The sequence below is a fragment of the Stegostoma tigrinum genome, chromosome 3 (assembly GCF_030684315.1).
Source record: "Stegostoma tigrinum isolate sSteTig4 chromosome 3, sSteTig4.hap1, whole genome shotgun sequence".
Classification (NCBI taxonomy): Eukaryota; Metazoa; Chordata; class Chondrichthyes; order Orectolobiformes; family Stegostomatidae; genus Stegostoma; species Stegostoma tigrinum.
Window position 1 is genome coordinate 71,448,009 of NC_081356.1, and position 144,179 is coordinate 71,592,187.

At 40.5% G+C, this 144,179-nt stretch overlaps 1 protein-coding gene across 3 annotated transcripts; it reads left to right on the plus strand.

The window, feature by feature from the left end:
- The first annotated feature begins 2,306 nt into the window (after nt 1-2,306).
- cep120 (centrosomal protein 120) lies at nt 2,307-99,913 on the plus strand. 3 transcript variants are annotated; one of them, XM_048527780.2, is made up of 21 exons: nt 2,307-2,485; nt 8,456-8,612; nt 9,335-9,449; nt 11,735-11,876; nt 15,689-15,849; nt 16,421-16,618; nt 25,528-25,752; nt 26,701-26,920; nt 32,608-32,715; nt 39,120-39,297; nt 44,900-45,049; nt 53,170-53,352; nt 57,787-57,883; nt 61,150-61,311; nt 61,649-61,738; nt 67,581-67,673; nt 77,618-77,779; nt 80,103-80,225; nt 84,250-84,348; nt 89,362-89,507; nt 95,341-99,913. In XM_048527780.2, exons 1-21 carry the CDS (start codon nt 2,434-2,436, stop codon nt 95,573-95,575), a joined length of 3,096 nt encoding a protein of 1,031 aa, XP_048383737.1. In that variant the 5' UTR covers nt 2,307-2,433; the 3' UTR covers nt 95,576-99,913. The 3 variants fall into 3 exon arrangements, with proteins under 3 accessions (XP_048383737.1, XP_048383738.1, XP_048383740.1); XM_048527781.2 differs by having other exon boundaries at nt 39,123-39,297; XM_048527783.2 differs by lacking the exon at nt 84,250-84,348.
- Nucleotides 99,914-144,179: the final 44,266 nt, after the last annotated feature.

The following is a 144,179-nucleotide window of genomic DNA, read 5'->3' on the forward strand; positions in this document are numbered from 1 at the left end:
CCCAGGTCCCCAGAACATTACCTGGGTCTCTGGGCACATAATCTTGCGGTAATACCACTACGCCATTGCTTCCCTCTAAATCTGTGTCCTGGTATCTCTAGTGATCTATATTGTAGCTTACTGTGTTTACATTACATTAGATGGCTCAGCTCATGCCACATTGTTGTCCTTACTTAGGTTTCAACTATTCTTCTTATACCCATTCTTTGAACCTGGACATAAAAATCAATCATATTATGGTCACTTATCTAGGGGGCGCCATTACTCTGAGATCATGAAGTAATCCCATCGTACTAAAACAACACAAATACACAATGTTCAAAATAGACAGTTCTCTGGTTCATTCCAAAAATATGATGCTTTAAAAAAGAAACTACTTCAAAAACATTTTATAAACTCCTCATTCGGGTTACTACAGCCTATCTGATTTTTCAGTTCATCAGAGAGGTCTAGGCCTGAAACGTCAGCTTTTGTGCTCCTGAGATGCTGCTTGGCCTGCTGTGTCCTTCCAGCTCCACACTTTGTTATCTTGGATTCTCCAGCATCTGCAGTTCCCATTATCTCAGTTAAACTATGTCACTGTGATAACCGGCAAAGTGAAATAATCTCATTATTTTAACTGACAATGTGAAACTATCTCATTGGGATAACCAGCAAAGTGAACTATCTCACTTTGATAACCAACGTGGTGAATTACACTGTGGTATCCATTGCAGAGAAATTAACTCACTGTGACGGTTATCACTAACAATCTCACTGTGATATCCATTCCAGAGAAATTGTCTCACTATCATAAGCAACATAATGAAACTGTTTCACTATGACAGCCATGCAGATAAACTGTCTCAAGTCACAAATAAATTGGCCTTGTCTCAATGAACTGAGGAACAGACCTGAGGAGCTGAATGGCTTGCCTTGGTTCCTACTTCATCTGTACATATGCAAATACCTCACTGGTATAACTAACAGTGAAAATATGTACCTTGGATGACTAAGAGTGTGAAACAATCTCATTGTGATAACTAACAGTGTGATGCAATGAGTTTAATTTTCCCAGCCCCTAACTAAAGTGGGCAATAAAAGAGTCAGTTGGGAAAGTATGGTGAAATTGGAAAAATATAACCCCTGATATTGAGGAAAAAAGGCGAATTTTACACTCAACATTTTATACTCAACAGCAGGAGTGACTATCTATAGAGACGTTGCTTCAGAAGTGGAAGAATCATATTAGACTGCAAATGACTACTTAGTTTCTCTTTCCATCGAAACTGCCAGACCAGATTGTTTCACTCTGTTTGTTATTACAGTGAGACACTTTCACTCTGTTGGTTATCCTAGCAAGATTGTTTCACTGTTACCTGTCATTGATACAGTTTCATCGTGAGCTGTTAGTGAGTTATTTTTACTGTTATTTGTCAGTGATAGCATAGCGCAGTAACCCATCAGAGATAGTTTCACTGTCATCTATCAGTGACTTGATTTAACTGTGACCTGTTAGTGGTACAGTCTCACAGTGACCACTCAATGAGGCACTCCTGCAATAACCTGTCAATTATGTAGTCTCATGATGATCTCTCAGTGAAACATTCTCACCTTTGTCTATCAGGAGTACAATCTCAGCATGACCTTTCAGGGATACAGTCTCATAGTGAGTAGGTTATGATACAATGTCACAGACATCTTTCAGTGATATAATATCATTTGTCAGTTGTACTGCCTCATCTTGACCACTCAGTGATAGTTTTGCTGTGACCTTTCATTGGTTCAGTCTTACCATTAGTTGTCAATGATACAGTCTCAGCATGAACTGTCAGTGATTGTCTTGCCATGACTTGGCAGTGATACATTCTCACTGTGATCTCTCAGTGATACGGTATCACTGTTATCGCTGAGTTATACAGTCTTACTGTTACCCGTCAGTGATAATGACATGACCATAAACTCTCAGTGATACAGTCTCACCATGTTCGCTCGGGGATACAGTCTCACCGTGTCCTCTCAGTGATACAGTGTCACTGTTATTGCTGAGTGATACAGTCTTACTGTGCCCTGTCAGGGATACAGTGTTACTATGCCATGTCATTAATACAGTCTTACTGTGCCCTGTCAGGGATACAGCGTCACTGTGCCATGTTAGTGATACAGTCTCACGGTGCACTGTCAAGGACACAGTTTCACCATGCCCTGTCACCGTGTTGTGGCCAAACTGGTTGTTGTTCTTATTCCCTGGGATTCCTGCGGGCGGCGCTCTCGGACTCAGCAGCTTCCGGTGCTCTCGCGGTGGCCGTTGCGACCGGAAGTAGTTTTCTTTGAACGGGGAGGCGGTAAAAGATGCTGGAGGAGCGGGGAGAAACGGTTCAAGGAGCAGAGCGGGGCCTGGAAATAAGGAAAAGAAGGAGGAGACACTGCAGCAGGGTCTGAGACACCGGGAACATGGCCTGCAGGGCCGAGCAGCAGCTGCTAATTGTGATTTCCGTCCTGGAAGGTAAACCTATCACGAAAGAGACCCCAACACCCGGGATCGCCATATCACTGAGATCACCTTATCCCCCGGATCGCGTATCCCCGAGATCGCCGTATCCCCCGGGATCGCGTATCCTGGGGGACCACGTATCCCCGAGATCGCTGAATACCCGGGTTCCCTGTATCCCCACCATCTCTGTGTCCCTGAGATTATTATATCCCTGGGATTGCTGTATCCTTAGGATCTCTATATAGAACATAGAACATAGAACATTACAGTGCAGTACAGGCCCTTCGGCCCTCGATGTTGCGCTGACCTGTGACACCAAACTGATGCCCATCTAACCTACACTATTCCATTATCATCCATATGTTTATCCAATGACCATTTAAATGCCCTTAAACTTGGCGAGTCTACTACTGTTGCAGGCAGGGCCTTCCACGCCCTTACAACTCTGAGTAAAGAACCTACCTCTGACATCTGTCCGATATCTATCACCCCTCAATTTAAAGCTATGTCCCCTCGTGCTAGCCATCTCCATTCAAGGAAAGAGGCTCTCACTGTCCATCCTATCTAATCCTCTGATCATCTTGTATGTCTCTATTAGGTCACCTCTTAACCTTCTTCTCTCTAACAAAAACAGCCTCAAGTTCCTCAGCTTTTCCTCATAACAACTTCCCTCCATACCAGGCAACATCCTGGTAAATCTCCTCTGCACCCTTTCCAATACTTCCACATCCTTCCTATAATGCAGCAGCCAGAACTGTACACAACACTCCAAGATTAGCACGTTACAGCTCTTGTGGATATATCTCTGAGATAACTGTATCCTTGGGATCGTAGTGTCCCTGAGATTACTGTATCTCCGAGATCACTATCCCCAGGACTGTTCTATCCCTGCAATCACTGTATTCCCGGGATCACTGTATCCCTAAGATTACTGCACCCCTGGATCTCTGTACCCCCAAGATCACTATCTTCAGGACCACAGTAATCCAGGAACAGTGCCTGTCCAGGATTACTGCATCCTTGAGATTTCAGAACTTGGAATCACAGTATCTCCAGGATAATTTGTATCCCTCAGATACTGTATGCGTAGGATTACTATATCCCTGAGATTGCTGTTTCCCTGGAATCCCTACGTCCCTGGGAATGCTATGTCCCCCGGATCACTGTATTCCTGGGAGCACGATTCCTCAGGACCATGAATCACTGGGATCATTGTCCCTGAAATCACAGTCTCCCCAGCACCACTGCATCCCGACATCACGATAACCCTGGGATTGCTGTATCCTTGGGAACACTGTCTCCCCAGGATTGCTATGATCCTGGTAAAACTGTATCCCTGGGATCACTGCATTCTGAAACACCTGATTCCCAGGATTCTCTTGTTTGACCAGCTGGTTCACTTTCTTGCAGGCACCAACTTTTGCGAGTTCAGGCTTTTCTTTCCTTCACTGTTTTCTCTTTCTAGAAATTGCACTTTTTTTCTAAACATGTTGGTTTCTAAACAGTGATAACAAAGTGTGGAGCTGGATGAATACACCAGGCCAAGCAGCATCTCAGGGGCACAAAAGCTGATGTTTCGAGCCTAGACCCTTAATCAGAGAGGGTTTCTAAACAGTCTTGGTTGTAATCATGCTGTTGTGTTCTAAAAATGGGATGCTAAATTTGCTATAGGTTTAATGCTAAATTCAACTAGTAGTGATCCACTTGTGTTTTAAAAACCAGTCTTGTAATGCACTGATTCTGATGTTTCTGATGAAAGTTATAGAGTCATGGAGGTATACAGTGTGGAAACAGACCCTTGGTCCAACTCAACCACGCTGACCAGATGTGCTTAACTAATTGAGAGTCATTTGCTAGCATTTGGCCCGTGTCTGTGTAAACCTTTCCTGTTCAAATACCCATCCAGGTACCTTTCAAAAGTTGTAATTGTACCTGCCTCCACCACTTCCTTTGGCAGCTTGTTCAATATGTGCTGTGTACACTGCATGAAAAATTTGGCCCTCAGGTCTCTTTTAAATCTTTCACTTCTCACATAAACCCTCTAGTTCTGGACTCCCCTACCATGTTTTGTGCTTTTGACCATATTTGGCTTGCAAGTAAGCTTGGTACCCTTAAGTTCCGGACACTCATTAACATCTGAGTCAAAAAAAATTCTTTTGCATCTCAGTTCAAATGAGAGTCACCTTAGTTTATAATTATACCCTTATTTTGAGATTCCCCCATGAGTAGAGACATCTCATCATCTACCCTGTCAAGACCACATAGACTCTTCCATTTTTAAATAAGGTCGTCTCTCATTCTTGCACACTCTACTAAATAAAGGCCAAAACTGTTTACTATTCTTGATAAATCATCCCCTCCATCCTAGAAATCAGTATCATGAATCTCTTTGGAAGTGCCTTTAATGTATCCTTTCCTGAATACGGAACAAAATTGTACATAGCACTTCATCTGAGGCTTTGCCAACATCATTTACAGTTGAAACAGAACTCCACATATTTAAACTCCAATCTCTGAGCAATTAGTGCCAAAATTCCATTGTGCCCTCTTAATTCCTTGCTGCACCTGCAAGCTATTTTTTTGTGTTTCATGCTCAAGACCACGCGGGTCCTTCTGTATTGCAATTTTTTGGACTGTTTATCAATTTAAATAATCTGCCACTTGGGAAATGCATGTTTTTATTTTTATGTATTTTTGACTGTGGAATGAAATGGGAAAAGGACTGTTTTAAAATCCAAGGATAGTTGAAGGATTTTTAAAAGCAAGTAACCTGTCACTCATTGAAAGTGCTATTTACTCAGCTGTTTGTTCAAGCAGTGGGGGAAGTCTACTAAAGACAAGCTGGATTCAAGACATATATATGAATGAAGCTTTGACAGATAATAAGTAGCTGATTGGTCTGTGGTATTGATGACAAAGATCTTTCTGCCTGCCAACAACACTGTGACTGCCTCCCAGGTAACTGAATAGTTGTGGTTGTGAATGCTTGATGGAAAGCCCATCAGATCTCTGAAAGAGAAGTTGTCCCTTTCTCTGCAATGAAGAAATCACCTCAAGCCTGAAGAAAGCCAGCTTGCTTCCTGTCACCTGTTGCTGTGTTTTAAACAATGTCAGGACCTTTATTAGTATGAACCAACCTCTTGCAAGTGGATGTACCTGGTGAAGGAGGGTCAGGAAGGAGGGGCAAGTCCTGACACGCCAGAAGGATCATCTCAGCAAACCCTGTGGACAGGGAGCAGTAACTGCCCCCTTGTCTTTCCCTCTACCCATTACACTCATATTTTTATGTCTGAATGTGTGTGCTATAGTTTTCACCAGGAGGCTATATGTTAATGGTTCATAATTGTTTACCTGGAATAAACAGTAACTTTTGTTAGGCACTGAAACCTGTCAACCTGGATTTAAAAGGCAGAGGAATTGGAGAATTTGATATACTTCTTAAAATCTTTAACTGTTGTAATGTTTCTTGGAATAGTTGATTTCCAGTGCGCTACCCTAGTGAGACTTAACATAACACTTCCTGTATTGAATTTGATCAGTTACGTTTTTGTCCACTTTTGATCTCCCTTTGCAGATTTCTTCTGTCATCATCTCAACAGGCCTAAGGTCATAGTTGATCTGATTGGGACCTTGGCTCCACTTTTCTGTCTGCCTTGATATCCTTCGAGCCCCTTATTCATCAAGAATATTTTCTACAAAGAGAACCAAGAAGTAGTGGAATTAGCTAACAGAAATGATGACCTTAAATAAGTACCTTTAGGTCCTGTTCTGTGTCTGGAATTGTACTGAATTGTTGCAGGTAGAATGACTGCAACTCTCAAAATAACATGTATTCTTAGAATCTGTCAAGTACTTTAGTTTTTCTGTTCCTGATCAGTTGCAATTAGCAGTAAACATTTGACCTGAATAGCGCGCTTGGGCCGATAAGTAGCTCATAACATTCATGCCATATACGTGCTAGATGATGAGAATGGTCCCAAGAATGGAAAACCTAACATTTGAGGAATGTTTGAGGACTCTAAGACTATACTCATTGGAGTTTAGAAGGATGAGGGGTGATCTAATTGAAACTTTCAGAATACTGAATGGCCTGGACAAAGTGGATGTTGGGAAGATGCTTCCATTGGTAGGAGACTCTAGGTTCCGAGGGCACAGCCTTAGAGTAAAGGGATGACCTTTTAGAATGGCGATAAGCAGAAACTTTTTCAGCCAGAGAGTGGTGAATCTATGGAATTCATTTCCACAGAACGCTGTGGAGGCCAGGTCATTGAGTAGATTTAAGTCTGAGATAGATAGGTTCTTGATTATCAAGGGGATTCAGGTTTACTGGGAGAATGGGGTTGAAGAACTTATCAGCCATGGTTGAGTGGTGGAGTATACTTGATGGGCTGAATGGCCTAATTTCTGCTCCTGTGTCTTATGGTCTTACATTCGCCCACAAGAGAAAAAGAGTACATTCCAACAACAGTGAAGAAATTTAACAACATCCAGGGAGAAACAACTAACTTGAATGGCATCCTTTCGTAAACATTTATCCATCTCAACCACTGGCTCACAGTGCGGCAGTGTGCACAATGCACAAAATGCACTACAGCATCTCCCCAAACGTCTTCTTTAGCACTTTTCAAGCCTGTGACCTCTACCAGCTTGAAGTTCGAAGGCAGCATATCTATGGGAACACCGCTGTGTACTATTTCCCTTCCAAGGCATATACCGTTCTGACTTTGAACTTTTTTGTCATTCCTTGTCTTGCATTAGATGAAGATCCTGGAATTCTCTCCTAAAAAGTGTTGTGGATGTACCAACACAAGATAGTCTGCAGTACTTCATGTAGGTGGCTCACCACCACTTCAAGGCAAATTAGGGATAGGCAACAAATGCTTGCCTTACCTGAGATGCTCACATCCCGTGAAGGACTGATGAAAGCAATTTTAAAATTGCAGTCAAAGTTCTGCACTTTTGATGCAAGACATTAGCCCGAATAGAATACCAGCGTTACAGTATTTTGCAAAAAAAGCTGCTTCTCACTTGAATCTAAATAGTGAGCATCGATAAATCATTTCAGTCAAGTCTAAGCATTTAAGCAGGTACCCATACGAATACTTTACTGTGGTGCTCAGTGGATAATGATAAAAAGAGAACACTTTGATGCTCACTGCACCCATTTTAGGCTATGACATTTAGATTAATTTGCTCTACCACTGCATGAATTGATATCAGCCAAGCTAAAATAACCCAGGAAATTAACATATGCTATCACTGCTGGATAAAGGTCAGTGATGTACCAGGTGGTGCACTTGTCCATTTGGTTTGTTCCCTCCTTGGTTGAAAATTTGTTCTTGCTTAATCTGGTGAGTACTGAAACAAACTCATTGAGAACTGATCTGCACATGTTATTCCTGTGATGGAATGTAACCTATACCAATACAGAATTTGTGGTCTTACAGTGATGTTATTAGGTTCGTTGCAGTAACCTCAAACCAGTTCTCAGATTTTTTTTACAGACACTTTAAATATTTCAAAAATTTTGATGAAATGGATTTTAATGTTCAAGGTTATAATTTTTTTGAATTTGATGTGAGCACATAATTTGCATATAAAATTTTAACATCATTGAATGATTGGATATTGTAGGTATGTTAGAAATTAAATTATTTACTCATAGGCCCTAATCATTTATCAAATGTATTTCTTTACTTTGCTGTTACCTAAAACCTCTTGAGGAATGAGTTTAGTAGTCTAATCTAATTCCAACCAAGTGTGGGTGGCCAGTTTAAAGTAATCCTATAATGGCACCCAGAGCTTACAAGAAAATAGGCATGGTGCTTAATCAAGCATTGCTTGATGCCAAAGATATTCAATCATAAGCAGTCAAATTGCTCATTATACATTGAGCTCTCTTTTCTGAAAGGTTGAACAGTGCTGCATATGGTCTCTGAGTGAACTGTAAACCTAAATGCTTGCTCTTGTTGGTTGCATTAGGGCGACATTTTCCAAAACGTCATCGTCACAAAATTGTGGTAGAAGCACGGTTTGATGGAGAGTTGCTGGCAACAGACCCAGTTGAACACAAAAGTCAGCCCGAGTTTGTTACAGAACTTGCTTGGGAACTTGACAGAAGGTCATTATATCAGCACAGGTGAGGCATTAATAAAATCTAACAGAGAAAAGCTCTTCAAACAAAGCAGAAGCTTGGTTTCGCTATTGTTATGCCTGTTGGCTTTTATTTGAAATGAGCAAGATGAAAGATCGTGATGAGGCACACAACTCCAACCACAACTACTAACTGATTTGAGTTTTGCTGAGAAAAGACATGTTAATCTTTTTATTTTGCACCCATGAGGGTAATTTGTCAGAATGCTAAATTAAGGGGAAATCCAAAATTTATACTGTGTGAGAGGAATCTGAAGAATTAAGCTGATAACCAATTTAAAATTGTCAGTCAGGCCCATAGTGTGATATACTGGCATGTACCAGAAGCTACGTTTACTATACACAGGACCCTGTCCTTCACAAACAGAAAAAGCTTGTACCAACACTGTACCTGTTTCAATTCAACAAAATAATTGATAGTCATTTGGGTGGTGCATTTTTCGGGGCAATGCTTTGAGTGCAAGATGAAAACTTCAACAAAATATGAATTTTTCAGCGATATTCAAGTTCATCAATACCAAGCTGCTATCACTGATTATTGAACTTTTATGTATTTCTGTAACATTAAGTAATATAGATGAATTTTTGCACACTGATGAAAAAGAACATGCACTAAATGACGCTGTCTGTATTTTAGTATCATTATTATTATGAGCTTCAGCAATTTATGAAATTTTCCTGATATAAATATGTATGTTTCCTTTCAAGATTACAGCGCACACCCATCAAACTATATTGTTATGCAGTGGATTCGCTGTCATTAGCAAAAGAGTCTGTGGGTTATATAATTTTGGATTTGAGGTCTGTTCAAGAGACTAAACAGGTATGTTGGCTTGTTGTTTTCTCGATATTCAAGATGCAAAAGTGAATGTTCTAAAGTGTCCTGAATTTTTAAAATCACACGGGCTTTTTTTACCTGGTGTGTCTGCTTGTTAATATTAGTGGTTTACTGCAAATAGGTCAAACAGGCAAAACTGAAAATATATGCAATGCAAGAATATAGTCCGCATTTTTTGCTTGTGAACACAGATTTGAAATTCGAGTCTAGGTCATTTTGAAGCAGTGAAGCCTGGCTGGAATTAATATGGTCAATGCTTAGTCCGAGCAATAACTAACAGTTTTAGCTCAAACAATATTTGGCAATAGTTAGGAAGCAACGTATTGAACATTGAAAACTCCAGTGAATGCTAGAGAAACTCAGCAGTTCTGGCAGCTTTTGTGGACAGAGAAGCAGAATTTTTGTTTCGAGTCCAGTATACCTCTTCTTGTGGACTTGAAACGTTAACTCTGTTTCTGTCTCCTCAGGTGCTGCCAGACCCATTAAATTTCTCCAGCATTGTGTGTTTGTTTCAGTTTTCAAGTATCTGCAGTGTTTTGTTTTTATTATGTTGAACATTGATCGTGTGATATGATTGCACATAAGAGTTATCAAAAATGGATTAGTTTGAGAAATTTGGATTAATGCACAGATTATGTTGGATGGCCTAGAGCAGTGCTTCCCATGTATTCTCTTGTTGTAACCCCACTTCAAGGCTTGAAAATTGAGGTGGCCTCTCAGTAAGTTATGAGGATGGAGAAGACTCAGAGCAAGGGGAAGGAAGGATCAGTGCTGTCTTAAAGATTGTGACCCTAAAACTTTAGTTCACAGCCCCAACTAGGGTCCTGATCACCACTTTGGGAAGCCTTGCCTGGTGAAGCTTACAGCGTTAAATTGTTGGGGCAGAGAAGAATAAGAGACTTAGTAGAGGTGTTCAAAACTATGCAGGATGTCGATGAAGTAAATAGGAAGAAATTGTTTCCACACACAGAGTTTTCAGTCAACTTTGGACACAGGTTTAAGTAATCTGCGAAAGAATAAGGGGCAATGTGTGGTGAATTTATTTCACACTGTTGTTAGATCTGGTATGCACAATCTGAAGGACTGGTGGAAATACATTAAGTTGTAAAGGGGAATTGGATAAGTATTTGTTGGGGATAAATTGCAGAGCTATGCGTAAAGAACAGGGAAAATGGGACTAATTGGATAACAACTTGAAGGATCTGGCACCTTGAAATTGAAAGCATTATGTGCTGAATGGGTCTTTAATAAGCAGAGATGGAACAAAGGAAAAGTAGTTCTCTTTTCCAAGAAAAGGTTCAATCATTTACCACTCTCTAGAGATCAACAGAATTCACCAAAAGGGAGTAACATGAAACATCAAATGCTTGTAATTGGAGTTCACTGAGCAATGAGGAAAAATTTGGCTGCTGTTTAACAGCTTATGTCTAGTTATCACTTCCAGAAGTGTTGCCACAGGAATTGAAATGTTTTCTTAATATTTTATTCTGAACCACCTGAACACAACAAAGTTTTAATTGCTTATTTTTCTCACCAAATGATTATCATTTCATTTTAAATTTGTCTCTATCCATAATGCATCCATTTTAAAAGGTAACATTTCACCAATTAAATTCAGATTCCCGTTAGATTTTTGAAATTCAGCTTTTGAAACTATAATCATGAAGGTTGAAGATTGGACACGATAGTTTAGGACACAAACATCACCTTTCAGTGTCATTCAATAGAATTGTAGTTCAAAGTCTGTCCAGCATCAATATTGCAAGAACATGTAAAAACAAAGCTATCACTGGAGCTACCTTTTTTCAATTTACACGCTGCCTGTTGAAAATGTTCACCATCGAGTAGTTGCTGTTGTTAATGGCAGTGTGAGCTTTGTATTTCTTGAAGAGTGTTTATTTTTACCTGTATTGCGACTGTTTATTGTGTAATGAAGTCTTTTTTGTTGCCTAACTTTTGATATGTAGGATGACAGCAACTGTATTTAAGCTATTGTTTTGAGTTTGACTTTTTCCCTATGTAAGTCGGTTGCTAGAGATTTTCAGACAAACTTCATTTTGATTATATTTGAAGCACATGAAAGCCCATTGTTTATAATTAATAAATTTGGACATTTCTATTTTTAAAAGCGGTGTTAGTACAAATGATTAGATTTGAATTCATAGAAGTAAGTATTCAATAAAATGCAACACTTAGTACTTTTGTGCCATATTAAGCTAACAATGTTACTACTATTGCAAGTTGTGTTTACTTTGAAATCTTTATTGTAGACACCCAAATGGTATCCCTTACTTAGCAGCAAATACACAAAAAGTAAACCTGAAATCAAAATTGGCATTGTATTGGAGGCTGATGTTAAACCACAGATAGAAGGTTTTAAAGCCAAAGAGGCACCTCCCAAAGATGGGAAATGTAAGTATATTTCTTATTATGACATGATGTTACTTAATTGAATTTTATTGTTCATATTTCAGTAAGTAAAAATCATACTCGTACTGGAAAAAACAGTCAAGCAATACAGAATTCTAAAACTTGCAGCACTGGAATTTTAAGCCTGATCCCTGAACACAATACCGAATAAGATGTAATTTAATTTCCTGTTAATAATCTTGAGCATGTATTAAATCAGTAGCTGAATATCTGTATCAGATAATGATGGAGGACCCTGGTACCACCCCAATACTAACAGATATAGCAGAGATTATAGAAAGGGAGGAACTTGGAGCAATCATCACCACTAGGGAAAAAGTAGTGAGCAAACTACTGGATTTGAAGGCAGACAAGTTTCCAGGACCTGATGGCCTATATAGTAGGGTCATAAAGGAAGTAGCTGTAAAAAAGTGGATCCATTAGTTAAAATATTCCAAAATTTCCTGGATGCAGCAAAGTACCACTGGATTCAAAAACATATTACACCTTTATTCTAAAACAGAGGGAGACAGAAAGTAGAAAACTGCAGATCAGTTAGTTTAACATTTGTTGGGAAATTGTTAAAATCCATTATTAAGGAAGTAATAACACAACATTTGAAAAGTCAAAATACAACAAGTCAAGGTCAGCATGTTTTTATGAAGGGGCAGTCACACTTGATCAATTTGTTAGAGTTTATTGAAGATGTAATGAGCAATGTTGGTAATAGGAATACTGTAGGTGTAATATACAGGACTTCCAGAATGATGAAGGGTCTAGGTCCGAAACGGCAGCTTTTGTGCTCCTGAGATGCTGCTTGGCCTGCTGTGTTCATCCAGCTTCACACTTTATTATCTTGGATTCTCCAGCATCTGCAGTTCCCATTATCACTTCCAGAAATTGTTTGATAAGGTGCCACACAAAGGTTAATACATAAAGTAAGATCACATGGGGTTAAGGTAATCTATTAGGTTGAATAGAGAATTGGTTAATCAGCAGAAGGCACAGAGTTGTGATAAATGGATCTTTATCTGGATGGCAACATGCAACTAATGGAGTGCCATAGGGCTCAGTCTTTGGGCCCTAACTATTTACTATCTAAGTTAACAATTTGCATGTAGGGATAGAAAGTACGATAGCTAGATTGTGAGTAACTAAGTTGCAACGAAGTGGTAAGAAATTTACAAATGGATATGGATGGATTAGGCAAATGGATCAAAAATTGGCCAATGAAGTTGATCGCAGATAAGTGTGAAGTTATCCGTTTTGGTTGGAGGAATAGAAAGGCAATTTGTTATCTAAGTGGAGAGAAATTTCAGAGTGCTTCGGTGAAGAGGAATCTAGATATCCTTGTGTATGAATTGCAGAAAGCCAATGTGCAGGTACAGCCGGTAATAAGGAAGGCAAATGGGATTTTGGCGTTTTATTGCTGAAGAACAGAATATAAAGGTAGGGAAGTGTTTCTGCAGCTGTACAAGGATTTAATGAGACTGTACCTGGAGTATTGTGTACAACTTTGGTCCCTTTACTTGAGGAGGGATACTGATGTATTGGAAGCAGTTCAGAGGAAGTTCACGAGATTCCAGAGATGAGAGATTTATCTTATGAAGAGAGATTGAGCAGTTTAGCCAGATTTTTTTTAGAATTTAGGACAATGAGAGGAGATGTGATTGAGGTACATAAGATACTAAAGGGGATTGATGAAGTAGACATAAAACAGATGTTTCATCATATGGGGCAATCTAGGACAAGAAACCATAGGTTTAGGATTAGTGGGTAGCAGATTTGAACCATAGTTGAGGAGAAATTACTTTTCTCAGAGAGTGGTGAATCTTTGGAATTCACTACCCCTGAGTGAGATGGATGCTGAGACTTTGAGTAAATTTAAGAAGAAGATAGATTTTTAACTAATGCCTTGAAGGAATATGGAGAATAGGTGGGAAAGTCGAGTTGGGCCGAGTTGGCCAGATAGAAGAGCTCAAGGGGCTGAATTGCATACTCCTATTCCTAGTTCTTATGTTCTTAGGTTTGCATAGAGATTGCCTTTAATGTGGTGCATGCTTATCAGAAAAGCACACTTTCTGTTTTATACTGAAGGCCATTCAGGTCATTGTTTTGTTTTCTCATCTTTCTTCTACATATTTTGATAAACAAGAAAGATATGAAATGCTGGTTGCGTTTATGCTTTGCTCAGAATGGAAATGAAATTTTCTTTTGGAGCTCCTCTATGTGTGCCTGAATAATGTGAGTGTTAGCAGGGGATATTCCTTTTGAAATAAAGCATCAGTTGGTCAGGATGCAGAGCTTTCCTTCAACTGCTCAAAATAAATTAGCTTCTCTGTTTATCACAATTGAAAATGAATGCCATGTCTTAGGGGAGAGGTGAGATCCCTTTTTGTTGTAGTTTTCAAATCTATTCTTTTGTGGTCAAAGATAAAATCGTGCTTTATTTTAACAACAAAAGACTATTGTCCTCAAAAGTCTGAAGTGATTGTTTATCCACTGCAATAATCTACACCAATGTTTCCCAACGTGAGGGTGGAGACCCCAGAGTGGTGGTGAGCTCTTGGGGCAACAATGGTTGACTTCCGTGCCCCTGTTCCCTCAAGTTTTCTCCTCATTGTTCCTCATTTCACTGTTCACCAAGGTGTGCAGACAATTTTCAAGCTGCAAAATGGGGCCACGTCAGGAAAAAGCTTTAGAAGGGCTGGCCTGTATTAAGTAGGTGTGAGTGCTCATTTTAAAAAAACTCTAAAATTGTTGTTTTTCAGGGAATTTTATTATCTCTATGTTGGATATCGTTCAAACTATATAGGATAAATTCTTCAGTTGAAGTTTTAGAAACGTTTGAGGAAGGTGTTGGAAGCAACAGAAATTACGTTTGTTAAGCTATGTTTGTTACCTAGTTAATTAGTTGTTATTTAATATTTTGGAAGACTTATATTGAACTTCTTACAGGAAGACTTGAATTAAAATCTATCATTTTTCTGGTTTTATGCACAATATTGTTTTGACAGCATCACAGAGTTGGTACCCTGTATCAAGCAAATCTAAAGAAATATTTACTTACCACATTATACTTTCAGTAATTGCTATTCCAAGCACACAAAATTAACTTTACCATACTTGGAAGATCACAAAGATATGGCACATGGCTTATGGATATACTTGTACCTGATATTAAATGGCAATGATCAGCTTAAAAATGACTGCTAGCATCACCAGAAATAGAATTTTACCATTTTATGGCATCAATTGTATTTTCCCCATATGGATCCACATTTTGGGTTGATCCCTAACAAGTGTTTTAACGTAAAAGATAACATCTGTTTGTTGTGACAGATTAGCTCGAGTTTTGAACGTTTCACTGGGTTTCTTTTACTTTTTTCAGATTACCTTACTGCTTTACATGCTTGTTATTTGTTTTAATATCTGTTTTGTTTGCTATCTACAAATGCAGTTTATTTTACAGCATTTAAATGTCTAAAATAGATTAGTCAGTGTCTGTGAAGAGAGCGAAAGTTTGTAATGTTTTGTCTGTGCATCTTTCAGATTTTTTTAGCCTTGTATTTGCTTTTGAACTCAAAACTCAATTGTTTATTTAAAATATTTTCAGTGTGGTTTGAATAATGCAATTGTATGTGTAGAAAAAACACTTCTAACAATGTAAGGTCCAGTTCTTAAAATTAAATAAATCATTCCCATTTTATTTTCTTTTGAACCTAATATGAACAATTTCAGTACTTACAGTCATGATACTGTTGGCTTAAACTCAATAATTAAAATTGCTTTTAAACTATGTGTACATTTTATAGTTCTGGAGACTTTGCCGTATCCCATCCTGGATTTGAACCCCAAGACTCTGACTGCGGTTCTGAATGAGGAAGAAAGCTATTATCAGATTGGGCCTGCTGAATACTGCATCGACTTCTTTATACTTTCTGTGACCATTGCATTTGCAACACAGTTAGAGCAGGTTGGTGAAAGTACTAGTCTCAACTTAAGATTCATAATGTTAATCATGTAGCAATACTGGTGAAACATGTGCTTCATTATGCGTGTTGGCTAACGTAATTACTCCTCCATGGTGAAGTCTTCAGAATTAGTTTAATTAATCTTTTCATCACTTGGTCTGCAGCCTGTGGTTCTTTACTATTAGTCATTTGTTTTGAACAAAGAAAAATTTACAATTTCAGGACCAGACTGTTGAGCCATGTTCTTCAATAATGTGGAAACACTCACACCTTCTTCGTTTGATGAATGTAATGGGATAGTAGTTCAACAAAACGCATGAATTATATATTGTTGTTTACTGCCAAGCTAAACGGAAGTCCTTATGACTGGTCACAGTGCAACCATAATGGGTCTTAAAATGATACCACCCACTGATGACATATTTCAGGAGGTTGCTGATTATATCTGATTTTTACAGTTGAAGTTTTGGTCCTGAAGTTACTGCTCCAAAAGTTTGTTTGTAGTTTTATGTGTGCCAACAAAACTGGCTTTGTTGAAATTTAATCTTGAGCGTAACTTTGTACTATTCTCAGTTAATTCCAAGTACAATAAAGCTTCCAGAGGAGAGACCTGAATTTTTCTTTTACTACACTTTGCTGGGAAATGATGTCACTAATGATCCTTTCATTGATCTGATGAACCCGAACTTTGCACCTGAACGAGCTTCCGTGAGGATTCGGAGTAGACTAGACGTTCTCCAGCTGTTCTTATCTTCCCAACCAAATCTCCAGGTATTTTAATATTATGTACTTGAATATTGGACCAAATGAATTTAATTGCTTGTTAGAGTGGGAAGAGGGGAGGAAAGAGGTGATGATGAAGATTATTTGCCCAAAATGTGTAAGTTGAATTAGCAAAAGCAAACGTTGTTAGCCACAGAGCTTAATAAATCCTGTTCCTGAGCAGACTGGTCCATTTGATGAAGGGTCTAGGCCCGAAACGTCAGCTTTTGTGCTCCTGAGATGCTGCTTGGCCTGCTGTGTTCATCCAGCCTCACATTTTATTATCTTGGATTCTCCAGCATCTGCAGTTCCCATTATCTCATTTGTATTTATAGGGTTGTTTTAATGAATTGATTTATAATAGAAAAAGCGAAAAGAAAGTATATTTGCAACCAAATACATATTAAACACAGAATGTGAATAAACAAAGTGATATTCTTTTACCAGATACATTTGCAGCCTATCCCTAATTGCCCATGAGAGGGTGAGCTGACTTATTGGATTACTGCAGTGCATGTTGTGTTGTTATATCCACAGTGCTATAGAAAGTTCATTCCACGATCTTGACTCAGCGATAGTTAAACAACAGCAGTATTGTTCCAAGTAAGGATGTGTGGCTTAGAGAAAGTTTACACATGCAGGTATTCCATACATCTGCTGCTGTAGCCGTTTTGAATGGTAGCGATTGCACAAAGATACAGTGCAAGGAAGCTCGGTGATTATCGCTGCACATCATACAGATGGTGCACACTGATTCCAAAGATGCCAAGATGGCAGCGGAGTAGGACACTTCGCTAGAGCTCATCTGCTCCATCTGTTTCTTTTTCTTTTTCTCCCTCTTTGATGTCTTGAATCCTTTCTTTCTTCTTGGCAATGTCCTGACTACCCGGCCTCAGCAAGGACTTGGATTTCTGGCCTCAGCGTGGACTTGGAATTAGCACTCACCTGGTGTGGCGGTCTCTCGTTGGCTTAGCATGGCAATCATGGGGCAGGTTACCATTGACTATAAACTGAACTGGTCTAGCCATATAAATGCAGTAACAATAAGGGCAGGTCAAAGTCTAGGAATATTGCAGCATGTAACTCACCTCTTGGCTCCTGAAAGCCTGTCCATTGTCTACATGGCTTAAGTGAGGAGTGTGATGGAATACTCCCAACTTCCCTGGATGGGTGCAGCTCCAACAATGGTCAAGAAGCTTGACACCTTCCAGGGCAAAGCAGCTGAGTTGACTGGCACCATATCCACTCCTTCTACCATTGAGGTACAGTAGCAACATTGTACATCACCTAAAAGATGCATGAAGAAATTCACTGAAGATCCTTAGGCATTACCTTTCAAGTCTGTGACCTCAACCATCTATAAGGGCAAGGGCAGCACATACATGAGCATACCAACAACCGTAAATTCCCCTCTAAGCCACTCATCGTCCTTACTTGGAAATACGTCTCAGTGGAATTCCTTCCTAAAAGTATTGTGGAACTACCTACAGCACATGGATTTTGCAGTTTAAGAAAAAAATAAAAGAATCTAAGTGCAATGTTCAAAACTCTAACTAATCTGTTACAACAAACAGCTGATATCTTTTAAATTAAAACACCTGTTCGAGATCAATCCAAAATGTGGATCCATGTGGGGTAAATCCAACTGATGCCATAAAATGGAAAAATTTTATTCCTGGTGGTGCTAGCAGTCATTTTTAAGATAATGCCATTTAATATCAGGTGCAAGCATAATCCATAAGCCGTGTGCCATATCCTTGAGGTCTTCCAAGTATGGTGAAGTTAATTTTGTGTGCTTGGAATACCACATTATACTTGTAGTAATTGCAGTTTAAGAAGGCAGCTCACCACCATCTTCTCATGGGCAATGAGGGACAGGCAATAAAAGCTGGCCTAGCAACACACTTGCCCCACATTCCATCGGTAAATTAAGAAAAAAGATCATTATCATGTGTAGCCATTGCCAGTTTATTCTGGCCTGTCTGTCTTGTTTCACCACTGCCCTGACTACTTCAGTAACCTGATCAACAGCATTGCCTCCTTCAGCATCTTTATCACATTGTTTTACTCTCGTATGAGGACTTAGATAGGTGGGCCAATGCCACTACTTCTAGATTTTCACTCCTGTTATTGAGTTATGTTTTATTTTGGGGACATTGTCTGATGAGTACTTTGCATCAGTATTCACCAAGGAGAGGGACATGACAGATGTTGAGATTTGGGATAGATGTTTGCTTACTCTGGGTCAAGTTGACACAAGGAAGGAGGAAGTGTTAGGTGTCCTAAAAGACATTAAGGTGGACAGGCCCCCAGGTCCGGATGGGATCTATCCCAGGTTACTGAGGGCAGCAAGAGAGGAAATAGCCGGGGCCTTAACAGATATCTTTGCAGCATCCTTAGACACGGGTGAGATCCCGGAGGACTGGAGAATTGCTAATATTGTCCCCTTGTTTAAGAAGGGCAGCAAGGATAATCCAGGTAATTATCGACCGGTGAGCCTGACGTCAGTGGTAGGGAAGCTACTGGAGAAGATACTGAGGGATACGATCTGTTCCCATTTGGAAGAAAATGGGCTTATCAGTGATCGGCAACATGGTTTTGTGCAGGGAAGGTCATGTCTTACCAACTTAATAGAATTCTTTCAGGACGTGACAAAGTTGATTGATGAGGGAAAGGCGGTAGATGTCGTATACATGGACTTCAGTAAGGCTTTTGATAAGGTTGCCCATGGCAGGCTGATAGAGAAAGTGAAGTCACATGGGGTCCAGGGTGTGCTAGCTAGATGGATGAAAAACTGGCTAGGCAACAGGAGACAGAGGATAGTAGTAGAAGGGAGTTTCTCAAATTGGAGACTTATGACCAGTGGTGTTCCACAGGGATCTGTGCTGGGACCACTGTTGTTTGTGATATATGTAAATGATCTGGAGGAAGGTGTAGGTGGTCTGATCAGCAAATTTGCTGATGACACTAAGATTGGTGGAGTAGCAGATAGTGAAGGGGACTGTCAGAGATTACAGCAAAATAAAAATAGACTGGAGAGTTGGGCAGATAAATGGCAAATGGAGTTCAATCAGGGCAAATGCAAGGTGATGCATTTTGGAAGATCAAATTCAAGGGCGAACTATACAGTAAATGGAAAAGTCCTAGGGAAAATTGATGAACAGAGAGATCTGGGTGTTCAGGTCCATTGTTCCCTGAAGGTGACAACGCAGGTCAATAGGGTGGTCAAAAAGGCATATGGCATGCTTTCTTTCATTGGGCGGGGTATTGAGTACAAGAGTTGGCAGGTCATATTGCAGTTGTACAGGACTTTGGTTTGGGCATATTTGGAGTACTGTGTGCAGTTCTGGTTGCCACATTACCAAAAGGATGTGGATGCTTTGGAGAGGGTGCAGAGGAGGTTTACCAGGATGTTGCCTGGTATGGAGGGTGCTAGCTATGAAGAGAGGTTGAGTAGATTAGGATTATTTTCATTAGAAAGATGGAGATTGAGGGGGGACCTGATTGTCTATACCCCTCATGATTTTGTAGACCTCAGAGTGGATAGCAAAAAGCTTTTTCCCAGAGTGGAGGACTCAATTACTAGGGGTCATGAGTTCAAAGTGAGAGGAAGAAAGTTTAAGGGAGATATGCGTGGCAAGTTCTTTACACAGAGGGTGGTGGGTGCCTGGAACGCGTTGCCAGTGGAGGTGGTAGACGCTGACACGTTAGCGTCTCTTAAGATATATTTGGACAGATACATGGATGGGCAGGGAGCAAATGGACACAGACTGTTAGAAAATAGATGACAGGTTAGACAGAGGATCTTGATCGGCACAGGCTTGGAGGGCCGAAGGGCCTGTTCCTGTGCTGTAGGTTTCTTTCTTTATTCTTTGAGTACCGAGTGCTCCTCCTGAGCAGTCCAGACAATGAAAATGATCTTCAGAAGACCAGTTGCCTACTCACTAATAGCCCTATGGGCATCAATCTGATGGTTTTGCACTGGAATCATTAGTCATGGTCCAGCCCTGGAGACGATATAGGTGCAGACAGACATTCTGGGAATCTGGGAGTTTGGTATGCTGTGACAGCTCACTGAATAGCAGGTGCATGACTACAGGAATTGTTGTCTGTGGTAACAAATGCACGAACCATTGAGGGAGAATCATCTGTTGAGGAACCTGTTTGTTTGATGCCTGGGAGTTCCCAGTGCCACATGTGCAGTCTGGCTCCTGGCACCTGAGGGAACCCAACAAGACAGCAAATTTGACAGTTCTGGCACCTACCCTTTCTGGTTCCATGGTTAACAAGACCAACTGTATCGTTTTTCTGTAAGAGGCATTGTGAACTCCTGATTGTGCTTGTGGGTTGATTTGGAGATACCACGTGCCCTGGGCTGAGCCAGGAATGGATTTGGTGGCTAGGAAGTTCAATAAATAAAACAGAATTGTGGATACTGAAGATCTGAAACAAAAATAGAAATTGCTGGAGAAGTACAACCGGTCTGCTGCACCAATGGAGAGAAAGCCAAGTTAACTTTTCAAGCCCAGTGACCCTTCTTCAGAATTTCAAGACATCAGTGTAACTAATCTTCAGCACTGCTATCATAACATTTCCTCCCAAGCCAATCATTTACAGATGTGCCTGGAGGTGGTGGCATATGTAGATAGCATTCTGTAGTCATGCGAAGATGCCTGCAATACTGCCTCTCACTCATCTGCAGGTAGTTGGACACATTCTGTGCACTCTTTCAAAGTAATTTAATGTTCTGGTTCCACTCCATGCAATGCTTGTGGTTCCACAGATGCAGCACCCTGAGTGTCTTGTTTCTGATTCTGTGGTCCTTGCTTTCTGTTCTTCTTTTCCTTCTTCCTATCAATGCTGAGTCAACTGTTTGGTAAGGGAAATAAAACATGTGACTTGGATGTACTGATATGTGAAGAAAAATAAGTGATGAGATCAAAGTTTTCCATTTGAGATCTTGACATAATCGGCCTGACCTCTGGTTTCTATCAGGTTGCTAATGTATGAGGTAAAAACATGCCCTACTGCCACCTCAGTGCATCATCTGTGACCTGTGACTTGTGACTGGTGTTCTCATTCCTAATTCTGCCAGATGCAAGCTAAGTGTCTACTTTCTCTTGATATTGCCTTCTACACAGATGCCAATTAGCACAATGTTACTGTTTCTGCTCTGTGTTATCTCTGCAGCTTACAGCATGCAGCCTACATAAGTTTTATCACCATACCCTGGCACTCTGGTATGCAAGAGCCTCTCAATTGTCATGCACGGTTAATTGCACAGTAACCTCTCTCAGCACAATCAGCACTGAAGATGCTGTTATTGTCAAAGGTTCACATCTAATAGCGCATGGTTGGGCTTTAAGATCCTACTTGATTTGACTGTGCAGTGATGTTTTTCTTTCCCCTCCCTTACATTCGACTTAGCTTACTGCATGTACACTTAATCTAAAGTTCAGGTGAAAAAGTTGCCTCAGTTAGCTGTGGTTTATCTATGCAGCAAGACATACAAACAGTTCTGTGACCCGTCAGTTCTGCATTGCACAGTCTTTCAGAGTGATTATCCTGGAAAACACTGTTGGAAAGCATGATTGTAGTTAAATTTCCTTTGAAGTCTTTCATCCTGTACCTTCTACCTCCCCATAAAACTTACTGACGTTCTCTTCTCATCTGTAAGTGAAGGTTCATGAAGGCAGTTCACCACCATCTCCTCACGGGTGACTGGGATGAGCAATAAATATTGGCGCAGCCAGTGTTGCCCACGTCCCACAAGTGATTTTTTTTAAAAAATCCATCTTGTCCATCCTTCCTCAGTCTCCCCCATGACTATTGTCTCTTTTACTATCTCCCATGATTTGTGCAGTTCCTCTGATTCACCGTCCTGATGAGATCTCCATGTCTAGCCTTATCCTTGCAACTCCCCCTTTTGTAGTTCCTGTATTTTCTCTCCCTGCCCCAAGCGAGGCAGCCATGTACACCTGATTATCCCATTATGTTTTCCACCATTAATATTTTGCTCCAGGCCTTCATTATCCCTGTTGTTGCTATGATTAGAACTGACCCTTGGCATCCTTCATCCATTCCCCATGATTTTTCCAGAGCCCTCAACAACCTTGCCTAGCTTTCCCTTGCAACCAGCCCATCTTTCTGTCTACCCTTTCAGATAATTCCTTTTTATAGTTTGCACCCCACATCTCTTCTCCAGTCATATTTGCTGGAATCAGCCACTGTAATGTACCATACCATCCCTTCTTTTATACTTAATTCCCCTCATAATAATCAATAACAGTCAAATAGCTTTTCTAATTACTTGGTGCACTTGCGTCATGGCCTTTTGCAATTCATGTGTTTGGACACTCATCTTTCTGCGTCACTGAGCTTTATGATGTGTCATAATTTAGATGCTTTGCTTTTTTCCTGTTATTCTTGCTGAAGTGGTTGGTTTATCACATACTCCACTTGTTAGACCTTTGCCTATTCATTAACTTATCTATGTCCCTTCATAATTTGCACATGTCCTCTCTTTGCTTCGTATCTTGGGGTTGACAGCAAATTTCTAGCCTCCACAAATGTTGAAAGTTCAGGATTCAGAGCTGCCCTGTACAGTCTTGATTTTTCCTCCTGATTTTAGCAGAGAAGTAGAAATTAGCACATTGATTTGCAGGCAGGCAGAACCCCAAACCATTGACTCACCAAATCCACACCCTGGACTGGAATTGGAGGCTGCCCTTGACTTACTCTGCCAGGGCCCACTGACAAAAGGCTATCTTCCTTGACTTGACTGAGGATGGCAGACAAAGATGGCCACTTCCCTGGCTTTGAGCCTATGCTAAATAGCACACCAGTACAGCAATATTGTGAGCTTAGGGACAAGGCACGTATGTGGTGAGCTCAAAAGTGAGTTAACACTAAGATAACATGCTGCGATGCAGCCTGGTCCAGTGCATGCACTGGATACCCGACCCTGAGTACCAATTATCCTCGCTGCAGCACTCCGACTGTCATTGCCTTTGCACCTTGAGGTATAGCATTGTAGTACAGATGCATACTATAAGTGGATAGGAGACGTGCCTTGAGAATTCTTAAAGATTAACACATGTCTGGTGCCAATATCCAGGGACATGGGCTGTGTATGGTCACTGTCCATGGAGCATGTTCAGAGGTACTGATGACCAACATGGAGGCTTTTTGCAGCCAACAGTGGGTTGAGTACACTCGGTGTCCACTCTGAATTCCAAGTCCAGAATTCTCAGTGTCTCATTTGCTTGCAGCAGATGGTATGATATAAAGCTGCATATTAATGAGGTGAATTCTGCTGTTTGTGAGGCCATTAATAAGAAATGGCTTTAGTAGGCAACTCACTGTTGCCTAGCAAGAATTTTGTCTCCACATCTAGTACCTCGTTAAAATATGCAATGATTGTTTTTAATATCAATATAGGCCTCGCTGGACTTTTTGCGTAACTCTGCCACATTTTTCATCATCGACCATGTCGCACAGGTGCTTTGCAATTGCTGAGAAACAATTTCCCTTATTGGAGAGTCTACAATTAGGGAGTGTAGCCTCAGGATAAAGATGTTAGCTAATTGGAGCTGAGACGAAGAGAGATATCTTCATCGTGCAAGTTTGGCAGTCTCTCAGAATTCTGTACACTTTGAGCTTCAAATGTATATTTGAGGCTTAGATTGAATTAGTCTTAAAAATGAATGGATTTGAAGATTTAACCGTAAAATATACTTCAGACCGTGAAAGTTTGCCATGGTTTTATTCTGATAGAATAGAATAGGATATCTTTTATTAACTCTGCACTCAAAACTTCTGGTTAAAGATGTTTGCAAATGTTTCATCCTTTTGCATTTTCTTTCTGGATTGTACCATAATTGAAGATGCAGATGTTCAAGGACCCTCTTGTTGTTAGTTGCTGAATTGCCCATCAGCACAAGGACTGGACATGGGAGGTTACTGTTTATGGCAAATATGCTACTTCTATTCCCGATTGCTGAGAGACCCTCATGGGTGCCCAGTTTTGAGCTTCTAGATCCTTTCTATTCCATTCAATACATTGGTATTGTTACAAAACGTGTTACCTATTCAGGACGACTGTATGATTTGTTCTTCCTGACATTGCCATCATCGAAGGAAAGAATTCAAAGGGGACTTGCTGTCACTGTCTATTGCAGGCATTAACCAATTGATGATGGATACTGACGTCCCCTACCCACGGTGCGTTCTGTGCCTGTACTGACCTCAGTGCAACTTACATGCTGTGTTGATGTTGGGGTATAACTGAAGGCTGACTGTAGGTAATATTCAGCCGAAATTTCCATTTTCATTTTTGGCCTGATGCTATTCAGTATCATCAGGTCTAAAGTCAATATTGAGGACCCCTGGGACTTTTCTTCCAGACTGTCCTCCCCATGAGACAGGATGTAGGTGGAGATGGTAATGGAAAGGACTTGGGGCATTTGTTGTACACTTTAATTTGATGAGTCTGAATGTATCAAGCTGAAGTTTGACTAGTCAGTGGGGATCTTTTGCAGATTTTGGCATTAGTCATCCAGATGTTACTGAAGAAGATTGTCTGGACTGAATGTGTCTGTGTGTCTAAATCAGATGACTCAGTCACAGCCACATGACCGGACTAGTTTTATTATTTTGCACAGTAGGTTAGTAGAGCTGAGTGGCTTGTTGGGTGATTTCTGTGGGCATTTAAGCATCAGCTGTTTGTCTGTAATGACATAAGGGTAAGGTTGGCAGATTTCCTCCCCAGACGAACCATACTGAACAAGATGGATAAAACTTGAATAGTTAACATTTTAAAAATGGGATCTGAAATGCATAAGGTTTTGTCAAGCCTCTGGATGATGGACTGAAGTGCAAAATGAATACTCTACTTTGCCTTTTCCTTTAAACTTCAGATCCATTTGTGCTGTGGTGACAGATCATTGGGCAGCACAGAGGTGTCACTTGCAGGGTTATTAAAAAAGAACCAAGAAATAGATCAGCACCCTGCAGCAGTTGAAGGAGCATTTACATTGGTGCCACCTAACAAAGCAAAGCAAAAGGACCCTCCTCTGCCCCTTGAGTTGTCTCCGACTGTGGGAGTTTCAGTAACCCTTAGAAAAGAAGGAACAAAATCACAGGTAATTACTATTTACTTTATTTAATCTATGATGCATTTTTTTTCCTATTATGTTTGCATCCAGTCACAATTTACTGTAAACCTGTAAGGATAATAATTTCTTCTTTGCGAATATTAATCATATGGATAAAATCAGAGCTATTGTTTGTAGTTATGTTTAAAAGGTAATAATAGGGACGTATAAAATTGTCAAAAATGCACCCATCCGTCCATTTGTAGGTAAAATGTCTTATAGTTCCTCCACATCATTTGAGATTTTTGTTATAAATTCCTGCTTTTACATTTGCAATGAAACTTGTCACAATGTAATTGCATTTCCTACTGATGGAGGTGCTGCAGTATCACATTTAGCGTGAATGCATAATTACAGAATGGTAAACTCAACTACGATTTCTATTTCAAACGTGTACATGTTGTTGTAAGTGTTCAGAATTGTATTACAAGATTAAAAATACTAGTCTCAATAAAAAGGAGACACCAGTACAGCTTTGCACTCCAGGTTCATTATCGTTTTACAATTCTATTTCTTAGAGGAAATCAATGAGTACCATATGAAATTATTATTCTGAAATCATTTTCTAATCTATTTCTTGTTATGATATTTAGCTTTCCTCAAGTTATCCAAGATCTGTTTCATTGAAAGGAATTGCATGCAGGGTAGTTATTTAATGACCAAACAGTAACTAGGAATTGCTTGTAAGATTAAAAATGTTTGCCTTTTAATTCTATTGTGTTAATTAATGAATGATGAAATGAAATTCTGGAGGTGATGTAATTCCGTTTGGTATCTAATCAGCTAAATATCAGTGATTACTGGAGATTAAATACTGAACTTTGAATCTTTGCCTTACGTCTTAAGAGATTTTGTACATTCTAATTATGAACCTGTATAATTTGCATGTTGGGAATTTGCCTTTCCACTGTTGACCAAACAACATTTTTGTTAAAGCAATCTAGTCCAGGTAAAATGGAACCTGAACTTAAGCCTCCAGTGATGCAACGAATAGTTTCTCCTCAAACTATCAAAACTTCAATTCCTGAACGAAAGCCTGAGACTGTTGATATTGCAAGCATTTCTCCTGAACGTAGTGATTCTCCTCCCAGCAGAGATCAGGCAACAGCAAATGAGGTGAATAATCTGCAGGGAGAAGAAAATAAGGTTCTTAAAGGTGAGTACAACCTGGCAGTGCTAGGATACATCATTTCTGTGATTGAATGACAAATATCACAGGGCATAATTTGAAGTGATCTTTGGATATTTGCTGTGCTGTTTAGAGCTACGATTCTCAGTTTCACAAAACATATACAGCACAGCAACAGGCCTTTTCGCTCATCCAGACGGTATTTGTGTTTGTGCTCCACTTGAGTCTAACGTCATCTAAGTTAATTGTTGGAGTACTCTATTCACTTCTCTCCTGTATGTTCGTTTAAGATGTCAAAAAAAAGTCCAATAATGTTAGTAAATCAGGGGGTGGAGGGAGGCAGGTACTTAATGAAATTGTAATCACGAGGGAAGTCATACTAAATAAACAGATGGACCAGTCTTCAGGTCCGGTTGGACTAAATCCGAGATTTTTAAAGAAGGTTGCCTATGCGGTTGTGAATTTATTGGTGTTAACTTTCCAAAATTCTCTACAATTCAGGAAAAATTCAATTAGACTGAAAAGTAGCAAACAAACCCTTCCATTCAAGAAGGGAGAGGCAAAAATCATAACAATAAGTTGGTCATTTCCTTGACTGTCATGGGAAAGGTGTTAGAATTGATTATTTAAAAGATTATAGCTGTGTACTTCGAAAAACATTGGGTTATTGGGAGGATTCAGCATAATTTTGCCGAAGGGAATTTATGTTTAACCAATTTCTTGGAGTTCTGTGAAGGAGCAGTACACCCTGTGGATAAAGGTGAACTGAAACATACTATACTTTGATTTTCAGTAGGCATTTGACGAGGACCTATGTTCAATGTTATTTCAAAAAATAAAAGCATATGATGCAGTTTGTTCTATATTAGCAAGGGTAGAAGATTGGCTGGCTGGAAGGAAAAAGAGTCTGATTGATAATATATGAGATAACAATGTCTAGAGCTGGATGGACACAGCAGGCCAAGCAGCATCAGAGGAGCAGGAAAGCTGACGTTTTGGGTCTGGACCCTTCTTCAGAAATGTGGGAGGAGAAGGGAATTGTGAAATAAATAGATAGTTGGGGAGGCAGATGGAAGATGGATAAAGGAGCAGATAGGTGGAGAGGAGACGGACAGGTCAAGGAGGCGGGGATGGAGCCAGTAATGGTGAGTGTAGGTGGGGAGTTGGGATGGGGGTTGGCCAGTCAAGGGAAGATGGATAGGCCAAGGAGGCGGAGGTGGGGCTAGTAGGTAGGAGGTGAGGGTGGAGTTTGGTCAGTGAGGTGGAGGAATGAGTAGGTGGGAGGAAAGATGGACTGGCCAGGGAGGCGGGGATGAGCTGGTCTGGTTTTGGGATGAGGTCCCACCCACGGCCTCCAAACGCATTGTTCCCCAACCCCATTCCGCCTGTTTCTATCTCATTCCCAAAATTGACAAACTTGACTGCCCTGGTTGACCCATTGTCTCCCCCTGCACCTGCCCCACCGAACTTATCTCCACTTACCTCGACTCCATTTTCTCCCCCAGGTCCAGGAACTCCCCACCCACCCCTTCACCTCCTCCAAAACTTCTGATTCTCTGGTACCCAACACCCCATCTTCACCATGGATATCCAGTCTCTATATACATGCATTCCCCATGCAGATGTCTTAAAGGCTGTCAGATTCTCCTGTCCTGCAGGCCTGACCGGTCTCCCTCCACTGACACCCTTATCTGCTTAGCTAAACTTGTCCTCACCCTTAACAACTTCACCATCAATTCCTCCTACTTCCTACAGACAAAGGGATGACCATGGATGACCACATGGGCCAGAGCTATGCCTGCCTCTTTGTAGGATACGTGGAACAGTCCCTCTTGCGCAGCTACACTGGCCCATCCCCTGCCTCTTCCTCCATTATATCGATGACTGTATTGGCACCGCCTCGTGCTTCCACGAGGAGCTCGAACAGTTCATCCATTTTACTAACACCTTCCACCCCAATCTTAAGTTTACCTGGACCATCTCTGATACCTTGCTCTCCTTCCCGGACCTCTGTGTTTCCATCCCTGGCAACCACCTGGAAACCGATACCTCTTTCAAGCCTACGGACTCCCACAGCTACCTAGAGTACACCTCCTCTCACCCACCTTCCTGCAAAAATGCCATCCCCTATTCCCAATTCCTTCGCCTCTACCGCATCTGCTCCTAAGATGAGGCATTCCACTCCCAGATATCCCAGATGTCTTTTTTTTAGGACCACAACTTCCCCTCCACAGTGGTCGAAAACGCCCTCGACCCCATCCGTCATGTTTCCTGCAACTCATCCTTCACGCACCCTCCCCACAATTAGAATGAAAACAGAAACCCCTCGTCCTCACGTACCACCCCACCAACCTCAGGATTCAACACATCATCTTCCACCACCTGCAATCTGACCCCGCTACCAAGAAGACTTTTCCCTCCCCACTCTTACCTGCCTTCCGGAGGGACCGATCTCTCTGTGACTTCCTTGTCTGCTCCACACTCCCCACTAGCCCTACCACCCCTGGCACTTTTCCCTGCAACCGCAAGAAGTGCTACACCTCGCCCTACACCTTCCCCTTCATCCCATTTGAGCCCAAAAAAACCTTCCACATTAAACACATGTTCACCAGCACATCTGCCAATTGTTGGTATACTGTATCCGCTGTTCCCGAAGTGGCCTCCTCTACATCAGGGAAACCAAGTGGAGGCTTGAGACCGCTTTGTGGAACACCTACACTTGGCTCGCGACAAACGACTGCATCTCCCAGTTGCGAACCCCTTCAACTCCGCCCCCCTCTCCTTGGATGTCATGTCTATCCTGGATCTCCTCCATTGCCACAACGATGTCACCCAAAGGTTGCAGGAGCAGCACCTCGTATTTTGCTTGGGAGCCCCCGCAGCCCAATGGTATCAATGTGCACTTCACAAGCTTCAAAATCTCCCCACCGCCGACCTCATCCCAAAACCAGCCCAGCTGCTCCCCGTATCCTTGACCTGTCTGTCTTTTCTCCCACTTCTCTGCTCCACCCACCTCAACCCCCACCTCCACCTCCTACCTACTAGCCCCATCCCAGCCTCCTTGACCCATCCATCTTCCCTTGACTGACCAACCCCCATCCTAACTCCCCAGCTACACTCACCTTTACTGGCTCCAGCTCCATCTCCTTGATCTGCCTGTCTCCTCTCCACCTATCTGCTCCTTTATCCATCTGCCTCTCCCTCTCTCTAATTATTTCAGAATCCCCTTCCTCTCCCCCATTTCTGTAGAAGAGTCCAGACCCGAAATGTCAGCTTTTCTGCTCCTCTGATGCTGTTTGGCTTGCTGTGTTCATTCAGCTCGACACCTTGTTATCTCAGCTTCTCCAACATCGGCAGTTCCTACTATCTCTGATTGACAGTATATGACTGGTAGAGGTCTTTTGAGGCAGTGAGTTCCAAAGTGACACAAGCCTCTAAGAGAAAAAGTTCTCCTAATCTCTGAAACTGAAACGTCAGCATTTTACAGCAAATGTTAATGACTTAGAAGCAAGTACTTGCCCTAAGGCCCTACTAGCCTGAAAACAGCCAATGCCGTCTGATCTCAGAAGCCAAGCAGACTCGGGACTGGTTAGTATTTGCATAGGGGACTACCTGGGAACACGAGACACAGTAGACTTTTGCTATCTTGTAGCACAATGGTAACGTCCCTACCCCTGGATTGGGAGGCCTATATTCAAGTCCCACCTGCTCCAGAGGCATGTAATAAAATCTCTGAAAGGGTTGAACAGAAAAATAGATTAAATAAAAAGAAAGCAAGGACTTGGTAGTACATTCACAGAGGAGGTGAAGGTAAATAGGAAAATATCCTAAGAAGAGGGATATGAATAAGTTAGATGAGAGGACAGAATTCTGGCAGATGGGATATTGACTTAAAAAATGTGAAGTTCTTCGCTTTGACAGAAGAAAAAAGTGAATTATTTAAATAGCGAGCACCTGCAGAATTCTGAGCTGCAGGGGAATTTGGGCATTCTTTTGAATGTGTCAAAAGGCTAGTGTACAGGAATGGACTGTCATCAAGAAGACAAATGGGATGCTATCTATTATTATGAGAACATTGGGACATAAAAGTAAAGATGCTTTTCTTCAGTTTCACAGGGCATTGATGAGACTGTATCTTGGATACTGTATGCAGTTTTGCTGGCCTGATTTAAGGAAAAATGCAAATATGTTAGAGGCAGTCCAGAGGAGGTTTTCTAGATTGATACCGGAATGAATGGGTTGCCTTATGAGGATAGGTTTGGCAGAATGGCTTGATTCCATGGAAGTTTAGAAGAGGGAGGGCTGTCTTCATTGAAATGTATAAGATTCTAAAAGGTCTTGACATATATCTGGAAAGAATATTTTGTTTTATGGCTAAGTCCGGGACCGAGGGTCACTGTTTTAAAATTAGGGATTGTCCTTAGAGAACAAGGATAAGGAGAATTTTTCTTCCCCGCTGAGGTTGAGCCTTTCTGCCTCCAAAGGCAATGAAGGCAGGGATCATTGACTTTTTAAGACAGAGGCAGGTGGAGTTCTGTTAGGCAGGTGAATTAAGGACTATTAGCTGTAAATGGGGATATGGAATTCGAAACACAAACAGATCATGAGTTTTTTTGAATAAGAGAGCAGGCCTGAGGGGCCAAATAATCTACATCTGCTTCTGTTTTGTACGTTCTTAAAAAACTCAATGTTATGAGCTTCGGCCTCTTTCTAAGGCAGTCAGTTGCACATTGTCGCTAGTCTTTGGGATAAGAAGTTTTATTTTGAATTCCATATCATGTTTCTCGCTAATTGTCTGATCTCGATAGTCTGTGCTTGTACACAAAGACATTCTACCTGTACATATGCTCTTAAAATGGTTCATTATGCTAAAGATCCGTATTAGATCACCCCTCACCCTTTTTTTAAAAGAGAATGATGTCCCACCTTATCAAATCTTTCGTGATGGATAGTTGTACATTTTTGGCACTATAATTGTGAAGCTTCTCTTCACCCTGTCTAGTGCTTGTATATATTATTGACATAATATGGTGACCAAAACTGTGTGCAGAATTCGGTATGGACTGAACAAGTTTTAATGCATGTTTATTAGTTTCCCTATTTTTTTAATTCTATCCCTCTAGAAATAAAGCCTACTGCTTGTGTTTTTTTTTAATGTAGCCTTGTTATCCTGTGGCATGTATTTTGTTTACTGTATTTATATTCTGTGATGTCCTTGTTGTATGCCACAAGACTTGAACCTCCCAAGAAATGTGAATTTCAATTGTTGCAACTAAAATGGAGCATCTTGCATTTATTTATGTTGAATTTCATTTGTCAATTATTTGCCCATTTGCAAGTTCATTAATGTAATTTGGTGCAGTCCTCCTCAGTGTTGAGTAGACTTCCGAGAATTTGGTTTCATTCACAAATTCAAAATTTTTGATTTTAAAATCCAAGCCATTTCTGTTAAACAGTTGAAGTTGTTAACCTGGTATGTACACTGTCCTAAATCAAATTAATGATAGATATTTTCCAATAAACCTGTTGAGAGATATTATTACACACTTCTGAAGCAGAGCTTGAACCTGGCTTGGCTCAGGAGTAGGGACGCTTCCACAGCTCCACAAAAGCCCTTTCAAATTCATTATCCTGTAGTTGCTGGAAATTGCAAGTGCTATTTACAATGCAGTTGAATTAAATTGATAATCGTTAATGTTTTTCCTTACTTGCAGTGATAACTGATTCTGGTGAAGGTATAGACAAACAACAATTAGAACAGCAATCAGAAACAGTATTGAACTCCAAGGCACGTTCATCTCATACAGTTAAACCTTCCCAAGGTGAGGTTCAGTTCAATTATCTGATCATTTATACAAAGTCTTTTTCAAGTGTCTTATTAGTACAATGGATTTTGGAAGAATAATGACAGATATTTTCAGTGATTGCTGTCATTACTTCCTGCTGTTGTCGAGACAAGTGCAGTTAAACTTTGGATTACAGAAGTTGTTGATTATTCTTTGCTTCCCCGTCGGGTGCACTGATGAAGCCTTTCCAGAATTCAAGGAGAACTTAGCCTTTAATACTGTGAGTCTCAGCAAAAACTCTTGAAAAGAATTAATTCTTGTGTGTAGGTTTAAATGAGTTTCTACAATGTTTAAAGCTCATCACTATTCTTGAATGGCTTGAAAATCTAATTTTATATTTGAGAAATATCAAATTTCTCCAGGTCTTCTAAAGATGTTTCATATTTTTGCTTTCGTCCTAATTTTGAATATGCTTCAAACATATATATTGCCCTGTGTAAAAGTTCTAATTAAAATAAAAACATTAGTTTGTCTTACTGTCTGCTTCTATCCAAATACTTCAGTATTATTGGTTTTGCATCTTGCTTGAAGGGGTCACTTTTGCAATGATATATCCTTGGCATGGTGTTAGATGCAAACTAGATGTGTCTGGAAAGGGGAAATTCATGCAGCAGAAATGACGAGATTTTTGTGGATGGTTTTCTATGTGGTCATGGTACACATGGTAACTGCATTACCAGCAACAAATTTTGGGTAAAAGTATTATTCTTTGTTGATATAATTTGATGTGGAACAACATGAAATTATATGTTTTGGAGAATGCACGCGTTTCTTATTGTTTTTCATACAATTATGACTCAATTGTTTAATTGACCTGTAGAATACTGAACCTGCCACACAATTGAAAGTCCTATAATACGCAAGATTACGTAAATGAGAATTGTCAAACTTCCAAGCATCCCTGACTGAACTCATCTCAAATTGAGTAACATATAGCCTATTGGATTTGTCATGGACCCAGGGGTACTCATGACTCGTCCTTGCTTCAAAGTATAAACGCATGCAGATTGAATTTCAGGTGAGACTGAGGCCAGCAAGAACTGTTACTTGAATAAAGATTTGGGGTGAAATGGAGAAAATAGTTCTCTACCTATGATGAATTTTCACTCTCAGTAATGTACTGCACCTGAGGGCACAAGCTTTCTCAGAAACAAAGTTGAATAAATGCTGTTAATAACAGGGCATTTGAAAGGCATTGGAACAAAGATGGGCACTTTGTGAGACAGAGTTGTAGCAATTGTATATTATGTGGGTTAAAAGGAACAATTTCTTAAAAAAAAGGAGATTGACCTTAAGCTGTTCATTCATATGTATTGGTACCTTTATTGACATGTGGGTATCTTTTTCTAATTTTTAATTTTTAAATAACAAAGTATCGTAATTCTTGTCGTGTTTAATCTTGGACCTAAATCTGTTTTGTGATTCCAAATCTATTTTTTCCAATTGTGACATTTTTGGAGTTGGATTTCTTTCCAGTTCTGAGGCATGCAAGCAGTTGTAACTGTACTACCACATGCTTATTGTTTTTTGATCTGTAAACCCATATTACCTTTCTTGACCTTGTTGTAAATATATATCTGGAAAGTGAAGCACCCTATAGTCCCCTCAGGAGATTTTTTAAAGTCTGCTCATTGATTCCTCCCCTTCATTCTGCCGACCGTTAGCCTAAAGCGAATACTTCTGAGAAGTCTCTTCCATTTATTAAATATGTAATGAAGGCTCAAATTACTCTTTGCTAGATTGTCTTTGTGCATTATAATATGAGTTGTGGTTTTATAAAATCAGGAAAATATATCTTTAGCTATTAATTTTTTTCTTCCAGTTTGATCAATTATAGTTATGAAAATCTACTGGACTTTTGAGTCGATAATTCTTGAGGATGTAGTATAAAGCTAATGTATGTCAAGCAATTTATTTTGAGTCATGAGAGTCTGTTTTTGAATTTGCTGCATCTAATTTTATTTTAATTATTAGTTTGGTTATTAAACATCATATTCTTGAGTAAGGCTGATCTTTCAGGAAGGAGACAGGCACCGTCACATTTAAGTTCTTGGTTTACATCTTTGCTGCAGTGTTGCAAGCTGGAGGAACAGCACCTCATTTTCTGTTTGGGACTCTGCAGACTTCCGGACTTGATATTGAATTCAACAATTTTAGGGCTTGAGCATCTTTCCCCATGTCTTGTCTTCACCATCGTGTGGGCTACTACTACATACAGCCCATTGTCAGCTACTTATAGTCCCCATTAGCAGCTATTCATTCTCCCAGGCTGACCACTCCTTCGTCTAACCAACCGTTTTTTCTCTCTTAGAGCTATATCTCCATCTATTGTTTACTCCTCCTCCCTCTCTTCCCCCATCCTATCTTCTGCATAAATACCAACCTTTTCCCAGGTACCATCAGTTCTGAAGAAGGGTCACTGGACCCAAACACTGATTTCTCTCCACGGATGCTGCCAGACCTGCTGAGTTTTTCCAGCAATTGCTGCTTTTGTTGTGGACAAATTATATAGTTTCAAAAAAATATTCAGGATACACCTACCAAATCACCCCCATCCAAGTCCCTGGCATTGGGTGAGCCCCAGTCAAAGTGGGAGAAATTAAGATGTTAACAACATCTTAAGTTAACAATAACCCTGTTTTCATATTTTTCCAAAATCTGTCAACATATCCGTCCCTCTATTACCTGCTGGCTGTTGAAGAGACTATAGTAGAATCCCAACAAAATGATTGCACCCTTCCTGTTCCTGAGCAGTACTCATATGACCTCACTGGATAAGCCATCCAAGGTGTCCTGACTCAGTACAGCTGTGATATACTCCCTAACTAGTAATGCAACTCCCCCATCTCTTTTACATTCCTCTCTATCATGCTTGAAACATTTAAAGTCCTGAATGTTAAGCGACAATCTTGCCCCTCTTTCAACCAAGTCTCTGTATTAGTTATATGTATTAATTCAAGCTCTTGAGTTCACCTACCTCATCTGTCAAACTCTTTGTATTAAAATAAATACACCTCAGAACACCAGTCCTGCTGTGTTCAGTAATGTCCTCTTGTGTGTTCTTCCTTTTAGTCTTACTGACCCTACTCTCAGACTCTTCCTTGGTCATTTTACCTGCTGACCTACTGCTCTGATTGTTCTTCTTATTGTCTCCCCCACCATTATAGTTTAAAACCTGGCAAGTGACACTAGCAAACATCCCTGCCAGGATCTTGGTGCACCTCCAGTTTAGGGACAACCCATCTTTCTGGTACAGGATTTACTTACACCAGAAGACATCCCACTGATGCACTTACCTGAAGCCTTCCCTCACACATCAACTCTTTAACCACATATTTAACTGTAGTATCTGTCTGTTCCTAGTCACACTGGCACACGGCACTGGAAGTAATCCCAAGATTACAACCCAACACTTCCTGGTTTTCAACTTCCTATCTAACTCCATGAACTCCCTTCGGAGGATTTCATCTCACTTTCTGTCTGTGTTGTTGGTACCAGTATGGATAACAGTCTCCAGCTGCTGACTCTGTCCCATCAGAATATCCTGTGCCCGCTCAGAGACATCTGCCTCAGGGAGGTAACACACCAACCTGGAGACTCACTTGTGGCCTCATAAATGCCTGCCTGTGCCCCTGACTGTAGAATCCCCTATTTCTCTTCTTTGTAGCCTGTATGGTGGTATGATGAATTTGCAAAACATGCAATCCATGACATTCTCAGTGTCATGGATGCTCCATAGTGAGTCCACCTTCAGCTTCAGACACCCAATATGGCAAATCAAGAGCTGCAGCTGAACACACTTCCTACATTTGTTGTCATTCTGGAACCTGGAATTGTCCCCTGATTTCCAGCATGATGCAGGGAAGTGATCCCAATATCCAGGAAGCAGGTAGCTGAAGACAAAGTCATTGGTGTGGAACAATTGAAATCAGGGATATTTGGTCAGAAGTAGAGAAGTGCAGGTATATTGGAGTATCTAATGAGTAAAGAGGCCATGGAGGAACTTGGAAACAAGGATAAAAAATTTAAAATTGAGGCTTTCTTTAAACTGGGGTCAATTTAGGTCAGTGAGTACAGGGTAATTTGTAAATGTACTTGGTGTGAGTAAGAGTCTTGGATGTCCAGTTTATGGGTGGTAGAATCTGTAATGCCAGTTAGAAGTAAGTTGGAATAGTTCAGGTAACAAAGACATAAATGAGGATTTCAACAGCAGGTTTGCTTAGACAGTGAGTTTTGGAGGGGAGAGATTTGGTGAGTCTTGTGATATTACAGAAGTGAAAATCAGGGTTTGCAGATATGGTCATTAGCTCATTGAATGGTCATTTATGAAACCAATGTTGTGATTTGGTACAGCTTCAGTGGCCAGGAGTTGGTTGCAGACAACAGAATTATAAGGATGCCAAATACTATGGTTTCAATGCTTCCAGCATTTAATGAATAGACATTTTTACTCATTCGAAACCGGATATCAGAAGAACACTCTGACAATGTAGCAACATTGGTGGGAAATACCAGAGCAGGAAGACAAGCCATTGCAGGTGCTATTTTGGCTGCAATTAGACATATAAGAGTTAAATCAAGTGATTGAGTTGTACCCAGCTGGACAACAGTCAAGAGAAGTTGAAGGAAGATGATATAGTCAGCCATGTTACAGACTGCAAACAGGTCAGAAGGACAATGAGGGATAGTTTGTCTTTGTCATGGTCACGTCGAATGTCATTTGCAATTTTGATAAAAGTTGTTTTTGTATTGTAGCAGGGATGCTAATATAAGGTTCCAAGAAAAGTTGGCACAGATGTGGAAGGTAACATCACAGTTGAGGAGCAAAGGAAGGTTGAAGATGAGACTGTAGTTTTGAGAATGATTAAGGTTGAGTATTGGTCCAGGAGGATTGATGATGGCAGATTTAAGGGAGAGAGGGATGTGCTTGAATGGTATTGCTTGAAAAGTAGCAACCAATTTTGGCACAGAGATGGGAAGTCAGGTGCTCAGCAATTTAGTGCAATTACGGTCCAGGGATTAGGAAGTGGATCTTGAGGGTAAAATGGGCTTTGTGGAGGCATGTGCAAGAATGGAGAAATTAGAGAAAATATAAGTTTGGGACAAGGATGCAGGTAATTTCAGATGGAATTTGGTTCATTAGGTTGATAGAGAGAGGGAAGTATCATGAACAGATGATTGATGGTCTTAATTTTATTAAAAACGGCTTCCATGCGCTTTTTGGAGATGATGAGGGTAGAGGATCTAGGGAAGAGGGGTTTAAGGAGATAGTTTACAGCACAGCAGAGAAACCAGGATTATCTTTGTGGTAATATTGAATCTAGGCCCCAATAGTTTGAAGTGGCCCAAGTCTGCCGTTGAAACTGGCTTTCTGAGAATTTTGATTGAATGCCAAACTCCTGCCTTTCCCTGTAACACTGCACATTATTTCTATTTAATTAATCTTCCAATGCTTCTTGAATGCCCCAATTTAACTTATCTTCACCACATTTCCAGGCAGTGTATTCCAAAACCAAACTATTTACTTAAAGAATGGAAGTGAGAGCTATGTTGGGGGAATGGTGAGAGAGAGCAATGGTTTTATTGAAGGCTGGAATATAAAAGGTGAGGGTACAATTGAGAATACCAATGACTGCGGATAAGATGAGCCAGAAGTCAAAGGTAAAACGCAAATGAAAAAGTTGTTACTTTCAAAACCACACATGACAATAAACATGTATGTCCATATCATTGCCCAACATCTTCCAATCTTTGGATGGTGAGAAACAAGGACATAGCTTTCAGTAGTGCTGTTGACCACACAGTAATAACCTGGGAAATTGTAAGTTCTAATGGGCAGTTACCCAGCAACAAAACAATCTTGAGTTCATTTTACAATGAAAGTGCAGCATAACTCGCAAGCTGATCAGGCGCTTGAGTTTTTTTGAAGCCTGAGTTGCGGGACCATTTCCATAAGTTAACGTATACTTGGGACTTTGCACCCTACATAGCTGGTTAACAGGTGCCGTTAATATTTCAAAGAAATTAAAAATCTTACAGAATACAGTAAGTTTTACTTTGATCATATTGTAGCTAATGTGAATTTTTTGTTTGGTTATGACACTTTGCTAGAAAAATTTGACGTATTGTATTACCTGTTAAAAACTTGCATATTTTCTCAAAAAGCAATGTTTTTAAGGCAGAGGTAGCTGAATTCTTGATGAGCAAGAGGGTGAAAGATTATCACAGGTAGATAAGAATGTGAATTTATTTGATCTTACTGAATAATGAGCAGACTCAAGGCGTTGAGTGGTCAACGTCTGCTCCTAATTCATATACTTTTATATAGTATATGTAGATGTTAATTGCTCTAGTAATTGAATTTTTTAAAATTTCCATAGCAGAACCAGTTTCGCCAATGGAACCACAGTATGGTCCAGCTTTAGTTTCCAAGTTATCTGATTCTTCATCAGCACCGAAGATTTCTATTCCAGCATCAGCACACCATTTCTGTTTTGCTCTGGATATAAGAAGTATTAGACAGCTGGATGTCAGTTTTGCCGTAAATTGTATAGTACGGTAAAAATCTTTCTGTTGATATTTTGACTCATTATATGTATTATGCAGAGTACAATACACCAGTCATGGCAATTACACAATACGTAATGACAGAATTGTTACACCGCAGAAGGAGGCCATTTGACCTGTTGCGTCTGCATGGGGTTTCCAAATAAATTGAGTACACAAGTACCATTTCCCAGACTTCTCCCTGCACATTCTTCCTTTTAAGATAATAATGCATTTCGCTTTGAATGCCTTGACTCAGCCTGCAACCACCACACTCGCTGGCAGCACATTTTGTATCCCAACTACTTGTTAACTGAACAAGTTTCTCCTTGTGTCTGTATTGCTTCCTTCACCAGTTGTTTCAAATCAGTGTTGCCTTGTTCTCAACCTTTCCATTTGTGGAAACAATTTCCCTTTAAATTCTACAGACCCCTCCATTTTATGAATACCTCTCTCAAACCTCATCTCAATGTTCTCTTCAAAGAAATCAGTCTCAGCTGTTCTAATTTATGTTCATAATTGAAGTTACTCAGTTAGGACCATTCCAGTGAGTCTTTTCTCCATCCTCTCTAATGCCCTCACATCCTTCCTAAATTGCAGTACTCCAGTTGAGGTTGAACCAGTGTTTTGTATACATTTTTGTGTATTGTGTGCTCCAATTTATAAATCCAGGATCCTTTCTGATTTCTTAATCATACTGTCAATCAGTATTTTTATCAACTGTTAATTTCCATGACTTATGCACTTCCAAGGTGCAACTGTTCCTAAATCTGCTTTGAGAACTGTACTCTTCACTCTATATAGCTTCTCTCAATTTTTCCTACAAAAATGAATAGTTCACATTTTTCCAGATAAAATGTAAGCTCCCAGTTGTTGCTCATTCCAATAACTTGTCTTTGTCCTTTTCAAGTTTATTCTACACAGTATGTGTAAGCTTTGTGAATCACAGATTTTAAAATTGTCCCATATGCACCAAAATGCATATTATTACTATAAATCAACAAGAACAGCGGTCCTGACATAATCCTTCCTGCAGTGCATTGATAGTTTTTCACCATTGCCCATTGTTTCTGTCACTCATCCAATTTCATAGCTAAGCTAACACTCATGCTGTTGGATTTTAACTTTGCTCGCAAATTTGCCTTGAGTCATTTTAACAAATGCCTTTGGGAAGTCCATGTACATCATGCTGACCATGTTGTTCTCATTTACCCTCTCTGTTGCCTCATCAAAAAAAACTCAAACAGGTTACTTAACGCAGTTAGCCCTTAACTAATCTCTGCTGCTTTCCTTAGTTAATCACATTTAGCCATGTAATTTATTGATTCTTGTCCTGTGTTATCATTTCTAAAACCTTCCCCATTCTTTAACCCTCTGGCATGATCCCCAAATCACAGAGAGAATTTTTTTTTCTTTGTTTGCTCACGGGATGAGGGTGTTGCTGCGTGTATTGCCCATCCCTAATTACCCAGAGTCGACCATATTTCTCTGGGTCTGGAGTCACATGTAGGTATATAGATTAAAAGGTATGACGGTGGTATCACATGTAGGTTTGTGGATCAAAAGATATGACAATACCTCCACATTTTCCACCCTCATAAAATATTTGGTGACGGATCATGAAGTTTACTGCAGTCCAATTTTGATACTGTTGCTTCAAGGATATAAAGGAGGTTTCTGGCTGGGACGCTTCTTTCCTTGCATCGCTTCAACTCGTGCTAGATTAAAATTCAGGCCCCACACGTGAAAGAATATATATTGAACAACTGCCATCACCAATCAGTTACAACTAATGCTGTGATTGGTTCGCTCACCGAGCTAGTTTGCTAGTTCGCAGACATTTCATTACCCTGCTGGGTAACATCATCAGTGTAGCCTCCGATGAAGCGCTGTTGCGTTTTCCCACCGAGTATTTAAACTCCGGGCTCCATTGGATTTGATTACCACATTTCTGGTTTTCCTTCGCAGTGATGAATATATAGAGTCTAGTTCTATGTATTTGTTGATTGCCTTCTCGGTAGAGAACCAGGCCTCTAGCAATTCCTGTGCTTGTCTCTGTTTGGCCTGTCCTAGGATACTAATGTTGTCCCAATCGAACTGGTGGTTCTTATCCGTTCAAATGGAGATGAGTGAGTATTGGTCCTGTCTTTTTGTTGTCAGTTGGTGTTTATGCACCCTTGTGGCCAATTTTCTTCCTGTCTCTCCAATGTAATGTTTGTTGCAGTCCTTGCATGGAATTTTGTTTATTACGTTGGTTCTGTCCATAGTAGGTAAGGGGTCTTTGGTTCGAGTTAGCAGTTGGCATAGGGTTGACGTGGGTTTGTGCGCTAGTCCAATGCCAATGGTGTTAGGTATCTAGTGGTCAGTTCGGATATGTTTTTGATGTATGGTAGCGTGATGAGTGTGTTAGATTAGATTAGATTAGATTAGATTCCCTACAGTATGGAAACAGGTCCTTCGGCTTAACAAGTCCACACCGCCCTTTGGAGCATCCCATCCAAACCCATCCCCCTATAACCCACACATCCCTGAACACTACAGGCAATTTAGCATGGCCAATCCACCTAGCCTGCACATCTTTGGACTTTGAGAGGAAACTGGAACACCCGGAGGAAACCCACGCAGACACGGGGGGAATGTGCAAAATCTGCACAGACAGTTGCCCGAGGCTGGAATTGAACCCGGGTCCCTGGTGCTTTGAGGCTGCAGTGCTAACCACCGAGCCACTGTCCCGCCCATAAGGGTGTGCAGTATCTTCCTGTTGTTGTTCATGTGATAGACATCGTCGGATCCAATTGTTGGGGTATCCATTGTCCTTAAATAGTTCGTGGAGCTACTCATCTTTTTGACGTAGTTCTGGTTTGCTACGCTGTGTTGTTGCTCACTTAAATAGTATTTTCACGCAATGATCCAGATTTATATCTCAGAAATAATTTACTTTATCACTACTGATTAATAGGATTATAATTGATCGTACTGTTGTGAAAGCAAACTTTTCATTAAACCTCATCCATCATTTTCTAACTTATTGACAGCAATGTTAAAATTTAATATGCAACTCAAAAAGGAGTCTTTTTTTTACAAAAGTTATTGTCAAATTTGAATGGCAACATTTTGACTTGGCAGCTCCAACCAGTTAGTTATTTTGGCAGTTAATTATCAGTCATGTGTTTAACTATCCATGTATATGAATAAAAATGCAACTCTTTTTGATTAATTATAACATGATTGCTCACTTCTTCTATGCTATTAGTCTAACATATTAACCCAAGAAATTACTCAAGGGTGTATGATCTTTCTGGTAATATAACATAATTGTGGAGGACTTGTGGCTACGTGGAAGCATCTCTGCCTCTGAGCCAGCGGCTCTGTCTTCAAGTCCCACTTGTCTTCAAGTCCCACTTGTGAACCTAATGGCCAAGGAAGATGAGTATCAACTGCAAATCTTTTCAATCTTTTATAGAGTCTTAGTTTCATATAGCATTAAGAAAAAACCTTTGTTCCAACTTGTCCATGCTGACCAGATTTCTGAAACCATAAGCAAATGGTAGGTGGTAAGAATGGGAGGGGTTCCTGGTCAATCATGTGATGCAAAGAAAACTGGAGATCCTTCCATCCCTATTTATAGCTTGGGGACTACAAAATACTTTTATACGTGAATGTTGCCACGGCAACTTGTACTCATTAGGGTTATTAAGTGATTTGCTCTTACGGAGAGCGGGCAGGGATCTACTAGTCTGAATGGCTTACTTCTATGCTTTAACCATTCTGTTTCTATGCATCAAGGTAGGGAAATTTCAAAATGTGAATCCCACTGATCAGGTAATTAATTTTAATATGTATCAGTGGCTTAGGGCTAAACTTTCACCATTGAGGTGAACAGCAGAAGGGTATTGAAAGAGTCACAGATGTAGGTGAAAGTGATCCAGAAAGAAATCAGTTCTCTGAGCCATGTGAATGTACAAGGCATGATTAGCAAGTTTGTGGATGGTACAAAATTATGAGGTATTGTTGATAGTGAGGAAGGTGATCAAAAACTACTGAGGTATAATGATCAGATGGAGAAGTGGGCTGAGGACTGGCAAATGCAGTTCAATACAGATAAGTGTGAGGTGTTGCATTTTGGAAAGTCAACCAAGGTAGGACTTATACAGTAAACAGTAAGGTCCTGGGGAGTGTTGTGGAACAGGGGGATCTAGGAGTACAAATACATAGTTCGTTGAAAGCAGCGTCACAGGTGGACATGAAAAAGGCATTTAGCATGCTGGCCTTCATTGATCAAGGCACTGACTGTGGGAGCTGGGAGGTTATATTACAGTTCTAAAAGTCATTGGTGAGGCCACACTTGGAGTATTGTGTACAGTTTCGGCATCCTGTTATAGACAAGACATAGTTAAACTGAAGAGAATGCAAAGATAATTTACGAGGATGTTACCAGGACTAGTAGGCCTAAGTTGTAGGAATAGGTTAGCCAGGATAGGACTTTATTCTTGGAATGTAGGAGGATGAGGGGAGATCTTGTTGAGGTGTATAAAATCATGAGAAGCATAGATAGAATGAATGCATATAGTCTTTTTCCCAGGGAGGGGAATTGAAAACTAGAGGGCAGAAGTTTAAGGTGAGATGGGGAAAGATTTATGAAGGACCTGAGGGGCAACTTCTTCAAGCAGAGAATAATGTGTATATGGAATGGACTGCTAGTGAAAGTGGTTGAGGCAGGTACCTGAGGCAGGCAACACTTGAAAAACATTTGGATAGGTAAATGGATGGGAAAGGTTCAGAGAAATATGGACCAAATGTGGACAGTAGGAACTAGCTAAAAGGGCACCATGGCCAGCATGGACCAACTTGGACCGAAGGGCTTGTTTCCATGCTCTATTACTCTATGACTCTAAGAAGACACTGTGAAGGAGGTGCAGAGTCGTGCTAATTTCAGTGTCTAGGAGGTTGGATGTAATGATAGGGATTAGGAAATAAGATCAGAGACAGTCATTGAAGTGAAGGCTTGGTGTTTGGTGGTGAGTCACATTCTCAAGTGAAGGTGAGAGGAGGTGTCAGCATTGGTGCCCAGCCCCCACTCAGAGAGGCTGGTTTATTTGAGCTGAGTCACTCTAGACTTCCAGTTACCTGTAATGTGACTCTGCCACATTCTCCCTGATGTGTCTCCTCATCTTTAAGTTAGAGCCTTTCCAAATTTTACATTGAGTTCAGCAATTTCAGATCATAACCACTGATCTCACTTGTCTTTTGAACAAAAGTATTTCTATCTCCTGTACCTTTCTTTACTTGTCCCGTTACCACCCTCTTTTGTCTTGCATGATGACCCCTTTTACCATTTAATTTCTCCTATCTTCCGTTGACAGTCCTCCATATATCTGCCTCTGCACCTGCTTAGAAGTTGTTACGTTTCTGGTGGTTGCCAGCTTTAGTTAAAGATCATTGGCCCAAGATGTTAACTTTGCCAAAATTGCGACCTAATGTTGAATTTTTCCAACATTTTCTGTTTTTATAGTAAACATACTTGATCTCATTTGAGGAACCTTTGGCTTATTTTGCATTGAAGATACCAGGGTATCCTAATTCTGGGCACTTTTTCCTTTAATTTGCTGATCAGGTACTCCTACCCATTTTTTGGTACTGCAGCCCCAATCATGACGAATCCTCCAGTAGAAGTGAAGAGAAACATGGAAGTGGTCTTACCTCAATCATATTGCGCGTTTGATTTTGCAGCACTACCTCATCAGTTGCAAGATACTTTCTTCAGGTATTGTTGTCTAAAATTATATGTTAATGTGTTTTATTCATATCCCCATGGACAGCTGCAAATTATAACTCCATTATCAGTCTTAAAACATTTTTTTGAGCTTCTTGAGTCATCATCTATGAGTAAAAATATTTACATTAACAAATCAGAAAAATTCATTAAACACTAATAACCGACTATGATTTCAGTTTTGAAAAATGGTATTATTGTAATCAAATAATTTTGTTGGAATTCTGGAATGATACAGAAGGTGTTTTTCCGTTCTCTGTGCCAGAGCTATTGATCACCCCTTCAAACATTCTGACTCTTCTGACCATTCCCAATAACCATGCTATTTTCTCCGCTTAAAATGTTTATCCGCTCTAACTTTCGATATTTATTATTAAATATTATGTCAGTATTTCAAGCAGTATGTTTCAGATCATGAAAATTCATTACATAAAGTTTCTTCAAGTCTCCATTGGTTACTTTGTCAATTACCTTAAATCTATGTCATCTGGTCTTTTATACTTATGTCACTGGAAATGGTTTCTTTTTTTCCAGCTCTCTCAAAACCAATTAAGTTTCAACTTAACTATTTTGCTCAAAAGGAAACAATACAGTCTTATTCAGTCTTTCTGTTTACCTGAAGTCCTATTCAGTACCATTTTAATAAATTTCTGCACCCTCACTAAGGCCTTGACTTTCTTCATAAATTGTGCTGTCCAAAATTGGATTTGCACTGCAATTGGGCCTGATTTTCCTTTCATTTGTTCATGAAGTATGGCGGCCCCCTTGTGCATGGTGTAGTGCCCCTACCCCTGAATTAGGAGGCCTGGATTCAAGTCCCACATCCAGAGATGTGTAATAACATCTCTGAACAGGTTGTTATGTGAATCCTGAAATGTGGGAATCTTTGGTTAGGCCAGTATTTATGAACAATTCCTAGTTAGTCAGAGGGCAGTTAAGAATATAAGAATTAGGAGCAGGAGTAGGTCATCTGTTCTCTCAAGTCTGCCATGCCATTTAGCTCCACTTACCTGCCCACTCATCATAACCCTTAATTCCTTTACTGTTCAAAAAGTTATCGAGTCTTGCCTTAAAAACATTCAGTGAAGTAGCTTCAACCGCTTCACTGAGCAGGGAATTCCACAGATTCACAACCCTTTGGGTGAAGGAAGTTCCTCCTGACCTCAGTCCTTCATCTGCTTCCCTTTATTTTGAGGCGATGCCCTCTACTCCTAGTCTCACCTGCTAGCGGAAACAACCTCCCTGCCTCCACCTTATCTATTCCCTTCATAATCATATATATTTCTGTGAGATCTCCCCTCATTCTTCTGAATTCCAATGAGTATAATCCCAATCTACTCAGTCTGTCCTCATAATCAAACCCTCTCAACTCTGGAATCAACCGAGTGAATCACTTCTGTACCCCCTCCACTGTGAGTATCTCTCTTTTCAACTAAGGAGACTGAAACTGCACCGAGTACTCCAGGTGAGTCCTCACCAGGACTCTATACAGCTGCAGCATAGCCTTCCTGTTTTTAAACTCCAACCCTCGAGCAATGGCAGACAAAATTCCATTTGCCTTTTTAATCACCTGCGGTACCAGCAATCCTACTTTTAGTGATTCATGCACAAGGATACCAAAGTCCCTCTGCACAGCAGCGTGCTGCAGTTTTTTACCATTTAAAATGTAGTCCATTTTGCTGTTATTCCTACTAAAATGGATGGCCTCACACTTATCAACATTGTACTCCATCTGCCAGACCTTTCCCCACTCACTTAGACTATCTATATCCCTCTGCAGACTTTCAGTGTCTTCTGCACATTTTGCTTTACCACTCACCCTAGTGTCACCTGCAAATTTTGACACAAGACACTTAGTCCCCACCTCCAAATCATCCATGTAAATTGCAAACAATTGCGGTCCCAATGCTGATCCCTCAGGCACACCACGAGCCACTAACTGCCAACCAGAAAAACACCCATTTACCCCTCCTCTTTGCTTTCTACTGGTCAAGCAATCCTCTATCCATGCCAAAATATTACCTGTAATACCATTTAACTCTATCTTATGTAGCACCCTTTTGTGCGACACCTTGTCAAATGCCTTCTGGAAACCCAGGTATACCACATCCACAGGTTCCCCATTGTCCATAATGCAAATAATGTGCTGAAAGAATTCCACCAAATTGGTTAAACATGACCTACCCTTCATAAACTTATGCTGGGTGTTCCCAATGGGACAATTTACATCCAGATGTCTTGCTGTTTCTTCCTTAATGACAGATTCAAGCATTTTCCCCACTACCGAAGTTAAGCTAACTGGCCTAGAGTTATCTGCTTTTTGTCTACTTCCTTTTTTAAACAGTGGCATCGCATTGGCTGTTTTCCCATCTGCGGAAACCACCCCAGAGTCCAGTGAATTTTGGTAAATAATTACTAGTGCATTGCTATTTCCCTCATCACCTCTTTTTGAACCCTGGGATGCATTTCATCGGGGCCAGGAGACTAGTCTACCTTTAGTCCCAAACAGGCGCTTCGGCCCAACAAGTCCATACTGCCCCTTGGAGCATCCCACCCAGACCCATCCCCCTATAACCCACACACCCCTGAACACTTCGGGCAATTTAGCATGGCCGACCCACCTAGCCTGCACATCTTTGGACTGTGGGAGGAAACGGGAGCACCTGGAGGAAACCCACGCAGACATGGGGAGAATGTGCAAACTCCGCACAGACAGTTGCCCGAGGCTGGAATCGGACCCGGGTCCCTGGCACTGTGAGGCTGCAGTGCTAACCACTGACCCACCGTGCCTTTTTTTCTCTAGGTTCTCACCTGCTATTACCTTCTTGCCATTAGTTTTTGGCATGTTATTTGTGTCTTCCACTGTGAAGACTGACACAAAATAACTGTTTAAAGTCTTGGCTATTTCCTCATTCCCAACCAGGGACAACATCTTACCTCCATTTACTCTGTCTATCCCTTTTGTATTATGTAGGTTTCAATTAGATCCCCTTGCCATTCTTAAAAACTCTTGAGAATACAGGCTCGCTTTTTTCCAACCTCTCTTCTTTGGACAGACTTGCCATCCCAGGATAGGTTTGGTGAACCTTTTCTGGACTCCTTCTGTGGCAGTGATCTCTTTCCTGAGATAGAGACCAAAATTGAACACAGTACTACAGGTCTGGTCTAACCAACCATCTATACAATTCCAGCAAGACTCCATGGCTTATGTACTCAAATCCTTAAGCTATTAAGGCTAACATTCCATTAGCCTTCCTAATTGCTTGCTGCACCTGCATGGTAGCCTCAGTGACTTACTAAAAATGATGCCTACGTCCCTTTCCAAGCTTTTACTATTTAAGAAATACTCCACATCTGTTCCTCCCACCCAAAGTGGATAACCTCACATTTTTGCACGTTATATTCCAACTGCAATGTTCTTGTCGACTAAATAAACCTGACCAAATTCTTCTGAAGCTGCTGTACAGCTTCTTTACAACACACATTCCCACTTAGCTTTGTGTCATCCGCAAATTTTGAAATATTACGTTTGGTCCCACCTCCAAATCATTGATATATATTGTCAACAGATGCTTATGGTATCCCACAAGCTACTCTAAATGATCCATTTATCCATATTCTGTATCCTACCTGTTCGCCAATACTTGCTCCGTGCCAGTGCATTACCTTATTTCCAGTGTTTCTGGTTTTGCTAACTAGCCTTTTGTGGAGATCTTTATCAAAAGCTTTCTGAAAATCAAACAACGTCTCTTTATCAACCTTATTAGCAACATCCTCAGGAAAACTGCACCAAGTTAATTTAACAAAATCTTATTCACAAACCCATTCTAACTGTGCTGGACCTGATCATTGTTACCAAGTATTCATTTATTGCATTTTTTATAGCATTTTGATGTAAGGTTAAGAAATCTGAATTAAATAATAAATAATAGTTCCCTTTTTCCCTTTTTTATTCTCTCTCCCTCCCTTCCACCAACCCCCAACCCCCACATAGTGGGGCATCATTTGTTGGATTCAGATTTGCAGGAAGCGGATAATTTTAAAGTTAAATTGTGGAAGATAAACTTTCATTATGTAACAGTTAACTTGTTGACATTGATAGAAAACTGGCTGGCTAGCAGAGGGTAAGCATAAATGGGTCATTTATTGGTTGGCAAAATGTAATGTGCCACAGGGATCAGAGCTGTTGCTTTAACATTTTACAAATTATAAAAATGACTTGTACAAAGAAATAGAAGACATCGTTGTGAAATTTGATAAATTTACACAATCAAGTTGTGAAGAGAGCATAAGGAGTCCAAAGGGATATAGGTAGGTTAAGTGAGTGGGCTAAAATCCAGCAAATGGAGTATAATGTTGGAAAATGTGAAATGGCCAAACTCAGGAGGTAGAATATAAAAATAAGCATAAATGGTGAGAGATTGCAAAGCCCTGAGATATGGAGTGTCTGAATGTCTGAGTGCATGATGCACAAAAAGGTGGCATGCAAAAAAAGCAAGTAGTTAAGAAAACTGAAAGAATTTTGCTGTTTATTATGAGGGGAATTGAATGCATGTGAACATCTGTATTAGGAGAAGAAGTAGGGCATTCAGCTCTTTGTGCTTTCTCCACCATTCAGTAAGATCATGGCTGGCTTATGTTTTGAATGCAGTTTCCCATTAAAACCTGATTACCTTTGAATTCCTTGCCCAATAAAAATCTATCTGATTCTGCCATAAACATATTCAATGGTTTCTACTTCTAAGAGACGCCTTCTGAGAGAGTTCCAAAGTTGCCGAACTCTGAGAGAAACAATTTCACCCGATCTCAGCCCAAAAAGAGCAACTGCTAAGTTTAAAATAGCACCCCAGTTCTGAACTCACACACAAGAAGAAACAACCTTTCATCAGAGATGACTTGTCAAGATCTTAGAATCTTGTATACTCCAAACAAGTCACCAGTCTATCTGTTAAACTCCAGTGAAAAATGTCCAGTCTGTCTAACCATTCCTCATAAAGCAGCCCACTCATTGCAGATATCAATCCAAGAACTTGCTCTGAACTGCTTCCAATGCATGTTCACCCTTCCTTTGGTAAGGAAACCAAAACCACACACAACATTTGAAATGTGGTGTCAACAACACCCTCTATGGCATTTTCCAACTTTATACTCCATCTCTTAGATTATTGCCACTCAATCAACCTATCTGTGTCCATCTGTAACCTCCTGATGCCTTCTTCACAATAAACATTACTATCTATCTTTGTATTATCTGCAAATTTAGCTTCCATGCTTCTGCTTCCCTCATTTAAATCATTGATATAAATTGTACACAGTTGAGAACCCAGAACACACCTCTGAAAGACCCCATTCATCACATCATGTCAATCAGGAAAAATGCCCATTTTTATACATAGTTTTCTACCAGCCAACCAAACATCTATCCATGCCAGTATGTTATCCTCTAATCATGTATTTATACTTTGTATGATAACTTCTGTGACACTTCGTTACGTATCTTCTTTCAATCCAAGTATAGCACTTCTAAAGGCTAGTCTTTATCTTCAGTGCATGTTACTCCTTCAATGGATTCCAGTAAATTGATTAAGATATTTGCTAATTAAGATAATTGGCTTACAGTTTTCTGTTTTCTTCCTCCTTCCCATTTTGAAAAGAAGAGTTATATTTTCTACTTTCTGGTTGATGGAACTATTCTTAACTTTTACATATATTACAATATTATCACAAATGCATCTAGATCTTTAGTAGCTATCCCTTTTAAGATGCTAAGCTGAAGTCCAACTTAGATCCCAGGACCATGCTGTACTACCTCATGAGTGAATTCCTGAACCACGATGCTATGGTCAGTTAGCTTATCCACCCTGCAGCCCTCAATCTTGTCTTAACGAGCTAAAAAAACCTCCATTGTAAGTTTTGGATAGTATCAAAAGCTAGGGCTGCTGCCTTTGGGTCCTTTTAACTACTTTACTCTCAGTTTCATCCTCCTGTCCCTTATCACTGGCCAAATCAGATGACCCTATATTAAGGGATATGGCTGTTGCCTGAAAGGAGGTGATCTGATAACTTTCCTTTCTTTATGTGCTGCAGTATCTGCAGCTTAGGCTCCACAGCTAACTGAGCAGGGGTTCCTACAGCTGCAGATGTGTTTTCCAGAGCTCACTAGCATCCAGAAGTTCTCACATTCTGTTGATGTAGCATATCATCTGATCTGCTGTCTTTATTGAGTGAACATTAATTAGTAATTTTCAGCTAGACACCTAAGTGTCCACACCACTCCAAAGAACTTGCATTATCAACTTAACAGAACGTTTGTTTAGCTTGACCCCAAACATCCCATTTGAATCCATGGTTTCATGTAGGTGACGGTCGTAATCGAGGTGATGGTCATGATCTTTTCCTTCTACACCATGGATCAAGTTATCAGTAGTTATACTGAATGTCCCTTTGCTTTTTTGTATAAGTCTATTCGTTTCTGGCACATTCTAGCCCTTTTAAGAATAATGTCAAATTTTCTGAGCTCCCAGTTGTAACCGCCTTACTTGATTCTAACACCTTCCTGATTACAGATTTGTACCATCTAAAGAATGCATTGAATGTGGTCAATAGCAAAGATTTCATGTCAAGTTTTGCATTCCAGCAGTTATTTCCAACATCAAGGCTGCTGTCATGTTATACTTCAGTTACAAAGGACATCAGAGAGATCATATCTTCGTTATGGTATCCAGGATTGTTCTAATTTAAGGAACTACATCAATGCATTGGAAGCAGTTTACTAGATTAATATTCGGGATGGATGGGTTGTCTTATGAACTGAAAGACTTGTAATTTAGACTTTTATCTGTTGGAGGTTGAAAGAGCAAGAGGTGATTAAATTGAAGCATACAGTATCCTGAGAGATCTTAACAGGTTGCATGTGGAAATGATGTTCCCTCTTATGGGAGAACCTAAAACAGGAGTCACTGTTATGAATAATAGATGATCCATGTAAAAATGAGTTGAGAAATATTATCTCAAAGAGGTTCATGATTCTTTAGGACAGATGGGTAGATTGTTGACGAGCAAGAGAATGGAAGGTTATTGTGACTGGGCAGGAATGCAGAGTAATCAGATCTTCCATGATTTTATTATATGGTGTAACAGGCTTGAGGGGCTGAGTGGCCTAATTCTCCTATTTGGTATGTTCACATGCTTTAATAATGTTTATTTGATTTATAATGCTTTTCTTGATTCTTCCTATAAAGATCCATACTTCGCGACATTAGATTTCATCTGCCAAATCCAATTCAGCAGCCTGTATCCACCTAAAGTCTGTTCTTGTCCTCCTCATTGTTTACTGTGTTCAGAATTTTGTGTTTGCAAACTGTGAAACTACTCCCTGCATACCGAAGTCTGATACTTGCACAGAGAGACCAGAGACCCTAATATTGGCCCTTGAAAGATACTGCTATTCTTTCGATGTTAAAATAGTGAATTACTTTAAAAGAAAAACTTTCTTCCCTTGAAGGTATTAACTCCTTATTGTAAAACTTACATCTAATTAGCTACAGCAAGGTATAGAGCGGGATGGACACAGCAGGCCATGCAGCATCAGAGGAGCAGGAAAACTGACGTTTCGGATCTAGACACTTGTTCAGAAAATAATCGAATTAGTTACTTTTTTTGTGCCATGTGCAGGCCATCATTTTACATTAATCCTGAATCCTTCTGGTCTCTTAAACTTTTGAAGCCATACCTGTTATACTTTTGCCAGCTGCCCTATATTTTTTATGGATCTTGCTGCTTCTGTCTCGGGTAAAGAGTAAGAATCAGAGAAGAAAATCCTGGAAAATTTTTGTTAACATTTTTTGTGGCCATTGAAACTAGCACTACCCAATATTAACTAACTCAGCATAGATCAAGGACTGAACCTGACATCATCTTCGCCTGCATGATTTAGTTAGGAACTTGATGTGAATTTTTTTTGACTCAAAAACAAGTTTATTCCAGATTCCAACTTGGTTATATTTTTGAACTTGACCTCAAATAAAGTGACAAAATAAACAGATTTAAGTGTAGCAGTAGAATATCGCTTGTTATATTTACTATAAATTCAGATTAATTTAATTTTTTAGGTTACCTTTGTTGGTTGAACTATGGCACAAAGATAAAATGGCCAAAGACTTGCTGTTGGGAGTAGCCAGATTGAAATTATCCAATGTTCTGACAGCAGAAAAATCTCGCTTTTTGGGATCATCAGGAGATCAGTGTTGGCGTCAGACCTACAGTGAGAGGATACCAGTTGTGGCAACACATGGGCAAGTAAATTATTAAAATAGTACTAGAAATGATTAACCTTAGTTGTAATTCCTAATTGCCAATTCCTGTTTGTGCGTAATAGTACGTCTTAAACTTTTACTAATATATCCTATGCTTGACTGTCACAGACAAGTACAGTAAGTTACTCGTGTAAGTTTATTTTTAATCGCAAAGCTTCACCAGTGTGATCTTGACTCTGATGTAGGATGTGTACTGCTGGTTTTATGCCATATCACTGGACTGCTTCTTTGATCTGCTGATAGACCATAAGCAGATGTAAACCATTCAATGAGCTGTGGCTGATCTGATCAACTCCACTTTCCTGTCTTTTCACCATTACTATTGATTCCCTAACTGATTTAAAATCTAACTATTTCAGCTCTGAATATACTTAATGAACCAGCCACTGCAGCCTGCTGAATTAAAGAATTCTACAGTTTCACAATCCTCTTAAAGAAGAAATTCCTCCTCATCTCTGTCTGAAATGGTGAGCCATAATAGAAAACATTCTTTCAGCATCTACTATGTCACGCACCCTGAGAATCTTACGTTTCAGGAAGGTCAGCTCTCATTCTTCTAAATTCCTGAAACCTTTTCTTGCCGTCGTTCTTATTCAATTTTTTATGAACAGCATCATGGTTTCTTCAAGGCCCAGAGCGTGGAAGTAGCTGGGGGCCAGAGTGGTACCTGAGCAGGACTCTAGCAGGAGTGCAGGAGAAGGCAGCTGGAGTGGCCAGCAGCAAGAGCAGGAGAAAGCAGCATGAGACTGTGGCAGGAGCAGGAACACATTTCCCTTGGTGGTAGCAGTAACAGGGACAGGTTTCAAGGCGGCGAGTGTAGGCAGCCCACTGTGGCGCCAAGGTCAAGTCCAGAGCAAGGGAGGTTGAACCGTTGAGAGGAGTGAGGAGTGAGGAGTGAGCATGGCCGGACACGTATGTGTTTCTTTGTTCTTCCCTTTTTAGTAAGAAAGACTGTAATGTTTAACTTCTTAACTTTGTCTTCATTATTTTCTGTTTTGTAGCTAACATTCTGTATCTAGGCATCTTTGTACCCAAAATGGTTCCCTAAGTGGCGATTTGCAAACCTATTACTGTATTCGTGTGAACACACGTGACAGTAAACATAATTCAAACTTTGGGTACTGCTGCACCAACATGACTATCTCTGCATTCAAGCCTAGCTGTCAGATATCACGTATCGCCAGCATCTTCACTTTGGAGACCCCTGGATGAACCTGGTGGAGTTCAATTAGTAACTAGTGATGCTCTTTGTTCAGGACTATCGCCAGCATCCTCTACTGTGAGCTGGTCTCTCTGGGTCCAAAGAAAAGGTTTTAATATGGTTGTATGGCTTCGTCCATCATCACCAGTTGTTTCAGTTTTGACAGAACTGGATCTTCCTGCGCCCCAAGTCTGCTATTGTCAACTGTGACTGGAAGTGTGTCCAGAAAATTTAATACCATTACAAGACTATCCCATTGGTGGTACTATCAGCAGTGTTATTGCCAGTGGGAAGCAGCTCAATGCATCCACATTCACTACTTGGCCTCTCGTACAGTGTTCTAAGGTGTAATTACAGGCACTTAGTATTTGAATCCACGACTGAATTTGGCCTGAATTTGGGTGGCATTGCCTTGTGCTCTTTAAGCAGATCTCATAGGGATTTGTGGCCTGTTATTATCACAAATTTTCATCCATAAAGGTATTGGTTGAACTTCCTGACTCGAAATAAGACCACCAATCATCCCTTCTCTGCCTTGGCGTATTCACGCTCTGCATGAGCCAAAGTCGGGGATCCATATGCTGTTGGGCATTCCTCTCTATTACGCCAGCAATGAGTAAATAACCCCTAGATGCTGTATGGGGTGACATCATATGCCAATACCAGATCTCACATGGGATTGTAGTGTGCCAGCACTTTAAAGGATGAAAGCTATTTCTTCACTTCACTGAAAGCTTGGGCTTGTCTATGCAACCTTTTCCGAGGCTGACCCTTTACCAAGGCTGACCCTTTAGTAGGAGTTGATGCAAAGGTGGAGGGCAGTTTCTATAGGAACTTGCGGAATAATTTACCAGCCCAAGAAATGACCTCAGCTCCTGGGCAGACGTGAGAGCTGGGGGCAACTTTAATTGCCCTCATTTTATCTTCCAGTGGGTGTAATCCAGTTATTGTCAACTCTGTAGCCCAGGTAAGTCACTTTGAGTGCCTGGAACATACAGTTTTCCCTTTGGCATATGCTCGCATAAAAACATCTAAGGATTATGCCCAAGCTCTCTAAGTGTTCTTTTTCTATTCATCTTCCCTATTATTAGCACATCATTCAAATAAATGGCAACCTGAGATAGGCCTTGCAAAATGCTCTATATTGTTGGCTGAAAAATTGACAATACCCCAAATGGTAGCCTCGTATATTAGTAGCAAGCCTTCTGGGTATTAATTGTAGCATTCTTCAGGGAATCCTCATCTAAACACAATTGCAAGTAAGTGTGGTTTATGCCAAGCTTCATGAAAGTCAGACCTTTGCCAGCTTTGTATTGATCCTCTATCTGAGGGATTGAGTGCTTATCCAGCTGCAAAAAGTGGTTTACCGCTTGTTTAAAACTCCCTCAAAGGTGAAACTTTGGGTTTCAAAACCTGCACAGCCAGTGCTGCCCATTCTGCAAATTATACTGGTTTGGTGATTCCTTCATTTTCTAGCCTTTTGACTTTTGCCTTTACTTTTGCCCCTAGGGCAAATGGCACTGGGTGGTCTTGCAGAATGATGAAATTGCTTCCAGGTCAACATGCAAGGTGGCCTTGACAACTCTGGTAGTCCCTAGACCTTCCTGGAAGACTTCTGGTTATGCAATTAGGATTTAACAGCCATTTTCTAACTGAAAACTGCTGAGCCAATCTAGGTGAATCTCAATCAATTTCACCCCATCATGCTTGAACCCGTGCCTTTTATTACAATCAGTGGTGACTGAACTAGCTGCTTCTCATACAAGACTGGAACCGAAGTTATACCCTTAATCTGTAAAGGTTCCCTGATATAGGTTCTCAGCCTAGCTAAGGTCTTGTGCAAACTTAAGAGTTGGAGTTCAGATCAAATATTGTTAAAAAACTGGTTCTGCAATCATTGATATGGCCATGCCGGTATTGACCCCCATTAGAACCGCTGATCATTTAACCAGGCGTTTATTTTTATTGGGTCTTATTTTGATTTTGCTAAACAGTTTAACTGTTCCAACTCAGATGTAGGTGCATTTTCTAGAGTATGCACTCTCCTGGGTACTGGCCTATGACTTACCTTACTCAGTTTAGGCCTAGTAAGACTCTGTCTGTCTCAAATCTGTATACCAGCCGCAACTACAATGGTTTACTGGCCTGGATCCTAAAGAAAATTTTGACTGTTTGACCAAGGCTTGGCTTTGTTTTGGGGCTTTGATGTGGGCTGATCTGGAGTGAAGCTGTACAATTTCCTGCACTCGCGTGGTATTCCCCAAGCTCAGTCAGACTCGGGAAGGTGTCTGTAAACAAAAAAAAATTGCAGAACTTCCACTTATCTGTGCAAGAGCAATTTTGGCAGTAAAGTTGAAAGAATCTAGATAGACAACAAATGGGAGAAATTTTTGTTTAAACTGACATGGTGAGATTTATCGACAATGCAGTGTGGCATTGATGTTTTTACTACATTTGTCCTTTCTGAAGGTACTGATGGGTACAGAGTATCATTTTCTGTATCAATAATTCAGCAACTAAGCACTAATCCTTTTAAGATCAACACAGTTGTGTGTTGGGAAAACTTTTTTAAAATATATTCATTTTGTATCAGAAATAAATAAAAAATTGTTCTGCAAGCCTAATATTTAAAGAGAAATGAAGGAGAACGGGAACAATAATAAAGTTATGATTGAAACTTGGAAACTGCTGACAGAATAGTTTCATTGTGACAACATCGTTAGTAATACGTTCTAATATTTTCATTGGATTAGAGGTTTAATTGCATAAAAAGCAGGAGTTTATGTCACTAATTTAGATTTCTGAAAATTGTACGGGGAAAACATCGGATAATGTCACTCCAAGCTAAAGTTAGTAGGTTTTTTAAAAGTATTTTTTACACTACTTACAGTCATTTTTTTTGCCATTAAGTATCATCTACCTGAATTCTCTGCCTCAAGGTTGGACGTTAGCAATTATTTATCAAGCCACTAAACAGCTGTGATTTTCTTTGCTTCCGGAAGGGTGAGGAAATTGGCCCTGACTCTACCTCATCAAGTACAGAAATCGAACCTTGTGCTGTTCTAGTAATTTGGTTCACACAATGGCTGTACAACCAACTGACCTAACAGCCTCCCTCATTAATTATAACATTTTTGAATTTGATACTGTGCTCTGAAAATTGATATTGAATGGACGAGTTCTTATTTAAAATTATTTCACTGTCTCATTAGGTCGAGCAACAAAATAGCTGAACTGTACTGCTCCATGACCCTGGAGGATTATAATTTTGTAAAAACTCAACATGTTATGGTGTCTGATTCATCTCAGGTGAGCCTGTGGTATCCTTGCATAAATTCAAGCTTAGATTATTTTGATATTGATTTGAGAAACATGTTTTGTTACAAGTTTTGGTCTGCGTTTAAAGTACCATGTAATCAGCATAACACATGATTTTTAAAAAATGATTGACTGAAGACTTGATTAAAATATAATAGCTGGATCTTACATGGCCCCATTGGGTGCATTTTCAATGGTGTTGCAGGTAACATTGGTCAGATGGCTAGTCCATGCTTTGCCATCCATTCATAAAACAGCCCGCCCATCATATGTAAGTAAATAATTATGAGTCCTTTGAAGTTGTTAAATATTATTCCTGAGTGTTACTATACCCTTGCCATAAAACATTCGGTAAGTGTGGGCAGGACTTCTGTTTTGACCAAAGCATTTGAAACGGTGAGAAGAAAGGAAGCATATTATTACTGAAGGATGCACTTGTTTGTCAAGACACCACTGACAAGATTGCATCCCTCCTCCATCCTACCCTCAATTCTTTATAACCCATCAACCATGCTCACTGCCTCCAATCTCCACCCCATTCAGAGCCCCCAGAGCTTCCCTCTTCCAGGTTCAACGGGATATTTTGTTTCAGAGGAAGCAGAGTTCTTGGCCTTCCTGCTGTTCAATAGTGTTGCCAGGACTACAGGAGCGGCAACCCAAACAGATTGGCTCTCAGTGTGAGCTGGTTTAAGGATGGGGGCCAGTTGACTCGCTACCTACCTTTCTTCTGGGAAGGTGAGCCATTCATTTGCCCCCACCTCCCCGTAGCTTACTGCCCATGGTTGTTGTCCAAAAACTGCAAAAAGCAATTGAATGGGATTATTGTCCGTTTGTCTATCTTGCATAAAAAAACCATGAAATTTGCGGGGCTCATAGACACAGGCCGTTCAGAGTTCTCTATATCTGTTTTCTAAATTCTCTTGCAAATTGTTGTGCAGACAAGTAAATGCAATGGGAGGCTTGAAAAGGAGCTGAATGGGAGAAACTTAGGCATATTAAATAAATCAAGCTAGCTGGCCTAAGTAGTGCACTAAAGATGACTGTCCTAGATATGAGAATTGATAACTCATGAAAGAGCCCTTTGATAATACTGAGATTTGATGCATTTTCATACCTAATTACTTTATAGTTACCCTGAACATGGACTAGAAAGTCTAAATCTGAGCACTTAAAGACACTTTTCTGCAATAGCAGTATCCGCTAAACTGAGTAGTTTTACAAATCACAAAATGGATTAGTTTTTTTTAATTAATAAAAATAAGCCCACTCCTTTTCTCTCACCTTTTCACCAGAGATAGAAATAACTGACTTTTATATAGTGCTTCTTGTCCGCAAGCAGTCCCATACCATTTCCAATTACTGACTTTTCAGAAGCATTTTTTTTTCATAAATTGTAGACATTCAGTCAGCTCACGGCTGATCTGGTTGTGGTCCTAATTTTCCCCTCTCATGTCTGTACCGTACAAACCTTGATTCTATTGTTTATCAACAATTGTTCGAATTTTGTTTTGAATAAATGCAGTGACCCAGCTGCATTTCTTTTTCGGGAGGAGAATTCTACACACTAATGATTCTCAATGGAAAAGAGTTCTCATATCTGTTTGATAAGTGACACCTCTTAATTTTAAAGTCCGTCACTTAGTTCTAGTGTTCTCAACAAGATATCCACACTGTCATGACCCCGCAGGATCTTGTATGTTTCAATAGGACCATCTCTCAATCCTTCAAAGTCCAATGAGTTTAGGCCCAAAGAATACATTGCCTCCTTCATTCCAAGCCTTTCATTTCAGGAATGAGTTGAGTGAGCCTTTTTCTTAACTGAAGAGCCTTTTAAAAAGATTTGTCTAAATTTTCTGTAAAACAGAAATGTGATATTGCTTCATGTCTCCAGTAAAATGCACACCTTGCATAAATATAATAAAGGTTTTATTTCTTGTACATAGCTAATGCATCAGCAGAAGAGATTTAAATTCAAATAGACGTAAGTGTAAAGGAGCTGCATGAGCATGTGTATGTGCAAATTGATGAAGGTGGTAGAACAGGTTGAGAGTGCAGTTAATAAAGCATAAAACATCCTCAATGTTATCAATACAACCATAGAAAACATTGGTTTTACCTCAGCTGGAGTGTACATTCAGTTATTGCACCATATATACTGGAAGGACGTGAAGGCATGAGAGATGATTCAGAATAGCAGCACGAGAAATGTTCTCGGGATCAGAAACAGTTATGTAGATAAACTGACGAAATTGGAATTGTAGCTTTGGAGAAAAAGTTGAGATGATATTTGAAAGAGGCTTTTAAATTTTGGGGGTTCTGGACAGATTAGAAAGGGAGAAATTTATGTTATTGGTGTAAGAATTAAGAATCAGAGGAAATAGATTTAAACTAATTGAGAAAAAAAGTGGCAACATAAGGAAATCTTTCTTTCACACAGCAAGTGAGTAGGATCTGGAATGTGCTGACTGAAAGTGTGTTGGCGCCAAAATTAATAAAGATATTCAAGAGCGAATTAGATCATTACCTGAAAAGGACAAACGTACACTGTTATGGGGAGAAGGCAAAGTGGTGACGTTAGTTGAAAGCCAGCACAGACATCATAGACCAAATACACCCCTTCTGTGGTGTAACTATTCGAATTCCATAATGCTGAGTTACTATGGGGGCTTTTGGACTTCTTTTTAACTCTAATTTTGCTAGTAAAGAAAGCTTTAAATCAAATTCTTCCATAGGGACTTACAAAATTAAAGTAATTTTTGCAGCTGTTGAATAGATCAATTAAAAAATAATCTTCTTGCAGCTCATTTAGAATAATATATCATCTCCACGATACTTCAAAAAATAATGATCACAATCATAAATCCCATTCTCAGATCAGTCATTTTCTGTAGCCATCATGTAGTTATACTGCTTATTAAGAGTATGATAATGTTTTCAGTTATCATTTGAAACTTTAAATTATAGCATATCGATTAGCTTTTAATCCCTACAATAAAGACATGGCTGGTGTGTTTCTTGGCTTGAGTTCTTTTTTAGATTTATTCATATTGCTTGTTTTCAACTGGACAAAGCTGACACCTATGAATGATATGTTAAAGAGCTGTAAATGGTTCTGAAACCAAATGCTGCAGACCCTGCTGTAATTGAATGATTCAACATGCTCAAAGGGCTGACTACTGACTTCTTATTCACTGTTGTTTATTTAGAGCACAAATGTAAATATAGTTTTAAATGCTAAAAAACTGCTTCTACTGCAGAATTCAAATATTGGATACCAGCAACAACCTGATCCTTCAGCTAAGCCTGTTCAGGCTTCAGAGCCTGGTCGTGAACCTGGGCCTCGTGAGACAATGGAATATAAAGCTGCATTAGAGTTGGAAATGTGGAAAGAAGTACAAGAAGATTTGTTTCAGGATCAGGTAAATCCTACCTGTTCAGCAACAAACCCAAATTTATCAAGTAACTTGGTGCTGATGATAAGGTGGAAAACACTATTTGGACCATTGTTATAATTGGGGCGAACCTAATTGTATAACATTGAAAGCAACTCCCTTATACTTGAGCTTTTTTATATTTTTAACTACAACTCAAATATTATGTAACTCCAAAAGTATTAACCATTACCCCATTTTTCCTTAATTTTCTTCTTTTCTTCACAGGCTCCTTGGTTAATTGTCTGAATAAATCTTGTGTTCTATGTGAATCTTTTTTTTTGCGGTTTTTAACTGCCTAATGTATTAAGTTTCTTGCCAACAGTTGAAGCACAAAGAGCTGGCTCACATGCAGGCCCTTGCTGAAGAATGGAAGAAAAGAGACCGAGAAAGGGAAGCTCTTGTGAAGAAAAAGGTGAAGCAGCAGTAAACTTGTCAAAAATTTAAGGATAGTTCCTGGGCCAAGCAACATTACTTTCCCAGTAAAGGGCTATGTATTTATAAATTAAATAGCCTCATGCATTTTTACTCTATGTACTAAAATAATACTGTATATCATACATTGAAAAGCTGCATTTTAAACAATGGCAAATGACTTCCTTGGAGGTTGGATTAAAGAAAAGCTTTGGATCTTCTTTTCTGATTTGCTGAATAGCTCCAAATCTTAAAACTGCTATCCAAATTGCTGAGCCATTCTTGACTGCAATATTCCTGCCCAAAGATTCTAATGCTGTTATGAAATAAGATATCCAACAGACCCTGTCTGTCTTTATGATCCCACAACACTATTTGAAACGGAAAATAGAATTCTCGGTGACCTGTCCAAATGCCCAGCATTAATTAAGATTTATAAGAACGTGGGTAGGGTTGTTCATTTTTTTGTCCTTTATTCGTTTATGGGATGAGAGCATCACTGGCTAGACAGCATTTATTGCCCATCCCTAAGTACCCAGAGGGCAGATAAGAGTCAACCACATTGATGTGGGCCTGGAGTCACATGAAGGCCAGACCAGAATGGCAGTTTCCTTCCTGAAAGGACATTAGTGAACCAGATGGGTTTTACCGACAATCGATAATGGATTCATGGTCATCATTAGATTCTTAATTCCAGATATTTACTGAATTCAAATTCCACCATCTGCTGTGGCAGGATTCAAATGTGAGTTATCTGGGTCTCTGGATTAACAGACCAGCAGTAATACACTAGGCCATTGCCTCCCCTCCATTCTAGCTTGCACAGTGGTCACTGCCATTCACAACTCCTCAGATAACAAAGCAGTCTGTGCCCAAATATGTCAAAAACCGATCAACATTCAGACTTGGGCTGTTAATGGCAAGTTGCATTGGTGCCATGTAGGCGCCAACCAAGGACCATTCCATGGCAGTAGCATTACTGAACCCGCTATGAAAAACATCCTACAGTTACCATAGGCCAGAAACCAAACTAGACTAGCATATAACTCAACAACTCTTTCAATTCCTCCCACTTCCTATGCACAAAGTGTGTGGCCATGGGTACCGCATGGGCCCATACTATGCCTGTCTCTTTGTAGGTAATGTGGAACAATACCCCTTCCTTACCTACACTGGCCCTAAACCCCAACTCTTCCTCCGTTACGTTGATGACTGTATCGGCACTGCCTCGTGCTTTCGTGAGGAGCTCAAACAGTTCATCCACTTCACCAACATCTTCCACCCCAACCTTAAGTTCACCTGGATCATCTCTAATACCTCTCTCTCCTTCCTGGACCTTTCTGTCTCCATCTCCGGCAACCACCGAGAAACCGATATCCATTTCAAGCCCACCGACTCCTACAGTTACCTGGAAGACACCTCCTCCCACCCACCTTACTGCAAAAATGCCATCCCGTATTCCCAATTCCTTCACCTCCGCCACATCCCAGGATGAGGCATTCCACTCCTGTACATCCCAGATGTTCTCGTTCTTCAAGGACCGCAACTTCCCCCCCCTCAGTAGTCAAGAACACCCTTGACCGTGTCTCCTGCATTTCCCGCAACTCATCCCTCACACCCCCCTACCCATAATAACAACCAAAACAGAGTCCCCCTCATCCTCACGTACCACCCTACCAACCTCTGGATCCAACGTATCATCCTCCGACACTTCCGCCATCTGTAATCCGACCCCACCACCAAAGACATTTTTCCCTCCCCTCCCTTATCTGTTTTCTGGAGGGACCACTCTATCTGCGACTCCCTTGTCCGCTTCACACTCTCCTCCAACCCCACCTCACCCGGCACTTTTCCCTGCAACCACAGGAAGTGCTACACCTGCCCCTACACATCCCCCCCTCACTCCCATCCCAGGCCCCAAGAAGACTTTCCACATCAAGCAGATGTTCACCTGCATATCTGCTAATGTGGTATACTGCATCTGCTGTTCCTGTTGTGGCCTCTTCTACATCGGGGAAACCAAGTGGAGGCTTGGGGACCGTTTTGCAGAACACCTATGCTAGGTTCACACAAAACAACTGCACCTCTCAGTCACAAACCATTTCAACTCCCCCTCCCATTCCGCAGACGACATGTCCATCCTGGGTCTCCTGCAGTGCCGCAACAATGCCACCCAAAGGTTGCAGGAACAGCACCTCATATTCTGCTTGAAAGCTCTGCAGTCCAATAGTATCAACATGGACTTCATAAACTTCAGAATCTCCCCTACCCGTACCGCATCCCAAAACCAGCCCAGCTCATCTCCGCCTCCCTAACCTGTCCTTCCTCCCACCTATCCCCTCCTCCCACCTCAAGCCCCACCCCCATCTCCTACCTATTAACCTCATCTTCCCCCCCCATCGACCTGTCTGTCCTCCCTGGACTGACCTATCTCCTCCCTACCTCCCCATCTACACTCACTTTTACTAGCTCCATTCCCGCCTCTTTGACCAGTATGTCTCCTCTCCACCATCTTCTCCTCTATCCATCTTCTAACCGCCTCCCCCTCTCTCCCCATTTGTTTCAGATCCCCCTTCCCCTCCCTGATTTCTGAAGAAGGATCCAGGCCCGAAACATAAGCCTTCCTGCTCCTCTGATGCTGCTTGGCCTGCTGTGTTCATCCACTTCTACACCTTGTCATCTCAGATTCTCCGGCATCTGCAGTTCCAACTATCTCCAGCCATATAAATACTGTGGCTACAAGAGCAGGTCAGAGGCTCAGAGCTCTGTAGTGAGGAACTCACCTCCTGACTTGTCAAAGCCTGTTTACAATCTAAAAGGCACAAATCTGCAATGTAGAGTACTGTCCACTTAGTTGGATGTGTGCAGCTTTGGTAATACTTGCAAAATCTGACACCATCCAGGTCAAAGCAATCCATTGAGTTGGTACCAAATCCAATCCCTGCAATATTCACTTATTGCTGACTCGTCTGGTAAATGCACTGCAGCAACTCACCAAGACTCTTTACAGAGCATCTTGCAGACATGCGATTTCCACCACCTACAAGACAAGGTAGGAGGTGCATGGGAACACCACCATGCCATTTTCCCCCATGTCATATACCGTCCTGACTTGGAATCGTATCACCACTCGTTCACTGTTGCTGGGTCAAAATCCTGGAATCTTCTCCTTGACAGCGTTATGGGTGTCTCTACTCCACAAGGAATGTAGCGGTTCACAAAGGCAGTGCATGATCCCATTTAAGGACAGTTCAAGATGGTCAGTAAATGCTGACCTAACAAGAAATGTTTGATCTTGTGAATGAACAGAAAAAAATCAGAAATGAAATGTGGTAAGCTTACATAGACCAAATTGCAGTCTTTGACATGGTAAGACTACCTCATATTTCTTCAATATCAGTTGTCTTGCTGGTTGGGACAGCTCTCATCTGGTCCTATAACCTTTCTATATCTATCACGTTCAATGACTTCTATTCCTGTCCTAACTCTGTTACTTCTGGCATCCCTCAAAATTTAATCTTGGCTTTCGCCTGTTTCTTATCAACACTTAAACCCAGATGAAATCATCTGATAATACTACAGTTCCCAGATTTATTCACACCATCAGTTCTGCCTCTGCACCATTTCGTTTTGCTCTCCAACTTAGCCAAATCATCAGACTGTTTGTCTGATATGAAAATCGATGTACAGAAATAGCTTGCAACAAAATATTGGGAAGATTACTGAAGCCATGCTGTTTGCTCTCTACCAGAAGATCTTTTTACCTGTCGGCTTGACTATTCCAATGCTGTCCTATGCCACCTTTTCAACTACAGCTTTTCGAGACCCTGCAGCTAATCTCTTAACTCATGATTAAATGTGACTTTGCATGTATTTTGCTGACCTTCAATGTTCTCAGCCAAGCAATGCCTCAATTTTAAACTTCATTTCCTTGTTTTCAAATACTCATAAAACTATGTCTTTCTCTTGCTCTGTCACTTCTCTGTTACCCACATATCTCTGCTATTTCAATTCAGGCTTCTAAAGAATCCCTGACTTTTATCACTATTTCATTGGTAGCTTTAACTTCAGCTGCTAAGACCCTCAAATCTGGAAGTCCCACTCTAAGCTCTGCTGTGCTTCTTCTTTGTGTTCCTTTAAAGTGTTCCTTAAAACTCCTCTTTGATCAGGCTTTTGTTTATCTGCCCTGATATCTCCCCATATGGCATAGTGTCAAAGGTTGTTAGAAACACTCTTACAAAGTGCTTTGGGACGTTTTAATATGTTAAAGGTGCTAGATAAATAATTGTTGCTTGAAATGATGAATTTAGTGAAAATTATTTATGCAGAAGGCAGGAGTTGGAAGTAGATTTGCTCAGGGATTGGCTCCACTTTTATACCTGGGACTATATCAATAATTTGAACTTGTATCAGGGACACTTCAACCTGTTGACAACAGAAAAGAGATTTGACTAAGAACAAAATTCAGGAAAGTATGTGCTGTTTTGGGAAATGGGCAAACAGACTGTAGTCAGTAAGTGTGAGGTTGCATATTTTGTGGAATCAGAAGTTGAAATCAAACTACTTGGAAAAGGTACTAAATAGTGCTCAGCAACAGTGATGTAGGAGTTCAAATTCATTCATCCCTGAAAGTTAAATTGAAATGGTTTAATTGAGCAGCCAGAGCTAGAATTGGTGTTGTATTTGAGTGTTAGTTTACCCTTGTTGTCCTAATTTCATATAGATGCGAGGCACATTTTGCATTTCAGTACATTGATACAGGGTTGATGAGATGTAATTAAATAATCCTGTTTTCCTTTTCAACTCAATGTAATGCTTCTGGGATAGTTAATGCAGAAGAAACTCCTCTCTCATTTGTAACCTTTGACAGAGAGAGAAGGTATTGTTATGTATGTCATTAAAAAATTAACACTGATTTCTGATACATTTAAGTGGTGACATACTGAGAACAATGAGTGTTAACTTAGCTCAGTATAGCAACGACTATTGTTTGTCTCTCTGGCTAAACAGTTAAAATCGATTTAATACTCATGTTTAGTCAACTGAAATAAAGTTGCCTTGGCTCTCTGATGAAGGGTCTAGGCCTGAGGCGTCAGCTTTTGTGCTCCTGGGATGCTGCTTGGCCTGCTGTGTTCATCCAGCCTCACATTTTGTTATCTTGGATTTCACCTTTGTTTGATTCTCTGCATGATCTGTAATAATACCTGTTTTAACTAGTAATCATAATTTGGTTTTGTAAAATACAAATGAAAACTGAAAATGTTCAAAGTCTGAAATTAAAAACACAAATTCTTTGCAAGCGCATAGAAGGCTGCACAACTTTTTTTAAAGATATACTTATGATATTTAGACTTCTACTGGTGCACTGACATTTGGGGTACTTTTAAATATGTCCAGCTGATCTTTGTAAAATGCTCAGAAGGTTTATCGAACCTTTTTAAAACTTCCTTAACATGTAAAATTCCTATTCACCATTACAAAGGAGCTGTATAAGTACTTAATTATTATAATTCAAAACGTGTTGTAGGAAAAGTTGGTAAACGGGTTACAATCCTAATGGTGACAAAGCTTGAAGTAAAATGAAACGTATTAAGACCAACAAGTATATCCGTTTGTAATAGATCTCAATACCCTTTTTCCTTGCTGACCTTTGTTTGAAGTATGATGAGATAAATTGTCTTAATAACTGAAAATGGTAAATGAGGCCTCTATCCTATTTTTGAGATTCAGTGCAAAGGTGGGAAACCACTTGTCTGGTTATGAATTGTAAGATTTTTGCAAATTATCAACACTGCACTGAAAAGAAACTACATAATTTTGCATTCTTTTGTTATTGATGATAGGTGCTTGAATATGCTGCACTTGAGGAACGACTACAAAAAACATTGGCAGATTTGGAAAAAAGAGAGAGACAGCTTGCAAATGGTGAAGTGGAGGTGATTGTGCTTAAAATTTCTTATAAATTGAAGGTGCAAAATAATATAACATTGCTTTTTAGTTGACACTCTTCTGCCTCTTTCATGAAAATGTGACCTTTTACTTTAATTGCAACATTAAAATTACTTTCCAATGTAATTTTATGTTTGAAAGGGATTTAAAGGAAAGATTTATTCTTGGTGTTTGGGCATTGCTGTCAAGATGGAAAGTATTGCGCATCCCCCCATATTCCAGTAGGTGGTAGTGATGGGTTTTTTGAATCACTGCAGTTAAGGTATTGAGTACGGAATTCTAGGGTATTGATAATGCAATTGAGGAATAGTAGTCTATATCCAAGTTAGGACGGTACATGACGTGAGCTATATTCCCATGAACGTGGGATTTTGCTCTTTGATATGGAGGTTATGAGCTGCAGTCTCAAAGTGAAGTGTACTTGAAGTATTCCAATGTATGCTGCAGATATAATATACTACAGTCACAGTTTACTGTTAGTGAAAAAAAATGGATATTGAGTTCAATGATGGAACAGCAGCAATTGAACTGCTGTGTTTAAGATGTCACCGAACTTCTTGAGTTGAGTTAAATTTGGGCCATACAGAAAATTGACTATCCCATTGCAACCTGACTTGAGCTTTTAGCGACTGGAGTTGCTTCCAAAGGTCAAGAAGTAAATACATTTTTTTTCAATAAGTTAACTCTTTGCGATGATTGATCCAATTAAACTCCTGGGCAGTAGCAACGAAATACTAACGATGGAGACTTAATGATAGAGGTGCTATATTGCCACATTTAGAAATGGATGTGAGTTTGCTCGCTGAGCTGGAAGGTTCGTCTTCAGACATTTTGTCACTTTTTTTTTATTTGAAAAAATATACTTTATTCATAGAATGTACAAAAAATAAAACATTTATACACCTACCCAGTCATGCAAGCCACTCCGGGTTACCTGGGGGTACGTACACCAACTAAAGGGAAAAAAAAAACAAAACAGAGAAAAAAGAAACCAAGCAAAGAAACCGCCCCGGCAGTCGTCACCCCGCACAGTCCCAGTTTGCCCCCTGACCAGTTGGGGAAGGCGCCAGCTGGGCCCAGTTACCAGATAGGATTCTTTCCCTTTTCTGGACGAGGGGGCTCATACGGTGGTCTTTCCCCACCGCGCCTTGGCGGCGGCTGCCCCAAGCTTTAGCGCGTCCCTCAGCACGTAGCCCTGGACCTTGGAGTGCGCCAGTCTGCAACACTCGGTCGGGGTCAGTTCTTTCAGCTGGCAGACCAGCAAGTTGCGGGCAGACCAAAGAGCGTCTTTCACCGCATTGATGGTCCTCCAGGCGCAGTTGATGTTGGTCTCGGTGTGCGTCCCCGGAAACAGCCCGTAGAGCACGGAGTCCCGCGTCACGGAGCTGCTCGGGACGAACCTCGACAAATACCACTGCATCCCCCTCCAGACCTCCTGCGCACAGGCACACTCCAGAAGGAGGTGATCGACAGTCTCGTCCCCCCCGCAGCCACCTCGAGGGCAGCGTGCGGTGGTGCAGAGATTCCGGGCATGCATAAAGGATCTCACTGGCAGAGCCCCTCTCACCGCCAGCCAAGCAATGTCCTTGTGCTTGTTTGAAAGTTCTGGCGATGAGGCATTCTGCCAAACGACTTTGGCAGTCTGCGTGGGGAACCACACGACGGGATCCACCCTCTCCTTTTCCCGAAGGGTCCTGAGGATACTACGTGCTGACCACTGCCTGACGGCCTTGTGGTCAAAGGTGTTTCCTTTCAAAAATTTCTCCACAAAGGACAGGTGGTACGGGACGGTCCAACTACTCGGAGCGTTCCGCGGCAACGAGGCCAGGCCCATCCTTCGCAACACCGGAGACAGGTAGAACCTCAGTAAGTAGTGACACTTGGTGTTTGCGTACTGAGGATCTACGCACAGCTTGATGCAGCCACACACAAAGGTAGCCGTCAGGGCGAGGGTGGCGTTCGGTACGCCCTTTCCCCCATTTCCCAGGTCTTTGTACATGGTATCTCTGCGGACCCGGTCCATCCTCGACCCCCAAATGAAGTGGAAGATGGCCCGGGTGACCGCAGCGGCGCAGGTCCAGGTAATAGGCCAGGCCTGCGCCACATACAACAGTACCGAAAGCCCCTCGCACCTGACAACCAGGTTCTTACCCGCGATGGAGAGGGACCGGAGCGTCCACCTGCCCAGCTTCTGCTTAAATTTGGAGATACGCTCCTCCCAAGTCTTAGTGCATGCCCCAGCTCCACCAAACCAAACACCCAGCACCTTCAGGTAGTCTGTCCTGACGGTGAAGGGGATGAAGGAGCGGTCGTCCCAGTTCCCGAAGAACATGACCTCGCTCTTACCCCTATTGACTTTGGCACCCGAGGCCAGTTCAAACTGGCCGCAGATGTCCAACAGCCTACTCACCGACCGACGATCGGTGCAGAAGACGGCGACATCATCCATGTACAGGGAGGTCTTGACCTGAAGGCCTCCGCTGCCTGGGATAGTCACGCCCTTCAGGCTCACGTCCTTCCTGATGGAGGCGGCGAAGGGCTCCACACAGCACACGAACAAGGCAGGAGAGAGCGGGCAGCCCTGCCTGACTCCAGATCTAACAGGAAAACTGTCTGATTCCCACCCGTTGATCGAGACTGCGCTAACGATGTTGGCGTAGAGCAGCCGGATCCAATTGCAGATGCCCTCCCCGAACCCCAATTTGGAGAGGACGTCCCTCATGTAAGCATGAGAGACCCTGTCGAAGGCCTTCTCCTGGTCCAGGCTGACGAGGCAGGTGTCCACCCGCCTGTCCTGTACGTAGGCGATCGTATCCCTGATGAGCGCGAGGCTCTCAGCGATCTTCCTGCCCGGCACAGCACAGGTTTGGTCAGGGTGAATCACCGACTCCAGGACAGACCTGACCCGGTTGGCAATGACCTTGGCCAGGATTTTGTAGTCCACGTTCAAAAGTGAAATGGGACGCCAATTCTTAATTTCTTCCCTCTCCCCCTTCCTCTTGTAAATGAGGGTGATGATGCCCTTCCTCATGGACTTGCACATTTCCCCTGCCCGAAGCGCACTATCGTACACCTCCAGCAGGTCCTGGCCGACCAGGCCCCACAGAGCAGAATACAGCTCGACTGGTAAGCCATCGCTTCCGGGAGTCCTATTCCTCTGCAAGGACATGAGGGCTCTGGCCAGCTCGTCCAGGGATATCGGCCGGTCCAGCCACTCCCTCGTGCCGTCGTCTAAGACCTCCGTGATAGACGACAGGAACGACGTGGAGGCCGTGCTGTCCGTGGGCTTCGTGTCGTACAGTCCGGCATAGAAGGATCTGCTGATCCTCAAAACGTCGGGCCGAGACGACGTCACCGAGCCGTCGTCCTCCTTCAGCCGGCTAAGCACAGAGCTCTCTTTGTGCACCTTCTGAAAGAAGAAACGCGAGCACGTCTCGTCCTGCTCCACAGAGCGGACCCTGGACCGGAAGATTATCCTGGAGGCCTCCGCGGCGAAGAGCGAGGCTTGCTGGCCCCTCACCTCGCGGAGGTCCTCCGTGACACCGACCCCCATCAATTGCAGAAGGAGCAGGTTCTGCACCCTTTTCTGGAGTCGCGACAGCTTTCCCCGCCTCTCTCTTGCCTTCTGAACACCCTTGAGGACAAAGAATCTCTTGATGTTCTCCTTCACCGTCTCCCACCAGTCGCCTGGAGACTCAAAGAGGGGTTTCACGGTTCTCCAACCGGTGTACTCCCTCTTAAGCTCCTCGACGTTCTCTGGGGTCAACAGAGTCGTGTTGAGCTTCCACGTCCCCTTGCCGGCCGGCTGGTCGTCCTGTAAGTGACAGTCGGCCAACAGGAGGCAGTGGTCAGAGAAGAACACCGGCTCAACACCAGTGGATCTGACCGAGAACGTCCGTGACACAAACAGGAAGTCTATCCTTGAGCGGATAGACCCGTCTGGCCGCGACCAGGTGTACCTCTGCTGCGCTCCGTCTGCAGGGGTGCTGAAGACGTCGAGCAGCTTGGCGTCCTTCACCGTGCCCATCAGGAATCTGGACGTGACGTCCAGTTGACTCCCCCCACCCGCTGTCCCCACGCCGGATCTTCCATCTGCATCAATGATGCAGTTAAAGTCTCCGCCTAGGATGACCGGCCTGGACGTAGCCAGCAGGGGTGGAAGCCGCTGCAGGACGTCCAACCGCTCACTCCGTACCACTGGGGCGTACACGTTGATCAGCCTCAGGGGAGCATTCCTGTAGGTGATGTCAGCCACTAGGAGGCACCCCCCCACCACCTCCTGAACTTGAGAGATGGTGAAGTTGTGCCCCCGCAGCAGAATAGCCAGGCCCGAGAAGCGACAGTCGTTACCCCCCGACCAGATCGAAGGCCCACAGGTCCAGGCGCCGGACCATTTCCCGTACCTGCCGAGGTGCGGTATCCCGCACTCCTGCAGAAACAGGAGGTCCGCCTTGATGGTGGTCAGGTAGGCCAACGTGGACACACATCTCGCGGTTGACTTGACGCTGCGCACATTAATGCTCGCAATTCGTACCCCCATTGTGGGCAGTGACCGCAGTACCCTCCCCAGGTCCAAGGTCCAGCCCCTCCATCTGTCCCTTCATGCCCATTGCCCGGGCTAACTGCTGGACGCTCTCTGGGCTCAGGAAACCGTCTGTGCTGCCTTCCGGGTGGCATCCCCCCGTCAGGGGTGCGGAGGCAGGAGGGTCCGGCTCCGGATCAGGCTGGGGACGTGCTGTTTCCTCCTTCCCGCCTGGAAGTTCCGGGGGGCCCTCCAGTGCTCCAGCGGCACTTGACTGGGTGTCGGAGTGAGCCTCAGGACGCCTCCCGTCACCTGGAAGCGGGGTGCTGCTTTCCTTCCCCCTCGAGACCTTTAACTTCTGCTTCGGGTGGGCCCTCTCCGAATCCTCCTCGTCAGAGGAGCTCTTATAGCCCCCCTGTAGCTGTCTCTTCCCTCCTGATTGTTGCGGTTCCTGGGCCTGTCGACGCACCTTCCTCCTCGCTTTCCGGACTGTAGTCCACTCCCCTGGGTCGCCTGTCACCGCCTCCATTGGCTCTGGGTTGTCGGGGGGGATTGGAGCCTGCAGGGGTGCTTTGCTGGCCTCGGGCCCATCCTGCAGGGCTGGGCCCTCCTGCACGGCCTGGCCCTCCTGCACATTAGTGGGGTCCTTGCTGGGCCCTGGTGCCTTCCTCTCCTCCGGGGGGGCTGGCCCCGCATTTCCCCTGCCGGCGACCTGGGCGTAGGTGGTACCCCGCCGCGGGCATGCCCTATAGAAGTGGCCCGCTTCCCCGCAAAGGTTGCAGCTTCTCTCTCGTGGGCAATCCTTTGCAAGGTGTCCCTCCTCCCTGCAGTTCCTGCAGATGGTGACTTTGCAGTCGGCCGCCATGTGACCTGACCTACCACAGGCATGGCAGACTTTAGGTTGCCCTGCATAGGTCAGGTAGCCCCTGCTCCCGCCGATCGCGAAGCTGGACGGTGAGTGTGCGACATTCCCGTCTGCGCCCATCTTCAGCGTCACCTTGACCTGCCTCTTACTCGTCCAGATGCCAAAGGGGTCCACCATGTCAGTTAGGTCCCCTTCCACCTTCACATACCTTCCAAGGAAGGTCAGGACATCAACTGCTGGCACATGCGGGTTGTACATGTGTACAGTCACCATACGGCTCCTCTGTGCTGGCATCACAAACAGTGGGACAGCGGTCAATACAGAGAGGGGGCCCTCACCTCCTTTCTCCTTGAAAACCTCCAGGAAGCGCTCGCAAAGCTTGGCACTCCGGAAGGTCACATCGTAAAAACCCCCTCCGGGGAAATCCTGCAGGCAGTAAATGTCCGCAGCAGCGAACCCACAACAGTCCAACAGGACCCTCTTCACGAAGAAGGTGCGGTCCACAGGTGCACCTTCATCCACCTTCTTTACGGAAACACGGATGGTGTTCCGGACCCCCTGACCTGGGGCACGAGCACTTGCCGCAGCCATCGTTGCAGGTTGGCTGCTCCCCTGAACCAGCGTTAGGCCGAAGCCAGCATTAAGATCCACTGGTCGCAAGGGTGCACAGCCAACCCGACGTCCTCCTTTCACCTCCAAGACTGTACTCTCGTCCTCTCAGTCCACAAGAGAGTGGGTCTTTATTGTGTTCGAGATGTGAGCTGGTTCACTGAGCTGTAAGGTTTGTTCCCAGATGTTTTGTCACCATTCAAGGTCACATCATCAGTGAGCCTCCGACGAAGCGCTGGTGTTATGTCCCGCTTTCTATTTATCTGGTTAGGTTTCCTTGGGTTGGTGACGTCATTTCCTGCGTTGGTGATGTCATTTCCGGTTCTTTTTCTCAGAGGGTGGTAGATGGGTTCCAAATCAATGTGCTTGTTGATGGAATTCCGGTTGGAATGCCATGCTTCTAGGAATTCTCGCGCGTGTCTCTGTTTGGCTTGTCCTAGGATGGATGTGTTGTCCCAATCAAAGTGGTGTCCTTCCACATCTGTATGTAAGGATACGAGTCCAGTGTAGTGTTGGACAAACTGGCAGAAAGCTAGCCACCAGAATACATGAACATCAACTAGCCACAAAACGACATGACCCACAATCACTCGTATCCTTACATACAGATGTGGAAGGACACCACTTTGATTGGGCCAACACATCCACCCTAGGACAAGCCAAACAGAGACACGCACGAGAATTCCTAGAAGCATGGCATTCCAACCAGAACTCCATCAACAAACACATTGATTTGGAGCCAATCTACCATCCCCTGAGAAAAAAAACAGGAAATGACATCACCAATGCAGGAAATGACATCACCAACCCAAGGAACCCTAAGCAGATAAGTAGAAAGCGGGACATAACACCAGCGCTTCGTCGGAGGCTCACTGATGATGTTACCTAGAATGGTGACGAAACGTCTGAAAACGAACCTTCCAGCTCAGTAAGCAAACTCACATCCAGAACCTCAACCTGAGCTACAAATCTTCTCAAAACATTTAGAAATGCCTATCATTTTCTGAGTGTCACAAAATGAATTGCAGCTAATTAATTATTTTTAAAGTCTTGTGATTGACTTCTGTTTCTGTTTAAATTAAAATTTTCACGTGGCAAGGTATTCAAATCAGCAATACTGACTTGGAGATGTACAATGGAAACAGACCCTTAAGCCCAACTTGTCCATGCCAACCAGCTATCTTAAAATTAAGCTTATTCCATTTGTCAGCATATGGCCCATATTCTTCTAAACCCTTCTTATTCATATATCCATCTGGATGTCTTTTAAATGTTGTAATTATACCAACCTCCACCACTTCATGTTGCAGCTCATTCCATACACGCACTATCAGCTGCATGAAAATGTAGCCCCATGAGTCCCTTTTAAATCCCTCCCCACTCACCTTAAACCTATTCCATTAGTTGTGGAGTCCGCTATCCTAGGGAAAAGACTTTGGCTACTCACCCTATCCATGCCCCTCATGATCTTATACACTTACATAAGGCCACTCCTCAGCCGCCAATGCTCCAGGGAAAATAGCCCCAAGCCTATTCAGCCTTTCTCTATAGCTCAAACCCTCCAATCCTGGCAACATCCTTGTCAATCTTTACTGAACCCTTTCAAGTTTCACAATATCTTTCCTATAGCAGGGAAACCAGAATTGAACATGTTAATGTTTTTAGTACAGTTCATTGAGGCATACATCCCCATGGGATACTGGGAACTGTGATTTTCAGAGGTTGCCTTGGGTTTTTTTTATCTTCTTGAATAGGCAAACAGACTTTTAGTTTTAATATTCTTTTTGATTACAATTAAGTCAGACCATGCTATAATCAGAACATTATTTAGAAGATTTATTTTTCTTTTCCCTTTCTCGTGCTAGAGTTATTCAGTAAATCAATAAGTATGTTTTTTTGTTCAACCTTGTATGCTAATAGTAAATTTCTTTTGAAAAATGACTGATGAGCTTTATATTCAAGTGAACTATGTAGAGTTGATCACAATTTATTTTTCATCTATAACGTAAAACAAAATGTTGATTTGACCTTTCACATCACTGGACGTACCAATTCCTGCAATGTGATTTAAATATTATCTGTGTGATAATTACTTTCAAGTTGAAATTACAAATAAAAAATTTAGAGCTTAGATTAGAAAAAAAAAGTATTTTGTTTGATGAAATAATTCACATGCCTCATCTCATTGGTTAGAAAGAAGTCCTCTTAGTTTTGGCTTCAAATTTCCTTTTTGATAAATTACAATATAGCTTCTGTTTCAAAAGAATAATCTATTGCTGTTGTGTCAATACCTCATGGACAGTGTTTTAATACTCAAAACTGAAATTGCAAGCAAAATTTGGGATTCAATTCAAGTTCTTTGACCTAGAAAACGTGCCTTTTTGAAAACTGAAAATTAACATTGCATGTATGGTTGGCTGCAAAACTGTCTCTTGCTGAATTGTCATCATGAAATGGGGATGGAGGGAAGCACCTTGTAGGCCTAAGGACTTCTGCTGCATGAGTGGTGTACAAAGTAAATCATTAGGAATGTTTTAATTTGTCCCCTGCCAAGGTATTGGTCAAAATCACAAAATGAATCTGGTGTATCTTTGACCAGTGCAAACTTGATTTATTCACCAGAATGATATATATCCATGCACTTCACAGGAGTGTAACAAAACAAAGTATGGCACTGAGCCTGAGCCACACAAGACATACTAGGTAATTTTTTTTGCAATGTCTTAAAGATGATGTGGAGCAAGAGAAGTCCAGAGCTTGGGAGTTTAACAACTCCAAAAGTGCTGCAATAATGTTTGGGAATGCAGAAAAGACAATAATTAGAGAAGTACAAAAATTTAGTGAGTTGTGAGACTAGAGGAGATCACAGAGATGGGACGTAACAGGCCACGGACTGATTTGAAAACAAGCATGACATTTTCAGAATCAAGTTGTTGCTTGATCCTGTTGAGCACAGGGGTAATGGATAAATAGGGCATGTCACAAATTAAGACATGGCAACAGTTTGGATGGTCTGATGTTTGTAGGGAATAGAACGTGGGAAACTGGTCAAAATCATGTTGATATAATCAAGTCTAGAAGTAATCAAGGCATGGATGAGGATTTCAAAAGTAGATGAGCTGAGTCAAGTATGAATTTGAGTGATGTTATAGAGATTAAAAGAGGCATTCTTATATTAATGGCATGAATGAGGTCGAAGTTCATCTTGTGACACCAAGTCTGTTAACAGACCCACATAATCTCAGAGTGTCAAACCCTCGCCTTTCTAAGGACCAGTCTATAACTGACCACTAAATCAATGGCTAAAACTTACTGATGCAGAAACTCATCTAGGTGAACTGCCCTGAAATAACTAGTCCAGATTACTTTAATTTTCAAAGTACTTGAATGTAACATGCGTTCCATTTGTCATGAATTAAGTCACATTTGTTTCATTACTATTCATAGTATGCTTCTAAACTTTCACAGCACTGTACTCGAAGTGAACTTTCATTGATAAATGTAATTAGAAAAAGTAATACTAAGCTAAAGGGCTGATCCCACTCGAATTTGTTAAGTGGTCAGCCCTCTCAACCGTGCAAAATGTATATCAGACTAGAGTAGATCAAATGAACCAACAGTTTATTGATCAGTTGAAAGTTGTATTATGGCATGCAAACAGGTTTCACAGAGTAGCAGTTAAATATCTGGTATCCTTCTCTATTGCTGGGTCGAAACCAGTTATTCCTCACCTAACTGCACTGTGGAAAATATCTTAACGAAGGATACAATGACTTATCAATAGCATTTGGACTGGACACTGAGCACTTCCGATACTGCCCACACCCTGTACAGGAATTAACAAAAATAGTTACTGGATCAGAAGTATTTTATTAATTACCTTTGTTTGTCATTGTGTTTATCTGAAAGTTTTCAAACTATTATCTTGTACATAGCTCCAGAGGTTGAGGAGAGAGTTACAGGATGAACATGATCGGAGTTTGCGAGAAATGCAAGAGACCACAAGACGTTGTACAGAAGATTCTGTCCGTCATGTGGAACTGGAGAAGTTAAAATTTAACCAGTTGGAACAAGATAAGTTTCGCTTACAACAGCAGGTGAGGAAAAGGATTGCGAGTCCAAGACAATTTAAGATACTGTTTCCAAGCAATAGTAACTGTTTATGATCAGCTTGTTCTTATTCTGTTGTGCCCATAATCTTGTCAGTAAAGCATACAATTTGAATTGCTTCACACTTATAGTATTTTTGCAATGGCACCACATTAAGTATTCTTTCTGGTGTACTTACACTTTTAAATTAAATTTGCCATTTGTCTTCATTTATCTGGATCTCCATGAAAGGTAGCACCAGGTGGTCTTGCATAATGGCCTCAATGTCACAACATGATGTCAGCCGTCTACAGCCTGCTCTTCCCCAGACCTTTCCCATCTTCAGTGCCTACTGGGTGAAAGATTATAAACTTTAGTTTTGCAGAGTACATCCAGCATTTCTCCCCAGACTGTAGGCCTGTTTTATATGACCCCCTTCCTCTCCCATATGTGTCCCCTCCAAAAACACACCTAATAGGAACATGCAAAATCTAACCATCTAGATTTATAGGTGCACTCAAAAATATTCAGACTACTTTTTTATGCCACTATTTTATCTTACATCCAGAACTTAGTTGTAGAAATGCGTCCAGTTGCAGACATCAGTATGTTTCATCTCAGCGAGTTCCATGCCTCTTTGCTTAGAGATGGCACACTTACTTGCCAGTTAGAAGATCATTGATGCAACTCCCACTTCACAATTTGAGCGCACAGTTTAGACATCTAGCTCAGTACAATGTCTTCAGCTTTTGTCTGCTCAAGTGACAATATAAGATCTCAAATCACAATTGCAAGTACAAAGAGCTTTTGATATACCATCATAGAGTTAAAAAATATTCTCTTCACCTTCATTTAAGATCTTAAAATTCTTCTTTGACCAAGAGATAACTGACTTAAAGCAATTCAGTAATCTACTGCACAAAAATATTCAAAGGAATCGAGGGCTATGTATTAGTTGTTGGGATGCCTCTCTGCTACATTGTTAACCAAAATTGACAGCACTGCAATACAAAGCAACAAAATTCCAAACCAATTACCAAAAATTATCTTTTGAATTAATTGTAATTCATTCATAGGAATGGAAACTTCGTATTGTTCATTGACCATGTAAGAAGGCTCTCTTCAAGTGTAATTACTATTACTTGGGCCTAGGTGACCAACTTGTTGTCTTATGCAGTTGGAATGTGGGATCTTAAATTTCTGCTGTCTAGATTGAATACACCTGAAACTAAGTTAAATATGAGCTGCTCTAGTCTTTGATCCATTTCTATTTTCTGCTTTGGCTGTCAGTTTATTTTGCAACATTTTCCTACTTATTAATAAAGTATTTAACTATTCGTCAAGTAAGTTTTGTAAAGCAGCTACTGTTTTGAACTATATCTATACCTTTATTTCATTTGGGTTTCAGAGGTAATAAATTCAATTACATGTGTTCCCACAGTTGTGGAAAAGTGTGATCTACAACCAGGCCTTTCCCGTCTTTACTGCCTATTCAATGAAACACTATAAACTTAGTATAGCTAAGTGTATCTACTTTTCCTTCCCAGACGATGGGCCTATTTTACGAGCTCCCTCCTTCCAAAAAAGCTCCTGGTCAGGACTATATTTTTTATATATAATATTTTCACATCCTTGCGCACTATGCTAACCAGTATACATTTTCAGATGATCTGTTGTTTATGATTATATTCTGACTAATTTCCATGGTTGTTAAGTTGCAGATACTTTTTAACAACTTAGAATTGTGCCTAAGAAACTGCATTAATTAAAACTCAGTTTTAACTCTCATCAAAAACAGGTTGTTCTGGCATTGCAGCATTCAACGTTTTGTCATTAATTAATGACCTCATTGTTTTATAAATTAAAATTAGTCATCAGGAGGAAGAATTGTTTTCATTTTCTTATTAGAGAAACATCCTAAAGCCTGTGTTCTCAGTGTATCATTTGGTCTATTTATTAAATTACACTTGAACATTGTGCAGTGTATATATTAAAATGTTATGGCAATGTAGTGTAAACTGCCAAAGTGTTAACTGAATAGATGGATAAATAATGATCTGCTGTAGAAGAATCAGCCAGTTATGTGTTGCTGTTTAGTATCCTCACTGGCATTGTCAGCAGGATGTAAACAATGAAATTATTCATCCATTTTTAAATCACAGTTTGGTCAGTGTTCAGATATCTTGCTGTTAGTCTGCATGTACTTCAGTTGTGTTAAAAACCCATTTATTTTGAATGTGAATTTTTAGAGCATCTGTTTAATGTCGAAAGGATAAGCTGACTTCCTTTAGTTTCTTGAAAGTTTTTTTTCCTTTCATGAATTCTATCTAGCTCCATGAAGCAGAACAGAAATACAAACTACTTGAAAAAGAGTTCCATCAGTACAAGGAGCAGCAGAGTAGTAAACCTGAAATTCGACTTCAGTCAGAGATCAATCTTTTGACTCTTGAAAAGGTAAAATGCATTTGGATGTCTATTATATTGTTTAGTTCCCAGACTAAGGTAAGGAAATCAGTGTAACAACCTCATATATTTTTGTTCCTTTTTAAAGGGAGTGAGTAACTCCAAAACTGTTTCTTTTGAACGGACTGTTGAAGTAGACTGCAACAACAAAATGCTATTTTTGATTAGATGAACTGGATGAAAAAATCCTTGAATGTAAGCAAATAATTAGACAATTTTGTAATTACAAGCTTAATCATTATATTTTATCTTTGTAGAGAATAAAATCCAGACAGGTTGACATAATTTTTTTGGGATAGACAAAAAAAACCTCATCATGAGAATAAGTGTAAAGATGCTGATTTTTCACTCTAAGTAGAAGCTATACAATCTGTACTAATCTTTTTTCACATAGTTATTTAATTTCCAATGGAACATGAAACTGGGATCATGAAGCCTTTTTCTTTTGAAATTAGTGTGTTACCTTTCAGGTGTAAGTCATTCACAAATGTTAGATTTTTCAAAGTTGATAATGTAAACAAACTGATTGTAGCTATTTTCTTCTAAGTTGCTGCAATTTAGTAGTAACGTAGTATGAAATGTGTTACATTTCTGATTCAACTTACGCAATTTCTAGAATAGGTTTTTCTGCTGCATAATATAATTTGCCAGAATCTCAGTGAGCCGGAACATCGCAAGAGGAGGAGTAGGCCACTTAGCCCTTCAAGCCTGCTCTGCCATTTGTTTTGATAATGGCTAAGCACCATGTCTAAGTACTGCATTCTTGCTTTCTCCCCATTCTTTTGATCCATTTAGCCCAGGAAATATATCTAATTTCCTCTTGCAAATAATGTAATATTTTGGCCTCAACCACTTTCTGTGACTCAGAGTTCCACAGACTCACACACTTTGCTTCATTAAACATATTTTATATTTAGCAGTTATAGAGTATGAGAAGGTCTGTAAGAAAGCAATTTTTTGCCCCCTTTGTTTATTCACAAGATGTGGGTTTACCAGCATTTATTGCCCTTTCCTAATTGCTCAGAGGGAACTTATCAGTCAACCACATAGCTTTGGGGTCTGGAATTGCATGTCGGCCAGACCAAGTGAGGATGGCAGTTTCCTTCCCTAAAAGTTCCCTAAATTAGTGAACCAGATGGGTTTTTTCCGACAATGAAAAATGGATTCGTGGCCATTATTAGACACTTAATTCCAGACTCTTTTACTGAATTCAAATTCTACCATCTGTCTTGATTAATAGGCTAGTGATAATTCTACTAGGCCATTATGTGCCGTTAGAAGGTATAAAAGCTTAGACAATTCAAAAATTCAACACATTTTATTCTCAAAACCATTCCACAGTTATAAAAAATACTGATCTATCTTTCATACGAAAAGTTTTGTGAAATGTTTAGAAGCCAGACTAGTTTTGCATTTAACTACAACTGCTCCAACCATTTTTAAGGACTTCTGGCATGGAAATGCCAGTTCCCCAAAATGCTCTGAATTTTGCTATCATATTTCTTCATAGGTGTTGCTGTCAACCAGTAATTATGATTGGCTCAATCTTTTGAGTCATTACTCATGTAAAATTCATCTTGAATACAATTTGTTGCTTTGTTTCTCAATCTGATTAGTTTTTACAATAGTGGAATACCAACTGAAGGCTGTGCATGTTCTTTCATCTTCGAGTTGATGCAAAGTAGTCTCATCATATATTGATGAAAAAAATTCCAGTATGACTCAACATGTTTGAATCTTGGACCTAAGTCCAAGATTAAAACTCACTCCAGGCAAAGCAGCTAATTTACTCCCTCATTAATTGAGACTTTTTTATTCACTTGAGGAAATGTCACATGGGGACTAGGATGGCCGCTTTTCATTTCCACTACTTTGGTGTACAATACAATCAGATGTAGTGGTATTACACTTGAATAAAGGCAACAACAGGGACTTGAGGGAGGAGCAGACCAGAATTGACTGAGAGAGGAGCCTATCAGGAAAGACAGTAGAACAGCAATGGCAGGAGTTTTTGGGAGTAATTCAGGAGATATAGCAAAAACTCAACCTAAGCGAAAGGAAAGCATACTAAAGGAAAGACGAGGCAACCATGGCTGACAAGCTAAGTCAGGGACAGCATAAAAGCAAAAGAGAAAGCATATAAAGTGGCAAAGGGCAATGAGAAGTCAGAGGACTAGGAAGCGTGCAAAGACCAACAGAGGATAACAAAGAAAGAAATAAGAAAGGGAAGATTAAATATGAGAGTAAGCTAGCCAGTATTATAAAGGAAGATTGCAAGAGTTTCTTTAGATATATAAAAAACAAAGAATTGACTTCAAAGAGAACACACCCCCAACTACATCAATGGAGCGGAAATTGAGAGGGTTGAGAATGCCAAGTTCCTAGGAGTGGCAATAATTGACAACCCATCCTGGACTTCCCATGTGGTTTTGATGATCAAAAAGGCACAACAATGCCTCTTCCTCAGGCGGCTTAGGAAATTTGCCTTGTCCATAAGGACCTTCTCCAACTTTTACGGATGCACCTTAGAAAGCAGACTGTCTGGGTGCGTAATGGCCTGGTACAACAACTGCCATGCCCAGAACCATAAGAAAGTGCAGAAGGTTGTGCGCATAGCTCAGAATATTATTGGAAGCCAACCTTCCATCCGCAGACTCCATTTACACTTCTCACTGTCACGGAAAGGCTGTCCACATCATCAAAGACTCCTCCCACCCTGGTGACTCCCTCCTACAACCTCTTCCATCATGCAGAAAATACAGAAGCTTGAACCCAAGCACTAACATGTTCAAGAACAACTTCTTCCTTGAGATTGGTAGACTGATGAATGTATTCTGTAGCTTCAAATAATGTTAATGTTGAACTTGCTTCGTGCACCTCCTGTGCAGTGTAACTTGTATGCCTCACTCTGTCGAAGCACCCAGTGATCTGTGTGTCCTTGCTTACTGCCTGTACAGCTCACAAATAAAGCCTTTCACTGTTTGTGGGTACACGTGACTATAATAAATCAAATCAAATCAAACACAACACCATCTCTGAACTTTGCCCCATGTATCCATTTTGGTAAATGGGCAGATAATTTATAGATGGACTTTGGCATTGGACAGTGTGAGGTGATGCATTTTGTTACCAAAAATATGGAGGCAGTATAAATTAAAGGATGCTTTTGGCAAGAGTGTATAGGAGACCTGTTTGTACAAGTGCATAAATTATTAAAGGTGGCTGGACAGGTAGAGAGAGATGTTAAAGTATACAATATTCCAGGCTTCATAAATAGGGGCCTAGAGTAGGTTATGATAAACCTGTAAAATAATGGTTAGACCTCAGATAGAATACTGTGTACAGTTCTGAGTGTCACACTGTAGGAAGCATGTGATTGCATTTGTTAGAGCACTGAAGACATTTACACAACTGGTTCCAGAGATGAGACACATCAATTATGAGGAGAAATTGGGACTGTTTGCCTTGGAGAGAAGAAAGCTAAGAGAGAAGATTTGATGAAAGTTTTCAAAATCATGAGGGGTCTGGACAGAGTGGATAGGGAAAAACTATTCCAACTCATAAACTCATAAATATTCATGTTGAATGCTATTTGTTAGGTCCTTCAAGTATAAATCCAAATATATTGTAATTCAGAAGAAGAGTCATTAGACGCAATATATTAATTCTGTTTTTCTCACCAGAGATGCTGCCAGACTTGCTGAGTTTCTTTAGCACTTGGTTTTTATTCCAGATCTCCAGTGTCTGCAGCATTTAGCTTTTATATAGTATAATCGTTTCAATGATAATAATATTTAATTCAGCTGTCTGACGTGAGCAAGAGATAAATTACTTATGAAGTGAATACTGTATAAAAGTATTTTTTAAAAATAATTTCAGTGTATTATGCCAAACTTCTGGTTCTTCTAAAATATTTACATGGATTTAGATCTTGTTCCTGAAAACAGAAGTAGTAATTTTTTAAGTGATATCACAACATTAGCTTTATGATTTCAACCTTTGACATTTTTATTAGGTGGAATTTGAGAGGAAATTGGAATCAGCCACAAAATCCAAGCTGCATTATAAGCAGCAGTGGGGGCGGGCGTTGAAAGAGTTAGCAAGGCTAAAACAGGTAAAGTACCTCCTGAACCTTTCAAATGTGTCCTGTGTAAACCATGGTTTGAGTGATCATTTTTAAATTCCATGTTTCAAATGGAAAAAGATTGATATAATTTGGAAGGTTGCCAGCAAAGTTGTTGTGATTGCTTTTAGAGCAAAATTGATACCATGTTACCTTCTTAATCTTTCTCTTTTTGATTATTTTTCTTGCATGCTTGAGCCATTATTATCATGCCAATTCCCTCTTGCAGACTCAGTCTCTATCCACCCTTTCTCTTTGCCCCTGTCCATATGCTTTCAATGCCTTTGCTGTCTTGCATCCTCTCACCCTGTACCTGCAACTTTAGGAAATTCACTTTTTATTTTAAATTACAACTGTTTAAACTATCAAGCAAGATCACCATAATCTGTTTTCTGCTCCCTATGGATCTACACCTAACAACCACATTGCAAAAGGATCACTGTATAAAATTGAGAAATAGAATCTTGAATTGCTGCTGTAGGAGGTCATTAATTCAGGTATCATTGAGGCTGTTGCCTTCAGCCCAAGTATTCTTGGTGTTAACAATGGTGTTAAATATTCTACAAAGTCTGAATGTTTACATCAGCACATTTTAGAAGTGCGACATTTTATTTTAGTAGAAGTCGCTGAGGTGGCAACAGAAGTTATTTTTTGCCAAACATTATTTTGTGTGATTGCGGTGTATTTCTTAAGCATAAGTTTAGAAATTACACCTGCTGGGCCATTCAAGAATTAGTTTGTGGATATCACAATATTTTGATGTTAACAGCTCTGGAGATATTTGTGTATTTCAGTAAATAATAGACCTTATGATATTTTCCCTTTTTAAGTAAGCTCTGTGCTACCTCAGGCTTTACAATACTTAGTCAGTTTGAAGTGACAAGGTGACAGTAAAGAACCCATCTAATGTCCCTTAGTGAATGAAACTGCAGTCCTTACCTCGTCTGGCCTAGAATGTGACTCCAGACCCACAACGATGTGGATGACTCTTAACTGTCCGATGGGCGATTAATACTAGCCTACCCAGTGGCATCCCATGAATGAATTTTAGAAAGTTACATTTTGCTTGATCGTGCTCGGATTAGAGGATAAAAGACCATCTTTATTTATCTTTCTTTATAGCTGCATAATGAGACCTGAGAGTTGCCCAGAAAATTATCACATTGATTCAGCAGCGATTTAACTTCCTTCTTGGTCACATTGATACCAATTTTGTGACTAGCCTCTTGCATGTGCAGCAGCCACTTGCGCAAGGTGCTGAAGGTTCAGTACTAAATGTATACCTTCGGGAGAGCAGGCATGACAATGTAGCTAAAGGGTCATATGTTAAAACAGTGGTAAGTGGGAAACTTATTTCTTGCAGATATAGATTTAAACATCTAACACCTGGAAAGGACTTGGTTTTCAAATAATTTTTATTTTCGCCATTTCATCACACAGTTGACATTTCTGTTAGCATTTATCATTGTAAGTCACTGGTGGCATTTTTCCTTCAGTTTTGATGTTTGGTTTGTTATTCTGTAGTTTCAGAATCTGGGCACTAGATGGTTCTGTAGAGCATGTTTCTGAAATGTCTTTGCCAACATTGTAACCATCTTGTTTGGAAGAATATATTTAACTCACCGATGTAACCCTGCAGACGGTACAGTGGTGGAAATGAAGTCGCCGAAGTTCCAGAGGACCATAAAGCTGCTGTCTCATTAGAGATAACAAGGTGTAGAGCCTGATGAACATAGCAGGCCAAACAGCATCAGAGGAGCAGGAAGGCTGACGTTTCAGGCCTAGACCCTTCCTCAGAAAAATTCATCTTTCTGAAGAAGGGACTAGGCCCGAAACGTCAGCGTTCCTGCTCCTCTGATGCTGCTTGGCCTGCTGTGTTCATCCAGCTCCACACCTTGTTATCTCAGATTCTCCAGCATCTGCAGTTTCTACTATCTGTGTCTCATTAGAGATGACTGTTGGTGAATTTAAAACCGAAAGAACTGCAGATCTGTAAATCAGGAACAAAAACAAAGTTGCTGGAAAAGCTCAGCAGGTCTGGCAGCATCTGTGAAGGAGAAAACCGAGTTAACATTTTGGTTCCGGTAACTCTTCCTCAGACTGTGTGTGGTGGAGGTGATTTTAACCTGGGGTCCCATGCTTCTTGAGAGGTTGCAGAAGGGGAGAACTTCATAGAGACCTCACTGATGTGCACATTGAACCCACACTGTTGGCATCACTCTACATCATGTACAGCATATGGGCAAGTGTTTTCTGGATCATGACTGCCCCAAAAGCTTTGTGTTTTTTACACTTTTTGCTTAAATATGAGGATTTCTTCAGCTGCAAGAACTTCAATTGGCATATGCTCGTAAGTTTTATGAATCAACTTAATTATTTTACAAAAAGCAATGTCAAACCTTGATTAAGACCTTGAATCATGGTAGGTCTGAAATCTCAACTTCTGTCTTAGCTCCAAAATCTTTGTGAAGTTCTGTCAAAACTTCTCCATAACCTACTCCACAGAGAAGAAAATATCAAAACTCCCTAGTAAAATATTAATGATAACATCCAGCTGTCGGTTACTTTAGACAGAACGTGATATATCTTTGAGGTTTTGTTGTACAGACCATCAGTGTGCAGCCATACTTGATCCGACTTTAAGTTTGGAGTAACAATTTGTGCGACAAGTTACATTTGTTCTGGTTATATTGTCTGTGTTCATTTTGTATGTTAATATTGTTCTTGGAGTATTTAAAGAATATTTGCAAACAGTGATCTCTGAAAGCTAAAGATATTCTTTGCAGGAAACAGCAATATCTTGTCAGTTCTAAGCAACTCCCCTTCTCCTTGCTCTTCCTCTCAGCACTTTAGCTTTTTTTCTCCCAAAATTGATTCAGTTCTGAGAAATTTAGTTAAAGATATGTTGTAAATTTCCCTGTAAAATAAATTGAGGAGTTTTATGTAAAAAGAAAACAAGCCTTGAAGTCATCTTGACAACTCTGGGTTATTTTCAGAAAACTACTCTTGTTGAGTTCTTCGGTATCTGCCAAAGACTTGTGCTACAGCTTAGCAATCAGTGTGCAATGACCAGCTGTTGACCATTGTTTAGTCTAATGGCTGTGTGTTTACAACAATTCTTCAGATTTATGAGCAGTACTGCCAAGTAAAGATGCTTATTTACTTGTAGAAAGACCTCTTAACAGTGACACCTGCAAAAAAGAATTTTGTTCTAATTTAGTGATGTACTGTATTTCAGGTGATTAATTGATTTATGGTTGTCGCATGTAACAAGATACAGTGAACAGTGCTTTTTTGTGTGCTATACAGGCAGATTTACTTGACGGTTTATGCATTCAATAAAATTAAAACAGCGTGACAAAACATTTCATTTATTAATTTGTGTTACTAACATGTCATCCTACGTCAATTGCATATTTCCAAAACATTTTGGAATTATATTAATCTCAATTATTAAAAATAACGATTTGTCTCAAACAGCTTGGCTGCTCCCACTGTGAGACCACTTAAAAAGTTTGAGAAACGTGCTGTACGTTGATGATGTTTTTTGGTTGTCAGTGTGTGTAAATAATTTGTGATGTGGTAAGCAATTTTTTGCTTGAGGATTGCCAGTATATGAAGCAGTGGCCTGAAGATTTAACTGTTTTATTTGAAGTGGTATCAGGAAAAAATACAGCCCCAAAGTCATATTTTGTCTGTTTTGAAGGGGTGCTGAACTCTAATACTCCTTTGCAAAGTAGGACTGGTGAATATTACATTGGGACTGTGCTATTGCGCAATCAGTGAGATCCACATGATAAGACCTTGTTATGATAATGCCCTTCAAAAGGTGCCAAACCAAAACTCAGCATATTTAAAACAAACAAAATTTATTTATTGCACATTTAATTAAATTTTATTTCTTCTGAGAACAAAAGTGTGAAAATGTATGTAAACAAAAACAATGTTTTTAGCAAGTATTAATATACACATTAATATATAGGTAGGAGTATTATGATAGCAAATAAAAACAATAGAGTACAAGAATTGAGCATTTAATGCCATACTGTCAGACAATGGCAAGCATATGCCAGATGGAGAATCATCTGAACTTTTGGAACCATTTAAGCTCATCACAAACCTGTTTTTCATGTTGCCTAAGTTACGTAAAGCTGAGAAAGGACTTGTGTTTTCCCCACCCTTTTATATTGTCCTCATTATAAAGAATTATCTCGCTTGTTAATATTCATATTTTGAAGAGATCAGATAGTTTTACAACAGGCATATGATTGCTGCTGTGCTGTTTGATTAAATATTTGTAAGATCCATTTTCAATACAAAACCAAAATTTGAAATGAATACCGTGCAGACTTTCTCAATAAACAGTGGTTAACCACAGAAGTATCCTTAAACAATCTGACATAGACCTGAGCCGTCATCCCCGTAACTTCCAGTCGGGGGGGGAAACACATTACAAAGCAGCTTTTTTTTGTATTAGAACCTGAAGTAGTTTCTTTCATTTCTTTTCGCTCTAATTGTGGAATAACTTTGAAACTTCATTCACCCTTGTTTGGAGTGCACGTAGACTTGTGCTTAAGGATCTGCTTCAGGATTGCTGTAAATGGCCAGACTGTGATCTGATGTTAGATTTCCAATGAGTTTTTGCACTGAAAGTTTCAGTCAGTTGACTGGTCAAAATTGCAGCATTCTCTCCAGGACATAAGGGTTAATGTGTAAACAGGCAAAGCACTCTGCATCTACTCAATAATCAACTTGAATCATTAATAAGTGACAGAGTCAGAATCAGTACATATCAGTTAGAATAATAAATTTAAATATCAAATTCATTACAGGAATTTCACCCTATTCAATGTACTTTAGCGATGAATCAGTTAAAAATGCAATTGTTAAATTATCAGTGGAACGCTAGTTAAATAAATTTAAATCTCATTCGTAAGCTGTTAGTATTTGAGTCTGGAAAGGAATTCACTGATGGCAATTTTATTTTGATGTGTTTTGTTTTAGCGTGAGCAAGAAAATGCTATGGCACGACTTAAGAAGCAACAACAAGAACTTGAACATATGAGGTTGCGTTACCTGGCAGCTGAGGAGAAAGAAGTAGTTAAAACAGAACGACAGGAATTGGCAGAAATTAGGAATGAATTGAACAGGTACCAGAAAGTGGAGAAATGCCATGCAATTACCTAATTTTAAGATTTAAAATAAAGATGTAAAATATTTGATAAATGTGCATGAAAAGAAAGGACCATATTCATAAGCCTGAGCAATAAGCTCAATATTTGAGCTGAATTGGTCAGAAAAATAGTCGTTTTGTACTACAGAACTTGAGTATTGCATTAGGGAAATGCTTTTCATTGCTTTTCATCTTGCATTCATCAGGACAGTTTACAAGAAATACAGGTTTAAGGACGAAACCAACATTTATGTTGTATGCGAGGAGACCACTGGTTGACAAGTAAACTCAGATCACATCATGAAGAATCTGCTTGTTAGTGGTGATTGACAGCTAACTTACAGGCTTTGTTTAAATTTTAAATGGGACAGGTTGGCTCTGATTGGTTACTGAATTGCCCTGGGAAATGAAGCAGCAGTGAATGGCTGTCACCTGTTTTATTGATTTGAAACAAACACATTATGTGTCCATGTTCTTTTTATCTGGTAAAGAACAGAGCTTTGTACATTAATAATGTAGCTTCCAGTATATGTAAGCAGCCCAGTGTGAGCTTTGATGATCCTAAATGATTGTCAGCATAATATATCACGCATTTAGAATGGTCTGGCAAATCTTGTCCTTATGTTAGACTTTGTTTTTGCAAGCATGGTTTGTTTTGGTTTAGTCACTACCCTTCTTATTGTGAACAGCCAAAGGGACATGCTGTTTGATGTGATCACGCATTCTTTGGCCCATATGGCCATACATAACCAAAATTCATATACCACATAACTCATTTGTGTGATTTGCAGGAGGTCTTTTTGGCTTGAGATGAACACCTGTTAGTGCCAAATACCATTGTTGCTATTTGCCACATGAGTCACCTAGCTTCACATGTTGCTCAGACATTTGAGCTACCTTACACTTCCAAGGCAAATAGAGGTAGACTGGACACTTTTCAGAACAAAGATATATAGCAATGTGCAGTGAGAGAGGATCTGAATATGGCAGCCATTATCCTGCAGGATTGATTTGATACACCCTATTTCAATATTGGGTTTACATAGGGAACAAATGGCTTAGAGCTCTATTTACAAGTTGCTGATGAGGTTAATCTTGTAGTGTGTGAAACTGCAGGAATCCCAACATGCACACTGACTAGGTAGATTCGCGATAAGTAAAGAACACCCAGGCCAATTTCTCACTTAGGGTATTGAGGAAAGGGAGCTCATTTAACTGCCACTTTTCAAGCATGGGCTTGAAGTAGAGATACTAAAATAACATTTCTCGGTAGTTTTTACTGTAGAGAAACAAATGGAGGCTAGAGAACTCGGAAATAAATACTGATGTTTTGAAAACCAGTTCATATTATAGGTGAGGAACTGCTGGAAATTTTAGAAAACAAAGGTAGACAAATCTCAGAACCTGATCAACTGTATCCCAGGACATTGTGAGGATTGAAATTACGGAGCCCCTAGCAGCAATACTTGTCTAAGGTTTTGGAGTAGATGTGTAGCTCGGGTTGTGGGTGTTGTGATTGGTTGGCTTGCCAAGCTGGTTCGTTGTTCTGCATACGTCTCATTACCCTGCATTGTAACATCAATGCAGCTTCCGATGAAGCACCGTTGTGTTTTCCTGCCTGGTTTTCAAACTCTGGAGTCCATTAAGCTGGATTACCTCACTTCCAGTTTTCCACCGAGGACCAACAAGATCAGTGAAGAAACACAACAAACCGTAAGACAGACACTAATCTCAACACTGACCGGAAGGAGCGAACTCGACACCCTCAGCATGTTGGAAAGGCAAGCCCTAGAAGGACTGAAGAAGGACAAGAACATCACAATACTATCTGGAGACAAAGGGTGCATGGCAGTAATACTAAATAAAAAGGGATAATACATCCAAGGCACAGGCACTGCTAGTCGACAAGAGCACATACCGGCCAGTCCAGACTGACCTGACACTCCAACTAGGCAACAAAATCCTCTACACGCTAGAAAGACTCCAACAGACCAGACAGATCAACAGAACAGACTTCTTAAGAAAGAAACCTGAAGGAACCTACACACCCCAATTCGATGGCATCCCGTAAGTACACAAACCGGAAGTACCCCTCAGACTGATCGTCTCCTTACCAGGCATGCCATTACATAGATTAGCCGAGGAACTAGAAAGGAGACTCAGGCACCTGGTCAACAAGTCACCCCACTTAATCCACTCAGCCCAAGAATTCCTCAATTCCATCAAAAACATAAGGATAGATGACGAGGAGACGGTGATATCATTTGATGTCACTGCCCTTTTCACATCAGTAGACATACCACTAGCAAGGGAAACAATGACAGCACTAATAGAATAAGGACAAGACCCCAGTGAAACCATGTCCACAGACAACATGCTGAAGCTACTTGACCTATGCCCCACCACCCACTTTACTTTCAGTGGCCAACCATACAAACAGACCAACAGGACACCTATGAGACCACCTATCTCCAGACTTCTGGCTGAAACAGTGATGCAAAGACTGGAAATGACTGCCCTTCCGCTAGCTCAACCTAAACTATGGATGTGCGACGTGGACGACACCTTTGTCTTTAAACAAACCAAACTAGCAGAGACACACAAACTAACAGACAACACCCTCACCGGACTAAAATTCATCAGAGAGGAAAAGAAAAACAAACAGCTCCCATTCCTGGAAATCATAGTAGAGCACAAGAAAAATGGGGAACATAGAACAGTACAGCGTAGAACAGGCCCTTCGGCCCTCGATGTTGCGCCGACCTGTGAACTAATCTAAGCCCCTCCTCCTACACTATCCCATCATTATCCATATGACAAGGAACTATCCCATCATTATCCATATGACAAGGAACTCAAATGAAAGTACACAGAAAAGCCACACACACCGACCAGGTATTGAACTTCAACAGTAACCATCCTAACAAACGAAGCTGCTTGCGAACTCTATTTAAATGGGCAACAACACACTGCAGCAGCACAGAACCAGGCCAAAAGGAAGAAGAGTACCTCTTCCAGGTTTTCAAAGATAATGGATATCCAAAAAACTGGGTCAGAAGATGCCCACACAGACAACACCTGGAAGATGCTACACGCCCTGCTCATCACACTACCTTACATCAGGAACACATCAGAACTAACCACAAGACTCCTATGACCGCTGGGCATCAGAGTGGCACACAAACCCACATCACCCCTATGACAACTGCTCACTCGAACCAAAGACCCACTTCCCACTATTTACAGGACCAATGTCATCTATAATATTCCCTGCAGAGACTGTGACAAACACTACATTGGACAAATAGGAAGGAGATTAACAACAAGGGTACACAAACACCAGCTGACTCCAAAAAGACACGACCAGTACTCACTCATCTCTATCCACATGGATAAGGAGAACCACCAATTTGATTGGGACAACACCACGATCCTGGGACAAGGAAAACAGAGACAGGCATGGGAATTTCTAGAAGCCTGGTACTCCATGAAGAAAGCCATCAAAAAACTCATAGAACGTGACCCCTTATATACTCTACTGTGAAGGAAAACTGAAAGTGAGGTAATTTAGCTCAATGGACTTCAGAGTTTAAAAACCAGGTGGGAAAACACAACAGCGGTTTATTGGAGGCTACAGTGATGATGTTACCCAGCAGAGGAATAAAATGTCTATGGAACGACAAACCAGCTCGGCGAGCCAACCAACCAAGAAATACTTGTATCATCATAACTACTGTATTTAAGATAAAGAATGTTAAAGAAAAGTCTGGCAACTATAGTCTTGTGAGCCTGACATTGGTGGTGCTTAAGTTGTTGGAAGTGATTCTGAAAGATAGAATTTACATGCATTTCAAGAGGCAAAGACTGATTTGGGACAGTCAACATGGCTTTGTGTAAGTGAAGTCATGTCTCATAATCTTGATTGAGTTTTTTTAAGTAAGTAACCAAAAGGATTGACGAGGACACAGTAGTGGATGTTGTTTACATGAACTTTAGTAAAGCCTTTGACAAGGTTCCGCATGGTACGCTAATTAATAAAGTTAGATCACATGGCACACAAAATTGGCTTGATGGTACAAAACTGAGAGTGGTGGTGACAGATTGTTCTTCAAATTGGAGGCCTGTCACCAGCAATGTTCCACAGGGATTGGTATTTGGTCCACTTTTGTTTGTCATTTATATAAACGATTTGGATGAGAATATAGGAAGTATGGTTAGTAAGTTTGCAGATGACAGTAAGGTTGGTGGTATAATGGATGGTGAAGAAGGTTACGTAAGAGTACAAAGATTATTAGTTACAATTGGGTGAATGGGCTGATGAGTGGCAGATGGAATTTACTTTTGATAAATGCGTTTTGGTTAAACAAACAAGAGCAGAACTTATGCAGTTAGTGGTAAGATCTTTTGTAATGTTGCAGAACAGAGAGACCATGGGGTTCAGGTACATATTTCTTTGAAATTTGCATCACATGTAACCAGGGTGGTTAAAAAGGTGTTTAGCACACTTGCCTTCATTGCTCAGACATTTGAGTATAGGAGTTGCGATGTCATGTTGAAGTTGTACAGGACAGTTGGTGAGGCCTCTTCTGGAGTATTGTGTGCAGTTCTGGCCACTCTGCTATAGGAAGGATATTATTAAGTTGAAGAGGGTTCTGAAAAAGTTTACAAAGATGTTGCCAGGAATAGAGGGTTTGAGTTATAAAAATAGGCTGATACTTTTTTCGCACGAGCTTAGGAGGTCAATGGGTGACCTTATATAGAGGTTTTTTTAAAATCATGAGGAATGTAGATACGGTGAATAGCAAGGGTCTTTTTCCCCTTAGGTGGGGGGAGAGTTCATAACTAGGGTGCATATTTTGAAGGTGAGAGGCAAAAGTTTCAGAAGGACATGAGGGCCAACATTTTTTTTAATACAAATTGGTTTGTGTGTGGAATGAACAGCTAAAATAAGTCGTGCATGCAGGTACAGTTATGACATTTAAAAGATATTTCAATACCTGAACAGGAAAAGATGGAGGGATACAGGCCAAGCGTAGGCAGGTGGGACTAGTTTAGTTTGGGAACATTGGTTGGTGTGCAAAGTTGGACCGAAAGGTCTGTTTCCATGCTGTATGACTATGATTACCCTTGGAAGGGTAAGGTATCTTGAAAGTTTGAGCAAAAGTTAAGATGTTGGCTGTTACACAAATTGGAAAACTGAAGTTGAAGCCCAAGATCAGCCGTTATTGTTTTGAATGGTAGAACAGGTGAAATCATCTGCTCCACCCCACCTTTCTTGTGGTCTTATATTAGTCACTTGCACTCATAACATGATTCGAACAAAGAAGATTTGTTTTATATGCTGGTTTCTCCATCAAGAGTTCCACATTTTAGACTCACAGTGAGTGCTAAACTTGGATTTCCTGATGCTTTTGAATGTTGATAATATTGTGAATATTCCCCATTTGTGACCTTGAAAGTGTCATTGAAATGCTCCCACTATTTTTCCATAATCTTACTTTTTCTCAGAAAGTGTTGATTAAGGAATAATTTTCATTTTAAATTAATAGATATTCTTGAGGCTTTGTGACATTGTGGAAAGAGGCCTACCCCACTTCTCTCTTCTTAATCTTGATGTGCTCTTTGCTTATGTACCCATAACATTAGTGAAAGCTAGGTATACATGACTAGTGATGATAGCTCCCCTTCTCACCCACATCTAACATTCCTCACAGGGCTGCAGCAAAGATCAATGAAAGATGGGGAGGTACTAGCTGGGCATAAAATTTTTAAAATACGCGATTAATAGACAGAAACTTTGTTTTTATCAGGTTAAAGCTACAAGAAAATAAAGAAGCTTCAGATCAGCGTGCCCCTGCTGTTGGAAGGGAAGCTGGAGATCATGCTCAGCAACCAGACGAGGCTTTGGACAATTATCTTACTCGGCTCATAGAAGAGAGGGACACTTTATTAAGGACAGGCGTATACAGTCACGATGATCGAATCATCAGTGAGCTTGACAAACAAATCCGTCAAATTATGATAAAGAGAGGTGGTCAGAGATGAGAATGATATGTCACTGAACATTTGTGTGGCATGTAACAAGACAGCCACAAAGTCATCTACCATTTCGCTAATCGTAGCTTTGATAGAAAATTAGTGTACATTTTGTGTATATTTCCTACTTTCATATTTGGTACTGAGTTTACATTGACTTTTATACAACTAATAGGTTTTTGAAAAAATATCTTGAAACAATTTCTGTTCATTCATTGTACAGTAATTTCTATTGATGCGTGATGTTTTAAATATGGGTCTATAAATAACTATTTTTGAGAGTAAACACCACTCAGATTCATTAAATACCAGTTAAGTTTTATGCATTTTTCTTTGACAGTATCAATGGACTGATAAGCTGATGCCATAAATGCAGAGAAATCAGCTATCAAAAAGAACAGATATAAAAATAGTGTCTCATGGTAAAAACAATGTCGGAACTAAAAAGAAACAATTAATTTTGAAAGAGTCATAGAATATGGAGATAATAGCAGTTCCTGCCTTGTATACAGCAATAATTCACTACCAGGGATTGAGATATATGCAAGTTTTGTAACTGTAAGGGGGACATATTTTAATACTACCTTCCATTGAGTCAGAAGATGGGAATCTGAAATGATCTGAAGGCCATAAACAAAATCAATATCAAAGAAATTTTTTTTAAAATTGATAAGGCAGCTAGGTCTCAATCATATCTAAAATTCCTTTATACCACATATACTATATGGTTAATATACAGTTTGGTTTTAGTCTGTTTGCTAACTTTGTGACTTGAAGGATTCCGTCCTGTCGTAGTAATCACTGTGCAACTCTCATGAGCGAAGAAGTTGACTGTTTAAGTGTACTTGTGTCATATGTGACAAAAATATACCGTTGCAGTTAAACTCAGTAGAAAATAATTTAATTGCAACTTTTTAGAAGAAGTATTTACCATGGAGAAGATGCCAAATTAGTGTCCAATATGGTTCTAAAGGCTGGCAGGAGAGTTTTACATAATTTAGTAATGACAAGAATTGTTCTGTGCTCACTATATTTGGCCTATTTAAAGGAGAATGCACCAATATTACTTCAAATATTCTGAAATTATTTTACCACAATCGTCTTAATTAAGTGCTTTTGATCATTTAGTCAGTTGATGTTATTTACATGGCCAATGAGAAATGGTTTTGGGATATGTTTTGCCTGACTGTTTTAAAAATTTCAATTCAACAACTGTTGTTAAAAATTCAGTTTAAGGAACATATATAGATGTGGAAAAATTGCACTAAGTTTGGCTATTTAAAATATCTTCTCTGCAGTTTTATATAAGTAGATGAGGACTATATAATCTTAACAAATTTCAACATTGGAAAATAAATTTTATGTATTACAAGCATTTACAGAGGTACTGACCACTACATCACTAAATCTTGCCCCAAATCTTTAGTTCAAAGATTTTAAAGCATATTTTTTGAAAACTAGCTGGAATGCGGAGCAGGTATACCTGTATAGACAAAGTACTAGTCAGTGTCTTAGTTTTTTTCTGTACACAAAAATACACAGGTTATGATTTCAGTTCCTCAAACCTGTGTGCACTTGCTATAATTGATAGTCAAGCAATAATTTATTTCGAGCTACTTTTTTCTCTCCCCTTATTGAGTCTTTTGTTCTTTTTAAGTGTTTAGATGGAAGACAGGTGATTTCATTGTAATATGCACAAATCTAAGGGGCTTTACAGGATAAATACTGAGGTGTTGTTTCCTCTGGTTAACAAAGACACAGTCTCAGGATAAGGAGTTGAGCGTTTAGGGCTGAATTGAGGAGAAATTCCCACACAGAAGTCTTGTGAATCTTTGGAATTCATGACCCTAGAAGATTGTGAGTACTCCACCATTGAATAGCTAGACAGAAATAAATAAATTTTGTTCTCTCAAAGTGGATATTAAGACCTAGATCAGCCAGTCATGTTGAATGGTAAAAGCCAGAAGTCAGACAACACCAAATTGTAGTCCAGCAGGTTCGTTTGAAATCGCAAGCTTTCAGAGCAGACCTCTTTCATCAGGTGATGTGAGAGAGAAACAAACACACAAAAATTTATAAACAGAGAGATCAAAAGAGCATACACTTGGTGTGTGAAGTGTCGAATAATCAGCCTCTGCAGGTGATCAAAAGTGTCAGATTTGTGAGTAAAATATCATCAGCTGAATAACAAGCAAAGGGTATAATCCCATTAAATAAAGCAGAGAGATAATTACAAAAAATTAAAAATATGGTGCTGCTGGAGACAAGCCAAATGACTGGAATGATGAAGGGTCTAGGCCCGAAACGTCAGCTTTTGTGCTCCGGAGTTGCTGCTTGGCCTGCTGTGTTCATCCAGCTTCACACTATTATCTTGACTGGAATAACATGATAGGTGTAAGAGTTGCTTGTCGAGGGTCTAACCAAAGTAATAAGTAATCCAAACCTGTGAAATCTAGTTAAGGTAAAGTGATCATAACAATTTATCAAGGTGATGGTGTTAAGATAGTAAGGAAGGTTTTACAGATACAGAACAGTGTGGTGAGGTCACATGTAGTGCGACATGATTCCGAGATCATGGTTAAGTTCTGTGCCCATGAAGATGGCCCCAGCCATCAGTTTCTGCTCTGCGAATTCTGCACTGTGTATCTCGAAGGACACCTCGGAAGATGCTTACCTGAAGATCAGAGGCTGAATGACTTTGACCACTGAACTGTCTCATGGTCTCATCAATATACCATGACTCAGGGCATCCTTGTCTGCAGCATATGAGATAGACAACATTGGCCAAGTCACGAGTATCTCTCGTGCACGCGGTGGGTGGTGTTCCCACATGTAATGGGAGTATTCAGGTTGATGATCTGACATGTCTTGCAGAGGTTGCTACAGAGGTATTGTGTGGTGTTGCAGTCAATGTAATACTGAAGACTGGGTAGTTTGCTGACAAAGGGACTACACTCTGAAAGCTTGTGATTTCAAATAAACCTGTTGGACTATAATCTGGTGTCATGTGACTTATGTCTTTGTCCAACACCGGCACCTCCATACCGTATGGAATGGTTGAGTGGGCTCGTAGGGCCATATAGTTTACTCCTGCTCTATTTCTTATGTTTTCATGTTAGACATTAAGAAACTTCATGTGTCTACATTATATAAAATTTCCCAATTCTTGAAAATGCACATTTTAATTAAGATGGTGTAAGCTAATGAAGGGAGTATTAGTGGCAAATGTTCGAGAAAAGGTCCCGGTCAATCGGAAAACTGCAACTGTCGCACCCATGTTCAAATAAAGGGGACAAAGCAGAAAACTTATAGATTATATATAGCCACTGTACAACTGTAACTTAGAAAATTAGGAACCTAATTAGATGTTGACCTATATTGTAAAAAATAATAAAATGTAAAAAGTCTTGCCACACAGCTGGTGATGAACACAGCCATGGTGTGGTGTGCAGTTTTGCTGTTAAATTAAGGAAGGGTATATTTGCACTGGAAACAGTTCAATGAAGGTTTATTTGGGTAATTTTTGAGACAAAGGCTCCACCTTATGAAGAAAAGCTGGTTCTTAGAATCAGAAGGAGACTGACAAGTTCTTATTGAAACATTTGATTCTGAGCGAGTTTGACAAAGTTAATACTAAGGATGTTCCTCTCTCTGGTAGTGGGCACTTAAAGTAGAAGGTAAAGTTTCAAAATTAGGATTCTCACCCATTTTAAGATGGCAATAATGCTTCTTTCAAAGAATCCTGAATCTTCAAAATTATTGATCAACGTTATGGAAGTGAAATAATTGAATATATTCAAAGCTCAATTGGATAGATTTAACTATTAAAGGTAATTGGGAATGGTGGGAAAGTGAAGTTGAAATCAGGATCATCTCAACCGTAATGATATTAAATGGCAATGTGAGCTCAACGAGCTGTACAACCTACTTAACCTTAGAGCAGTATTGGTGATAAATGGCTGACAGCATCGCATTGGAGGTTTTAGGGTTATTCTCCTCTGTAACCCTCCCTCTTTTTTCCAGTGAAATAAAAAAAACTTGTCACACAATATCATAACTAACATTTCCTGCATTGGAAAAGGAAAGTCTGTACAGTGAAACCTGAATATGTAACTAATCATTACAGTTTGCAAAAAGTCAACCTTCTATTTAAATCTTTGCAAAAATGGTGGATTTGAAACTTTTGATACCAGGCAGCAGATGGCGCTGTTCCAGCAAAGGAAAATGCTCTGGCCTTGTGTGGTAGTATTGGTTTTCTATTTACCATTGTCCTTGAAATTTTATTTAACATTATGGATCAGAACCTGAATTGCAAATTTTTAATGCACCTTTTGTGATTTCATTGGATTGGACTTTGAATTAATAAATGATTGACTTAATCAGAATGTTATTTTGCAGAACATTTAATCTGTTTGACTATCAAAACTATAATCTGATAATGTTATTTCCTGGGAAGGTTGTAACAGTTGATTCACAATCTTTTAATCCTTAACCACAAATTCAAGGCATGGTGGACACTTGTTGACAGTATTGCCACTGGGTGAATCCATTGGCAACTTGATGATGAATAAAATAATCCAGTTGAGTGTTGCAATGTATTTGAAAACCACATCCTGGAATAACTTTTGGGGTTATATTGATCTCTGACACCAAATTGACAACTATCATCAAAAGATTTAGTAATGAAGCCCCAAGTGGTTAGCGATATGTGACCTCAAAATGATGTTACTGGAAAGGAACCTTTATTGATTTGGATGGAATTAAACAACACACTTAGTAGATCTCAAATGTTACATCAAAAGTAGGACAGGATGCCAAAGCATGGGCCATAAATGAAAGTGAGGAAAAGAGATATATTTGGGAGAGATATCCAGAAACATCACATTGCGATTATGTACTTGGGCCTGAATATTAAGGCGAGGTATGTTTGTATTGTGCTCCTGGCCACCTCAGTTTAAAAAAAGTGATGCAGAAACAACTGACTTTAAAAAGGCCATCTTATACCTGAGACACAACATGTGCAGTTTTATAAAGGTGAGGGTCAGACATTTACCCATCAGAAGAAACGAAGTCTCATTTTCAAGTATTGTAGGTCATGTGGATTGGTTCGTAGTTCTAGCAATCCCATCCATGCCAGAAATGAATTCTGGGTACTGCAGGAAGGAGAGTGGAAGAAGAGGATATACCTACCAGGCCCTGGTATTCCCCAAGGAAGATTGGAGGCAAGCGACTGAGGGGTCTGAGGGATGTGGGTTTTGGAGGCCAGACAGGAATGTACAAAGGAGATAGATCGGCCATTGTTAGGAATACCGCAAGTCTCCAGCCTATCTATATTCTGCTGTATTCTCTGGCAATCCTCGTCACAATCCACAGCTCCCCCGATCTTTGTGTCATCCCCAAACTTAATAACCAGACCACCTACATTCTCCTACAAATCATTTATATATATTTTACAAACAACAGAGGTCTCAGCACCGATCCCTGCGGATCACAGTGACCCCACTGGTCACAGACCTCCAGTTAGAAAAACCCTTCCACCACTATTCTCTGTCTTATATTCTCATTTCTGTATCCGTCTCAACAGTTCACAATGGATCCTATGTGATTTCACCTATCGTATTAGTCTGCTATGAGGGACCTGTCAAAGGCCTTGCTTAAACATGGATTGAATTCAAGAGGTGAGGTGAGATGAGAGTGACTGTAACTGACATCCAAGCTGCATTTGACTGAATGTGATATCAAGGCCTAGCAAAACTGAGTCAATGGTAATCAGGAGGCAAACATTTTGCTGCTTGGAGTCATACCTGGCACACAGGAAAATGGTTGTGGTTGCTGGTGTTCAGTTATCTCAGCTCCAGGACATCCCTGCAGGTGTTTCCTGGGGTAGTATCCTATGGCAAATCATCTTTGCTTCAGTGATCTTCGCTCCAACATGAGGTCCTCAGTGGGGATGTTTACTAATGATTGCACAATGTTCAGCATCATTCATGACTCCCGAGATACTGAAGCAGTCCATATCCAAAAACAGCAAGACTTGGAAGATATTCATCCTTGGGCTGATGTAAGTAAAGATAGACAATTTATGCATGGCAAGATCCCAAAAACTAATGTGTAAATGGCAATCTGTTCAGTGAGGGAGGAGTCTAGGCCTGAAACGTCAGCTTTTGTGCACCTAAGATGCTGCTTGGCCTGCTGTGTTCGTCAAGCTTCACACTTTGTTATCATGGCACAAGGATTGATGGCCAACATCCCAAGAGGCAGTATTGCTTTTGACATTTGCGGGGAGGTTGAATTTGTAATGAGCCACCGTCACTGGTGGTAATCCCTTCTTTGCATGACAGGTTGTTGTGGACCTATTTATGTCCTCTTTCTCCCTTGTGCCCCCTCTGGTAGTAATTCTGTCCGTGCCTGCAGCTCTCTCACTGGAAGTATCAGACCACCAGTTGTCTTTCTGTCTGGACAGCCAGTGGTCTGCTCAGACAATGGCAACTTTAAGTTTACACACTTCCGTGCAGACTGAAACAAACAATTCATCACAACTTTATACTTTCTATTCCTCAACGATTTCATATTCACACAACTGCTACTTGTTTCAATCCTACTCATGTTGCTTAACGTATCCATTATGTTGTTGTCTTCTTTGGCAGTGTAAAGGTTGGCAGTGAGGGCGGGGAGGAGCTATTCTAATCCTAGGGCTGCAGACTCTGCCACAGATGGACAGGATGTTTGATGAGGCAACGGAGGAGAGTGGGATGTTCTGGATTCTGTACTCTCTTTCCACTGTTTGTGCTTGACCTCCATGTCTTCCACTTGGTGATGTGAAAAGTGGTTGCGTTTTTGCACATGCTTCTTCTCTAGTTTGTGTATTCTGGGGCAAGTGGGTCCCACATTTTGGTGGGGATATTGCATTTGTTTAGAGAGGCTTTCAGAGAATGCAGGTAGCATTTCTTCTGTTCTGGTGGTCACTTACCATTGCAAAGCTTGAAGTAGAGTCTTGTTTAAAGAGTTTGTGTCTGGGATGCAGGTAATATGGCTTGCCCATTGCAGCTGGTCACGTATGACCATTGCCTTGACACTGGGGTATTTGCTTGGGAGAGGACATTGATACATCTGCCCTGCTATTTTATCAAATGCCTTTTGAAACTTCATCTGTACAAACAGCAATTCCTCACCACTCAACAATTTATTCTTAAGTTAGTCAAGTAAGCACAACTGCTAATGGGTTTTATTAAATGTATTCGATGAAAAATTGGAAATAGTTACTTTAACTGTACAACGCTTTTAAGGTTACCTTTCAAACATCATAGGCAATTTTGTAAACTGCTTTCAAAGATAAGTCAAGAGAACCATGGAAATGGCTTTGGAATTAATATTGCAATCCATGAGGGTTCGTTTATCGAATAGAACTTGATTTTTCATTAAAATGAATGCCAATGCATAAGGAATTGAAAAGCAAGGTTGCAGTCCTGTAACTTATTTTTAAGAATAGTAGACAATTCAGTCTCTTGAGTCTGTTTTGCCTTTCAATTAAATTGCTTTCTCTTTCCATGAAACTACACTGACTTGGAGGTAACTGTTACATGGCTTGGAAAATGGGTGTTTGCTTTGGTAAGTAACCAAGGGAAAAATATCCTCAAATATTTTGTCAATGTTTTTATTCAGTTATTCACCAGTCTCAAGTGATTTAAGTATATTTTTAGAGACTTTATTTATTGAGAGGCTGACTATTTGAGTACAATGATTTTTCTTATTGCTGATTTGCTCAAGTTCTTAGATAAATGAATTGGGATACTGACTGCATCTGGCAATTCAGCCATTGTATTGAGTAAACAAAGCATGTCAATAATTCAGTAAGACCTCAAGAACAAAACTAAAGTAACAAATGAAATCTGAAGCAAAAGTGCAATAAATGTAAAGTGCAAAAAGTCTCAAGCAAGAAATTAAAACAGCTGAAATGATTAAACAAAATAGCCAAAGTGAAAATTACCAAAATAATGAGTCCTAAAATAAAATTAAAACCAGATATCACGGTATAATTATCTATTTTAAAACAAAGATGTGAATGAAAAATAATAACGTAAGAATATATGTAAATAAATGTAAGAAATGTAAGGATATGGTAAATTGTTAATTTCATATTGCTGATTATCACTAATAAAACCAGAATTCCATAGAGAATGGGTTGACTGCCTGCTAGTATTTGAAAGTATGCTGGCAATGCATTGGCACAATTATGATTAAATACTGCTATTCAAGTTGGCACTCAAGTGAGTTCAAGTGAATTCCGGTCACTTCCTGAACAGATACAAAACCTATAATTGTTAATTTGTTTCATGACTAACCAGAGCCAACATCCAAACTAGAATTGAATTGGTTATAGTCATTGTTCAGAAATTCATCCTGGACTGAATCATCCATTTCCTGAATTAGATGGCTTTGTAAGATGCTAGAACATAGAACACTACAGCGCAGTACTGGCCCTTCAGCCCTTGATGTTGTGCTGACCTGTGAAACCAATCTGAAGCTCCTCTAACTTACACAATTCCATCATCATCCATATGTTTATCCAATGACCATTTAAATGCTCCTAAAGTTGGTGAGTTCACTACTCTCTGAGTAAAGAACCTACCTCTGACATCTGTCCTATATCAATCACCCCTCAATTTAAAGCTATGTCGTCTCGTGCTCGCCATCACCCTCTGTTGACAAACGCTCTCACTGTCCACCCTGTCTAATCCTCTGATCATCTTGTATGTCTCTATTAAGTCACCTCTTAACCTTCTCTCTAACGAAAACAGCCTCAAGTCCCTCAGCCTCTCATAAGACCTTCCCTCCATACCAGGCAACATCCTGGTACATCTCCTCTGCACCCTTTCCAATGCTTCCACATCCTTCCTATAATGCGGCGACCAGAAATGTGCGCAATACTCCAAGTGTGGCCGCACCAGAGTTTTGTACAGCTGCAACATGACCTCATGGCTCTGAAACTCAATCCCTCTACCAATAAAACCTAACACACCGTACGCCTTGTTAACAACCCTATCAACCTGGGTGGCAACTTTCAGGGATCTATGCACAAGGACACTGAGAGCTCTCGGCTTATCTACACTACCAAGAATCTTACCATTAGCCCAGTACTCTGTATTCCTGTTACTCCTTCCAAAGTGAATCACCTCATACTTTTCCACATTAAACTCCATTTGCCACCTCTCAGCCCAGCTCTGCAGCTTATCTGTGTCCCTCTATAACCTGCAATATCCTTCTGCACTATCCACTGACTTTAGTGTCATCCGCAAATTTACTAACCCATCCTTCTACACCCTCACCCAGGTCATTTATAAAAATGACAAACAGCACTGGCCCCAAAACAGATCCTTGCAGTGTAATACTATCAACTGAGCTCCAGGATGAGCATTTCCCATCAACCACCACCACCTGTCTTCGTATGGCTAGCCAATTTCTGATCCAAACCGCTAAATCACCCTCAATCCCATGATTCTGTATTTTATGCAATAGCCTATCATGGGGAACCTTGTCAAACACTTTACTGAAATCCAAATACACCACATCAACTGCTTTACCCTCATCCACCTGTTTGGTCACCTTCTCCAAGAACTCAATAAGGTTTGTGAGGCACGATCTACCCCTCACAAAACCGTGTTGGCTATCCCTAATCAAATTATTCCTTTCTAGATGATTATAATTCCTATTTCTTATAATCCTTTCCAATACTTCACCCAGAACCGATGTAAGGTTCACTGGTCTGTAATCACCAAGGTTGTCTCTACTCCCCTTCTTGAACAAGGGGACAACATTTGCGATCCTCCAGTCTTCTGGCACTATTCCCGTAGACAATGACAACATAAAGATCAAAGCCAAAGGCTCTGCAATCTCCTCCCTAGCTTCCCGGAGAATCCTAGGATAAATCCCATCCAGCCCAGGGGACATCTATTTTCACACTTAATGCTGTTAATGACTGTTGGAGTCATTTTGACTCAATGATGAAACCTTGAGGAATAGACTCATTTCAAGAAGCAGGTTTCCTTCTAATTGGCTTTAGATAGCCATGGAAATCAATACTATTCTTGACACAATAATCCAGGATCTAATCTAGCAGTTGAGCACATTGTTAGAATCACAGAATTGTGGTAGCACAGAAAGAAACTATTCAAATACAATTGAATTGGTCTCCACCTCTCAGGCTGTCTACTCCAGATGGAAACCATTCATTGTTTAAACAACAGTTCTTCCTGATATTGTCTTTGGTTCTTTTGTATTAATTTTAAAACAGTGTCCCGTGGTTCTAGTTTTCTAGTCCAAACCCCTTATGACTTTGAAAAGCTTAAGGAACAGAAACCCATACAGTGCTTGGGGACTGCTGCACAAGTGGACAAACTATCTTTCAGTTGAGCAGTTAAGGGAACTCTGACCTGATTTTCATCTTGGATGTAAGGAGGGGTGTCAGATGATTGCCATCACCACCACCCTCAACACTGCCAAAGAAGACAACAACATAATGGACATGTTAACCTATACTCCTGATCAGGAGCTCAGTTTCACAGCAAACAGGAGCGGACTATCTGGAACCAGAGTCACCAACCCTGGCAGCGGCCTGAAGCAGGTGAATGTGAAGGGGTCAGGCTAAAATGCCAGTGTCCATTTGCTGGGACATCAGTCCAGTTTTGGAGAGGAGTTTCATAGGCCTCAAATACCTATTCCCATCATCCTCTATAGCCCTCCATAACATTCCCGCACCCACTATACTCACACTCACAAGCACAAGTAATGAACTATACTCTTTAAAATTCATTTACACCTGAAAGCAACAGCCCTAACTCCTGTGTTTGGTCAGCAATGTAACACTCACACTAATTTCAGTGCTGAACCCATCAGTGAAGCTGTTATAGTGCAGCCTGTAGAGGAGGAATGTAACTCGGGCGGTAACTTCCAAATTTCTGGGTTTCGTGCACATGTATATATCGTGAATGTTGTTTGATTTACTCCCTTGGTGTTATTCTCATCACAAAATCCAGTGTATGCTCTTGATATCTGACATAAGCCCCATCCAGAGATAAAATTTAATGCTGCAAATCACTGAAAAATGATGGCTGAAACATTATTTTCAATAATAGACATGACACGTTTGTGATTTTGTTGCTGCAAAAAATATTCACTAAGAATGGCATTTTTTTTTGCAAAACTGAAATGTGTACAGTTTGTACCACATTTTCAGTCAAAGATTACTGTTTACAAACCTTAAACATTTTCATGAATTTTAGTGTACAAGGATTAGATTATCCTCTTAAACAATGGAAATTCTGGTTCCTTTCCTCTGAATGAATGCTTCTAAATTCCTCCGTTATTTCAACCAATCTATTATTTCTCAGTTCCCATCACCTGTTTTTCCTTGGCTACAAGAGTATTTTTCACTTTTGTTTTGGCCTTTTGGCTCAACTTTGTCTCTGTAAAAAAAATGTTCTTGCAGTTTCACCAGTTCGAAATATTTTAGACATTTATAATTTTTCATGCAATTTTTTTTCCCTTTTTCTTATCAGTTTAATGTGCGTTGATTTCTCTGTAAAATCTGTTGGCACAGCTCATTCTTGTGACTGTGATTTACACAATAAGCCATGTAGTTAGGCTGTGATGCTTGAACAGTACAGTATTGCAGCTAACCATATCCCACGACTGCCTGGTAATTAAGTATAGTCAGATGACTTCAATTACTATAATTAAGAACTTTGTCTTTTAAATGCACAATTTTACCCTACCTGAGTAAATTGAAATAAAATGCACAAAATGTTTTATTGATAGCTGGCAAATAAAACATTGAGTGTTTATGTCCAGATAATGCCTGTAGGTTTTAGGCATGGTTTATTAGTTGGATTGTTTAGTTTCAATATCCTTTCCAGATTATGTATCCTCCTGTATCTATGATAATGGCTATTTTAAATAAATACTGCATTTGGATATTAAGACTAAAGAGTTGAGATATTAAAAACAAAATGACCACAGGGAATTGCAGTCTTAAAGTTCTGATCTTTTCTTTCACCTAGGAATTAGGCAAATAGATAGGAAATTTCATTTATAAGTTTATTTATCATTTTTTATCCAATTAAATATTTCTATGGTACAACTGTAAATGGCATGAAGAATTGCTTTTGGATTTATGTTAAATAGCTTTAATTTCCCTGAGTAGCCATATCTGAACTGTTTTCTTTCGAAATATTTTCACAGATGTTTGCTCACCAGATATGAAGGCTGTGAGCAGGAATGGCTCTGAACCTTGGCATTCAGGGTAAAAATAAAATGAAGGGACTGTTTATTATTCTGAAGGCTGTTTTACAAGTATGGAATTTATTGGGTTGGTGATATTTTATTGGCAAATATATTGCATGTGGCAAATCTGTTTTTGTACTAGTTTAACCTTTTATATGTTTTCACATTGAAAGACAATTTTATTTCTCAGTTAAGTTCAAGGAATGTTGGGGGGGGTACAAACATGAGCCCAGTTTTATGACTGTACATGTGAATGGGTTTGATTGCATCAAAATCACATCAAATGTCTTTCAAATCAAGATGTATATTGTTTGTAATCATTGAGTTACATGCTGCTAATATTGTAACTGATTAAGAGTGTAGCTAAGGAAGGCATTCCTATTAATTGAAAAGGGTAATCAAGATAGGTAAATCATCCAGATATTTGCAAACATTTGTTGTAAACATCAGTTTAATATAGCCTATGCTGTCTGTTTTGCTGAATTTCATTGTATAGACCTAAAATAAATTCACAGCCAATATAAATACAGTGCTTAATAAATTCAATTTATCATTATAATAAAATAGTTTCAAGCCCCTGTAAACCGCTGTACATCATAATTTGTAACAGAAAATACTATTCACTTCTAATTATGGCTAAATTGTGCAGCAACTTCATGCAACGGGCAAACACATGGCTAAATGTAAATTCCCAATTATGCCTGATTTGTATAGCTCTGCTATAAACTTTATAAAAAACTGCACCTTTCTATTAATCTCTCCCTTTCAGGAAAATGTTCTTTCTGCACAATAAACCTCTACTAAATTTGCCACAGAATGTTATAATTCTCAATATTCCTTTATCAAAGTGATAAATATCTATAACCAACGAACCTCTCTGGCACTGAAACATTACTACTTCAAGCATGCAGCAGCTTTCCTTCAAGACGTGAATTTTTAAGCATTTTCCATTTTTATTTCTGTCTGTTTTTCTCTCAATTTTAATGCAATTTCCCTCTTTACTTTTCCTTCTATACCTGTGAGATATTGAAGTTGCACATTCAATTCAACCTCCCAGTCAGTTTTCCTGCACTGTTTCCTAATCGTTCAATCTCACTGACTGAAGAGATAATTCCCTTTGGCCAAACCCTTTTAATCTGAAGAATGCAGGGACAAGTTTAATAATTGCCAGATGCCTTGTTACAGCAAATTCATAATACAGCTTTCTAATGCTATTACTAAACTTGAACGTACAGTCCAGGCAACAAATCATTTTAATTCAATCACACATCTATTTCTAAAACACTTTTCTAATAATATTTTTAGTCAACCACTTTGATATTTATTTTCCTGTACTCTTTAATTTTAAATGTTTACCTAGTACAACATAACCCATGTGAGGGTATGAGCAAGACGTCTGCCCTGCCACCGACCTTGAGCCCAGTCAGTTGTCATCCAAGGTACTCTTTAGCCAGCTTCGTAAAAGTGTACAAAATATAATCATTTCTCACTTTTGTTTCCTTCTAGTAAAATTCCTAGAATTCATTCCATTTCTAAAGATTAGCAACTTCACAGTAGCCAAATGGTGTTGAAATATTAAAAACATGAAACCACAGGTAACGCACAGATTTTCAGTCTTGTTCCTTTCAGTTGCCACGGATTTGAGCATGTCAAATAATACAAACTTTTCAGTTTGATGACTAATCACTTCAGTTATGTTCATGATACCATGTCCATTTGCTCCTTTTAAAAACAAGTGAATAAATCACTTAGGCAGAAAGAGTGTATTTATGAACCAGGATGTGCCATTCTGACACTTGAGACTATGGCAGTGTCCCAAAACCTCTTCCATTTGGGTAACAACAATACACAAAACATATACAAGGGAGATTGAATATATTAGGATCATTGTCAATGGTATGTTTATTAGAATAACAAATTGACTTTAAATTCTGCAGAATTTACACAGAAAGATTCTGCAAACATTTTTATATGACTGAGTAACATTGACCAAGATTGTTATATGGGTCATATGCGTTAACGATCTACTTCTCAGATAATGCAACATCCAGCAACATCCATCCCCCACCACATTCATCAACCACCACCCATCCTCTCCTCAGCAACACTGACTCTCTTCCCTTTCAACCGTGTTCCAAGACCATATTCTTATCCATTTGTCTGTTTTAGTGGACTTAGACTGGAGGGACTGCTTGTAGTCCCAGCAGTGGCCACCACAGCCAAACAGATCAGCTCGCAGAACTCTGAGGCAGGACTTCTTCCTGAATAAGGGACAGAATCTCACCTCCAGTAAACTACTTAAGTCATTAATATATATATATTGTAAATAGTTATGGCTGCAGTACTGATACCTGTGGCACCGCATTGGATATAGTTTGCCAGTCAGCAATAACTCATTTATCCCAACTCTGTTTCCTGTTCGTTGTCCAATTCTCCATCTATGCTAATATATTACCCCAACACACAATGTGGACTAAGCTTTTATGTGGCACCTTATTGAATTCTTTTTGAAAATCTTTATTTTAAAATTCTTAAAAAGGTTGCTGCTGGAGTTTTGTTTTAATTAGAACACTTATTCTGAAGATAGAAGAAATAGAAAATAATTGATTATAGGCAGAAAAAGGGGACCAATAAATTCTATGATATTTGCCTACCATTGATGCTAAGTTGATCAGCCTGTGGTTACTAGAAGTCTCCTTGCACATTTTATTGAGTGGCATATTTGCTTATTGCCATTTGCCAATCCTCATCACTTCCCTCTTGACTTAGGGAAAATTCATATAATGGAAAGCCCTTCTTCTATTTCTAAACTACTTTCTTTCACAGTCTGAGATGCAAGCTTTCCAAACCAGGCAACTTATACATTCTGACGATAGCCGAATTTTCTAGCACATCCTTATATTTCTTCCACTGCTGATATTTTGGGCTGTATTTTTCTAGCCCTGAATGATTTGGCAATAACAACTCAGTTAGGAATATATGGCTACATCAGAAAATTGAGATTCTTGATAATGATAAGAAAGGGCTATGATTTTCCATCCGTGGTGTGAACAATGAGTTAAGAATCTCACTAATGAGCACTGAGAGGCCTATTTTCATGCATTTATATCTCATTAGTACCTAATATCACCTCATTTATATGCAGCCTGCTCTTCTCCCACATGGCAAAGAGAAATTAGACACCAACCATTCGCCACAAAGAAGTCAAAGCAGGCACTGTGTGGCTAAAACTCACCACTTGCTCCTCTGAGCCTCCATCTTGGCCAGCAGTCCCCAAAAAAGCTCAGGGTATGTACCATAGACGTGGAAGTTAGCAACAGAAATACACCAGCTTCACCACATCATGGCATATTTCAGATTAGCCCAAAATTCAGTTCTCTACTTCAATGTTGCACCTTGAAGTGCACCAACACTATTAATTAAATGCTGCTGCCAGACTTCTTATGCACAGGGACATGTGCTCATCTCCTGCACCAGAGCAGGGCACATCTCAGAGCTCTCAAGCATTTGGCCACTCAAGCCTGTTCCGCTATTCATATGATCAGGGTTGATCTGTTTGTGTTTTGAATTCCATACTCTCATTTACTGCCAGTTATGTGCCACTAGAAGATATTTGCGTTCTTTTTTAGGATTAGGCAGTTTTGGAGCTTCAAACAGCTATGAGGACATCAGATTGGATGTCAGTGTAGTGGCTGCAGTTAGACGTGATTTTAATCATCTGTTTAACATTACCTAGTTAACAACCCAGGTAAGTAATACAGACCTCTTCCCAAGTCTCTGACTATAAATGAGAATCAGAAGCATTTGGGAGGAGCCAGGGAAATGTTCATCAGAAGTTTCAATTCCCAAGGCAATACCCATGAAATCGGTGCATCAGAATTCTGAAAGGGTACCAAGTAACTGAAGACCGGAAGATCTGGGCTATTGTCTTTGGCCTGATCTTCACTTGAAGTGTTTGTTGTTTTTTTTTGCCTTTTTTTTGTTTCATTATAATTGTTCTTTCTCCCTTTCCATCCAAGGAGTCCTGGTTTTGTTTACCATTACCTTTCTCCCTTTTGATCTCCAGGAAGATATTCTTCCTCTTCCTAAAAGTGCTACATTTTAGTGAGCCATTCTGTTTAATGATAAAGGTATGACATAGCAAGTGTTTTCACACAAGGCACCCAATTTAAATACAAATTGAAGGTCTGATTTGAACTCAGCTCTGAATGGAAAGCTGATTCATGGTATGTAGTATACATGTATACAATCTTATATTGGCAATATTCTATCACTAGCACCAAGATTGCTTTTACCAAGATTGAAAATTGCTCTGTAAAACAAATATCAAAATTTGGTAGGAGAATCCCACCTGCCTCTCGGGTAGGCACGAAAAGATCTTATGTCACTATTTGAAGAAGAGAGTCCTCTGCATGCCCTACTATTTATCCCTTAGCCAACATCATTAAAACAGATTAACGAGTTATTTATGCCATTGTCATTTGTGAGATCTTGCTGCGCACAATTTGTTTGTGTGTTTCCTATGATGCAAATGCTTTGGGTGTCCTGACTTAGGGAAAAAAAATCTCACTTTTTTCATTTATGGGATGGCATTGTTGGCAAAGGCAACATTTATTGTCCATCCCTAACCAACCTCAACCAATAGCTTGCTAGGCTATTTCAGAGTATTAAACATTTGCTGTGGTTCTGAGTCACATGTAGGCTAGATCAGGTAATGATGGCAAATTTCCTTCCCTAAAGATAATTAATAAATTAGATGAGTTTTTATGATACTCAACAATGGTTTTGTGGTTGTTATGGCTGAGACTAACTTTATATTCCAGATTTTCTGTTTTAATGAATGGAATATAAGGTTCACCAGCTGCCATGGTTTGGGTTTGACTTGAATATCCATAATGCCTTCACCTGGGTCTAGAGGCTCAATGGTCCAGTGGCATTTACAGTACAACACCACTGCATCAAAGTAAATCCTCCTTTCCTTTATGTTTTTCTTGGAGCTGAATTAGCTGTACCTAGCCTCTACTGAGGCAAAGTATAATTTGGTGCATCATCTAAGGAAAGGGCAGAAGTTTCAAGGTTTCTGATTGATATTTTCCACGATTCCAAATACACAAAGATACAAATTACTTTCCATATCCACCCCGTCAAGACCTCTCTTCTGAACACCAATGGATAAAGTCTGGCCTTTCCAAGACTTCCTCATAAGGTAATCCACCCTTTCCAGGCATTAGCACGGTAAACCTTCTCTGAACTGCTCCCAACACAAATTAAAGTGTTTCTGTAGATGTCAGGCAACAATTGGATCAAGCTTCACTGAGATGCTTCACATAAGCAAATTCCCAAATGATAGATGCGACATGAGTTATCTGTCGAGAGCAGATATTTAAGTGAGGTATTAAAGGGGTGCTGGTACTTTGGAAAATACAAAGCTCCCTCATCAGGAGGGAAGCAGATATAACTATTGTGCAAACACAGTTGATTAATTTGTTTAATAATAGCATAGAAGTGTGAATTATATGTCAAAACCATGATAAATCCATAACCTCTGAGCTGTAAAAATAGATACAAATGGAGATGCATTTCATCCTGGAAGCAGAATATACCTGTATATGATTTTGTAGATGTTGGATATTGAGAAGATAAATTTAAAATCCTGCGTAAGATATGTTTTAAATATTATATAGTTACCGATGGACTTATAAAGGAGCATAATACATTTCTACGCCTGGTTTGTTTTCAGATAACCTGGAATTGATAGTACATTGTTAAACTGGTTTGTTACAGCTGCCATAATGATTGAAGTAATAGTAATAAAAACAGCTGTTAGATTCTGCAGGCAAACTTTGTATGTTGTTGAAAAAAATTGCTCAAAAGATAAAGACACACACACACACACACACACACACACACACACACACACACACACACACACACACACACACACACGCACACACACAGAAACCATCAGCACATTTAAAGCAAGCTCTAGGGCTATAAATTTCATTAACTGACCTGGAGCTCAATATAAACAGTCTGAAAGACTGCTGGACCACAGACCCAGAATGTTCACTCCTGGCAACCATTCTATTCCATGGCATGTTCTCTATCAGCTGACAAATCACAGCACTGTCAAATGACTGCACAAAGCTGCAGTTGGCTGGAATTTCAGTGCTGGAGCGATGCATCTTTGTGAGAGCTTGTCACTGATTCACTTCATCGTTTTTTAAACCACTTTTTAAAAGAAATATCATTTTTAGTAGTTTGTAATTCCGATGCAGCAACTGGATGGAAAACTTTCCCCAATGGTAAACCTGTTTTGTCTTTTGGATGATGTTTTGATTTTGAGATCTGAAATACAGCTAATAACTAAATTAGGAGTTTTATGTGTAGCCGTACATTACTCAATGCTAGTAAATGTACAAAAAGGACAAGAAAGTGCAAGAGTAAGGTACAACAGAGACAGTTATTGCTTTCGAGATTTTCTAATCTATGTAGGACAGCCAACAAAAACTAATAAAAACTCTATAGTTTTAAAATCAGCTATCTTACTTTGTTCATTGTATTTAAGTACTGCTTGTGCTTACAAAACCTTGCTTAACTTTATTTTTAAAGCATATGTAGAATGCAAGGCAGGTTTATTTAACATTCAAGGGACAATGACTTAGCCAGACAAACAATACTTAATCTCTGATGTTTTTTATTCCTATTATGGCCATGATTGTTAATGACCTCTCTCAGTGTAGTTTCTTTCATCTGAACAATATTTCATAAGACAAAGGAGTTGAATACAGCCAACCAAACACATTAGTTGTAGACAGTAATCTCCTTCTCATGGATTTAACAATGTTCCTAATGTGTATAATTTTTTCCAAATGTTTTAGGCTCAACCACTTTTGCTGTATCATCTGGCCATTGTACATTGACGTGCACTTAGATAGTGAGCAATGTTATTTTATACAACTGTTTACAACAAAATTTCAGAAAAATGAGACTTGCCTAATTAAAATATTTTTTCACATTATGGAACATATCCCCAGCTAGACATTTGCTTTTTTTTAATCTTTTAAATATATCTGGTACTTAATAGCTGTTTACAGTAATAGAGGTGATCATTGACAGTTAATGTATCTAATCCTTCCAGTCCCATTTGGTTTACAAGATAAACTGCAGACTAAAGCCCTCCCTACATCTGAGCATAAAAAATCCTTTGCAGAACAAACAGAGGAATTACTTCTGATAAACAGAACAAAGCTTTAGTTTAGCAGACTAACATAGATCCTAGACCTGGGAGGGATATTGGTGTAAATCATTTGATTCTCAAACTCTGTTGTATGGCTAAATTCCATTACAACAGATATTGAAGGCTGTTCACAATCTCTGTCTACAACAAAGGAAAAAAAACTTACAGCCCAGTAAGATAAGATGTTTAAAGTACGTATATATTTTACTTTCCTCATACTGACCAGGCATATTCAATTAAATGCCTAGTTTCTGAACAATTTGTCAAAGAAAGCCTTGCAGTAGATACATACAAATGTGTCTCAATATCCACAGGCCTGGAGAGACTTCAAACCAAATGGGTTGATTTATTTGTTTCAGTTATTTTGTTGAGTACAACATACCTCAGACTCTACAAAACCACTTTAAAATGATTGTAAACTTTAGGATGCCAAAAGATAACCTATATTGTACTTTTATCTCATTGGATTCTACTGTTTTGATTCTTCATCTTCATCAAAGCCTGTAACACAGCACGGTGCACTCACTTTTCCTCTTTGTGATCAAAGTATAAATAGCAGAGGCATGCTCATGATTGTCTGCTTTCAGAATGTGTCATTTACAGCTATGAACAAGACATGATGACTGTCCTTTTGTAACTTTGATTTAGGCTCCCTTGATGTCTTGATCAACACATTAATTTTACGCTTTAATGGAGGGTGCCAAAAGTTAATGTAGGTACCAACATGGTTTTATGACTGATGATCACACTCCAGTCCATGCATTTGCTTAGGCGCTGAAGTCTGTCAAATGGGCGTAAACAAAATTCTGTCACTTCAGGTCATAAGCAATTCAACTGCTCGTTTTAAATGTGGGAGAACTGGAAACAAGGTCATCTATTATAGTATGCATGAAAAAATGAATGAAGAGCAGGGTTCAAGCAGAACCAATCAATAGTACATGTTTGATAAAGAGAAAGACTGCTTAAATATAATCTATTTAAACTCTTATGGTTCCTTCTTTGGGAAACCCAAGTGAAAGCTATTAGTACATGATTACACCAAAATTGAAAAGACAGGACAGAAGATGAAATAAATCGAAAGGGGAGCATTGAATGCAGTTGGGCTTTGGGTGTAGAATCTTGTAGATCAAAGGAGACTGTGGTAGTGAATGCATTTGCAGAATTTGAAGATCCTGGGACGTGTTGCAGTCTAAGACTTTCTTGGTTGGTTGCATGCTTGACATTGGGAAAGCTAATACAAGGTTAGAGTTTTATCCAGGCTATTGAAAGCCTGCGCATGGTGGGATTTTGATTGCTTGACATTGAATATATATATTCTGTACACACAATTGGGACAAATGCCATATTCTGTTGCAAGTTTCTTATTGCTTGTCAAATTTGGACCATTTTGCTATAGACTTCCAAAGTTTTCCAGCTCTGACCACTCAACAGGTCACATTAGTAAATCAAACTAGCTAATCAAATAACAAATTTGCCTTACAGCATTGCACAACTGGGCCTGTAATTTTGGGTTACCAAGTACGATACTTGTGGTTTTCAGAATTTGTGTTACGCCAAGTTGGTATGTCTTGAACTTAACTCAGGCACAGAAGTGGAGGAAGAAACTATGTGGAGATTTCCAATGGACAGGAACAAAACAGAACAAATAATCATTGATATGTAGAAGAATTAAGAGTTAATTAAGCTTTCTGATTTTGCACAAGTGAAGGTTGCATGAGAAAATATGTGGCAAGGAGGAATCACAAATATGAAGATGAAATATGACCATGAAGAGACTTGAGAGAGATGGGACAGAAATTTGAAACTGACATTGGTGAACAGAAAGCCAAAGAAATTTCAGAGATGTGAGGTGACAATTGCTGTGTAGAGTTGAAGCTTTCAGAATACTAAAGTAATGAGGCCAGCTCACGTTCTGTCCATGCAACAACCATCCCAATACCCCGTCCCTGCAATAATAACCAAAAAAGAATCCCCCTTGTCCTCACATACCACCCCACCAACCTCCGGATCCAACGCATCTTCCTCCGACACTTCCACCATCTACAATCCTACCCCACCAAAGGCATTTTCCATCCCCACCCTTGTAGGCCTTCCAGAGAGACCACTCTCTCTGTGACTCCCTTGTCAGCACCACACTCCCCTCCAACCCCACCACACCTGGCACTTTTCCCTGCAATCGCAGCAAGTGCAACACCTGCCCCCACACCTCCCCCCTCACCCCCATCTCAGGCCCCAAGAAGACTTTCTACATCAAGCAGATGCTCACCTGCACATCTGCAAATATGGTATACTGCATCCGCTGTTCCTGTTGTGGCCTCCTCTACATTGGGGAAACCAAGCGGAGACTTGGGGACCGCTTTGCAGAACACCTACGCTCGGTTTGCAGTTAACAACTGCACGCCCCAGTCGCGAACCATTTCAACTCCTCCTCCCATTTCTCAGACAGCATGTCCATCCTGGGCCTCCTGCAGTGCCACAATGATGCTACCCGATGTTTGCAGGAACAGCAACTCATATTCTGCTTGGGAACCCTGCAGCCCAATGGTGTTAATGTGGATTTCACAAGCTTCAAAATCTCCCCTCCCCCTACCGCATCCCAAAACCTGCCCAGCTCGTTCCTGCCTCCTTAACCTGCTCTTCCTCTCGTCGATCCTGTCCTTCCACCTCAAGCTGCACCCCCATTTTCTACCTACTAGACTCATCCTGCCCCCTTGACCTGTCCTTCCTCCCTGGACTGGCCTATCTCCTCACTACCTCCCCACCTACACTCACTTTTACAGGCTCCATCCCCGCTTCTCTAACTTATCTGTCTCCTCTCCACCTTCCTTATCCTCTATCCATCTTCGATCCGCCTCTTCCCCCTCTCCCTAATTATTTCAGAAGCGTCTTCCCCTCCCCCATTTCTGATGAATGGTCTAGGCCCGAAACGTCAGCTTTCCTGCCCTGAGATGCTGCTTGGCCTGCTGTGTTCGTCCAGCTCCATAGATAACAAAGTGTGAAGCTGGATGAACACAGCAGGCCAAGCAGCATCTCAGGAGCGCAAAAGCTGACGTTTCCATTATTTCTCATCCAGCTCCATGCCTTGTTATCTCCGATTCTCCAGCATCTGCAGTTCCCATTATCTCTGAGGCCAGCTCAGAGGTCAGCTTGCATAAGAAAGGACAGGGGCAACAGTGAGTGGAGGTGAAAGAAAGGAGTTTCGTTAACTGAGCTGATGTCAGGAGAAAGCAGAGTATGGGGCTGAGTGGTATGTTAAGATTCTGCTCATCCTGACTCAAAACTACATTTGAGCTGTTAGAGTAAACATCAGTGGTATGAAGGTCCTGATGTGGTCAGCAGAGGGACGGCACATCAGGAATGCAATTTGCTGCTGTGTCAATCACCTTATACAAGAAAATTAAGAATTAAGTTATAACTGAGTTAATGTTAAGACAAACACAGTGAAATTCAGCTCCTGCTCCACCTTCCTGCTGCCATCTCTACCTTGTCTCGATATCTAGTCCAAGTGATTTCATACCTTTAAAGCCTGGCCACAACAGTTATTCTTCTAAGAAGGGGACATGGCTTTGCTGGAAAGCTCTCACTTTAGATACGCCCCGTGTTTGAAATGTAGAGCTCTGAGACAGGGTAAACAAAAAGGAACAGAATAGCAATGAGCGTGTTTACCAATCTTAGAAAAACTTGGGCCAGTGTGAACCTGCCAACCAGTAATTGTACAAATTGGCCATAGGGTGGTGCTGTATCTTTTACCTGCAAAGAGTAGTAAAAGCAAGGCAAGAAGTTTGATGCTAGGAATCATTTTACGCTGGGAGAATTTCTTCTAAAGTTTATTTGCCTAAACAGATTTTGGAGCAGCGTGGTTAATGTTTGTTTGCTTCGCTGTTGCTATGGGTGTTCAAACACTGATAGAAGAGCCTGTGTCCAAGCGGCAAAGTGGGACATTGTGGTAATAACGGGACTAAGAATCCAGGATTGTGCCTTCTGGGGATATGGGATTGAGACATGGTAGGATGTGGAATTTAAAATCATACAATAAATAAAACAGGAATTACAAATTTAGCAGGCCTGGCAGCATCTGTAGAGGAATAAACAGAGTTAACATTTCGGGTCCAGTGACCCTTCCTTAGAAGGTTCTGAGGAAGGGTCACTAGACCCAAAACATTAATTCTTCTTCTTCCTTTGCGGATGCTGCCAGGCCTGCTGAGCCTTTCCAGCAACTTTATTTTTGTTCCTGATTTACAGCATTCGCAGTTCTTTCGGTTTTTATTAGAAATCATAAGCTATTCCTGATAACAAAACCAATGTTTATTTTCATAAAAAGCCACATGTTTCAAAATGTCCTGGAGCAGAAAGGAATTAAACCAGACAAGAGAAGTGGAGTGGAACCAGGTTTTGGAAATTACCATGACACATACAGCACTGTCAACATTAAAAAAAACCCAACTGACTAACAAGTGCTTGTGCTAAAATAGGGAGAATTGGCCCACAGATAGGCAAGCAACAGCCTGACATAGACCCTCTTACTGAATTAAACCTTCCAGAAAGTGTGCCAGGTTCCAACAACACTGTGCCTGGGTAAATCCAGCCCCATCAGCAGGACAGACCCAGCAGAGCCAGTAGCACAGTAGTTAACAGCAGGGAGGGAGTTGGCCTGAAAGTCCCCAGAACTGCCCCTGGATCTCTGAAAATCTCATGGCAATCATGGTCAAGAAAACTTTCTCTTGTTACCATCTCCCCTCCCCAGAAGCTGAATCTGTATTTCTGCATGTTGAAAATTACTGGGAGAAATATTGTGGGTAGCAAACATACAGAACATATCCTGGGTGGAGGGCTTTGTTATCCATCACCAAGAGTGGAGCCTTATGGAGATCTGTCTTCATCCTGAGGATACTTTCTTTCGTGTTGTGTGGCATGACTACGTTGTTCAATTGGACAGTTTTCATATAAATCAATAGACATCAATAAGGCACTGAGCCATCAGTATATCTAAAAGTGAGGTGTCAAACTGGTGAAACAACACAGGACCACTTGCATGCCAAACAACTGAAACAGCAAGTGACGGACAGAGCTAAATGATTCTGCAATCAATGGCTCAGATCTAAGTTGTGCAATCCAGCCAGTTTCTGGTCATGAACGATGATGGATGGTTAAACAGAGTAGGGTGAGTAAGGTCCACAAATATCTCTATTCTGAAGGATGGTGGAGCCCAGCACATCAGAACAAGTGACAATGCTGAAACATTTGTATCATTTTCAGCCAGAGATTGAGAGCGGAGGATCCACCTTGGCCTTCTCCTGAATTACTAAAGCTCAATTCACAACTATCGACATCTTGGGGTTACCATTAATCAGAAACTGAACTGGACAAACCATATCAATACCATTCTTACAAGAGTGGGTCAGAAGCTAGGAATTCTGTGGTGAGTAAATCATCTCCTCTCTCCCTGTCCACCATTTACTAGGCTTAAATTCACACAGACCATAAGATCACCAGAAATAGGAAAAGGAGTAGGGCATTTGGCCAATCGAGCCTGATCAACCATTCAATAGGATCATGGCTGATCCAACACTCCTCATGTCCACTTTCTCCATTAGTCTTGATTCCCAAATAATCAAGAATCTATATCAGCCTTAACTATAAGCAAGGACTCTGTCCACACAGCTGACTGTAACAAGGAGTTCCAAAGATTCAGAACTCTAAGAGAAGGAGTTCCTTCTCATCTGATTCTTAAATTGGCGACCCCTCTATTCTGAGATTATGCCCTCAGGTTCTAGACCAGGAGTGTGACCTTCTGTTTACCTGTTACTAAGACTTACTAATGCATGGGGGAGGGGGGGGAGTGCTGAATGTCGAAGGAGACGGCCCATTTTCCCTGAAACGTTTATGCAAAATGCAGCCATTGGCGACTTCTTTCTGCACCACATCATACCGCCCAGCTCCTTCAAAAGTTGATGAGTTGTAGAAGATGCAATAGTATCAGGGGAACAGAAGAGAAAGATGAGAGGGTGAACACATCCTCTAACTGAACCTGTGCAAGACAATAGGAGGCTAACTAATGGTTTCATTCTATCCATGTGATATTATTATGTATTAGATTTATGGGCAGTTCCTCCATGACCAACTACAACTAAACTCCATTGTGATTGCCTTGTTGTAAATTTTTTGTACGTGAAGGATGCTATTAATAAGAATTGGCGCATTTTGTAATCAGATAAACAATGTCAGCAAACATTTACAGGCCAATTATAACAGTTTAATGCGTGGTTATACCTTCCTTTACTCTGCCACAAAAATGTGTCTTAGCTCCAAGCTAAAAAAGGATAATATTTCACTGTCCAAGCAAAAATTGAAGTTAACCCAGAAGAGGCACAAATTGCCTATTACTTTTTTCTAAGCAGCTTCAATACAAATGAGGCTACAATTAAATATAAGCCATTTGATTTATTATTCATAATTTAAATATCACAATTATACCAGCATTCTTTCCTCTAGAGAAACAAAGTCAAATATGTCCCAATTATTCCTAATGGGTAGATTCACTCACTCATTCTGGAATCATCCTTATAAAGCTTTTGATATCACCTCCAGTGTCTCAGCAGCCTTTCTGTAATACACTGGACAAAACTGTGCATGGGCGACACAGTACCTCACTGGGCTGAATGGCCTGCTTCCACTCTGTAAGGATTTTATGAGTACTTCCAATGTCATCAAACAGACCTTCCATAAAAGTAAAACATAACTTTGCTGCTTTTCATGGATATATTGATTTCAATGTACATTAGTGACTTGGAGGAAAGAATAGAATGTACTGTTATCCAGATTTGCAAATGACACAAAAATAGATGAAAAGGCAAGTTGCAAGAGGGATCAAGTTCACAGGAAGATATCGCTACGTTAAGTAAGTTTGCAAGAAGTTGGCAAGTGGAGTATATTGTGGGAAATTACAAAGTTGTTAATTTTGGAAGGGAGAAGTAAAGAGCAGAGTATTATTTGAATGGAGATAAAAGACTGCGGGAAGCAGATGACTTGGCATTATTTGGACATGAAACTCAATGCTAATACACAGGTGCAGCAGGTAATCAGGAAAGCTAATGGAATGTTGGTCCTTATTTCAAGGGAGTTGAAGTGTAAGAGTGGGGAAATCTTATTGTGATTGTACAAGGTGCTGATGAAACTACAGCTGGAGTACTGAGAACAGTTTTGGTCCACTTATTTAACGTTAGATATCATTTCATTGGAAGCAGTTCAGAAAAGGTGCACAAGGATGAACCTTTGCATGGATGGATTGTCTAATCAGCAAAGGCTGAACAGGCTGGGACTCTTCTCGGTGGAGTTTAGAAGGATAAGAGCTGATCTCATCGAAACAGAATTTATTTTTGTTTTTACAGAATCCCTATAGTGTGGAAACAGGCCATTCAGCCCAACGAGTCCACACTGACCATCACAGCATCCCACCCAGACCCAACCTTATAACCCACCTAATCCACACATTTCTGAACACTGCAGGCAATTTAGCATGGCCAATCCACCTAGCCTGCACATCTTTGGACTATGGGAGGAAACTGGAGCACCCGAAGGAAACCCACGCACATGCAGGGAGAATGCACAAACTCTGCACAGACAGTCACCTGAGGGTAGAATCGAACCCAGGTCCCTGGTGCTGTGATGCAGCAGTGCTAACCACTAAGCCACCGTGCTGCCCTATTCTTATGGGGTTTGACAGGGTAAATGCTGAGATGACGTTTCTCCTCATGGGAGAGTCGAGGAACAGAGGGCACAGTCTCAGAATAAAGGGGTGGCAATGTAAGACTGAGGTGAGGAGGAATTTCTTCTCTCAGAGGGCTGAGATCCTTTGGAGGTCCTTGCTGCAGAGAGCTGTGGGAACAGAATCCTACGTGCATTTAAAGCTGAGAAAGATTCTCGATTGGTAGTGAAATCAAGGGAGAAGTCAGGGAATTGGACATGAGGAATGCCAGGTCAACCATGATCCTATTGAATGGTGGAAGGGCCATTTCTTATGGCGTTATTAGAATTCCAAGCAGCCCTGAAAATGGAAGTTGGAGACTTTACTAAAAGAGCACAGAAAAGGCAGAAGATTCTTTTTTAACAATCCATATGCAGGGAACATTTATTAATACCATAAGGAATGAGAATCATCTCAGAAAATAATGTTGATGCAGGATTCATCTGTTAATGCATGAATAAGGGAAGCAATTTAGTAATACTTTGAATAAAGTGAGCAGTATTTATTAAAGCCACAGGAAGTAGGATTTATCTGCTGAAGCCACTAAAAGCACAAATCTTTCATGCTAGTCACATGAAGGTGGGGATCCCCACTTTAGCTGTGAGAAGGCAGAAATCTTTGTTTTGACTGCAAGACATGGTAAAACCCTCCATTACAGCAGCACAGCAAAATAAAAAGCTCTCTAAAATTTGGAAATAAATAATGGCATTGAGAAAACATAGCATCAAAAATCATATTGCCAGGATGATTTAGTTCTAAAGATGGACCAAATAGAACAAGAATTATTTTCGCCAAGATGACCAGTTTTGAAAGGTGGGGAATTGCTTCCAAGTGAGATACTAGATCAGAAGCTGAGCAGGTTGTTACACTTAAATATGCAATTGGGAGTACAGCTGATGATGTGGCTCACTAAAGTGTAAAAGAAGCAGCCAATATTTTTGAAAAGGTACCAAAAGCGTTTGAAAATTGCTTTCATCTCAGAACACAAGAATATTGAAAGAGCAAGATTTAATAGAGAATTCAGCATGCATGGGCAATTAACAGCAAATTTCATGAATGATCTCTGCTGATTGGCAGAGGAATTTTACAAGGGTGAATGAACGTCAGAATTCGTAAGAGGTAGAGTTATTTAGAGAAAGCCATTGGGAGGGAGGGTGAAGCAGAAGTCCAGAAGTAATACAGATCAATCCTAAAGAGGAGATGATCAGCCACTGCTCGTGAGATTAGTGTTTGTTACAAAATCGTAAAATGATGCATGTGAGAAACCAACATGGCAAGTAGGACAAATGAATGCAACATACTGCAGGTTCTGGGAATCAGAAACAAGTACAGATAATGCTGGAGAAATTCAGTAGGTCTGACAGTATCTATAGAGAGAGAAATAGATTTACTGTTTTAAGTCTGGTTTGACTCTTCTTCAAAATTCTACTTCATGATCAAAAATTATCACCCTTGAGCCAGAAAGAACATCTTGAACTAAATCTTCTTCAAAAAAAAAACAGAAAGAAGTAAGCTAATTAAAATCAAGAAACAATTGGACCAGAAACAACCAGTCATTGAACTATGGATTAAGAAATATTTGGTCAAAGAACAGCCAGGTGTGTAACAGCTAGTCAAGAGTCAAGTTGGAAGATTTCATAAGATTCCCTAGATTTATACTGGAATCAAAACAGAAGACAGGCTCAACAGTGATTAGTAATGTTGGTATAAGAAATTTGTTTAATATTGTCATTGACATAGCGGGCAGCATGCCACAATCAGCTCAACCAAACAACAAGAGCAGAAGAGAGATCAAGAATATCTCACCATTCATTGGTGTTGTGTCGAGGGTTGGCCAAACTGAAAGTTCAGTATGTTGGTCATCAAAGTACATTTTGCGCATCAAGAGCAGTTCATTATCCTAAACAATTTACTGGTATATGATGGAGGACTGGCTGATCCAGCACCACTTTTGAAAAAAAAAGAAGGGGATCATCAAGTATAAGGATGGAGCCCAGTCAACAGTGTGGTGGCATGGGATCTCTAAAGACTTTGGAGATTTGTAGCCCTTTATGACATCTATTATGTTAATTGGTAGAAATGTTTTCCGCTGCTCACAACACCAGAAAGACCTCAGGCTGCAAGAGCCAGCAAAGTTTCAGAGTAAACACCAGCCACCAGATAGCCAATATATCATACATCCAGTTTGAATTCATTGATGCATCTTCAACTATTGTAATTCAGAATGCAACACAGCTTGCAGAAATAGTTATCACAGATTTATGCCAGTCAAATGCTACATTATTCAGAAAGCCAAAGTTCAAAAAGAGAATTCAATTTCCTCATCTGCCCAGGAAGAATTCTCAGTCACAGTTATAGAGATCATCTCAAGTAAGAAACAATCCTGAAGTAGCAGAACTGAGGAAGGGAACATGTTAGTTTGCTGGCATGAGATGGATGAGAACATCCAAACTAATCAAAAAGGGTCTCAATAGCTAAACACAGATCGACATGCAGATTGAGAATACAATCTGCTGACACAAATTGAAGATGTGATTCATACATGGAAGACACCATGGAGAAAAGATGACCAGTGGCTAAACATTCAGGATACTATAAAGAAGAAATTGTCTGTTTCTGTAAGGCAACTGGCTTTAATGAAGGAAGGTCAAGAGATTAAAAGGCCATTAAGTTTAAAGGGCCATTCAGACATCTTTCTAAAAGGAGAAGAATCAAAGTCAACAATCTTCAAACCGAAACAATCTGTGAAGGCATTAAATTCTGGGAGAATAGTGAAACCTCCAGACCACCTAAAATTTGTGAAATAAGAGACAAGGGAGGAGGTAGGTCTGGTGGTCAACGTAATTATATAAAAATGTGAGAAACCTTTACAAGCTGAATTGTCTGCACCCAAGTCAGAAAGGGACTAACATCCCTATAGGTGAGTTTGCTATTGCTGCTAGAAGAAATTTGAACTAGCTTGGCAGGGAAAGGGGACAAGGGATACAATATACTTTAGTAAAGGAACTAAAGCAAAGTGCGTTCAGTCATTTTGAGTTTCAAGAGAGTAAGAGGAAGTTACATGGCCTCTACTTTCATGCTAGGTGTATTGTGGGCTAGGCAGATGAATTAAGAGCGTGGATTGACATGAGGAATTGCAATATTGTTGCCAGCACAGAGACATTGTTGGGGGAGGGACAGAACTGTCAACAACATTCCAGGGAATAAGATTGTTGGGCAGGAGAGGGGAGGGTGTAAAGGAAAAGATAGTGTTGCATCATTAGTTGAGGACTCAGTTACTGCAGTAAGGAAGAACGATATCTTGAAAAGGTCTTCAAATGAGACTTTGTGGGTAGAGCTTAGAATAAAAATAAGGTAGCCACACTACATCAGAGATAGTAGGAACTGCAGATGCTGGAGAATCTGAGATAGCAAGGTGTAGAGCTGGATGAACACAGCAGGCCAAGCAGCATCAGAGGAGCAGGAAGGCTGACGTTTTGGGCCTAGACCCTTCTTAAGAAGGTTATGTCAGGTAGTCACACTGCTGGGAGTATTTTAGACTCTCAAACAGTCAGTGACCAATAGAGGAGCAGACAATATATTGAAGTGTGTAAGAACAATTACATTAGGGAGTTTAATTTCCCCAACAGAAATTGAGATTGTCACAGTGTGAAGGGCTTAGGGAGAACAGAATCAGGAGAGCCTTTTGTTTCAACACGTACAAGGTCCAACAAGGGAACAAAGCTGGGCAGGTGTTTGAGGTGACTGTGGAAGAGCATTTTAGTGATAGCAATCACAACACTGTTCGTCTTCACTTAAAAGATAGCAAGAACTACAGATGCTGGAGTCAGAGTCGATACAGTGTGGAGCTGGAAGAACACAGCAGGTCAGGCAGCATCAGAGGAGCAGGAAAGTCGACGTTTTAGGCCTAGACCCTTGGTCAATTCCAGGTGTCCAGGAATATTCAGGGCTGGATAAGAAGGAAAAGAGAGATGTAGAACAGGTACAAAGGGACAAAATCAATGGAAACCCTAGTGGAATGTAAAAAGTACAGAGGTAAACTACCCTCCCCTCTTCTTAATCTTACCCTTCAGCATTTTTTCATGTCCCCTCTTTTTTCTCGTAATTCATTCACATTCCACTGCAATAGTAAATTACATTAAGGAGTTCATCTTCCCCCTCATTAATTGAGATAGTCACAGTGTAAGTGGGAGGGGGGAGGATGTGGTTGTTGAAGCAGGAAGGTGCACAACCATTTAAAAAAAACTTGGAATGTCATTCAATATGGGCCAAGTGCTAGAAGGTGGGACTAGTGTAGATGTAGCGTAGATTTTGTCAGTGCAGACTTGACGGGTGGAGGGCTACTTCTATCCTGTGTGATCCTATGACTAATAATGGGGGAAAGAACTGGAGATGGGGTATAAAGATGCAAGGGCCTGTAAAGTTTAATACAAAGGACTGCGTTAAGCATCACCCACCATGACAGCAAATTGAAACAAAGAACTGCAATTGCTGGAGATCTGAAACAGACAACAGAAATTGCTGGAGAAACTCAGCAGGTCTGACAGCTACTGTGGAGAGGAAAACAATATTAACAGTTTGAATTCAGTGACCATTATTCGGAACACTGTGTCAGTGTCATATGGCCTTGAGAGCAGAATAGTTTAGGATCTCGTGAGTAAGCACTGGTATCCAGGTCCATCTCAGTCCTTGTGACTATATCTATTACATCATTATAACCTGAATTAGTTGCTAAAATGCAGCAAGCTCCCTCTTGTTCAATGCAAGAGCCTCTTCTATTTAGACCAGTAAGTGGTACTGACACTGGTCAGTTAAGTGCCTGAACTCGGTCATGCCTCCCCCAGCAGAACAGTATGAGTTTTCCACCAGTTCTTCAACCAACAGGTGGTACGCATGTCAGAAGCATTAAATTCAGTCCAGTAATAAAGACATAGAGAAGAGCTTGAAAGATATGCTGTAACCATTAAATGCAATTCTTACAATGTCTACTTTCCCTCTATTATTGGAAGCTGAGCTTTTATTACATTTACCAGACTAGGTAAAAAAATTAATTGTTGCTCCTTGTAGATTATGACAGCACAGGCTAATCTTATTGAACTGAGAAGACAGAAATGGCTTTCTTACATAATAGTTATGGATTGTGCTTTGAGAGCAATTGACAGATGGCACAACCTGAGAGTTGTGTAATTTTCCCCTTAACAGTGATTGCTTCCCTTTGGTTTGCTGTCCTCTTTTGAACCCCTACCTTTAGAGGGACTGTTGAAACTTGTAGAGCTGAGAATACACATTGAAGTGAGACAGTGTCTGAAACTAAACTTCTGTGACCTTTTGGGTGGGAGTTAAGCATTTACAGTTAATGTGGAGAGCCGCCACTTTGGACAGCTAATTCGGTTTGCCCTAAAAGAATGAAATAACATTGTATTTGCCTGATGGCATGTCTGAACATGACCATCTGGATATTTTATTAAGAGAATAGCTTAAGACTACAGACAAGGGCAATCTTGAGCACTTACTTATTTGGCCGCAAGACAACAGCCTTGAACAGGAGGGTAAAATGAGGTGTCTGAAAAAAAGATAAAAATGGTGCTTAAGAAGTAGTGAATTTATCACTGAAATCCCATGGGGGGCTGCTTTCGAAGAGGTTAAATAAATATTTTTATTTCCCTAAGAGCTTTTCTGCTGTATGTTTCAAATTATTCATTTATATGTAACTGAGGAGCCTGTAGGTCACTAATTGTTTTTGATGCTTTGCCTTTCCACCCTTAACATTTCTGGCCAGATTTTTCCCAAAAGGAAATTCCATATTTCAAACATTGCCATCTGTCCCCTTGTAGACCACATTCACATGTGAATTGAATTTTATTTTATTGTAATCATTTTAAGCCTGAGGGTAAAATTACAGTTCACAGATTCTCTGTTCCCATGATAGGATTGATGGCAAAAGTCAAAACTGTATTTGCATTACAAATTTATTTAGCGCCACAAGGGAATTGTTTCAACAAATCATTGGTGGTTGATTCTTTATAAATTATTTACAAGTTGTATCTCAACCGTTCTTTGTACGTTAGCTTAAATTCCAAATTGGGACAAAGCATATGCTGTGTTGGCACTCAATCTCAAATATACAACACCCACTCGTGCCAAACTTTCTCTTCCCAATTTACCTCTGAGCATTGATTAATAACAGCAGGATGTTTTACTTTTCTGGAAATGGCATCGTTAGGGAATATGTTTATTCACATAGAAGTGTTCAAATCATGGTATGGACAAATGATAAACACAGACTTGGATTTCCTGGGCTTATCTGGATGTGAGATTTTACTGGAGAGGAAAACAATCTCCACTTTCTGTCTACAGCCCTAATTGGAACAGTAATTCTCTTTAACAGCTGGCCCGTACATCAGTCCAACATCAACTTCTGGAACAAATTGCAATTAAAGGAATACTGTCTGAATACTTTGATTCAGTTATTCCTTCTGGTTCTTTGAGTCATAACGCACCACTATTCCTACATATTATGCATGCTTCAATTCTCATGCAGTGTATCTCCATAACATTTTCCAATATTCCACAGGTCAATTCTATTCAAAGCCTAGCTTTAAATCAATTCCATTTCTTCATTGGTTTGTATCTAAACAGTTCAAGATGATTTGATGTTTTCATTAAAATATAAATCTTTCTATCCACTACCCCAACCCCAAGTTGGGCATTGCATTTTCTATGTTGACATTAGATACCAACAGCAGTGGTACCTTAAGGCCTGAATTGACTTATGAATGACAAAGCTATCTTTGGGCCTTCCTGTTAAATCCATGAGGAGGCTGGGAGGTGGTGGGATCATCACCCCATAGCTTCCCACCTCATCACACAGTCCTCCCTGCCTTTAAAACTCAAGTACCACTGACTGACACCAAGTAACATCAAACTCCTTATTGGTTATTCCTTTTTCCTGTGGGAAATTATAGTGAGCAAGGCTTGATCCCTTTGAGAAATGACTATCTAGTAAAACTATCAATCAAGCCTGCTACTGTACCTCTTTTTGAAACTGGCGTTATGACAAATTTAATTGGAAAGGATGTTCAAACTAAGTACAAACATTTGCTGCAATGTCTGAGGTAAATAAACTATTCCCCACTGTGCCAAACAATCATGGTTTACATTCGGTATTACAGGATAAGAGAAACAACCCCTCTCATGATGCTATTGCATTTAGTGTTTTTTAAAAAAAACTTTACTTCTGACTGAGAACTGAATTTGGAAAAAACCTGTCTTACAATAAAGGACTAAGGAAGAAATTGCTGTGCTTTTTAAGAGCAAGTTACTGAAACTCATTATGTGTGGTGTTTACAATTCTGTTATGCCAAGGCAATGAGGGAAGATGTTTGTAGATGTCCCATTCTAGTGTTCTCTATACAAAGTGAGATTTAGCTGGCAACAACTTGCTGATTGGTTTGTGGAGTTGTGACCAGTTAAATATGCCAAAAGCTATTTGCCTTATAGTAATTATCGGATTGGCTCCTGGATAGCTAAACATCTTATGGCTGTGAATGACACTAGCAGAAACCATAGACTGCTATCAGGGCAGAGGCTGTGCATTACGGTGGCTCAGTGGTCAGCCTCACAGTGCCAGGGAGCCAGGTTTGATCCCACCCTTGGGCAACTGTCGGTGTGGTGTTTGCAAATTCTCCCTGTGTCTGCATGGGTTTCCTCCAGGTGCTCCGGATTCCTCCCACAGTCCAAAGATACGCAGGTTAGGTGGATTGACCATGCTAAATTGTCCCATAGTGCCCAGGGATGTGCAGGTTAGGTGGGTTGTAAGTGAACGGGCCTGGGTTGGATGCTCTGTGGGTCAGTGTGGACTTGTTGGGCCAAAGGTCCTGTTTCCACACTGTATGAGTTCTCAGCTAATCTCTTTCTCCTCAGTAAAAATACCCAAAGAATACCTGAAGAAAGTTATTTTATTTCTTCCCACCAGATGTTATAAGCTGTTGCTTCTAAGCCAATAAATTAAACTTCGTAATTTTTGAGCCAGTCAGTCTGTACTCCTATAAAGAAGACAGAGAACTTGATGGAGAATATGAGAGAACTGAAGAACTAAAATGAACACTCCATCAAATATTGAGGACTGGTGCTGCTGAGCCATTTCATCGTTTTCGTTTTCCCTCCACTTTTTAGTGTGTATGTGTGAGCTGGTTTAGAAAGTAGTTAGAGTTTTCACTGGTAGAGTTATATGTTGCCATGTTATAGTTATTTACCTGTCATTAGAATTTATTTATTTGTAATATTTATTGTTCTTGTTAAGTACCGAAATCAGTTCATATTTCGGGCTGACCAAACTATCAGGTAGATAATTTGAAGTCTTTGCATACTTGGATAAAATTGATACCTTTTGTGATGATGCATGAATAGCAGGGCTCATTATCTCAAAAGAATATTCCAATGAGTCAGAATTTAAGAGCACAGAAAGAAATCCAAAAGCCAATTATTCCCTTGCAATCATCAAGGACCTCTCTCCTGGAATCTCACTTCCCTGCACTGGCCTCTAGTCTTGAATGCTATGGAATTTCAAATGGTCACCTAAATATTTGTAAATGTAATTTGATTCCTGCTCTAGCATCCCTTCAGGCAGTGAGCTCCAGATACCCACACACTCTAGGTGAAAAGAAAATTCTTCCTAAATCTCATTAGGCCATAAGACAAAGGAGCAGAATTTAGGCCATTCAGTCCATTGAGTCTGCTTTGCCATTCAATCATGGCTGATAAGTTTCTCAACCCCATTCTCCTGATTTCTCCCCATAAACCTTGACCCCCTTGACAACCAAGAACTGATCTATCTCTGTCTTAAATATACTCAGTGGCCTGGCCTCCAAAACCTTCTGTGGCAGTGATTTCCATAGATTCACCGCTCTCTGGCTGAAGAAGTTTCTCCTTATCTCTGTTCTGAAAGGTCTTCTCTTTACTCTAAGGCTGTGCCCTCGGGCCCTAGTCTCTCCTACCAATGGCAACATCTTCTCAACATCCACTCTGTCCAGGCCATTTAGCATTCTGCAGGTTTCGATTAGATCCCCCCTCATCCTTTTAAACTCCAGAGTATAGACCCAGAGTCCTCAAATATTCCTCATATGTTAAGCTTTTCATTTCTGGGACCATTCTTGTGAATCTCCTATGAACTCGCTTCAGGGCCAATACATCCCTCCTGAAATATGGGGCCCAAATCTGTGCACAATACTCCCAATGTGGCCTCTCCAGAGCCTAAAAAGCCTGAGTAATACATCCCTGCTTTTATATTCAAGCCCACTCAAAATAAAGCCAACATTGCATTTGCCTTCTTAACTACTGACCAAACTTGCAAGTTTACCTTGAAACAAAGACCCTTTTAGCCCCCACTTTCTACTTTCTACCAAAAATTCAACCTTCTATCCATGCTAGCACCTCGCTTCTAACACCATTATCGTCTTCAACAGCCTCCTGTGGGGCACCTTGTCACAGGGCTTCTTGAAGTCCAGGTAGATAACATCTATTGTTTTTTCTTGGTCTAACCTGCTTGTTATTTCCTCAAAGAATTCTAATAGATTTGTCAGGCATGACCTCCCCTTGATGAAGCCATGCTAACTTTGCCCTATGCACTTCCAAGTATTTGGAAATCTCATCCTTCACAATGGGCTCAAAATCTTACCATCACTGAGGCCAGGTTAATTGGCTAATGTTTGGTAAAGTAAGGCAATGAGGTGAGTTACCGGTTTAAATAAGACCTTTAACTAACTATCATGTCCCTAACTGACTTCTCACCGCTGCCTAGTAGAAACTGGCTGCTCTGCTTGGCAAAAGATGCAGTGCATTGCTCCAAACGTTGAGATAGACCTCGCTACACTTCTCATCTGATTCTGTCACAAATCTTGCTCTAGCTCATGTTGCTCAAACTCCTGCAGGATTCCATGAACTGGTATTGCGATCAGTGTGATTTTAAAACAACATCTTCCAGATTGAGTTTATATTTATAACAGTCTCACAAAATAATCATGGATGTCCACAATTCCATTTTCCAGCAGGAAATAAAGAATTCTGTGAGCAATACCATCGAAGATGTACTAAGCTTGCTTTAAGATATCCTGAAGGTGGAATACAAGGATTGATTTTTGAGGTTTTCTGACTTACCACAAAATCTTTGATTTCCCATAAACATTACCAAAAAAAATATTGTTTGGTAGAACTGAAACGCTATAGAAGCAGAGTTTCTGTCTTTCACATACTAATTTTATTTTGTTTGCCCAGGCTTTCTTAAATTTGACAACTATTCTCACATAGCAGTAATTTAGTGACTTGGAAAGCTTTAAGGTTTACTGTTGAACTGCTGAAGACACCCACTTTAAAGCCTCCATAGCCAGATTTATTTAATACAAAGTGGCACATTTGCAAATGTGTACAGGAGCATTTTACACAGTGGTGAGAATTGTTATGCTGTCAGAAGTAATGTGTTATCATTGCGAATGAACCATTCTGTGTATGCCTTGATGTTCCCTCAAGGATTATACTGGGCTTTCTAGTGAACAGGTAAATAGTTAAGCCTGAAATGTTGAAAATTGGTTATTGGCAAATTTGATGGCCTCTATTTGCAATATTGCGGTTTTGCTGTTGGTGATGCATGTTAACATTATAGATCTTTCTTCATCATATCTCTCCTTTGTATTTATTCCTGAGATATTGATATCCATTATATATTTCTTATTCTGAATTATCCTTGAGGAGGCAGTTGAGCACTACCTTGTTAAACAACATCCATAGTGCGATTAGGTGTATCAGTACCTTGGGACTAATGGGGATTGAACACAATGCTAATACAAACAATTAACATTTATTAAGTATAAACTGTAAACAGAAGTATGGTCGAGCAGAGCTTCTCTAGTGCATTCTTCCATCAGATCTCAGTTTCATGTGATCTGGCAACATCATGATCTAGCTCCTTAAGCAAATATTTAGTTGCTATTTTTACAGCATTGCTATTAGTAACCATTTACATTAAAGGGACAACCTGCCAGGAATTTGACCAGTGACAGAGAAAATGAAGGAACAGAGAAAATATTTTGGACCAATTAATAAAAATTAATTCTCCAATACTTACTTTAAAATAAAGTCAATGAAGTAGAGTCATGCACATCACACTAATAAGGAAACTAGTTTCAATGATGGGGCCTTCAGGAGGAAAATTGTGTCATTCAGTAAATCCTTGCTGCATATGGAAACCTATATCAGGGAGAAAGATTCGAATGACAAAATGTTCAAGTAGGGGATTCAACATTTTTTATTTGAGTTCTGACTTCTTTTCTAAATATAGAATTGTTGTTCTTCAGGTAGCTGGATATTATTTGCCTCTCCGATCTTCAACAGGACTTAAATAAATAAATGGCAATACAGCATTGAACTTCGAAGCAAAATGTGTTCTCTGTGATTCAGCAAAAACACAAGAAAGCAAACTGGAGCAAAGATTTTGGCAAGCTTTGAAAGTATGAAAGCTTGTACCTCATTGAAACCCAAGAATAGGATTATGACTGACCTGTGACTTAACTCCACAAACAGCAACAATTGGTATATGCATTTATACATCACCTCTAACATGGTAAACCATCCCAATGCACTTCACAAGTAAACAATGGCACCAGGCGATATTGAACAAAACCCTTGACAAAGAGTTAGGTTTTAAGGAATGACTTAAAGCAAGAAACAGAGGCAGGGAAACTTGGCAAGGGAACTTCCAAGCTCAGTTCATTGCAGGCAAGACCACTACTTGTTTAAATTCAGGGCTGATCAAGAGGGCAGAATTACAGGAGGTTCAGCTTTTTCAGGCGACTGGAGGACAGTACAGGATTACAGAGATGAGGAGTGTATAAAAAGCAAGAATGAGCATTTTAAAATTGAAGCATCATTTAACCTTGAGCCAGTGTAGGTAAGAGCACCCGGGGCTAATGGATCAAAGTCACTTGATTCTCTGAGCGTTGGATTTGAAAGATGCAGTGGAGAGTAAAGCTGGATATTATCAGCTTAGAAATAGCAAGAATGGCTGATGCTAGAGTCAGAGACAATACAGTGTGGTGCTGGAGGAACACTGCAGGCCAGGCAGCATCAGAGGAACAGGAAAGTTGATGTTTTGGTCGGGATCCTTCTTCAGAAATTGGGAGGGGATAGGGAGCTCAGATGTAAATGGAAGAGTGGGACTGGGGAAGGTAGGTGGGGTGGTCATAGGTGAGTGCAAATAGGCAGTGGTGGGGATTGGTCAGTGAGGCAGATAGGTGGTAGAGAAGATAGACAGGTTGTGTCAGGTCAAGGAGGTGGGGATGAGAGGGAGAGTTGGACCCGGGATGATGCTGGGGGTGGAGAGATTTTAAAATTGGTGAAATCCATATTTAGGCCATTGCCCTGTAGGTTCCTGAGGCGGAATATGAGGTGCTGCTCCTCCAGTTTGTATGTAGCATCATTGTGACACTGGAGGAGGCCCAAGATGGACATGTCACCAAGGGAGTGGGAGGGAGCAGTTAAAATGTTTTGCGACCGGAAAGTGTGGTCATTCATTGTGCACAGATGCTCTACATGACGGTTTCTGAATCTTGCCTCCTTTTGTTGTGTATGCATGCACAAACTATGTAACTATGGTGTTGCTTATGGTGAGTCATGTTGCCTGGGCCACAGCAATTCTATTGCTTATCATGTTGTATCAGAATAGTGGATAGTGGAGTTCCCTTCAAATGTAGAATACTACAGGGCCTGTTTGGTCGAGCGTGGAAGAGGAATGCCACCTGATTGAGTAGTGAGAAGATGCTCTTAAACAGGATGTACTTTTATAGTCTTTTATTAGCACAGATCTTAACTTTTGCTGGTAAAATATCCCATTGTCCTTCACACATTGGGGTAATTTGCATGAAATAGCACAATAAAAGGGAAAACATTGCTGCCGAGAGAGAAAAGCAGGCTAATTGGTTGGTTAGGGGACTCTATTGCCATTCTCCAGCTCATTTCTCAGGGCTGCCTGAGGATAACACCAAACATAATCAAAGACCCCACCCAACCTGGTTACATTCTCTTCCATCGGGAGAAGATACAAATGTTTGAAAACACATACCAACAGATTTGGGAACAGCTTCTTCCCTGCTGTTATCAGGCTAATGAACGGACCGCTCATATATTACAGCTGATCTTTCTCTGCACCTTCTTTGTAGCTGTAACACTATATTCTGGACTCTGTTCTTTTATCCTGATGTACTCATGTGAAGTAAGGTATGATTTGTCTGGTTAGCACAAAACAATACTGTACACTATATCTTGGTACATGAGGCAATAATAAAATCAAAGATTAATGTCATTTTTCCCTTACATTGAGATTTATTGCAAATTTACCCAATGTCTGCAAGACAAAAATGTTCACCAAAATATGTCTTTATTCAGTAATGCTCAGATAGTTGCTATCACTCAATAAAACACAATATATAAGTAATCAACATTGTGGGCTGAAGGGCCTGTTCTGTGCTGTACTGTTCTATGTTCTATGTTCTATGTTCTAATCCTGTTATGATACATAGTTGAAGTAAAAATGTGTGAGGACACCTCAATGTTGGTTCAGGCTCTTCCAACATCTGAGGCTGTTCTCTTGCTAGAGTCAATGTATCATGCTGAATGGTGCTGAATGCATTTCTCAGCATTAATACTTTCAAAGCCCTTATGTTTAAAATCAATATGATATAAATTTACATAAATATCTTTACGCCAAAAAGCTAGATTTGGATCAATTTTCCACAGGAATATATTTAGCTTTTCTCATATTGTAGGCTGTTCAGCTTCATTAACCTCTTTGAGAATAGCTGTTTTCTTTCCTGCTGCCCTATGACTATGTGCTACTTCAGCACATTTTCTGGAAGTTACCTGTTGTATTATAGATCAAGCATTCCTTTTTAATAGCTGGCACATTCTATCCCTGTCAGGCTTCCTTGTTCCATAGTGCTGACATTTTCTGTTAGCATCTGATACCTGTCTTGTTTCCATATTGGCTTCTCCTGCAAGTGTTTTGGGTTTATGTGCCTTAAGAATTAGATGGATTCTGCTCATTTCCTCTAATAGGTATGGTCCTTTCCTCAGGGGAATGAGTTGTATTTCTTCCAGAAATGTTCTGAGGTTAATCTAATTGTCAAAGGCTTTCAGCATTTCAAAAAGAATACATTATCTCTTTAGCCACTTTACAAGCCATGACATCATTAGCTATGGACCCAATCACATATAGGAGCATACTTGGTAGGGCCCTTTTGTGGTGCAGTATGATGTCCCTAACCAAGAAGAGGCCTGGGTTCAAGTTCCACCTGCTCTAGAGATGTGTAATAACATCACGGAACAGGTTGATTAGAAAAATATGTTAAAAGAACACAATTACTTGTTCAGCTTCGAGATTAGTGTCTCATTTGGCAGCAACTTTGTACTTTAAGAATATCTATGAAGTGCAACTGTGTTCTAATAGGCCCACCTCTGAAATTAAATCTTTTTAGCTACATTACGCCTGCTGGGTATCTTCCAACTTCGATTATTTATTTGCCTTGCTTTTACTTCTGCAGTACATCAGTACAGCTTTGGTAAACTGCTGTGTGGGTAACGTTTCCCAGAATTGTGCAGTCAAAAGGGAGGGCATCCCTTCTCATAGCTAAAATAGGGAATTCCTGCATTATCAATTAAAATGGATGATTCCCAACTTCTCCACATGAATCCTGCTGTTGAGTCTTAATAAATGTTTCCCACTTCTTAAAAGTTTTACCAGATGATTCACGCTGTCTGCAGCTCTAATAAACAATTCCAGCTTTGGTCTTGGTTTCACTAATTGACTTTTGCTGTGTACAATTTAAACAAATGCTTCCCACCTTTATTGTGGCTCATATAATGGAGGGCCACGTTTTCTGTGGCCTCAATTGTCTAACTTGCCCCTTCCTTTAGACTTTGTTTGCTGATTCTGATTTGCCTCAAATTGTTTAATTTTATTTTTGTGACCCTCACAGTAATTTCCTTGTTTGGTCAGACAAGGAGGGAAACACTGAAGTAGTGAGGTAACAAGGTATAGAGCTGGATGAATACCGCAGGCCAAGCAGCATCAGAAGCTGACATTTCAGTCCTAGGCCCTTCTTCAGAAAAGGTAGTGAAGTAGTGTTTCAAGTTTAACTGTCCCTTGACAACACACCCTCCACAAATCACTGCTTGGTAGCGGTGATTGCATTGATGCAAATCTTCATCCCGACCACCAATCAGCATCGTCGCAGCCCTCAGCTCGATGCTTGTCTTCACTTGAACTTGAGAGCAAAGGAGAGAGCTGACTGCTGAGCAGTGGGTATGGCAGGTAAATACTCTTACAACTTCCATCAGCTACAGTACATTTTTTTGGCTTCTAATCTGTGAGGGCAGTACTTGGGCCAGAAGGGCCACAGATAACTGGATTTGATTTAATCTATTATAAGGTACTCTCCAAAGTATATATCAAAGAGGTAAACCTTGGCTGGAGAGTTCAATGCCTTGGTTTGCTCCCCTTGCTCTATGCGGCAGGCTGGGGACAGTTCCAATCCCTCGGGTCAGCATGTGTACAGGAAGTGTTTTCAGCTACAGCTCCTGGAAGCTGGAGTTTCAGAGCTGCAGCAGCAGCTGGGGACACTGTGGAAGATCAGTGAGAGTATCATGGATAGCACCTATAGAGTCACACCTCAGGCTCAGACTCTGCACGCAGGAAGGGAATGGGCGACCACCAGACGGAACAAGAGAAATAGGCAGGAAGTGCAGGAATCTCCTGCGGCCATTCCCCTGCAAAATAGATGCACTGCTTTGGAAACTGTTGGGGGGAATGACCTCTCAGGGGAAAGCAGCATCAGCCAAATTCATTGCACCACAGTTGGTTCTGCTGCAGAGGGGAGAGGTAAAATGTGTGCTAGGACCATAGTTATAGGAGACTCAACTGTACGGGGAATAGACAGGTATTTCTATGGCAGCAAATGAGACTCCAGGATGGCATGGTGCCTCCCTGGTGCATGGGCCAAGGATGTCTCAGAACACATACAAGGCATCCTGATATGCATCAGTACAAACAACATGGGATAAAACATGGGATGAGGTCCTAAAAGCAGAATACAAGGAGCCAGGAAGAAATTAGGAAATCAGACCTCAAAGGTAGTGATTTCAGGATTACTATCAGTGCCTCGTGCTAGTCAGAGTGGAAATAACTGGATGTATTGGATGAATACATGGCAGAAAAGATGGTATTGGGAGAAGGTCAGATTTCTGGGGCATTGGGACCAGTTCTAGGGGAGGTGGGACCTGTACAAATGGGTTGGGTTACACCTGAGTAGGGCTTGGACTGATGTCCTGAGGGAGTGTTTGCTGGAGCGGTTGGGGAGGGTTTAAATTAATATGCCAGGGAGATGAGAACCTATGTAAGGAGTCAGAGGTTAAGGGAGGGACAAAAAAAAGGTAGAAAAAGAAATGAGAAAAGTGATAGACAGAGAAGCCAAGGAGAAAATTCAAACAGTCGTTTTGAGAAAAATAAAGCAAGACAAAATGTTAAAAAGACACGCTTAAAGGCTTTGCGCCTTAATGCATGGCGCATCTGCAATGCAGTGGATGAACTAATCGCATATATAGAAGCAAACGGGGATATAATTGGGATGACGGAGACATGGCTGTAGGGTGACCAGGGATGGGAACTGAGTGTTCCAGGGTATTCAGTGTTTAGGAAGATAGGCAAAAAGGAGGTGGTGGAGCAGCATTGTTGTTTAAAGAGGATATCAACAATAGTGAGAAAGGTAATTAGCTCTGACAATGTGGAGTCTGCATTGAGAAATTTACAAGAGATAAAAGCATTAGTGGGTGTCATATACAGACCCCTAAATTGCAGTGGTAAAGTTGGGAATGGCATTAAGCAGAAAATTAGAGATGCATGTGATATGGAAATATCAGTGATTTTAATCTGCACATAGATTAGACAAATCAAATTAGCCACAATGCTGTAGAGAAGGAATTGCTGGAGTGTATACATGATGGTTTTCTTGATAAATATGTGGGGGAACCAGTGAGAGAGCAGGCTATCTAGTTGTGCAAGACCCCTTGGGGATGAGTGACAATACATGACGGAATTTTTATCAGACAGATATTGAGGTAGTTGATTTGAAGACTAGGGTGCTGAATCTTCATTAAGGAAACTATGAAGGTATGAGGTGTGAGTTGGCCTTGATATATTGGGGAGAGTTACTTAAAGGATGACAGTGGATAGGCAATGGCAAACATACAAGGAAAGCATGGTGTAACTGCAACAACTTTTTATTTCTGTCTGGCAAAAAAGCAAAATGGACAAGATAGCCAATCCATGGTTTTCAAAAGTCATTCGAAATTGTACACCATCCAAGGAAGAAGCTTATAGATTGGACAAGAGAAATAACATGTCTGAGGATTGGAAGCAGTTGAGAATTCAGCAAAGAAGGATCAAGGGATTGATTAAAATGGGGAAAATACAAATCAAAAGTAAGCTTGCAGGGAACATAAAGACTGACATTAAGAAGACAAATGGAGGTCTTATGCAGATAGAAGTGGGGGGTGTATAATAGGGGACAAAGAAATGGCTGAGCAACTGAATACATTCTTTGGTTCTGTCTTCACAAAAGAGGACACAAATCAGATAACAGTAATGTTAGAGAATGCAAAAATTAGTGAGAGGGAAGAATTGAGAATGTTCAATATTCATAGAGAAATGGTGCTGGGAAGATTGATGGGGTTGATGGCAGATAAATCCCCACGGCCTGATAATCTACTTTGCAGAGTCCTGAAGGAAGTGGATCTAGAAATAGTGGATGCATCGGTGACTATCCTCCAGGATTCTATAGACTCTGGAACAGTCCCTGTTGATTTGAGGGTGGCTAACGTCTCTCCAGTATTCAAAAAAGGAAGTAGCGAGAGAACAAGGAATTATAGACCAGTAAGCCTAAAATTGGTATTGGGAAAAATTCTCGAGTCCATTATCAGGAACTTTATAGTGGGGCATTTAGAAAGAAATGGCTAGATCTAACAGAGTCAGCATAGATTTATGAAGGGGAAATCATGCTTGACAAATCTGTTGGAATTCAATGAAAGTGTAACTAGTAGAGTTAACAAGAGGGAGTCAGTTGATGTGGTATATTTGGGCTTTCAGAAAGTGAGAGAATATTGCGGCAATATTACGCGTGTGGAATTGGGGGAATTGTGTTGAGATGGAGAGGAAACTGGTTGGCAGAGAGGAAACAAAGAGTAGGAATCAATAGGCCCCAGTCAAATTGGCAGGAAGTAACTAGGGGAGTGCCACAGGGATCGAAGCTGGGACCCCAGCTATTCACAATATATATTAATGAGGGAACAAAATATAACATCTTAAAATTTGCAGATGATACCAAGTTGGGTGGGAGGATGAACTGTGATGAGGATGCAAAGATCTTTCAGAAAGATCTCGACAGGTTGGGTGAGTGGGCAAATCAATGGCAGATGCAGTATAATTTGAATGAATGTGAGGTCATTCACTTTGGAAGCAAAAACAAGGAGGCAGATTACTACCTGAATGGCTGTAAATTGGGAGAGGGGAGTGGGCAGTGGGACCTGTGCATCCTTGTGCACCAGTTACTGAAGGTAAGCGTGCAGGTGCAGCAGGTGGCAAAGAAGGCAAATGATATGTTGGCTTTACTGCGAGAGGTTTCAAGTACAGGAGCAGGGATGTGTTGTTGCAGTTATATAGGGCCTTGGTGAGGCCACACCTAGAATATTGTGAGCAGTATTGGTCTCCTTTTCAGAGGAAGGATGTTTTTGCTCTTGAGGGAATGCAGCGAAGGTTTACCAGACTGATTGCGGGGATGACGGGAGTGAGGTATGAGAAGAGATAAGACTTACAAAATTCTAACAAGAGTGGGCAGGGTAGATGCAGGCTGGATGTTCCCAGTTGTAAGTGTGTCCAGAACCAGGAGTAAAGTATGATGATTTGGGGTAGACCTTTTGGATGGAGACGAGTAATGTTTCTTTGCCCAGAGGCTGGTGAGCCTGTGAAATTCATTACCACAGGAAGTAGTTGATGCCAAAAATATTGAATGTATTCCAGCGATGACTGGATATAGCACTTGGAGCGAATGGGATCAAGGGTTATGGGGAGAAAGCAGGATTAGGCTATTGAGTTGGATGATCAGCCATGATTGTGAAGAATGGTGGAGCAGGTTGAAAGGCTCAAATGGTTTCCTTCTGCCAGTATCTTCTATGTTTCTCTGTTACATATTGTTGGAAGATTAATTCACTACACATCATAATGACTTGTTCCTTAAGTTTCAACATGTTATAAATCACAAGACTGTTTCAGCATAAGGCTTGAAATGTTTAAGTTTTCCTGGTTAATCATTTCATGTTTTCGGGTGCTTTTCTAACTTTTAGAGGGCGGCACGGTGGCCCAGTGGTTAACATTGTAGCCTCACAGGACCAGGGACCCAGGTTCGATTCCAGCCTCGGGCAACTGTGTGGAGTTTGCACATCCTCCCCGTGTCTGCTTGGGTTTCCTTCAGGTGCACCAGTTTCCTCCCACAGCCCAAAGATGTGCAGGCTACATGGATTGGCCATGCTAAATTGCCCATAGTGTTCAGGGGTGTGTGGGTTATAGGCGATGGATCTGGGTGGGATGCTGCAAGGGGCGGTGTGGACTTGTTGGGCTGAAGAGCCTGTTTCCACACTGTAAGGAATCTAATCTAATCTTTTCACTGTTAAACATTTGTCATTTTTGGCCACATGTGGCCCACCCTCACTTGGGTCACATCCTGCAGTGGGAAACAGCTTTTACAAAGCCTGAACCCACTCTGGTCTAACTCCAGCTGAGGGATACATCCAGAACTCGGTAACCGAGTAATGAGAGCCTTTTCCTTAGGGAGGGCACATCCTGCATCCTGCACTGGGAAACCTCCCTAAAGGGGCTTGATAGTGCCTTTACCACTGTCTCTCAAACAGCAACGTTTTGCACTCGACCCTGACCTAAACTGGGCCATTTCCCACTGTGTAAGTCCTCTACAGAAGAACCACAACTTGCACTCAGAACCTTTTGAAAGTGGGCCAGTTCCCATGATGGGAAAGGTCTGATAGCAGATCACAACCTGGCCTGCACCCTGCCTTTCCTTGGGGCACAATCTGCACTCTGTCTTCACTAAATCTAGGACACTGTCCCTGATGGGAAGGTTCCATAGAAAGACCCCAACCTGTACTTGCACACTTCTGAAAATGGGCCAATTTTCACTGAGGGAAAGCTTTTAAATGGGTTAATAATGGTTATCGAAAAGAGAGACTAGGGGTTCGGGTACATAGTTCCTTTAAAGTTGTGTCACAGGTAGACAGCATGGTTATGAAGGCATTTAGCACGCTTGCCTTCATTGCTCAGGCCATTGAGTCTAGGAGTCGCGATGTTATGTTGCAGTTGGGTAGGACATTGGTGAGGCCACCTTTAGAGTAGTCGTACAATTCTAGCCGCTGTGCAATGGGAAGGATACTATTAAATTGGACACAGTGCGGAAAAGATTTACAAGGATATTGCCAGGACTGAATCATTTGAGTTATAAAGGAAATGCTGGATAGGCTGGGAAACTTTTCCCTAGAGCATAGGAGGCAGAAGGATGACCTTATAAAGGTTTATAAAATCATGAAGGGCTTAGATAAGGTGAATAGAAAACATCTTTCCCTAGGTTAGGGGAGTTCAAATCCAGGATGCAAAATTTTGGGTGAGAGGAGAAAGATTTAAAATGGATGTGAAGGGCAACTTTTTCACACAGATGATGGTTCGTATGTGGAATGAACTGCCAGAGGAAGTGGTAGATGCAGCTACAGTTACAACATTTAAAAGACATTAGGATAGGTACATGAATAGGAAAGATTTAGAAGGATACAGGCCAGGCACAGGCAAGTGGGACTAGTTTAGTTTGGGAAACCTGGTCAACATGGATAAGTTGGACTAAAGGACCTGTTTCTATACTGTATGACTCTATTCTCTAGAAGTGTGTAATAACTTCTCTGAACAGGTTGGTCAGAAAAAAAGAAAGGTGTCAGATAAATCATGATTATGTTTTTTTTCACTTTTATCCTTGTCACACATTTGTTAATTTAAACACGTCATTTAGCAATAATATTTCAATTTTCTGTCAGTTAACTATCATATTTTGGAAATTGTATTTGCTATGAAAAGACAGCAGGCATCATAGAATGGTTAAAAATCATGGAGAAAGGTTGTAAGTCTGGACACCATTTTTATAATGACACTTGTCCTAGCCTGCAATACATCTAACTATCCATCACCTAACAGTACTACA

Coding starts and splice junctions, on each gene's coding strand:
- cep120 (XM_048527780.2), top strand. CDS start 2,434: ATGGCCTGCAGGGCCGAGCAGCAGCTGCTAATTGTGATTTCCGTCCTG. Junction 2,486..8,455: donor TGTGATTTCCGTCCTGGAAG/GTAAACCTATCA, acceptor TGGTTGCATTAG/GGCGACATTTTCCAAAACGT. Junction 80,226..84,249: donor ATCTTTTGACTCTTGAAAAG/GTAAAATGCATT, acceptor CATTTTTATTAG/GTGGAATTTGAGAGGAAATT.